The sequence below is a fragment of the Pangasianodon hypophthalmus genome, chromosome 5 (genome assembly GCF_027358585.1).
Source record: "Pangasianodon hypophthalmus isolate fPanHyp1 chromosome 5, fPanHyp1.pri, whole genome shotgun sequence".
NCBI classification, from domain to species: domain Eukaryota; kingdom Metazoa; phylum Chordata; class Actinopteri; order Siluriformes; family Pangasiidae; genus Pangasianodon; species Pangasianodon hypophthalmus.
Window position 1 is genome coordinate 6,411,654 of NC_069714.1, and position 144,179 is coordinate 6,555,832.

Genomic DNA, 144,179 nt, shown 5'->3' on the forward strand with positions numbered 1-144,179 from the left:
CACATGCATCTAACAGCCATGAAGTCAATCTGCTCAGTCTTTTGTTACCATTCTCTCACTCCATCTCTCACTCCATCTCTCAGTCCATCTCTCTCTCTCTCTCACGCATGCACACACACACACACAGAAACGCCATTGAAGAGCTGCTGCTCTGTCTGGTGTAAAAGGTCAGATGTCTGAGCTATCTGTTCTCCTGACATGTGGAATGCACAAAAGTGTGTGCGTGTGTGTGTGTGTGTGTGAGTGTATGTATGTATGTGTGTTTATTAATCTGCTAGCCTGAGCATCATGATCATATGTGTAAATGTGTGTATGTGTGTGTGTGTGTCTGAGCATGTGAAAATAGTTTGCTAATTTTACAGCCGCAGCCCTAGGTTAGAGCTTATGAATGTGCTCTTCACACACACACACACACACACTCACTCCGTGAGAAGACCATCAGATATTTTGCAATGCAACAGCATGGACGATAAATTAGCCTCCAATCTGAGTCTCAGATAATGTGCTGGAGTTTATACTGGCTTCTATAATGGTCACTTAATGTGAGTGTGAGAACAAGTTCCTTTATTTACTCTCTTATTCTCACACAATACACACACACTCTTTCACTGAATGATGAGGGTTTTTTGGTCGTTAGCCCGTTTAAACAGCACAGAGAATGATTAGATAGACAAACGATGTTTCTTTCTGTGTTGATGTAGTCAGGCCACCAAGATCTCTCTCTCTCTCTCTCACACACACACACACACACACACAAACACAAACACACACAAAAAAAGAAGATATATAATAGCATTACTTATGTCAGTTTTCAATGGAAGGTCCTCACAAGGATAGACAGGTGTGTGCGTGTGTGTGTGAGTTTATACCTATCCAAAAACAAATGTGAAATTCTTACAGCGCATTGATTTTTTTTCTGTAATTTGGAAAAACTACAGTTGTCAATCAGCCCCCTGAAGTGTGTTTGTGTGTGTCTGAAATTCCACTCCGCATGATGAGACAAACTCACAACCTTTCAGATAACACATATGTACCCATGTGGGCGGCCTTATTTCCACTGATTACATAGCTTAGAAAGTGTGTCTCTGTGTGTGTGTGTGTGTGTGTGTGTGTGTGTGTGTGTGTGTGCATGCACTTGACTCTGTACGTGAGAAAGATAGAACAACACTAATGAGCACACGTTTCTTTTTTCTTCCTTCTGGACAAAGAAGAGATTTGCGTATTTATTTCAGGCTTGTTCATTAGAATCTTAAACAAAAGAATAACAGACAGCTTTAACCCTTTCAGCCTTTCAGTAAAGCCTTGAAAGAGGTGTGTGTACATTACAGCCTGATTATATCATCACTTAACCAACCAGATTATCAATGCTTTTCCACCAGGCAGTGTGGTACATCTCAGTATGGTTTACTGATATAAATCCAGTACTATTCATACCTTGTTCAAGTACCTTGTTCCAGTACCTTGTGCCTGTTTCCCATCATGTAACAGTACCTCTGAAACTACAAGGTCTCTGGGATTTGATGAAGAATTTGTTTCCATTCCCTGTCATACTGTATTATTTGGTAGAAAAGTGTTATCATTTAAAACTAGACTAATTAAGCAGGCAGATTTCACACTGATAAATAAAACTCTGGTGCCAGATCCTGACACACATCTACTGCTGTAGCTCCTGTCGTCTTCCAGACCTGCCTGATTCATCCTGATGCTCTACTTCTGCTTTGAGCTCTACTTTCTGCTGTTGTAGATCGTCCCACATGGATACCCTAAAGATTGCGCTTCACAAAAGTGGTTTATACCCAAGTCTAGACTCCAGGCCCCTGGATACTGGAGATTTGTAAAGACTATCATGGTCATACTGAATATCCTTTCAACTTTGTACTGTGCGACTTTACTGTATACACTTGTAGAAGAGTAATGATTTCTAATTCCACTATATGATGTCACTCAGAAGAGGGTAGCTTCCCTTTTGAGTCTAGTTCCACTCTAGTTTTCTTCCTCATGTCATCTCAAGGAGCTATTCCTTGCCACTGTGGCCTCTGAATTAGGAAATGTACATCAAGATTCACCAATGAAGATGGTGGATTAAAAGTTTGGAATATCCCATTCCAGATTTAGTCTCCTTTGCTCTTATAATAAGCTCCACTCTTCTGGGAAGGCTTTCCACTAGATTTTGGAGCGTCTCTGTGGGGATTTGTGTTCATTCAGCTACAAGAGCATTAGTGAGATCAGGTACTGATGTTGGTGAGGAGGTCTGGGGTTCAGTCGGTGTTCCAGTTCATCCCAAAGGTGTTCAGTGGGGTTGAGGTCAGGGCTCTGTGCAGGACACTCGAGTTCTTCCACTCCATCCTTGGCAAACCATGTCTTCATGGAGCTCGCTTTGTGCACAGGGGCATCGTCATGCTGGAACAGGTTTGGGCCTCTTGGTTCCAGTGAAGGGAAACTGTAAAGCTACAGCATACAAAGACATTAACTTGTTTGTTTCCAACTTTGTGGCAACAGTTTGGGGAAGGAAGACATATGGGTGTGATGGTCATGTGTCCACATACAATTTTGGCCATATTGTGTACATAAAAAAGCAAGCAAAGCAAGCAATGCACCATTTAATACAAAAATAAAATGGTATTAAATTAAAAAAAGGAAATAATAACCTTGGACAACATCTGGCTCACTTGTTAGCCAAATATCTCCAGTTTCATGAGAAGAAGTTGCATCTCTCTCAAGAATTGAATTAAGAAGCTAAGATGCTCTAAAGAAGATGTGGGCAGGATGGCCAGTCTGATTGGGCAATGTCTGAAATAGAAAGCACTGAAACTGTACTTGATTAGATTTATGTTCAGACAACAGACAAATCCTGATAAATGCATTGTACTGATGTGGATATTTAACCGCTTGTTGCCTATTAATTCATAATAGTAAACTAGAACATGTCCTTATTTATTTATTTATTTATTCAAAAAACTAATTTTATTTAATTTATTTATTTATTTTTGGCCAGACTGGAGGCGTCGGATATTATGCTTGCTCTCGTAAATCAGAAATAGCATTTCTTCATGCACTGACGGTTTTAGCACTTGCTCAGTGAAAGCAGATGATATTTTATAAGTAGCAATCGGGTGTATTAGAAAATCAGGAATATAAAGTTTGGAAATAAAAATGACATGATGCATGTGGGTAATATAGTAGTAGCTAAGAACATGATCACATATCACCAACCTTGTGCTTACTGATCATCCATAAAACACAGTGATCCTCATAAACCATTCTGATTGGAGGAGACAGAGATAGATTTAGGCTCTTGGGTACTCTCTGTTTGAGAGCTGACTCACCGAATGCCTGCTTGTTCACATTCTTTCTCTTTTCTCCTTCTGGATGCTGCAAAAAACAAGGTCTGTAAATAAAAAGGTTCTGCATGTATGGTTAAGGATATAGTCAGGGGACAGAGTTAGTCATCATGGCCTTTCTTTCAACATAATTTGTACAAAATCCAAAAAAATATTTTATTCTTTCCCTTTTTTATGTAGCATGAACACTTTTCAGTGCTCTTCTCATATTCTTAAAAAAACAACAAAAACAAGCACTACTTGTCTGATGTTCAAGTTCAAGTTGAAGTTCAAACGCGAGTTCGTGTGTGTGTGTGTGTGTGTGTGTGTGTGTGTGTTTTGAGTCAGCTATGCCAGTTCAGTCTCTGTCTGATTCACAGCCTCAACTGAAAGGAAAAACAGCCATATAAGAAGGCTGCCAGTAATAACACACAGGTGAGAACAATCACTTGACACCTGCCAGTTCAACCCGCCTCTTTTCTCTGTCCACAGATGACGCTCAACTACACCCCCACTGCCAAGGCGTAACACTATAAAGACAACATGATAATATGCATCCAGTTAGCCCGAATGATTAATACATGAAACCATCTCCACGTTGCTAATTGGAGCACAAAAGCATAGGTCGTGGCTGTACCCCAAAGATAGGCACATGATGTAAACTGATAGACAGCAGACAGGGCCTTTTTTATAATTGAATTAGTATTAATTGAAACTGTTTAACTTAATAAGAGTCTTAGGTAAGTATATAGTTAAAAAACAACAAAAAAGGGCACTGCACACCCCACCACCACCCCCTGCTCTTCCCTTTATAAATCAAAACCAAGCTCTTATTTACACTCCTGCCTCTACTTAGACACCTGAACGGGAAGGGCTTTTGGGTCTCTAATTCCATTAATATTGTTTATAGCTATCCAAAGAGATTATCTGAGAAGATAATTGGGGATTAAAAATAAAGGTCATAGCTCTATTGCCATAAAATACACGAACCTTTCTTAATCTTATCAGAAATTTGTATGAATTCATATTAATGAGGTATGTGGTTGGAATTTGCTTGTTTGGATACAAAAAAAATGCTAAATCTGCCCCTTTGTATCTTTTCATAGGACAGTTGTGTAAAATGTTCTAAACTTTGGACTTGAGTTAGGCAGTGTGAAGCAGTGAATAGAGCATTTCATAGTGTGGTTGAAGTCAGGAAAACAGCTATCCTTGGATATAGAAGACAATAAATCCCAAAGGCATATTTGCATTGTGGACCTATAAAAAATATCAGATGACAGATTGTAGTAGTCAAACAGGGAACATCGAAGCAGTAAAACCTCACAACATCACAAGGTATTTGCCGGCAATTTCTTCACTTCATACTTAACGCTACTCTCCACTTGCAATTGTTTGCAAGAAACAGAAAGTTTATTCCACATAACTGCCGCTATATGTAAAAAAGTATTTTTACCCACTAAACTACTGAATCTAAAAGGTAGAATTTCTGTTATACTCCCTCTAGTTGCATAGTTGTAAAGGTCTCTTACTAGGTTAAATTAAGTAAGTAGATAGTTGGGGACTAATTTATTAAGAATTTTATGAGCAATGCTCAACTTAATTGAATTACTCTTTTCTCTACAGGAAGAAGGTTGAGATTTTCAGTGTGATCTACTTTCAAATGCATACAGAGAGGTATTTTCAATACAACCCTAATCAGCTTGATTTGAGTTGTCTAAAGTCTCTTCTTAATGGATTGAGGAGAGCTGCTATACCAGAAATTAGCTGCATAATCAAAATGGCCTTGAATTAATGCCCTGGCCAAAGTATTTAAAGTTGACACGTAGTAATGCAGCTTTCCTATCTAGAAATTTGGTCCCTTGTCCAATCTTACTTAATGCTTTCCAGGCCATTGATTCCCCAGATAATTGATTATCTAAGACACAACTTAAATAATTTATTGTTGATTTATACGAAATTAGAACCTGACCTTCCTTCACTGTAACAGCCAACAGTTTCTTTAGCCTGCCTTGAGAACCAAATATGATTTTTCCCAAATGAAAAAAATTTTTCCCAAATTTATTGTCAGATATACAAGTTTAAAGATTTATACAAGATATTTTGAAGCTTGGCACTTAATTTGTTTTCTACCTCAGTTTTCTCTTTGAGATGCTAACAATGCAGTATTGTCAGCATAAAGAAAAAGATCAAGCTGCTTTTAAATCATTAATATACAACAAGAAAAATAATGGCCAAAGAATACTTTCATGAGAAACTCCACAAGCATATGTCTCATTTATGTGTCTTCCTTGAGATCCTCCAGTGAAGAAAGATTTAACCAACTTAATGGCCAACTCAGTAAAGCCTAACACTTTTAATTTATACAACAATGTGCCGTGATCTATGGCATCACACAACTTTTTTGGATCCAGCATGACCATACTGCAGAAATGCCTTATATCTACTTCATTTTCAATAAGATCAGTTACATTAAAAAAACAAGTATTCTGGAGTGAGATCTTCTGCATCCAGACTGAAGCTCATACAATATATTATGCCTTGATTTCTCTCTGTGTTCCTCAATCTGTCCATAAATAATCATTTCCATAACCTTGAACAAAGTGCACAAAATTGAGACTAGTCTAAAATTCCCCCTTCTATCTTAAGAAAATTAACAATTCATGCAATCTTAAACTCCTCTGGGACTTTTCCTTGTTCAGTGGGCAGATTAATAATACTGAAGTGTAGGTTACTGACACTCATTTGCTTTCAAATACAGACAGATTATTCACTGCATCGTTCTGGCTGCACACATAGCAAAAGTCGTAACGATTATAGACCTATTGTCATATGTTTCCCTAAGACACTTCTGTCATCTTTTGGTTTGAGCTATTGCTCAGTTATGCAGTAAAACGTGAGATTATTCACCATATTATTATCCATAAACATTCTCAATTTACAAAGTAGAAAATAAGTGTAGTATATTTAAATCTGATGTGGGTGTAGGCCCAGGGGATCCACTGACATGTGAAATGGGTCTGTTTAATCATTAATCTTCAGTACGTGCTTCTTTTTCTCAGGTCAGGATCGTGGTGGATCCGGAGCCCATCCCAGGAACACTGGGTGTGAGGTTAATCAAAATATGTTGATTAAAAACAGCCCAAAAAATTGGTCAATAAAGAAGATTCATCTAGGATTCATCTAGATGCTGAATATAACTACTGATTATAGTTGTTAAGTTAAAAAACAAGACTTCTCTACAGGCTCTGGATGTTTTATGTTACAGTCTTGGGTCAAGTAATGAGCCTTTAATATAACGTTTGGTTAAAAAAATATTCACTGATGAATATGACCAAATCCAATAAATCCAAATATTCATTCAGTTATATTCAGAAACCATATTGTTCAGGTCAGGGTTATAGCATGTCCAATAAATGCAGCTTCAAAATAAAGGATTTAAATATAACCAGAAATGTTGGTTAGTTTGGAGCAAGCATGTTTTCCATGTAGCCCAATATCTATTAAATTAATAATTTTTTTTTGTACATCAGCACAAAAAGGAGTAATATTTTGATAGAGTGTGAATCATTTCTGAAAATTAATAGGAGGAAAGCCATACATAATGATTAGAGTGTTAAATAAAATGAATAACTAAACACCTGAGACTTGACATGAACTTGCAAAAAGTAATATGAACACGCCTGGTGAATAATGTGCAATCCAGTGTGTTTGACAATGAAATAACCAAAGAAATAAAGTGAATTTGGTTTATCTGATTTAACAGATGAGCACCTTTTTAGCATTATCATGAGAAATTGTGTACATAGTATTCTTTTCTTTTTATACTCCAATAAATCCAGTCTGCTAGATCCTGCGTATTTGCTCAACTTGGTTTCCTTGTTGGCATCAATTAACATTTGATACACAATGACCTTTGTTCAGCATTTTCTCAAATTTGAGCTGTGCTAGTTTTCCAGAATTAAAAATAATGTTCACAGTTCAAATGGATCAATGAGACATCCATTCCTAAAGACTGAACAGAGCAGGAGAGACAGTAAAATCATCACTTCAGTGTTTAAAAACTGAGCTGCTTCATATAAATTCAGAAAAAATTCAGGCGAATACTTATAAACTCCCAATTATCAGGCGTAGCTCCAGATGGGTTTGAAAAGTTCATTATGTTGCTGGTCCCAGGATAAAAGCAGAGCAGTATATATGCCAAGCTTCTCCAAGAAGCCAAATAGTGGCAGTGAACCTCATCAACCTCCGGCTAACTGATGCTGAATAAACACAGCACAGCTCCGATGATCCGTCAGTTTGGTCAGCTTGCAAAAACCTCTCAGCCGCAGATGGTCCAAGTTTTATTTTTCCAGTGACTTGATAAACGGTGTCTGAAGTTACACACATTACACCAGATGAAATATTTATTGTTAGTTTGAAATCGGAATGTGCTTGAGATTGTAGATGATAAGGTCAAAATGAACATTCTCTTGTTGAATGTGTGATATACAGTATGATAAGTGGAATTTCTTAAGCCAGCCATTAAGATCAGGGTAAAGGAATGTGGTGACCTAGACATGTGTGTGAGTGTGTGTGCGTGTGTGTATGAAAGAGGGTTTTTTCTCGGACATTTTATTATTTTACATTGGAAAAATTCAGTCTTTGAGATAAGTATTGTCTCTGATGAAGATGCTATCTCCTCCAATGCCCTCTATGTTGGGGACAGTTAGTTAATTACTTAATTCATTAATTAATTATCAGTGTCAATAGTGCTTAAGTCTGTATTAACGCCTGAATAATTTCAGAATTACATGCACGTACGAAACTTGCGTATGAATAAAGCCATTTGTGCTAGTGTGTCATGTATTTTGATATAATATAGTCTTTGCATTGTTATTTATATTTATATAGATATACTAGACAACGCTAACAATACCATTCTTTACAATGACACTTTTAGTAATCAGTACTTTAGTACCGATTAATACAGGTTTCTGTAAACAACACTCCAAGCAATTCTCAAAAAGTGCTTCAGTGACGTTATAATTTACAGGTACAATAAAATCAAACCTTAGAAAGACACTCCATTAAATGGCGTTCATAAAAATAAGTACTGCATGATTATTTGAGTTTGTGGTAAGTAAGTAAATCATGGATTTACCTTTTAATTAAGATGCACATTTTGGATGTAAGCTGAAGGCTGACACAAACACACAGTATTGTGTGTTCAGGGCTTTTCTCTCATTAGCAAGCCTCAGATGTAAAAAGATGAAGATGAATTCGAATAATTTAACTTTAAATAATGTTTTCAGTTATGGAGCTTTGTGTGAGTGTAGCTCAATTTCGTGTGTTTGCGTGTGTGTGTATGTGTACTCTAAAATTATTCATTCATCCATCATTGTACACAGGTACAAATAATGATTGTGGAATTGAAGATTTATATACAAATAAAATAGATACACTCAGTGGTAACTTTAATAGGAACACCTGTACACCTGCTCATTCATGCAATTATCCAATCATCCTATTATATGGCTGTAGCCCATCTGCCTGAAGAACTGTCCACAGAACTGGATGTTTTGTTGTTTTTCACACCAGTCTGTGTAAACTCTAGAGAGATCCCAGGAGATCAGCAGTTTCTTCAATATTTAGTTTAGTCCATCTGACACCAAAACACCATGCCACAGCGAGCGTCACTGAGATCACTTTTTTCCCATTCGATGTTTGATGTGAATATTAACTGATGCTCTTGACCTGTATCCAGATAATTTTTATACATTGCAGTCCTTATGTCAGTCCTCTGTCTCAGTCCTCACTGTCAGTCCTAATGTATGAGGCGTGGCCTCAGTGCCAGTCCTTATGTCAATCCTCAGTGTCAGTCCTAATGTAGGACGCGTGGCCTCAGTGTCAGTCCTAATGTAGGAGGTGTGGCCTCAGTGTCAGTCCTAATGTAGGAGGTGTGGCCTCAGTGTCAGTCCTAATGTAGGAGGTGTGGCCTCAGTGTCAGTCCTAATGTAGGAGGCGTGGCCTCAGTCTCAGTCCTCAGTGTCAGTCCTAATGTAGGAGGTGTGGCCTCAGTGTCAGTCCTAATGTAGGAGGCGTGGCCTCAGTCTCAGTCCTCAGTGTCAGTCCTAATGTAGGAGGCGTAGCCTCAGTGTCAGTTCAAATGTAGGAGGCGCGGCCCAAGTGTCAGTCCTTATGTCAGTCCTCAATGTCAGTTCTTATGTAGGAGGCATGGCCTCAGTGTTTGTCCCAATGTATGAGATATGACCTCAGTGCTGGTCCAAATGTAGGAGGTGTGGATTCAGTGTCAGTCAGTCCTGTTGAAGAAGCTTGGCCTTGCAGTCCTCTCTGATGTGGTTTAGCAGTGAATCCCAGTGTACTGCTTTGTATTACACAACCCTGTTTTACATCAATACGGCTTTAAATAACATTGTACTAATAATTAGCTGTTTTGCATGTATATTAAATGTATTTTGAATGAAGACTGTTGTATGAAAAGATAGACTAGATAGACACCCTTATCTAGTAACTTCAGTCAAAGAGTATTATGGCTGTGTGGTATTATTTCTGCTCTTCATGTAGCCTTGATATCCAGTGCTGAGTTACTCAGACTGATGTATATTGCTTGCTAAGATGGAGTTGTACACTTATTGGCTATCAGACTGACTGGAAAGTATGACAGCATTCTAGTGTCACTGTGGAAAAAAAACTATATGATTTCAAAAATAAATTAATTTATTCAAAAATAATTTGGAGAAATGAAGTTGTAGATTTCTACATTAAGAGAATAAAGCACAATATTTTGAGAAATGTGGTAATATTCTGAGAATAAAATCATAATATTTCAAGAATTAAGTAAGCTAGAAGAACAAATGATAATATTTTGAGGATCAACTTATAATATTTCAAGATAAAAACCACATAGGTTAGCTGTCTGTTTAGATTATGTGCAGATAAACTGACAGAATATCGGACATGCGCATTTTCTATAGGCTACCTGGCTCAACAAGCACTTAAAATAGCCTTCAATATAATATTCTGTATAGAATTTACACTTACTTTGGGTTCATTGTTTGTATAATATGCTACTTTTGTCATGACATGACTAAAATTGTTGATGCCGATGTCATACAGTTTAACATGTTTGGTGCGCTATTCATGTACTGGTGTAAAGCGTCACAGTTCTACTCCTTCGAGATCGATCTGTTTCTTGATTATTTTCTTTGTCTCATGTAAAAGTATGCCTCCTCTTTGGACGACACGTAGACGTAAGCGATACCCTTGCAGAGTCCTATTGCCTGCGAGTTCTCCTTCAACAAAGTCCCATAGTTCTTTGAAATAGACCGAGTTTCCCTGCATAGTTTTTAATTCAGACAGTGCATCTTGCTATAAGACTCTAAACTAGCAGCTTGCCTATGACTTTTTTTCTTGAAATTTGTTTGTATTTTATTTGTAAATTTCAGATTTTTATTCTCAAAATATTGCCACATTTCTCAAAACTTTATTTGCCTAATATCAGAATCTATGACTTTCTTTCTTGAAATTAATTCATTTCTGTAAAAATTGGAGGGTTTTAAGTGTTGAAACATACCAGGTGTGGATTCAGGAATTTTGTATAAATCAATTAAACAAAAAAAAAGAGAGTATCTCGTTAATTGATACAGCTTTGCAGTTGTAGATGGAGTTGCTTTACTGGAGATGATAAAACATTCTGGATTTTTTTTTTTTTTTGCAGTAATATCTCTAAGTGTTAACCAAATTGTGTACTTGTAGTATTAGCTTGTGTTGCCTTTTAGAGTCTACAATTAAAATGACTTCTTTCTCCTAATGGAAATGCTTTAAAAATAAACAGGTTGCATGCTTTTACTTTAGATGACAAGGGAACAAGCATAGAAAATTATTCTTACTTACCTCCTCCCAACATTTTTATCTCTTAAATACAACCAGCAATTTTTTAATACCTTTTCAGAATTCTCTCCCTTTTTTTTTTCTTTTCTTTTTCAAAGAACAACAATATATTTGGTTTGTGCATATCTGGTGTTTCACATAGACTTGCAAGTAACTGAATAATAGTTATGAGAATAAGACTTTGTATAAGGAAATCTTGATTTGCTGTTTCAAATCGTTATTTGGAATTTTTGACAATCACATTTGAATTTAATAAAAAAAACGAATGACTTCTGAGTCACAAAGATTCATACCTTTACACAAAGCTAATGTATAATAATACTATCGATAATAAAATAAGTGTTGACATTCACACCATAACAAATTCTTGGTGCTCAGACACTTGCCAAAAACCTTCATTGTCATTCTGATTGTGATTTATTTTATGCATCTGCGGGGGGGAAAAAAATGCCACCTTATTCTGCTCTGAAAGTAAAATTTGAAATTATTTTGATATGAAAAGACACACTGATTGTGATTGCAACATTTCTAAATATGCAAATAGAAGCACATTCATCCATTTTGATGAACCGAACGTGAGCACTCGCAGTGATCATACAGCGACAAGTATCAGATGATCAATCTCGTTTAATCACTTGAATTAAACAAATCAGTTTATGACGACCTGACAATGATTAAAACACTTTACATTTGTAAGGTCCCAGATTTTCATGTCTAATCGTTCATTTTTTAAATTTATTTATTTATTTATTTATTTATTTATTTGCCATTTTCACATAATTGCAGGTCTCCTCTATCACATGAACCTGGAGATCACTGCATCTCCATTGGATTGAAACCAATGGCTGTAAAATTAGAATTGTAATTTATCATTTTAGAATAATTACTTCTAGCTTCCAGATATTCTACATGTGATACTAGTTTACCGATATCGAGGAATTTGCATTGGAATCGTCTTATATGCAGCAATCTGTGGGTAGATGGAGAGGCATTGTGGGTAAAATGTCTCCTCAGCCACAGTGGCGCTATTGGAGCTTTTTGTTTGATCAGTACACAAATAGGTTGTGGTTTTCTATGTGTCTTATACAAAATGAGATTGCTAAGGAGCAATACAGTACTTGTATGCAGAAGTTGGTGTTTCTCATGAATGCTTGATGCTGTTAAGCCTCTGTTCTAGTCAGGGTGATGTTAGGTTCTCCCAGTTTCTGACTCATCCTCCTGTTTTAAATTCCTCTCACTCGCCCATGGGAACTGCTTTAATCTACCCAAATTATTGGGCTACGTGCTGCGCCTATTGCATTGTCACATTTACTTTCCCATCTTTGATTTCTCTTCTTTTTCCTTTCTTCACATGGTTGCACTTATTCGTTTGATGACAGATTTGTTGTTCCCCAGTCTTTTTCACTTTATTCAGAAGGTGAGTCTGCCAGTTTATTTGTTTATTTATTTATTTATTTTATAACAGATCAGTTGTGTAGCGAGCGTGCACTATGATAATGAGGCTCTGGCTGTGGTGCTGGGTGAAGAGCTACAATAGTGAGTCATCATGCCAAAGAAAGAGAAAAAGCAACACAATTTCATAAGAATACTTCAGCTCATATGAAACGTTACAAACATTTAGGGTGATGTATGGGAGTAGTAGTCATAGTTGTTTTTACTTCATATGAAATCATGGAAAATCTCTCTAATTAGAAATCCTATACATTTTGTGTGAGATACCTAGGTTAAAAATGTAAATGGCTAAACTTAACCTATGGGTTATGTACAGTTGCAGTCATACATTTGCATATGCCTTGCAGAATCTGCAAAACATTGTTTTTTTTTTTTAAATAAGAGGGATTGTAATACTGCCCTGAATAAGCTATTTCACATAACACATTTTTACATATAGTCCACAAGACAAAATAATAACTGACTTTACACAAATGAACCAGTTCAAAAGTTTACATACACTTGATTCTTAATACTGTGTGTGTTACCTGGATGATCAGTGACTGTTTTTTTGTTTTGTGACAGCTATTCATGATCCCCTTGTTTGTCCTGAGCAGTTAAACTGCCCACTGTCCTTCAGAAAAATCCTCCAGGTCCTGCACATTCTTTACTTTTCTAGCATATTCTGCATATTTGACCCCTTTCTAACAGCGGCTATATGATGTTGAGATCGAGCTTTTCACACTGAGGACAACTGAGGGACTCGTAGATAACTATTACAAAAGATGCAAACAATCACTGATGCTCAAGAAAGCAACACGATACATTAAGAGCCGGGGGGTGTAAACTTTTGAACAGAATGATTGGTGTAAATTGTTATTATTTTGTCTTTTTGGAACCATATAAATATCTTACATTATTACAATATGATTCCAAGAAGACAAAATAATAACAATTTACACTGATCATCCTGTTCAAAAGTTTACACCCCCCTGCTCTTAATGTATCGTGTTGCCTTCTTGAGCATCAGTGAATGTTTGCACCTTTTGTAATAGTAAATAATTTAAAGCAGTCAGGTTAACGTAAAAGAACATATAAAGTACTAATATAAGGCACGTAATATACATATTGATACTTAAGCTAAAATTACTCTAAAAACTGTAAGAACAGTGCCATTATTCTTACTTATTCACTGTAACCAGTGACCTCACTCACACACCTGAAGCATAGCAAGTCTACAGAAAAAAAAAAAGGAGAGCGACAACATCTGAAAGCTAAACTCTGAGTGCATTTCAAAAGCACCCGTACATTTGCTTGTAGTTAGAGGGAACAAATTTGTCCTAAACAAATGTTTAATACGATGTTCTGAATATTAAATTCGCAATTGCTAAACAAATGAAATGTATGAAATGAATGAATGAGGCCGGGTGAGTCACATTGATCAAGACTGATTTTAACCCATCAGAGGCCTGAGTTTTTGTCGGCAGAAGAACAGAAATAACAACGTAAACCTGCTGTTAATATTGCTGGTTTCCTTTTAACTCTGGAAGGACACACTGGTGCCCTAACATGAATTATGTTTTATAATAATTAGCAATTATTTTGCTCAGGATTTAAGTTATCACAGTATAAATGTGCCAGTAAATTAGTATACATTCTAGGTTAATAACAGCAGTGGTGGAAAGCATACAAAAAACACTGACTTCAGTGAAGGTATTGCTACTGTAGTAAAAATTCACTTGAGAAGAAATAAAAGTAATGATCAAGTCGTCTGGTGAAAAACTACTTGCATAGTTACTTACATAATTTATTGTTTTGACTACAATTGACACAGCTATTCCTAAAATGTTCTATATCTGAGGAAAGAAATTTTGACCAGTTATGTTAACTAAGCACTCTGGGTACTCCGGTTTCCTCCCCCAGTCCAAAGACATGGGTTGTAGGTTGATTAGAGTTTCCAGATTGTCAGTAGTGTGTGAATGGGTGTGTGAATGTGTGCGATTGTGCCGTGCAATGGGTTGTTTCGGGGTGTTTCCCACCTTGTGCCCTGAGTTCCCTGGGGAACTCCACTCCATAGTATCCAGGCTTCCCGTGACCCTGTGTAGGATAAGTGTAGGATAAGTGGTACAGAAAATTGATGGATGGATGGATGTTAACTAACCAAGTGAGGCTGTAGCAACAGTTAGCTGTATTTAACACAACAGGCAATAGCTCCTGAACATTGATGTGACATCTTAAGTTTAATACAGAGCTTTCATACTGTACAACTTCAAAAGTTTTGGCTAACTAGTCTAGCTCATTCAGCTACCCTAATGGCTTAGCTTTACACTCCTGGGCAAAAAAAGGACCAACATGGCAAAATATTAACCTTTTAATGGTTTTAACAACAAAGTATTCAGGAAATTAGTAAGAATGAAACAAACGAATAAAGGAACTTTGTATGGGATAGCTTTGATTTCCCTTTCCCTTTGATTTCTGTAAATGTTTAAGCCTTGTGGCTCTTGATGGCTGCATCAGGTGTGGCACTTAACCAAATAATGACTAATCTTTTCAGAAAAAAATATCCCAGAAGATATTTTTGGAAAATTTTGTACACCCAGACATGTGTTAGTTTGAATTTTACATCAAACATTGTATTCATTATCATGATTTTGCCTTTACATATAAGAAGACTATGTAAGCGAATTTCCCTGTTTCTAGCTTTTCCCCCAAATAGTTCACTGCAGCAAAAGGAAAAGAGGAAATGGTGGCTTTTGCTGCTTATGTAGACATAAGTTTAGTGTTGGTCTTGAAACTGAATTATTTAACATTTGCACATACTGTATTTTGTATACTGGCTTACAGTCTTCCAGGCTTAAATGTTTTATTTATTTATTTATTTATTTATTTATTTATTCATGATCTGTAATGGTGATCAAAAATAAGCAAAATTAAGTAGAAAATTTTATTTTTTAAAGAACACAAGTAAAAGGAAAAAAGCTATAATATAGTTATAATAAAAATGTACCATTACAGCGAATCACGTACTCATACACTGCAAAGAGTAGTTTGTTACTTTACACCTCTGGATAAAAGTAATTTTACTTAAAATTAAAATGTTTCCCCAAAAAAGTAGTTTTCTTTCCGAAATGGGCAGAAGCAGTCAACAAGTGCTCAGCCTATTTGGGAACTAGGAGAACTTTAAGTAAAGCCTCCTACGGAATACAGTTAAGAATTTAAAATATAAATGGGTTTTGATTTGTTTAACACTTTTCCTGGTCACTGAATAAATCCATCTGTATTATTTCATAGTGGCTTCATTATTATTCTAAATTGGTAACTAAAATGGTAACTAGTGCAATTTTTATATGAACCTTTGCCTGGCAGAGTACTCTATCATGATTAAACACCTATAAATAGCCGAGTTCTTCTCCTCTCTTTCTCTCTCTCTCTCTCTCTCTCTCTCTTTCTCCAACGTAAAGGAACAACATTACCTGAAACTATTCCAAAGCAAGTTTCCTTCCATAAATGTGAAGTAAATCTTCCCCCCTTCATATCATTTTTGTCTGTCTGTTTATTGTACAGGTTAGATTAAATAACGCAAGTTGTGGACTGGTTGTAACTATAGAAGTGATATACATATCATATTTGAAGAAGTGCAAGATTTGCTTTATAATTGTGCTGCTACAGAAAATAAATCAACACCTTCAGACCATTCAGAATCAAGAATTTAACAGTGTTGTGGTTTAAACTATAAATGATGTGGGGTTTATGTGTAGCACTCATTTGCTTGGCCAATAAAACCATTTACCTACTTTATATTTATGGCATTTGGCAGATGCCTTATCCAGAGCAACTTACATTTATCTCATTTATTCAGCTGAGCAGCTGAGGGTTAATAGCTTTGCTCAAGGGCCTAGCAGTGGCAGCTTGGCAGTGCTGGGACTTGAACTCATGACCTTCCTACCAGAAGTCCAAAGTCTTAACCACTACTTGCAAGCTACCTGTTAAAAAATAGCCCTTCATTTACAGTTTACATACACCTAGGCTAAAGAGATTCAAGCTCAGTTTTTCACAACTCCACGCAATTGATTTTACCATAAATTTCTTTTGGCAAGTCAATTAGGGCATCTAACTTATTTCAGCTTTAATTCATTATATAAGATTTCCAGTGGGTCAGAAGTTTACATACACCAATTTGACTGTCTTTAAACAGTCTGGAAGATTCCAGAAATTGATGTAATGACTACAGCAACAGCTGTGCTCCCAGTTAACTCTTAATTATGATAACTGACCAATCAGAAGCATCCAAACGTCATTACGTCAATTTCTGGACTCGTTCAGCCTGCTTAAAGAGACAGTCAACTTGGTTAAACATTTGACCCAGTGGAATTCTGATACAGTGAATTTACACTGAAATAAATTCTGTCTTGTAGCTTTATAGTATTATTTTGAAATGACCTCTTAGGGAAATAAAGTAGATACCTGAATTGACTTAACACAGGAAATGTATGGTAACATGAAATGTGTGGAGTTGTGGAAAAAGTGAGCTCGGATGTCTTTAGCCTAGGTGTATGTAAACTTTTGGCCTTGACTATAACTTCTAGGTAGAGTGGTATACTCCCTACTTGTAGCAGTGCTACTTCCCAACACTGACAACATATAATCTATAAGTGATATTAAATATAAAACAGCTGTGACCACTCTGGAGCAGCCTGCATGGTGCACAGTGTCCTTCAGGCAGTGGCATGTTGTGACAAATTTAGCTGTAATAGCTGCAGTGTGTGTCTCTCTCTCTCTGTGTGTGTCTCTAGAGATGATCTGTAGTCTCTCATTATCTTTGAGCTAGAGGAAATCTGTTATTTGCTTTGTGTTGCACTGATGACATACTTTCTTTTTGTCTTGAAATTGTGAAAAAGAAAGGCCTGCCTCAATGTCTTAGTTCTTACAGTACGATACTCGGCATGCACAGCATATAACAGAAGCATAACAACAAGGACAAGCACGAATACAGTTAACAGATCTATTAAAAGTGCGATCTATTAACATGTGAGCTAGAAGGATGTAAAACTAATAATACTGAATGAGTTTATTAGTTGATGTGTCCTTGGTGTTTTTATACCACTATTACATCTTAGGTATTTGAGAACTGAAAACTGAATAACAGAATAAGGTTATTGATAAGAACATTGCTTATGTAAAGTTCATAATATAAGCTATAGGAGATAAAGCCAGCCTTCTGTCTAAAAAAAAAAAAAAAAAAAAAGAGAAAAAAATAGCTCTCTCTCAGACTAAATTCAAAAAACAATGAGATGCATTAAAGAAAGAAAAAGAGACAGAGATTAGATTTTGATGTAGCAAAGTCATTTTTCTTTTGTATTTATATTCTTCCTGGTTACTACTGTCCTTATTACTTTAGATGATTTCATTGCTTTTAGAAATATTACATGAATATGGCAATAAAATGATGTTGATCTGAGAGAGTGAGTGAGAGTGAGTGAGAGAGATGATGATGAGTGACAGAGGGTACTCATGGCTTGGGTACTGATACAGAAATCGAACATGAGGGGAGAGAAATCGACCATATTGATATGTCAGCTGATATGAGAAAGTGGACCAATTATACACACAGTCCTATTGGGGAAAAAAAAAATAAAATATATATATATATATATATATATATATATATATACATATACACAGACACACCACTTTTCCATGTTGGCTGATTGACTACTTTTTTTTTATAATATCCACAGATTTTCATATGTGGGTAATTCTGTGATTTGGGTTGCCATTTAGTCCTTGTAATTCTTAAAAGATTAACTTTTTAAATAATCTTTAAACAATAAATCTAAGAAAATATACATTAACACCAATATCTCATTTTTTTTTTTACAATGTTTCTTCTCTGACAGTGGTGGCATTTTACTCTTACAGGTTTAAAAGTAGCATGATTGAGGGTAACATGATTGTTTTAGGATAGAATTAACAAATGCACAATTTGGGGTTAACTGGCGTCCATGTTAATGGTGTGAGGACAGTAAGGATATTCTAATAATTTTCTTAGAGAAATTTTTAATCAATAACTTAATCTCCATATATAATTTGACTAACATGATTCTACTTTCATCAGTCAGTCAATTATAGAGCACAGTATTAAAAAAAAACTTTTCTTGTTCACATGATCATTAGGAAATTCTGATGATGTAATATCCTGTTGAACATGTGACTTGTGGAATATAGCAAATATTTCATAGGGCTGAATTTGTTCAGGAAACAGGGTTGAGTAAATCTTATGGAACCAGACTGTACATAGATTTTTCATAACCTAATCAATGACTCATGGAAACAGATGTTAAAAATCGATTCACACATCAATGTGAAAAGAAGATATTTGAAGAATTATAATAATTCGATTTCAAGGTAAAATGTTTTTATGTCGGACTGAGACAGACAAAAATGCAGTTTGCTCTTTTCTAAGTGTTTTAGAGGTTATTTGTTGGAAATATGCACATACAGTACATAAAGGACACTTCATATATATATATATATATATATATATACAGTACTGTGCAAAAGTCTTAGGCACATACAAATGCTGTAGAGAAAAGATGTCTTCAAAAATAATGAAATTAAATGTTTCTACATTAAAAAAAATATTATAAAGAGCGGTAAACAGTAATAAATGAAACAAAGTCAATATTTGGTGTGACGACCCTTTGCTTTAAAAAAAAAATAGTCTCAGGTAGAGTGTGTGCAGTTTTATAAGGAAATGAGCTGTAAGTGTTACTGAGCATCTTGCAGAAGCAGCCACAGTTCTTCTGGAGAATTTGACTGTTAAACTTGCTTCTTATTTTTGCAGCAAAACCCAGCAGCCTTCAATATGTTTTTATCTGAAGAGTGTCTCTTATGTAATATTCTGCTTTCTTTACTGATATATACATACACATACATAAAAGACAGCACAGGTGAAGTGTTCTTTAGGTACTGTGTGTGTGTGTGTGTGTGTGAGTGAAAGTAATATCTGTTTCACAAATGGCACCATAATCATAGAATCAGTCATGTGAGTATGGTCAGTGGGTCCACATGGACGAAAGCTGACAGGAATAGAGGGATAAAACTATCTGGACAGACAGGATGTCAATGTGTGGAACTGGAGCTTAACAGCAGACAAGTAAATGACGACACAAGGGACTGAGAAAGAACTGTCCTCTCCCCTCCACTTCACTCTTTCTCACACACATATACACACACATTACTTAATTCAGCAGTAAGCTGCCTTATAGACATACTACACATCCTGCAATGGCAAGAAGTGTGTGTGTGTTGTGTGTTTTTATGTCTACACGTTTGGTATTCCATTAGGATGAGTGTGTAGACTAGCAGGGATTACTACTAAGTCATCTGGGGAAGTCACACTGCTGTTAGTGCTGACACTACTGCTCTGTCTTCATCCTTCATCCATCTCTCTCTCTCTCTCTCTCTCTCTCTCTCTCATAATTTCCACATTCTTTGAATAGATTGAAGAACTTCAAAGTTGCTTGTCTGCGTTAAAGCAAGTAGCTACTTTACGCACATCCATAATGTATTCGAAATTTTAACTCTTGTCAGATTGAGTTTACAAAAGTGAAAGCTATGTATTTATTTATTTATTTATTCCATTTGAATAAAAAATAACAAAAATCGTTACATTTTTTAAAGAATAATTTGAGCTAACTAGTTTTCTTGACATGTTGAGGGACAGAGGAAATTGCTAGTGACATACAGTGACAAACACAAAATTAAGGTTGCGTTATTTAAAATAAAAAAGAATTGTTGTTGATGGTTTATGGTAATAAAGCCTGGAAATGTTTTATATTTTCTTGCGAGAGACTCAGTCATGGTGTAAAAGAATGTGGTACAGTGACAAAGCCTTCATAAAGGGAAATTGGTGAGGCTGCGATATGAACAATGCAGTGAAATGATTTAGTTTTTAGCGGAAATTACCAATAGTGGTTGAATGGCTAAAATGAGCAACATTAATAATAATAATAATAATAATAATAATAATTCTTTAAAAAAAATAAATAACAGCCTACAGATTGCTTGCTCTTTTCTCACACAAAGAACTGCGGTGCTAAATAGAAAGAAAAAAAAAAAAAACATACAGCCTGGACTTCAAAAGCACTTATCTGTTATCATCTCGCTTGTCCCAGGGCAAGAGTTTGTTTGTACAGAAATGCTTTCTTAGCCATGTGTTTAATACCGATGAAATCATGTTCCCTAAAACCAGTCATTTAGAACGAACATTCATTTGTGTCCCATATGACCTTGGAGCAATGGAACTTCATAACATATTATTTTAACAAAGGACATAATGACATTCCTTAGATAATTAACTTAAGAACATAATTTAGCAATGGATAACTTTGTATTTTTTCTTTTTAAGCAATGCCAAAATAATGCCTTTTCTTGGTTATTTCTAAGTAGGAAGTATGGTAGCATTTAAAAGCATTTACGTGTGTGTGTGTGTGTGTGTGTGTGTGTGTGTGTGTGTGTGTGTGTGTGTGTGTGTTGCTAGAACTAAACCATCATACAACACCTGCTGAGGCCATGGGCTACACCACTTTATTCGCAATGTGGTCTTGAGAAGTACATGGTGGAAGGAAGTCAACAAATGTAGGAGCAGCTCTCTTCGCTTGTTTGTACGCTTCACCTATTCAATCATCCGCAATTTGCCCGGGTAATTGATTTTGGGAGGAACGGGACGAGTTAAGCAATTAGGGGGTTCACGGGTTGCAGCTGCATTTTGACACTACTTCATTCGTTTTCCTTTAGCTCTTTTTTTCCCACCACTCGGGTGCAGGGGCGAGGTCCGGATCACAACATCTGGAGCTGTGTGCTGAAACAGTGGTGAAACCATTAGGAGAGCGATGAGTAACAGCGGTCCTGATGAACCTGGCATGACGAGCTTTCCCAAACGCTCCTGAATCATAGCATATCTACATGATCATGTTCAATTACTGGTTCTCCCTTAAGGGGAATTCCAGTACAAACCACAGTATAATGGCGACTAGACGAAAACTGAATCGATTCAATGGAGATGATCCCAAAATGATTTTAACTGGAAATTGAATGGTCCAGCTGAAATCACTGAATCCAACAGGGTGAAATGAAATGAAATGGTCCAAGCCAACACACAATCCATCAGCAACTGTTTATAGATTTATGTAGATTTAAAATGCTTTAGTCCCCTTTTGCAAGTTGGATTTTCTCCTAGATCATCATCTCATTCCACTTTTCATCTGCCTTCCATTACATCATTGTTTTCAGGATTTGTTATCCTTAACTTTTTTTTTTTTGAGCTCATATAAACAGTCTGCCCTGAAGCTGATATGTGTGCCAACAATGACAAAAGGCCCAGTGAAGAATGTGAGCAGTGTCTATATGATAAAATGCTGGGTAAATATAGCCACTGTTTTGGTTTGCGCTTGCTTTTTGCACCATTGTTTTCGGTGACGGAATGAAAACATGCTTAATTTTTTTTCCCCTCCAAGTTTTTTTTTTTTTTTTTGGGCAGCATGGATAGTTTAAAAGGACTTGCCTTTGCTTTCAGAGCGATTATCTTATAATGTGATATTAAATGTCATATATCAAATTTGAGGACATTTGCACAGATATCTAATTACATTATCAAATTCTTGAATTTGATTGGCCAGAGGTTGTTGAGTATTTTCCGTAACAGCAGCTCTGAAGGTAGTAGTACTTCTAATAGTAGCTGTAATTCCAATCGCAGATTTATGTTAATGCTCTCATTCTAATACGTTATCATTTCTATAGTACCATCTCATTCTCAGGGACTTGTATGGGGCACACTGCACATTGTCTCAGCGTAATAATAAGTGGATTTTAAAAGTATTGTTATTTAACAAAGAAAAAACATGATTGTTGATATGATACAGTATTTTGTAAGGAGAGGTTTATTTAACATTCATGAAAGGAGTCTCCAGCATCAGTCAGTAAGTGTTTTATCACAGGAAAGACTTCAGAATAGAGAACATTGCACTTTAAGGTTTCTTGGTACGATGACAAGTTCCTTTTTTCATCATATTAACTTGAAGCGAGAGGGAAAAAAATGGCTGATGAGGGAATGACTGTTTGTTATTATAACGTAAGTGATAACAGGAACTAATCTGTCTTGTGGATGTTACACAACATTCACTGTATCTATATCTAGTTATACACAATGTATGACATGCTGCTCATTGATGAATTAAAAATTATAATCATTGGCAAGTTATTGTGGTATAAGAGAAATAAAACTCTCCAGGATATAATGTTTTTGGAAAATAATCAACAGTAACCCTTCACAGTAATGCTTCATGGCAGCCTGCATAAAACCTTCCTGTTGATAATTAGTTTTCCTTTTTTCACAACATCGTGCCTCTAAGTATTTTATTTCTTACATGATCATGTAATGGTACATCTTATTCTAATTTTATTTAACTCACTACAACGCAAATATCAAGTCAATACAAGTCAAATATCACTGTCATGTTTCATAATATAATGACAACCCTACTCTACATACACCCTCCTCCACTATGTACATAATGCAATATAGTGTATCTAAAAGCTTTTCTCAGCCTAACATGAGAGATTGGCTCATTGGTTATCAACACAGCCAATCAGTTGATCAGTACACTGATTTCCTGTACTAATGGAGGTCTAAGAGTACAAGAGTTTAGCATTAGGCACAAATCATCATAAGGTTAGGCTCCGGATCCAAATGAATGAGTGAGTGAGTGAATTCATCATAAGATTATTATATTATATTATAAGTTGGGGTGGTACATTGAGTTGTTATCTTTTCCGTCATAGACAATATAGATAGGGCGACACAATGGATAGCTTTGCCGTGTCAGAGCTTCTGGGTCCCTGGTACGGTCCTAAGTCCGGGTTACTGTCTGTGTGGTTTTTAACATGCTCTCCACATGTTCACTCAGATTCCTCTGGGTTTTCTGGTTTCTGCACAATATTTAAAAACATGCTGATACGCAGATTGACCATGCTAAATTCCTCCTGTGAATGGTGTGAATGAGTGTGTTTTGTGTGTGCATGGTGCCCTGTGATGCACTTCCGTCCCGTCCGATGTGAATTCTCTCTCATTATGCCCAGAGTTCCCGGGATAGGCTCCGGATCCCCCTGATCAGGATAAAGTGCTTACTGAAGATGAATGAATATTGTGTCAAATGTGTATTGTCTCTTGGACTCTATGGCTATTGGTTCAAGCAGAAAATTAGAAACTGAAATGTTTTTAGTATTGCAAATACCCTTCAGCTTCGGTCAGAGACTAAAATTTGTAACTTTTACTTGAAGTATGTACATAGTAACTTCATAACACATGCATTGTATTGAATAGCCCATTTGTAGAATAGCAGGCACATAATGAGTACATGTGACAAGCTTATCTCCCATACACAATACACCCTGAGATATTTTATAAAGTATTTCAAATAACCCAATAATTGCAGGCAATGAAAATCATTTAGTGAACATGCACATGCGCTAAATAAATACGGTTTGTCTGTTGTTATTCTTCACAACACTGTTATAAATGGAATAAGCATGTTTCTGTCAAATTCTTTCAGATAAATACTTGAATCTACTCTACATTTTAGCAGATAAAGACTACGCTGATAACAAATTGTGGAGATCAATGCTTCATAAGTGTGGTAAAAATCAGGAAAAACTAATAACAAAGTCCAGCATACATTTATAAATGCTATAAAATCTCCTTGTTCACGTTTTATAAATGGCATGAGTAATCAAGTCTGTTTACTTAGCTATATGGCAAATGCTTTTATCAGCTTTTCCTGTGGTCTTATGTGTTGTTTTATAATTGTTCATTGCTAATGCATTGGTTATGTCATGTAGATAACTTTTAAATGCCATGCAACCACTTTATTATTATTATTATTTGCAGACTTCCAACAATGAATGACACACCACATTGATCTACCTGTCATCAGTCTATTAACAGCCATAGAAGATGAATATGCGCTAATTGCCCAGTTGACCTTGTGTACTTGCATACCTGCACGTGCATGTATTTCTGATTAGCCCTGAGGCGAACACGCCCATCACAACTGAATCAAACATTGCCCTTATTTAAAGCAGTCACATTTTTCATTGTTTTTTGTCGTGTGAGGAATTATACATGGCTAAAAATGTTCATGGAAATCAATAATAAATGGCTGTTTATAATGAACCGGTCTCATTGTGGCATGGGGAAGAGACTCAATCGTGTCAGATTGGATTTCTGTTTGATTTAAGTGGAAAATAGCTTGCAGCACATTCGGATTTGACTTTTCATACAAATACTTCTTAATCCTTGGCACTCTTGGCTTTTTCTGAGCTCCATAACAGCCATCTTGTGTGCTTTGTCTTCCTTCTCTCTTCTTTCTCTGCCTCAGGCTGGATTGGTCAGTTTCTGATTGAGGTAAAGGAAGCAGGAGAAGAGAAGATAGCTTTTACATGTCAAGGTTAACTCTGTTTTCCTTCCCTCTCACCTGCAGAAAGACCACGCAGAGGGGAGAAATGTATAGAACAAATTGGTTTTAATCATGCCCACCTCTCTAGATCTGACTTCTGAGAAATCATCTGGAATTGTCTTTTTCCTCTCTTTTTCTCTGCACTTATGATTGTGGACCTATATTAGTTGTTGAAGACTTTCTGGGACAATAATACAGTATTACAGGAAATTAATTCAGCCATGATGAGTTGCATTCTTTATATCTTAACACAAGACATATAGGCAGTAACAGGAGTCACACACTTTCTCTCTCCCTTTCTCTCCCTCGCTCACACACACACACACACACACACACACACACAGAGTGGGTCATTGAACCAGAAGGCCAGTCATGTTATCACTTAACTTCAATAGCAGTGAGTCAGTAGACCAAAGAAAGAGTGAAAAAAGGAGAGGGTGCGAGAGAAAGCAGAAGTGGAAAAAAAGGGAAATAGGACCCTGGTCTAATGGTGTGATGGTAAGGTAAAGGTCTTATCAGCACTTCTCTCTCAATTACACCCTGTGCTTTATATACCACCACCCCTCCTTCTATTGTGCTTACATAATGCACTAAGAGAAGCCAGATTTTTGAAAGGAGATGCTGTGATCAGTCAGTGAGAGAATCTGCGACAAGGCTATTTTGTGCAAGTATACATATGTGTGTGTAGGTTGCTCAAAATGCTGATGTGCTTTTAGTAAGTTCAGTGGGCCAGTATGGTACAAAGCATCACACTGTATTTTCTTCTTTCTGGAATTTCATTCAGTAGAGGTACTGAGTAGTCAACCACCTTATGTGAAGCAAGAAAACCATCCCTGCTGAGTTCTTATAGCAGAAAAAAAGGTTCATAAAAGGTACTTTGGATAATTAAGGGTTTGTTGCCTCCTGTGAAGGTTATACAGATCGGCTCGCAACCCTTTAGAATAGGGAAACACTCTGTGCTACACAGAAACTCTGACAGCTTGCCTTCTCAGAAAATCATACCCATCAGTGAAGACTACTTATTCTTGTCTAAAATCACAAGCTTGCCACTTTCTTAATTTTCTGTGTAATGTTTTTTTTTAATCCCAGTAGATTTATTACCTGCTCCAACCTTGGTCTACTGGTAATAAAGGCAAAGTTTCCTAAATTTTCTTATTGACTGTTTTTTTCTGGAAGGTTTATGGAACTTGTAATCATTTATTATATGTTATAATGGACTGAAGGGTTACTGTGGCCATATGCTTAGAAAAACAATAAAAACTTTGAGAGGGAAAAAATCCAATATCCTCTTGAGCACTGAAGAGAGCCGTGGAGAAATTAAACACAGGAACAGAACTTGAAAGGATGTAGACAGTGGTCTAACCTCAATAATGTGTTAATCTATATTTACTTCTGATCTTGTCTTCTTGTTCTTTATATGTTATTTACTTTTTTCTTTACTATTCCCATGGAGTGAAAATATTAAAGCCTGTTTGAATTACTCTGAACAGATTTTCCACATTCTCTTGGTCTCACTGGTCTGCACTACTGTATGAACAAATTTTACAGCTTTTGTCTTTGTTTGTTTTTTTTTTTTTCATGTCTAAGCCATTGTTTTGTCTCATTTTTACCTATTCTAGTTTGTTTTCAGGGCTCTTTGCGTTGACTGTATACCACAGATCTTCAAAGGCATCTCACATTTGTCAGCAAATGGCACAGTCAAAACAACAAACGTTTCCCTTTCACAGAAATGGCAGTTGGTTTCATTTCAAATTGGAGTGAAAGGCTATTTGGCTGCGAGGGTGAGCGCGCACTTCATCACCTTCAAAGGACAAAGCGATGATGGTTTATGAAGCGTCTGGCGATGTGCTTCAATTGGCCTTGGATTGACTAACGGTGGTGAAAAGGTCCTTTTAAAAGCCAAGAACTAAAGCTGGATCTGATACTTGGACATTAGCTAGATGTAGTGAGGATCCTTAATGCTATACATTAATCTTTTAGTTGGCTGGACTCGAATGACCAGTGCTCACAGAACTAACTGAATGCATTGCAATTGCATTAGATACCTTTTTACACTAAAGCACACCATGTTCTGCATTGTTCTGAGACCTTGGCCTGGGGTCCTTTAGGACATGTGAGTGCTTTTCTAATGCACTTAATGCATTGTTTACCCAAGCAAATGTTTAATTACTAGGTAGAATTAATTAATTACTCCTCTTCCAAAGCTGACAACACTCCTTCCCCTGGGCGTGTGTGTGTGTGGGGGTGTGTGTGTGTGTGTGTTAAGGAGGTTGGAGGTGACCCCCTCTCTCTCTCTCATTTCCCAATTCTTTTTTTTTATAGTTTATTTTTAGAGGCATGGGGGGAGAGAGGGTGGATATGGGGTGGCTCCAGGGGGAGAGACAGGTTAACATCACATTAAGTGGAAAGGGCAGTTTCTCTCTCCTTTCTCACTCACTCTCTCTCGCTCTCTCTCTCTCTCGCTCTCATTTTCTTCCTACTGCATCACTGAGTTAAAATTCCATTACCGTTCTGCAGTAGGACATCAAGTTTATTCTAATGGGAGGAAACGGGTGATATGCACTTGGCTATTTCACATAATCACAAACTGTACACATGGACTTGTGGGAATTAAAGCAGATTGCTGATGTGGGGTTGATTACAGTTCCAGGGCAGCCTTGGAGCTACATTCAAAAGTGTCACCTCATTTGTGCTAAAGTGTGTCTAACATCTTTAAAATGTTGCCTATGCCCTCAAGGTGAGCGCAATCCTGAAACTATGGTGAATATTTCAGTGCTTATCACATTAGTATTACATCACCTTCCACGTTATTCACACCATCCTTGTGTTTGTGGAACGGTGCGCCAATGATGCAGTTCTCACGTCTAATTAAAGCAACACTACTAAAAATGACTGTAGGCCTACAGAAAGAAACAACATGGTCTCTATCAGCTCCAGTAAACTTGCAGCATGAATGTAGACATTATACTTAGCTTTCAAGAACAAAGAGAACCAATGATACTAATGGCTAATCCTCCTGCCCTTGTCAAATGTCATCAGCATCTTCAGGGGGAAGAAGAGAGGACAAATCTATGCTGGTGTTTCCTCCACTGGAATGAACTCGCCGAGGCTGCTTCAGATTGTTTATGTTAGATTGCCTTGGAGCATAGCTGAGAGCAAGCCGTGACATAATGGGAACCTCAGTTGATAGTGTTAGCCTAGCCAGGCACAGCTTTGAGCCAAAAGCTTGACTCAGATTTTGAATTGAAATCTTTAATAATGTTAATCTTTGATATTCTGGTGTAAATCACACCAAAATGCATACACACATCACATAGCTTCATATGGGTCGTTAATCCACTCATTCAGTAGCCTGAGTGTCTGAGACAACCAGATTTCATGTCCAGTTTTTTATTCGTAGTTAGCTGGCACACAAGTTAGCTCAACTACCAGAGAAACAAAATAAACATCCTCTTGATTTTCACAAAACAAAAGGATCCGTTTGTTGTGTATGCTTAAATGTAATGTGTTTCAAGTTGCAATTCGATGCTCTATCTAGAGCACATGCTTCAAAATCCCACAACCTTCTGCACTACACACATCTCCCAAGGCGCAATCTAGTTTCCGCAAATGCAATGCAAAGCTGTCATATGACTCTCCTGCTAGCCCAATACACATAATGCATCAACTTCCAGTTAAACATATTTTTATTTGCAATGTGAAGAGACACCACCACATCTCTTAGTTGAAACATTTGCCAACAACTTGGTAACATTTTGTTGAGGTCGCAAACACAATGTGCATTACAATACAATGTACATTAAAAAGTTTGTCAGGAGAGGATAAGGAACTACAAAGTAGTCTCCTCCCTGAAAAATCATGTTTATTTCCATTAAGACTGGATTATACTTGCTTTTTAACTGTGCATATGTATAGGCAAGAAGGCTGTCACTTGTATTCTGTGCTCATCTGAGTTATTGCCTGTGCACATTCTCGGAAATTAACACTATGCATCTGTGTGGTGCAAAAACCAACATAAATCGTGAGATCAGTATAGTACCATGTGACACTGTGTCTGCAACTGACTAAGCAAACTAGTGTTGTGTCTCAAATCAAATACTTTTGTGTACTGTTGTAGGCAATAATTGAGTATTAACACTAACTGGTTTTCCTATTACATTTAATTTAAGGTCTGTTTTCTGAATGTAAGGTCACAGTTTTCAAGTTGGGATGCCGCTCATGACAACCATCATGACAATGATGACGTAAAGTTTTAATGGAGCTCATCAATGTGTTTAACATCGCTGTGCACGCAGGTCTAAACATTTTACAGTTTGACTTGGAATCCAGAAGAACAGTGATGTTTTGCGTCTGATGTGCCATCTATTGGATGTCGCTTTTAATCCTCCAGATGTACATAAAGTACGCAGGTGCTGCTTCTGCATGTACATGCTGTCAAGCGTCAAGTAATTCGACCTTCAGTCTGTATTAATGCACCTCATTAGCTCGCCATAAGTTATTACATTATGTTAGTTGCCACTTTTTAGCATGGTCAGTTAGGTTTATGGGCAAGCAAAATATGGCAGTGGACATTGCATTGGATCTTTTATTTGCTTGGTGGGTTAGCTAATGATTTTATGATTTGTCCAAGCCTGTTATATGTGTAGCTCTGTATATCCTGTTATACTGTGCTAAATATGTCCTTTGCATGTGTTCAGAAGGCAAATCTGAATGCAATGGTATGTTGCGGCATATTATATTATTATAACAAAAAAAGACATCCAGATTGTTGTCTTGACCATTGCTGTCTTGATGTGACCATTGTTAGGGTTTATATTTATAGCCTGTCACGTCCTATCAACAATTTTCAATTTTGTTCCTGTGTTTGCTTTTATCACTTACTGATTGGATTTGCAGTGGCACAGTGGGTAGCATTGCCACTTCACAGCTCCAGGGTTCCCAGTTCAATCCTGAGAGCCTTTGTGAAGTTTCTCATATTCTCCCTGTGTCTCTGTGTGGGTTTCCTTCTAGTTCGGTTTCCTCCCACCTCCTGAATACATTCTAGTGGGGGTACTGGCTGCACTAACTTGCCCCAAGGTGCGAATGAGTGTGTGAAAGTGTGTGCATGGTGCCCTGTGATGGACTGCCATTCCATCTAGGATGTTTCTGTCCAGTAGCTTTTAAATCACATAACATTCTCTGTCTTTATGTTCTTTTTATACTGAATCTTTGCGTGGTTGACATATTGTTGCAACTGTAAAAGGTCAGCTTATATAAAAAGCTATGATGGTTAAGGTTGGGTTCAGGGGTAGGCTTAACAGATGTAGCATATAAAATGCTACAAATCACTCTCACTCATTATAATGCTCATGTATTTTGCATGGGAGGATGTGTTTTATGAACACATCCTACTCTTTTTCCAGTAGTTAAGTCAAGTGGCTTGCATTGTCATTTCGACCATATACAGCTGAAAAAGTTATGTAGCTTCAACTGGGTTAGAGATTTAAGGTTGTTGTCCATTAATCCTGTCATCCATCTAGATTGACGTAACCTGCAATTTCTACTGGAGTTATTAGGTGTTATTGTGTTGTCATAAAATACAATACTGTCAGGAGTTGTTATTTTCCAGCTCATCTGATTTTAGACCACTGCTTGCACTTAGTCATATGTCAAACTGACACTTGGATACGCAATATAGAACTGTACATCCATCTATATAAGGCAAGATACAGCCAAAAACTTTGGGCAAGGTCTTCAGCAGGACAATTTATTGTGCTGTGGAAGAAGAAGCATTCAGAAAACAAAATATTGGCAGATTGTTGAGATGGTGGGAGTCACGATGTGTGGATTTCCTTGTTAATTATATTCTCTTTTGTTGGCACAGGATTGAGTTAACTGAGTCTTGATATTTATAATGTGAATTTCACATTTTTTATTACTTCCTCATGAAACCTGGTTGGGGATTTCTGTCTGAGATAATGGTTAATGTCCCTAAACATTAGTTCACATGCGCTTAAAAGCCAGCTCGATAAGAGTATCGCCCGAGTTCTTTGACTTTGTGACAAGACCTGTTTTTCCAAAGAGGATTTGAGAGTGCGCAGGCAGGTTTTAAAGTCAGTGTGAGATTGATGAGATAATGCCAGTTAAATCTGAGTGCTGCATTCAGCTCCCATAAGTATCTCATTATGGGAAGGGGAACAATGTGAAAAACTCTCCAGCACTCCAGCTCAACTAGAGATCCTTCAGAATGTCATAGACAATTGATTTGAAGTGTGTTAGAGTGACATGGTGGAGGAATGGAAGATTTCTTAATGTTTGTGTGTGTGGGTGAGGGTATGTGGGTGTGTACGGTATAGAGAGTCTCTGTATTGCAATTAGATATTAGGTGTGATTTTCCGCATTAGTTTCTACAGCTCTGTGTAAAAGACTCACACATTGTATCTCGCTCACACACACACTCCCTTTCTCTTAATCACACACATGCTCTCTATCTCCCTCTGCCTTTCTCTCTCTCTCTCTCGCTCTGTCTCTCTCTCTCTCTCTGTCTCTCTCTCTCACACAATACACACACAAACACACACTTCTTTTTTCCCCAAAGGGAGATCACAGTTATCTTCCACAGAACTTGCCAACGGAGACAACGTTAATAAACTGTGATATTTTTAAACCACAAATTCATTATATATAGGCTCCTTTGCACTGTGCTGTAGAAAATGCAGCCAAACTCTTGTTCAAAATAAATTCATAAACAAAGAACACTAAAGACAAATAACATCATCTTTGGGAATATGTTTTACAGAGATTACATCTAGCCACACACTAAATGTTTCTTAATTGAATAAAGTGACATTTAACATGTGGATAGATATAATCTTGGAAAGCAGCCTACTGCAATAAATATTAAAGACTTTGATTTAATTACACCAATCTGGCTGTAGTTGTGTATTTCAATAATATGTGTTCATTTAAAACATGTCTATGATTAATGCTATATTTAGCTTTGTTTCAGCTCACATAACACACTTCATTTAGCCCATTGCCCAATTATCAAGCCCTACATGAAATGCAAAATTGTCCAAAGCATGTAACAACAGGTTAGTTTAAAAGAAGTTTAAAATTATTGTAAAATATTCTTTAGTATGCAGGTTTCTGTTGGTTACTTCTGTCTCTTTCTCTCCGCATGTAGGTCTGCGTGAGTCATCTCTGTGAGTGTTCTGTTTCTAAGATGGATGCTCGGACTGAGTCCATGGCTCTTCACATACACTCGAGTGCCCGGTACATCTCTTGTCTGCACTCGGTTGCCCCTGGAAACAACCTTCTCAGTGGCACGGGTGAAAGCGGGCACCATCATAGGGCTCTCGAGCAAGGCACTCAGGATCACACGAATAGCAATCTACAGCACTCTACCCCTCCATATCTCTCTCTCTCTCCCTCTCTCTCTCTCTCTCTCTCTCTCTCTCTGGTGTGTGTATGTGTGTGCGGGTGCACTCATGATGTATTACTTCCGACCAGCCTATTCAGATGCCTATCCTCTGATGTCTAATCACACTAATGGCTTCATGATAACTCTTGTATAACAGTACTTCTTGTTGATGTTGGGTTCTGCATTGGACATCAGTGACACTGCAATTTTCACCCAACATGCTGTTTATGTAAATATGCCTATAAAATCAGGGCAATGTTCAACTATTTCCCATCTGTTAGGCAAATATGAACCATTACATTAATATAAACACTTAGCAAACATTAAGATTAAGATGGTCCTCAAAGAGTCTTCATATGTAGTGTAAGTCTAAAATAAAATTTATATTTGAAACCACACTTGAATTGCCAGAAATGAATGCTGAAAATATGCAAAAAGATATTTGAACAATCATATTAGGAAAAACCAACTCTCTCCTGATTATTAGCTCCTGATTATTAGCTGCTTGCCATTGGCAAATATCTAAGAAGACAAAGCTGGTGGTTGTACTTGGTTTCTCATGCTTGAACAAATCTACAATATACACTTCACTTATTTATATGTGGTATTCTTACCCAGATAGCTTATGTATATAAGCAGTAGTTTACTGCATAACATCATGTGCTGAAAGCAAGCTGATTTTCATGTGATCTTCGCTGCTTTTCCACAATTACAGACACCCTGAACCGCTGAACCACAAGGTGTGAATTGTTTTTCAACTGCTTTATCATTATTTTGACTTAGTGAGCTGTTAACTTAATGAGTCTTTAATTTGACTTAGTGAGTCGTTATTTTGACTATTTCCTTATTTTGACTTAAAAAGTCATTATTTTGACTTATTATCTCATGATTTTGACTAAGTTGTAATTGTGACTTGCTAAATCGTTATTTTGGTTTAGTCGTTAGTGAGTCATTATTTTGAGTCATTATAGTGACATTAACTTAGTGAGTTGTTTTGACTTAGCGAGTCATTATTTTGACCTAGTATGTCATTATTTTGACTTAGTATCTTGTAAGTTTAATATAAATTGTTATTTTTACTTACTAGGTCATAATTTTGACTTTGACTTTGAATTTTGAGTCGGAGTACTTTTTTCAGTTGCTGTCATTATTTCGAATTACCATGTCTAAGAATGAGAAATCATTTGAATTACAGTCTGCTTTATTTTCAGAGCTATGAAGTTGTAGAAAAATAATGAAAATTAACACCTTTTGACCAATCAGATTCAAGAATTCAACAGCGCTGTGGTATAAATTGCTATATTCATGTAATTGAAGATGCAAACATACTTTCATTTTATTTGATCGATAACAAAAATAAAAGGCTATGGTTGGTTCCTCTATTAATGGTTCAGCTTTGGGTATGGCTTATGTACATCCCTGACAGTATAATCTACCATAACAAACCAGCTTTTAATAGTATCCTTGCAGCATTTTCCCTTAACCAAATACAGTATATTCAATTTGAAGTTTAAGAAAATATTCACAAGGTCAGTATCTAAACTAGTTTTTAAGCTGCATGTATTTAAAGAGCAAAAGTAATAAAAATTGTCAGAAAATTAACTTGGATGCAACAAAATATGTAGAATATTTACAAATTTGTTCATGCTTTCAGCACTTTCCCCCCCCTTGCTGGGATGGCATCTTTGCAGTGAGCCATAAAGTTACAGTACATATAATGTACACCATTTATTTTATCGTCTTTTTGATGGGCCAGTGGTCAGAGAACAACCATATTCTTTTCACTGACAGCAGCCCATTGCATTAATTAACTGCCTGAAAGGAAGTAGGCAAGAAAGAGTGGTGATTTTATTTATTTTTTTTACTGTATACCACAGCAGTGTGCCAGCTGATGTCATACTTTTTATCTCTTTGTAGTTACATTTAATGATGTGGAATGCCCACTAAGTAAGATAGTACAAGGTATCCCTTGTGTTACGACCATAGTAAACAGTTGTTCCCTCACTTTTACTCACAGTTTAAGTTAATAAGACAAAAATGTAGTTTAATATGTTAGTAACAAATTAGTAAGTACAAAGCCTTCTGTCCTGAAGACTTTCCTGTGCCGGAAAACTTACAGTTTTTTCGACTCTTTCCATAAATGTTAAATACATTTGTTTATGTAAAAGTCCACACAAGTATCTGTGTGTTAAAATAGAAATGATAACGTTTGAATGATTAGAATATGTGCATTAACATAAACCTGTGATTTGCTTTTCAGACAGAGCTGCTTATAGAAAATGAAATCAACGACATCTGACCAATCGGAATTGAGAATTCCACAGTATTGTCGTATAGTAGACTTTAATTACACCAGGTGTCTGTAATCATTACTTTTCCCACCAAATATTTTCTACAGTGACCTTTCAAGCTTTGAAAAAAAAGCATTCAGCATCATTTCAGATTTCTGAACACCAACCTTGACTTTGTCCTCTTGAATGTTCAGATTGCTGAGTCCGTAAGCAGAGTGGAAGAATAAAAGCATGGCTGCTGATGAAAGAGCCTCGATGAATGGAGCCTAATCTTCTTAATGCACAGCAAAATGTTTCAGAATACAAAGTGGCAGCTTGTAGTTGTAGAAATATTTAATATTTCAGCATAACAAAAGATTAGTTTTGATAGGTAGTGTTTGTCTGCCTGTACCTATTAAAGTTCTGCGATGTGCCTGACTTATTCTAGTTATATGCCGATGTTAGGATGGTGGATAGCTGGGTGTTTGCTGGCTCTTGGTATACAACACAGAAGGGAAGTAGGAATGTAACGGAATACAAATTATTCAGAATGAACAGATGATAATAGTGATCTATACAAATACAGATACAAATAGGAGGTGCACTATTTATCTTTGCTTTTTTTTTCTCCCCTCCAGAAAGGTTCACAGACCAACCGGGACAGGGCATTGAGACTAGAGGTGTGCATCAGGATTGGGATCTCGTGAAACGCAACAAAAGAGCAGGCGGTTTTCATGTGGCTCACAGAACAAAGAAAGACCATGTGAACATGTGGCACTGTGTGATATATTTACAACATCCTAAGAAACTACTTGATAAGGGTTGTGTTGGTTTAAATTAGGCTTCTAGTTCGTTTATATTGGGTTTTCTAGTTGAATTTGAATGATGTAGCTAAGGCCAGAATTCACACATGCATTTTCCAAAAAAAAAAAAAAAAAAGCCCACTCTGGTTTTAAATCTGAATATATATAGTGGCATTGCATTACACCCCTACAATACAGTCAAATAAACAATGCTGTCACATAAATTCTTGACGGGCATTTAAATAAGTAGAGGTCAGTATCCTGACAAAAGTGTACTTTACAGTCTTTAACAATGCAATCAAAAAGCTCTTATTTGCTGCCATTTTCCTCAAGAATATATACTTTTGCATAACATGGTAGACAAATTCAAAATGTGGCTTTAAGAGTCTGGCCAGTCTAACAGTGTCAACTAACAATAAATGAACTGTGGATACCTTTAACACAAGAACAGCATTTGCATATTCTTAGAAGTACTTGAGGATTTCTAGTGTCATCACTGATTCCCCATTACAGCTAAACAATACCCATATCCCTACCTTCAGTGTGTAATCCACAGACTATTATCTATTCATGTACCATTTGTGGTATTGTTATTTCTGAAGGAATTTTAACACTCTTCCTGGAGTAATGAATCGAAATCTTTTATGGCTTAGCCCCAGGCGATTTTCCCCGCCACGATGAGGCTGATTGTGCGTGTCACCCCATCACACAGAGGACGTAATTAGTTAGGAAAGGTTCAATAACGGGGTGTGTAAAAGGCCTGTCATGCTACATCGCGTTATCCCCCGCCTCAGACACGGGACTAATCTTCATTACCGAAGTGTTCGAAGAGTCCTTCCCCTAGTCAGTAGAGCTTTTCAATACTGAAAATAGATTTAGGAGAAAGTCCGTGGTCAAACACGCAATTTTCAGGTATTGACCTCTTTTTGGCATGTGTGAAAGATTGATTCTGTTTGTGCATGCTGTGGCTTGAGCCAAAAGTACTGACCCTTGATATTTTCTGTTTTCCCCAGAACTGGTTATTACGGTGATATGAATTCAAATTTGAAAATGAAGATGGAAGACTGGTTTTACATTTATTCCTCTATTCTGTCTCTTTTTCACTGCAGAAAGTAATCATAACCATCTGCTGGGAACATGTGGGATTCGTGTTGGTGATTGTACTGTGACATGATGCGTAATGAAAAGTCTTTACTTAAGCAAAATGACTCAATCAAATGGATTTTAGTCCAGTAACAGGCCTAGTAAGAGCTCAAGATCAAGATCGCCGAGCTTTGAAGTATATTTAAATGATTGCTGTTATAGTATATGAAAATCATATTATTAGTCAATGACATTAATGTAAAAGACAAGAGACATTTGAAAAACAAGATAGGAAATGAATGTAAGACAAAATATTCCTATTGCCATTGTCTAACATACATAACTGATTAAATATGGTTTATGTAAATGAAAGTTCAGATATTGGTTACACAAAGGGATTTCATGTTTCCTTCTCTGTTATTGTCAGTATGGTGAGTGCATATTAAATGGATTAAATGGAGTATTAAGCACTAAATGGTATCAAATGTACACTAACTCTAGACACACCATCTAAACTTCTTTGTGTTGTTATTTTGAGGATTTATTTGCCTGGTTTGTGTTTAGGGGAAGATGACCTACATATGTTACCTATTAACAAATATTAATCCAAAAAATCTTTCTTGTAGATTATTATAATTATTCTATTTAATTGTAGCAGAATATGATTATTCGTACCTGTTATTTATATAATGTCTTTCTAATACTCGAGGTTGGTATACAAAACAATGGGGGAAAAGACTAATAGGAAGAAGAAAAGGGAAATGTTGGTAGAAAAGCTGTTGGTAAGTTGTCTAGTAAAAAATGGGCAGGAAATGCACTTAAGAAAGTCCATGGTGATGCCAATGTTTGGGCCTATGGCACTAAAAGGTTTGGGCCCGCTGATGTCAGTCTGGTCTTAGACACCACCAGTAGACCAGCATTGGTGGATCTGAGAGTCTGAGTGTAAGGCTGTAGGAGATCAGAGAGATACGATGAGGCCAGACCTTGTATTGCTTTAATTGCAGGGTTTAATTAAAAAAAGATTTGAAATACATTCCGCCACTGAGATGGGTGGAAGAGCTGTGGTGGACGTAGTACTAGAGAGTACTAGAGATAAACAGTAGAAGCTAAGTCCGTGGTGGCGATGATCTGGCCAAGGGGAAGCATATAGTATATAATTAAAAGAAGGGATTGATGATGGTATGAAATAATGTTTTTACCTTTTGCTAGACTATAATATATAGACTCAAAAGCACTTCTCCAGTAGTAGTATGATTTGCCATCATGAACTGATTGGTTGAATGCACATGCTCCTTAGTTTGATTGCAAGTGCACATTGGAGTCATTGTACCCCAAAAGAGACATTCCCCAGTCTCATTGGCAGTGCTCTTTATGGAATCTTAAATTGAGCATAGGCCTATATTCGTCATGCCATGGTAGGATTATTCTGAGTGGATCGTAATGGAAATATATTTCCCAGGTCTTATATGCTGACTTGAAATCAAAGCTTGAAGTGATGATGGTGGCTACAATCTCATAGAGGCGGCAATATCTCGAAGACGGTCTCATCCTACATGAGGAGTGGAGGTAGCGATGTGTGGATTACTCGTAGGACCTGAAATGATTGAATCGCATGTGTGCAAATCCATTTATGGGAGATGGATGGGAGAGGAGGGATGAGATAAAGGAATCTGAGAGGGAGGGGAGGCATGATGAGAGGGGAGGAACAGAATAGAGGCAGGAATGTGAAAGAGGCTGTCACACACACTAATGCAGTATGAAGATACATGTATGTTTTAGAGTTTAAAGATGGATATGTTGGATATTTTGATGTATTGGATATAAATTTGATGCCCTATTCATATTTGATTCAGTCTCAACATTCCGTGCAGAACATTATATCCGCTCTGTTTGTGACATGCATTAGATTCGGTTGAGCCTATTATTACATCTTTATTGTAAACAGACTGTATCAAATGCATAAAATGAAAGCCGGCAACCAATGATCATCTTCATATTATGGATCATTTAAGACCACATGCTTTGCACATCCAGAGCTGTCTCATGCTTTAAGATTGATTGGCCATTTGAAAGACGATCACGTCCAACCCCTGCTGTTTAATAGAAACATATTGCCGATGTGCGTGGCCAGGTTTTTTTTTTTTCCCCTGCACCAAGAGGAAATACAGTCAGTCGTATGTTTTGGGTCGGCTTTCTGTTTTTCCTGACGAACTGAATGGAAATTACTGCTGACAATGGTATAATTATGGCATGAATGCAGTCCAATGGCCAACTCATAAATATGAAATACATCACTGAGGAGTTTTCAAAGGGATGTAGCACAGCTTGAGTCAGACCCTGACAGCATGAGGCTGACTCTGGCAGCAATTGTGTGTGTGTGCGTGTGTGCGTGTGTGCGTGTGTGTGTGTGTGTGTGTGTGTGCACATGATAGAGGAAAGATGGGGTTGTTTTTGGCAGACTCTTGTCACTGTAGTTATTGAAGGACCTTGATGTCTTGATCTTGTCCTGAGACTCATTTCAGTTCACCCCATCAGGAAGCTGGAATCTATGTGATCACGTCTTGGCCTGAGTATTTCATCCTTTCAGTGTTTTGATACCGGTAGCAATTCTGGCACCTTACATTCCATACCGATACTAAAAGACTTTTTCTCCAGCATTTTTACTTAAAAGCACATCAGAATGTAGATTTTTTCAGCTACTACCTGTTCAGTATTGAATTCTTAATAATAAAGAAAATGTGATTAAAAATTAAGATGATTCTAATGGCTCTGGAAAAAAAGAAATTTCATTTCATCCAAATTTTGCAGCAATGACAATAAAGTTGTATCTATCTATCTATCTATCTATCTATCTATCTATCCAGTTTTACCCATTACTAGTGGTTATAACTTTAAAAATCATAAACTTATATACTTCCAAAAATATTTTCTTTTATGAAAATTATAACCCTGATAGATGGCAAGTAGAAACCCCTAGACCATTTCAAATGTGTTTTTCAAAACGTATTGAGCTTAGGGCTTTTGGTGATTCTTCCTAGCACTTTGTTTTAGCAGCTTAGGAAATACACAAACTTTATGCATTTGCCAAGTTCAAATAACTGACACTTGAAAGCAAGTGTAGTTATTTTTTTCTCTTGAGAAAAATTAAAAGTGTGAGCTACTTAACTGTTGCTAATTCATCCTGACTGACAAACAGGTCCATTTCTCTATGGATGAGTGAATGAGTGTTAATTTCTCAAGCAGTCGGAAAACTCAAATGCCAATATCATTATGGATATTAATTCAGTGTGTTGGGATATATATTTTACTTGTCTGATTAATTACTAGATGTGCATATCACCATTTTATGGAAGAGTAATCATCCAGATATTAAAGTACACCAAGATTATGAACACATTGGGCTCTTCATGCTCAGTCTGTTACAGAAAGCCATTCAGATGTTCTGAAAAGAGTTCTGAACCCTGGAATTGTTAACTTCTTGTCCAATATGTTACATAAGTCAGTCATGTATTTTTTTTCTATTGTATCCAGTTTGGGCACTCTTTCCATATCAATATGACTTGGCACCTTTTTGAAGCTGAAAGTTGGTACTTTGCTCCGATTATTCAATGCACAAATAACACCTAAAGGCAACTGATATTCAGCAGAAACAGAGAGGATGAGGAATGAATACGAAATGAAGAAAATAAGTCAATAGAAAGATGAGAACTCAAGCACCAAAACAGTCGTATTGATCTTCTTCTACAAAAATGACAAATGAGAGTGAGGAGTAACAACTGAACAAATGAAAGCCCATGTCCTTCTCAATACCCCGAGGACTGGTGGTGTTAATTGGGTCAATGCAGCATACACAAACACATCCACACACCCCATTAATGTCCTTCTTAACCCTCCCATAGGAGCCAGTTGCTCATTAGTCCCACTGTCACTGTGGCAGAACCGCAGATGGAAGCAGAGACTAAAGCAATGTCACAAAACAATGCTGTTTGCTCAGAGCTGTTCCTCACTAACAGGTCCTTTTTGTTTTGATGTGTTTTATTATATACATGCTGACCAAAACATTCAACCTTCATGCTACATTATGGAAATAAAGCCCAAAGAAAGAAATGACAGCCTTTATTGTCACATATATATACCAGTACAGCTTCTTTTCTTTACATATCCAGCTTGTTAGGATGCTGTACATTTGTGATTTAACCCTCATGCAGCTCTCAGGTCAAAATAACCAGTTTATTATTTTTATTTTATTTTTATTTTCCCCCATGTGAAACTCTGTGGCCTTGGCTTATTTTCTGTGAGGAACATGTACAACAACAACAACAAAAAAATTAACATACATCTTACATCCCGCTACATATTTACATCTCTTATAAGGTAATAAATAGTTGAAAAGAGTACTTGTAAACAGACAGGTCCTGGTAGATATGAAATTACAACACAGGTTCATCTGAAAAACACAATTTAAGGCACTTGGGGGAGTCTCCTGTTACCCCAAACTGCACGTTCCAGACAGCCACCACTTCCAGTGCCTAAAGTAAGTGTAAGTGACGTTTTTGTTATCGGTATGGTGTGTGCGTGTGTGTGTGTGTGTGTGTGTGTGCATCTGTGAAAATTTTAGAATTATTAAGTGTCTAACAAAGACTTTTCCCCATTGTAGGTTGCAGCTGGTGGCGAAAAGAGGAAGGTTTTGGCAGGATTTCGTACCAACTAAGGACACTAAATCACTTTCTACATGTACAAGCAAAGCAAGTATATTTGTAATGCACACACTGTAAGGTTTTGTTCATCATGTGCTGTGTAGACAGGCATGAACATGGTGTTTGTTTTTCCATTTCTTCATTATTCTAGTTACTATAATCTAGTTCATCTACTTTAGACATGAATGCACACACTGTTCTGTTTTATCCAATGTTATATCAGAAGGATATTTGATTTTGTTTGTTTTTTATGTGTTCTTTATAGTCGAGATTTGTTTTGTCTAAGCCAATACTACTCTGAATATCACAAGATACAGATAAAAAAATTCAGAGTAACAATTAAACACAATACTTGTCAGAAAAAAACAGTCTGGTTATTCTCCTCTAATCTCTCTCATCAACAAGGTGTTTCAGCCTGCAGACCCTCCACACAAAGGATGTGTGTTTTTTTTTTTTAACCATTCTTTTTAAACTCTAGAGACTGTTGTATGTGAAATTCCAAAGAGATAATAGTTTCTGAAATACTAAAACCAGCCTATCATCCATGCCACGATCAAAGTCACAGAGATCACACTTTTTCTTCATTCCGATGTTTGCTGTGAACATTAAGTGAAAAGAAAAGAAAAAAAAAACTCATGACCTGTATCTGCATGATTTTTTTTGCATTGTTCTGCTGCCAAATGATTGGCTGATTAGATAACTGCATGTGCAGGTGTACAGGTGTTCCTAATAAAGTGGACAGTGAGTGTATACATAAATTGTTAATATGTTTCTACAGGGTTGGGGTGTTCAGCTGCCCCAACCTAAAGAATGTATTGTAGGTGTCACTATACAGAGAATCTGCTTTTCAGGTCTGAGCAATAGTTTACATCTTCAGCAGGTGTGGCTGGATGTGTTAGGAATTCAATACTCTGTGTAGCATTAAATGAGTTTCAGAAGCAGTTTCTAGACCTGCTACCTTTCACCACATATTTAGAATTTCCTCTCTGAAGAAAAAAAAAAAACACCTTCAAAGAGAAGTGAACTCTGCCGGAGGACTTGGACAGAAGACAGGATGTGGGATGTTATTAAAAACAACAAACAGAAACTCTCGGTCCGGCATTGTTGGGAATTCGAGCTCTGTAAGACAACTGGCTTTTCACCAGGGTGTCGACGATCAAAAAGAAGAAGACTGTAACATGTCACACACTAGAGGACCAGAAGAAAAGACTGAGTTGTCTGAAATTGACAGTGGTATTTGCAGTTAGGAAGTGAAACCAAAGAAGCTTGGGTATGTGTGTGTCAGGTTGCATGATTATTAATTTTTACTAATAGACCAGTAATTCAAAAAAAGTTTTTGATTGGTCGACTTTTTCATAGTAAAAAATAGCAAAAACTGATTGCTATTTTAGGTTGTTTTATTAATATAGTTAAATGCAACCAACCACACTTGAATTAACATCCATAAACAGTTTATAAATGACATTTAATAAAATAAATAAATCAGTATGCATCTATGTAAATCTATATACCAATTCTGAATGAGCAGGCAGCATGGAAGCTCATGTCCGTAAACAGAGCACTTCTTTGATTGGGGATACAGTGTCTACAGCAGTGTCTGGGAGGTTTTTCTGCCATGTTCAACTCCAGCCTCAGTAGCAACTGAAAGCCAGCATGTGACTCGAAACTAACTGAGTGAAACTGGCATTGCACAGAATACATTCTTTCACACAGTGTTCTAACTTTATTTTATGGAATTTATTTAGTTTTTTATAAAAGACAACAAAAATTACTGCCAGAGAAATTACTGCCACAGGAGAAAGTAAAAATAGTCCTGCAAACACATCTACACTTTATACAAAGTCATAATGTTTCATTAAAGCAAAGGAAATTAAAAAAATAGACTTTTCCCAGTATAGTCTTGTGCGGTTGTCTGTAGAATTGGCTTCATCTGGTATTAATTTCTTTACTGTCTCCCAGCATTTCTTTACTCTCTGCCTTGTTTTGTTTTATAGACACCATCCTATGTGTGTGTTGAGGATATTATGAAGACATTTATCTGGTGCTGACAAATTCAATTTTTCCCCCGAAAAGTGCAGCTTTTACTAAAAGAGCTAAACTATTTAATTTTAGTTACCAAGGTTAGGGCTAGAGGGCTAGGTGTAGGCGTGTGTGTGCGTGTGTGTGTGTGCGTGTGTGCGCCTGTGTGGCAGGTGAGGTCATATCTTGCTCCCACAAGTGTCTCCTTGATGAAGCCCTGATGACAGCACTAAACTTAAACTCATCATTTCCCATATGTGCTTTTAGACCTAATGAGTGTGACAATGATGAGCTAAAAGTCAGCTCGTTTAAAGGAAAGGAGGCTCACTGATGGAGTGTGTAGATGAAAATAGGAAAATAATATTTGAGTTAGTATCAATTTGTCAAATGAAGGAAATAACTACAGTATTCTGTATTTCATATTTAATTCAGAACACTTTAGGATGCTGGATGGAACTTTTTTCCTAAGAGTGTAAATTAATGGCGCTTTCTAAGAGCCATTATTTACCCAGCCCTATCGCAAAATAACACAAACTGACTGTGCTACAATTTACAGAAAGTGATATACAGATATTTTGTTAGGTGCCAAGCTGTTAATAATGCATTAATCTTCACATTACAGGACACTGTTCCTAAATGATTATACAGTGTTACTTGAAGACCACTTATCTAAAATAAACTGAAAACCATTTTTGACAATTTTAGCATTTAAGTTATTGGTGGGTTTTTTAAAAAGAATTGAGAAATACAGTGTGGTGTACAAGGATTGGGGTTGATAGGGGGGAATACCAACATACCATATGAATTTAAATGTTAAGCTACACTATATGACCCAAAGTATGTGGACTCCCGACCATCACACCCAGATGTGTTTGTTGAACAATGCTTTCCAAAACCATGGGCATTAATATGGAGTTGGTCCCCTCTTTACTGTGATTAAAATAAATAGTTTGAAAATCCTGAAGGCCAAAACTATGAGCACTAACTCATGAAACTCACTTTAACCTTAATCATTCATAAAATACCATACAATTAGTTAGGAATTTCTAATCAGGACACTTTTTCAGTTTTATTCATGACTGTTCGTCTCTACTCCAACATTTTTTACAGAATATTGTAGCAAAAAGTAAACTTTAAATTATTCTAGATTACAGCGACACAACAAGAATATTTTTTTTTGATGTAGATGTCTATGTGAGTACAAGGCAGGCTTAAAATTGCTGAGAAAAAAATAATCAGGTAATTTCTCATGTATACTTACTGCTATAACAGTCATCTTTACTGGAAATCAGCTCAAGTACAGTTGGCTCTGATTATCGTGAATTCCTTAGCACAAGAGGAGAGAGAAACAAAGATGCTAGTTAAGACAGCAAGTTCCCACAATGCCAAGAGTGTTTATCTGCAGTATTTAAGTGGTGAATTATGTGTGCAAGAGTGAAGTGAGTCCATAGATCTCTGATTCTAGACAACTCGGAGGAAACTGCTCTGTCGTCCTCACTGGACTTGTTTGTGAAATATGGGAGCCTAGTGGAGATGGTTGATTACATTACTGCAGTGAGGATATGTGAAGTGTGTTTATGTGTGTTACAGAGGAGAGAGATTGCAATATTCTGACTGTGTATCACCTGTCTGCCTTTTCTGCATTGTCTACACCGTGTCTTGATTTCACCACCTGCCATTAAAAAGACAGATGTAACGGTGCCGCTTTGTGCAGATAATTGATTGTCGCAGCAACACCGCTGCTCCCTAATAACCGAAGTAGAATGCAATAATACATCCCAATAAAGGAGGATAATACACACTACAGCAGCACTTTTAACCAAGCAGGCATGAGTTAGTCCCCACATACTTGGAACTAATGTAATAAAGGCTGCTGTATCTCCAGCTTCTCGGTGGAAAGAGTGAGATTTCAGAGGGGAATGATATGAAGCTATCCATACAATTGCTCCCACCTTCAAACCTCAGAGCGTTTGTTGTTTATTTTGTATCAGCTCTGGTTTGGGCTGAGGCTGTTATGAAGGATATTGTGTTTCCCCTCAAGTCACTTTGAAAGTTTCATTCATCTTGTTTAGAGAGTGTGTTGGGACGATTTTCTTTGCTCTTCTCAAACAGATTCTCTGTAAATGGCGCACTGTGATTTCCTCGACTAGCTGGAAGAAGGTCTCTGCATGTCTGAAACTGTTCATACGACCAACGTTGTTTCTATTTTCTATCAGCTGATTTATGAAATAAAGCTGAGCTGTGGAGGAGAAACGAGCAAATGTGGCAGCGATAGACAGATAGATAGAAGGGATGTAATCGAAAATGAATACATTATTCAGAATGAACAGATAACGTGCTCTAAACAGATACAAATATATATATCAGTTTGTCTGACAGGGGGAGTACTATTTTTTGTTTTCTTTGGTCTATAGTCAGTGGTTTCCAGCAGTAGGCTGATCTACTGATCTCTCTGAAATGAAACCATATTTTAGCATATTTCTAAACAAACTAGCCTGAAATGAACAAAAATAATATGCTTTTATTTATAGAGCCACAGTATAATGAAAGGTTGTCTCAGTATTGATATTGATAAAACTGTATTGATATTGGGGTCAGGGTAGGGTACAGCAGGGTCAGTTCTGGTTATGAAAACACACCTGGCTTTGAAAATACATTATCAAATCACGTTGCATGTATGAAAACAAATTCTGTTAATTAAACCGTTTATGAATTGTAACATGACAGGCTGCTTTTTTTTCCCAGAAAGAGAGTGAGATAAAACGATAGGCTGATGAACCTGTCTTTTACAAACTGGCCTGACAGTCACAAAAATAATATGTGAAATACAAAAAAATGTATAATGAAATGCTGTCTTCATGCTAGATATTGATAGTGAGTCCAGCAAACTTTTCTGATCTTTCTGGAATTTAACAACTTAAACACTATATATATAAATGTATATATGTATAAGTATCTGTATATAAAGGTATATAAAGGCTTGGTCTGGTCTGTACCAATCTGTACTGGTCTGTACAGACTGAACAGTCCAAACCGGTACAGACCAGACACTCTGTACCGCTATAGCGTAGCGAGAACTGGTGGTTTAGCTAGAAACTTGATATGGACTTATAAATTACTATTTGTTGTTATATTTCCTAAATGAAAATTTTATCTTTTCATTTTTGGACCAGTCCTGGATAATTTCCAGTGCTTCTGGGGCCTAAATGGCAGGGTTCATTATAAATAAAAATATAAACAAAAGGGGAAAAAATAAAAATGTCACCTTCCCTTTCAGTCCATACCCACTTTAAGTCTGAATACAGATATTTGTAGCACTAAACTAGGTAGCTAGTTGGAGTAGGCTGGGCAGGATTTGGGTCAGGGTAAGGTAGGGTGTAAGGTGAGGTAATAGTGCAACAGTGTCATGAACAAGTATTTATTATTTTATGAAGAGTTCTTCCACGTATCTCCCAAATATATGATACATGCGTATAACACATTGTAAATGTATTTATAGTGCATTACTAATACACAGTGGACGTTCTAAATATAGTGCTGTGTTGAGTCCTTTAATTTAATTTAAAGTCTTCGGAGGAGATGAGTTTGTGCTTTCCAGTTTCTCAGTAACATGACATGCTTTTTTTTTTCAGAAAAAGAGTGAGATAAAAATATCTTTTACCATATGGCCTGACATACACAAAGGGAATATGCTTTTATTTATAGTGCCACAATATAATGAAATGCTGTACTAGTGGTAGAAAAAATTTCTGATCTTTCTGGAATGTAACAAATTGAAAAACTGAATTAAATGTGATAATATATAATTTAATATAATATATATATTATATTTAATAAAATATAATAAAATATAATTTAGTTTTTGATGTGAAGTTTCATCAACATGTTCTTTCATTGCTTTTCATACTACACTTACAAGTTTGTAATTAGTAGATTGAGGGGGGAGATAAAGGGTAGATAGAGGATAGTTCAATATCAGCGTAAAGCAGTTACATTATATAAATCACCAGGGTTCTAGCTTTGAAAATAACATGGCTGTATGAAAACAAATTCTTCAGTTAAGTAAATTCAATGAGCTTTCTTTCAGTGTATTATTGCCAACTATAAACAATAGTCCCCCGATTTGCAAAGACATGGTTGTTTTGAAAGACCCTAGCTTAGTTCCCCAGCTTACTCAGTCACTTTAGATAGAAAGCGTGCCAAAAAGCTCCACAGGGCTTCTGGTTGAAGCCAGTTATTGTGATGTAGCTGTTGTTCAGGAGTCAACTCCTAAAGTTACGTATGTTGTTCAAATTTCTCTTTGTTATTATATTTTCTGACTGAAAAGTTATTGTTTTCATTTTTACACCAGTCCTGGATGGTTTCCAGTGTTTCTGGGGGTATAGTGATAGGGTTCATTTTAAATAATAAAAAAAAAAAATAATAATAATAATAAAAAACATGACCTTCCTTTTTAGGCCATATCCACTTTAGGTTAAATTTGAATAAACTAAGTAGCTAGTTGCGGTAGGCTGGGGAGGATTTGGGTCAGGGTAGGGCAGGGTCGGGTCAGGTCTAGGTGAGGTAATAGTGCAATAGTGTCTAAAATATATTCACTAACAAGTATTACAGGGAATATGTAACCTGGCATTATAAAGTTATATTTATTAAGACATTATAAATTGTATGGTGCATGAGCTGCATGTATACTCACTGATCACTTTAATAGGAACACTTCCTCATTTATGCAATTATCCAATCAGCCAATCATGTGGCAGCACAATCCATAAAATCACGCAGATACAGGTCAAGAGCTTCAATTAGTGCTCACATCAAACATCAGAATGGGGGAAAAAGTGTGACCTCTGTGACTCTAACAGTGGCATGGTTATTGGTGCCAGATGGGCTGGTTTAAGTATTTCAGAAACTGCTGATCTCCTGGGATTTTCACACAGAACAGTCTCTAGAGTTTACACAGAATGGTAAAGCAAAAAAAAAAAAAAAAAAGTGTGCGGAGGGTCTGCAGGCTGAAACACCTTGTTGATGATAGAGATCCGAGGAGAATGACAGGAGAATATAAGAAGTCTATAGTAAAACAAATATGCACTCTTTACAACAGTGATGAGCAGAAATGCATCTCAGAATGCACAACACATCAAACCTTGAGGTAGATGGACTGCAAAAGCCACATCAGGTTCCACTCCTGTCAGCCAAGAACAAGAATCTGAGGCTATCATGGGCACAGACTCACTGAAACTGGACTGTTGAAGACTGAAAAAACAGCAGATTTTTTAATATAACAAAGGAAGCCTCGTAATTGTTGAAGTGGTGAGGTTTTCTGTTAGATGTTGTGTTAGGAGATGTTTATGGAAGGAGTCAGCGCTTTGTAACGGTCAGTAAGTTTTCCACCAGGGGAAAGTCTTCAGTAAAGAGGAGTTTGTGCTTTACAAATTCTCAGTAACATGACATGCTGTTTTTTTCCCAGAAAAAGAGAGAGATGCCATATATCTTTACAAAGTGGCCTGACATTTACAGAAGTAATATGCTTTTATTTACAGATCCTCATTATAATGAAATGCTGTCTCTGTGGAAGATATCGATTGGAATAACAAACTTTTCTGATCTTTCTGGAATGTAACAAACTGAAAAACTGAAGTAAATGTGTCATTTTTCTCCCTGTCTCTCTCTCTTGTCATTTGTCCAGTACTTTCTCTTCCTCTTCCCATAGCTCTCAACCATTTCTTTTCTCTGACTGTTTCTGCTCTGTCTCTCTCTCTGTCCATCTCTCCCACCATTTCTCCAGACTATTACAGCAAGCCAAGACTACTTGGCACAAACATATCCATAATGAATGAATGTTTAATGGTGGGCTTGTGGAGTGTGTGTGTGTGTCCAGTGTGTGACTCTCTGCCTGTGTCATAAGCACTCATCCTGAAATAATGATGTCACCCCTGATCCCTCCATCCTCCCACCAATCTTTAATTATCCACTTGATAAATGCTGACATGGGCTTCATGGGTCGACTGTGACCCTGAAATATACAAGGTTGGAGGAATGAGTGTGTGTGTGTGTGTGTGTGTGTGTGTGTGGGTGTGTGGGTGTGTATGGGTGTGTGTGTGGGAGTGTGTGTCTTTGCACTATGATCTGAGACTTATAGGCATTTTAACTGCCCTAGATTTAATAATTTGTTAATCTTGGTAATAAAATTTTGTTAATTTAATATTTTTTGGGTTTTCATAAAAGTAAGTTTTACATTTAATGGTATGAATGAGAATGTTATGTACAACAGTATAATGAACAATGAACACCAGGAAAGGTGTTTGTGCTAAGATCAGGGATCTGAAGTTTTCTAGGTCTTCTAGTCAAGAAGCTATAAAAAAATGTTAATATTTTTAATTTATTTTTATTTTTTAATATACACAGTATATGAAACGCAGTAATATGCAACAGGCATCACAGATGAAGGCAGAATCCACCGTGCACGTGTGTGAGTATTTATGTGTGTGTGTGTGTGAGAGAGAAAGATCAATCACTCTAATGAGGCTGCCCTCTCATATCTCCTTTGTAGAGGACGAGGCTTATTGTGACCTGTAGGTAATGGGCGAGAGTGATGGATGAGGAAAGCCGCCTACAGGAAAGAAACTAGGAGCACCTAAAAGCTAATTTGGGGTGAGTGCTTACAAAGCAAGATAACACAACACTGCAAGGAGACCAAAAAATAAATAAATAAATAAAAATCCACACTATCATTACTCCAGGAAAATTAAAACTCCAGTATGTGTTTCTCTGAGCTGGGTTTATAGATATACTCTGATTTTGCCTTGATTTGTTATTATTGTTATTATGCCAATATTACCTTTTTCTATAATAAATAAGGATAGATGAAAACACTCCCTATCAGTGCAAATGTCTAAGTTCAAGTTCAAAATCTTGGATGCCACAGTCCAAGACAGTAGAATTGGCCCTCTCCCACCATTTGCATTTTGCATTTTTTTTTCTATCTTTCCCTCTGTTGAAAAGTGTGACACTCATTGGGAAATCATTGGGACATTAACAATCTCTGCTGAGTGCATTCAGCTGTCCTATGACAGTGTACTGGCAGCCGTGCGTCTAGCTTCGTGTGTCTCAGAGAGTACATTTATTTGCCCTCATCCAGTTAGTAGTTTTCTTACAGTAGTGAAGCCTATGGACTTGCTGAAATGGCACGGTGGTAATTTTTCCAATAAGGAGTGGCCACAAAGAAAGTCTCTTAATTGTCGAAATGGTGTGAATGAGGATCTAATGTTGTGGCCATGAAATGTCGAAGTTGTGGCTATGAATTGTGCAATTTGAGTCCACGTCTTAATATGTTGTGGAACGTCATATGTGGCCTCCAGTTAATTATTTGGCAAGGACAAGCATAAAAGTCCAATAACCACAGAATGTCTCTATGCCTCATTCCAATTTTTATTTCATTCCAGTTTTAATAACGGTATTTATGAATTCCAAAAACATGCACAATGTCTTTAATTTAAATTTAATTTATACATTTGAAGTTAATATATTTAAAATGAATTAATTGCTTTTTTTTGGAGACCCCAGCAGAGATATGCATCCCTGTGCACATTGTGTGATCTGCATAAGCTATATGGAGTTGATGCTCTATAAATAAAAGCATATTTGTTTTGTAAATTTCAGGCCAGTTTGTGCAGAAATATAGTAGAAATATGGTTTTATTTTGGAACGCAGTAAGGAAGTGTTTAGTTTGGGCTATGGGAGCAAACTGCTGACGATAGACAAAAAAAATGAACTGTGCAACTCTTGTTTATCATCATGTTAATGAACTTGGCCTGAAATAATAGTAATGTATTTGTATTTAGTTACACCCGAAAGAGGCAGTTAGAATATACTGCTGTACATTCAAGTTAATGAACATGATCTTTATTTGTCCTGCAAGCTTTGTACTTTGCTGTTTTCTTTTGCATCATACCTGTAGTCGCATTCGTTTAGAACATATTATCTGAAACAATGGTCAAATTATATACACATATATACAGTGTTAATTTAACTCGTATGGATTGTTTTATTCTCAGTAACACAATTCAGTTAGGATATGTTTCTGAGGTTAAAAGAAATAGCTTTTATAGAAGAAATAGCTAGGTGACACACTATTGAGTGGCCCTCGATGTAGCTTGCCAAAGTGGATCAAGTAAGAATAGAGAGACAGAGAGAATGAGATGGCAAAGGAAAAAGCCACTGCTGAATTATTAAAAAGCACAGGGGCTTTTCAAGAACAAAAGAGCTCCCCCTTTTCCACTTCTCGATAAATGTCACACACAAACACAACATTGTGTCACCCCATGAGGCAAAGCATCCACTCTTCCTTCCCCTCTCCTCTTCATCCATCTCCCCATCCAGCCCAGTCTCTGGAAGATAAAGCGTGTCATTAATTGAGTGGCAGGGCCTCCTGTCTCCCTATTGTTCTAATCAGAGATGCTAGCAATTAGGATCATCCCTCTGAGATCCAGGCAGCTGATCTGCTCAATAAGGTATTAAGGGAAGAAGCAGGGTTCGATGAGCTCATTCTCGTTAGCACCTCTGACAGGGAGCTGGGCCCAGTAATGCAATGATTAATTCCTAGACGCTCATGACTCTTAATCCTGTCATATGCATATTGTTATTAAAATGACTGATTATAATGCCTTGATGAATCAGGACAACATGATTATTATCTGGGACACAGTGGGAATGTCAATGCAATATGTGTGGCAATATGTGAATGAGGATTTAAAAGGTGACTGCTGTAGAGATCTGTATGCGATATTGGTGATGCCACATTATATTTACAAGACCTCCAAGTGTACATACAGTTCAGGCTGTACATGCTATCCCGACCAATTGGTATTCAAATCGTACTCATCATTTCACTACTATATCTGCTAGATCTGATTCTGAGCAACTATATTTGGGCTACTTCTGAACCTATGCCACATTTGTTGGTTAGGCATCAGGCATTTTGCATAAATCAGATTAGTTACATATAAAAACATATTTGCATTCAAACAAAATGTTTTGCTTCTGCCCAAAGTCTATATGAAACTGACTCTAAAATAACTCCATGTATCTCTTTACTTAACACTCCTTTAAACTCGACCCATTCTCATAGCTATTCTGGTGAAATAACTATTTTGGAAACACTATGTAACATTTCTTTTAACTATCATACAAAGTTATGTAACATTTCTTTTAAATACATAGAATAAATACAAAGATAGTCATAGGGTCAAAGAAAAAGTGAGCTCTTTTTGTCATGCAACCTGATGAACATCCTCGATGCCAAATTCATCACAAATGATTACATCTTGGCTACTTTCCTCTCTGGAGTTCTTCAGACGTGATATTTAAACACCATTTTTACACAAAATGTATGAGTTTGATATCCTAATACACTGTGTCAATTATGCCAAGAGCTTAAAAATGTACTATTAATGTCACAATAGTTTCATTTACATTTAATTTCATAAGACATGGAATTAATTTCAGGATGGAATGAGGAAATAAAATCACGGTGTGATCTGTATTGAGTGACGCATTGCACATGCACTTTGGTTTGATAGTAGGAACTGTGACGGCATGAATTTATTTAACTATTTAACGTGTCTTAACCAATCTTTCCATATAAATAACATTGCCATTACATACCTTTATCATTTTCCGTGGAAAATCAATAAAATAAGATGATATTATTAGGTGGAAAAATCAGATAATTTCTTTATAAAATACCAAATCTATACTTCCTTTTCTTGTTTTTATTAAGTAAACCTACAGTTACTTTGATATATCTCTGCTCAGAGTGATACATCTCGCTTTCAAATTGCATGATCCTGATTGGTTAATCCTGTTTCTCAACATAGCAGCTGGTATCCAATAAGTATAAAACAAACTAAGGAATATTCATTTGACATTCAAGTGGTTAAATATGGAATCATATGAACATTATAGCGCAAAACATTATTTGACATATACCTCTGAGAAATATATGGCTATTATAGAAATATCAGCTTCACTGTACATGCATTATATTAACCACCCATAAATAAGCATTTGAAATTGTCATGAAATATTGTGTTTGGATTTACAAACGTTTGGAAATGCTGATTTTTTTCATATTCGAGAGTGTATGCTAATGAATGCCAATCATCCGTAAATTAGCAGGCACATGCACATTTGGTTACACCCACGAATCTCCATAAAAGTTAAAGCTCACAGAGCAAAAATAAACTTTCTCAGAAGTAGATGTGAGAGTAATTTTGAGTCACGTCTATGTCAAAAAAAAAAAAATATATATATATATATATATATATATATATATATATATATATATATATATATATACAGTTAGGTCTGGAAGTATTTGGACAATGACAGAGTTTTTGTGATTTTGCCTTTACACACCACCACAATGGATTTGAAATAAAACAATCAAGATGTGATGGAAGTGTAGACTTTCAGCTTTATTTTAAGAGGTTCGACACAAATATGGCATTTACCATTCAGGAATTACAGCCATTTTCAACAAAGTACCTCTATTTTCAGGGGCTCTGGCAAAGTCTAATCTGGCAAAGTTTTCTGGCAAAGTCTAATCTGGCAAAGTTTTCTGGCAAAGTCTAATCTGGCTTCCTGTTCTTGAATGTTACCGGTGGTTTGTACCTTGTTGTAAACCCTCTGTATTTACATTCATGAAGGCGTCTCTTGATTGTAGATTTTGACAATGATACGCCTTCCTCCTCCAGAGTGTTCCTGACTTGGCTAGATGTTGTGAAGGGGTTTTTCTTCACCAATGAAAGAATTCTGCGATCATCTACTTTAGTTGTCTTCTGTAGTCTTCCAGGCCTTTTGGTGTTCCTGAGCTTGCCAGTGCATTCCTTCTTTTTAAGAATGTACCAAATTGTTGATTTGGCCACTACTAAAGTTTCTGCTATCTCTCTGATAGGTCTGTTTTGTTATTTCAGCCTAATGATGGCCTCCTTCGCTTGCATCGAGACCTCTTTGGACCGCATAGTGAGAGTTCCCATGAACAGCTACCAAATGCAAATTCAATGCTTGGAAATAACTCCAGACCCTTTATCTGCTTAATTTGTCATGAAATAATGAGGAAACAGGCCACACATTTCCCTGAAACTTTTATCAATAAATTATCCAATTATTTTCGAGCCTGGGAAAATGGAGGGACTATGTAAAAAAAACGGCTAAACGGTTAATGTAATATTTTGTTAAACCCCTCATATTAAAGCTGAAAGGCTACATTTCAATAACATTTTGACTGCTTCATTTCAGAAGGTGTTTTAGTGTCCTGCAATGGTGAAAACTCTTTGTTAGACACCTAATACTTTTAAATGTTCACAGATATGCACACACATCACACACAACACACACATCACACACAAAGATAAAAAAAAGTCACTCGCACTTCTTTTATGCAGTGGAAGTGGTGGCTGTCTGGGAAGTGCAGTTTAGGGTAACAGGACTCCCTGAATCCTTATCTCCATGACTGCAGATGCTCAGGACCTTGGGACTTGTTCTCTTCTCTGGTTATGAGGGGTCACAAGTGACTTACCTTGTGTCTTTCACATGAACTCGTGTTTTAATTTCATATTTTGTAGGATTTGTTTGTTTTCAAGTACTCTTTTTAAATGTAGAATGTGTGTTAATCTTTTTTTTTTTTTTTTTTTTTTTGGTATTGTTGTACATGTTCCTCAAAGAAAATAAGCCAAAGCCACTGAGTTTCAACTAGAAAATTGATTTGTTCTATATTTTATTTTCTTTTATTCAAAATAATAAACGGGTCAATTTGACCCAAGGGCCCACGAGGATTAAACACTGTGAGCAACAAGTCTTTTGAGTAGCATTTACTTTTTTTGGCTTGGCTTTATAACATGAGGGATTAATTAATTGGAAATGCAATTAAATTTATTTGGTCATTTAAACAGTAACTAATTTGAGTAAACTAATTTGCGATTTATTTATTAATTTGCGATTTATTTGCGATAACTAATTTGAGTAAACTACTGTATTTGTAGCATAAATCCACATGCAGTAGGGTTCACCTATAATAACTGTTTTTATTTGATCAGCTATCAACAAATCAGATTTTATCAAATGACTGTGTTTTTCTTGAATAATATTCAACACTTTTCAATGTTCAAGACGGGTGTTATTTACAAAAAAGACCATAATGCATAGAGGCATAACTAATTGAGTCATAATCAGGCGTTTCTGCGTCAGTAATTAATACATGACAACAATTAACACTGTGTTACAATTTGCATGAAGTATTCACTATAATAATAGCTAGAAAAAATACAGCAAATATTGTGCATACAAAACAGTTAGACTGAGATTAATACCTTGCTGGGATTTCAGCTAAAACATATATTTATCTTTTGTAAATAATGAATAAACACAACATTTATTAGTTTTTATAAATTGTTAAATAATTATGTTAAATAAGACTAGACAGACTACATATGATATAAGAAGTACAGTATGGATGATATTAAGCTGTGTGTAATGTGATGAGATCTGAATAGGCAAAAATGACTCCTAACAGTTATAAAACAGTAACAAAAGAAAAACAAACTGTGTCCATCAAACCAGTATCTTTCATTCTCATCGTCTTTGCTAAATTTCTTACATGCATTAGTTCTGGACTCCTCTCTCCTTCATCCTCCAACTTCCTGCACGACTCTGAATTTTTTGCCCCCAACCCCCTGTCGCTTTCCTGTGTCTAATTGTCCTCAGCTGTAGTGTGCAAAACTAAATGGGACCATAGGGAACTGAGATTTGTAATTTCAGGGAACCGTAGAACAAAAAAAGACGGGAAATTGGTGGCAGGCCACAGAAATTAGCATTCTTTAAGGCTTTCACAGGCATTAAAGATTAAACTGTCGCTAAGTCCCAAAGTGTCTCGCGAGGCCGGATAAGGAGGTGCAGGGGGTCAGGATCATGTGCCGCTCGCCCTTTGTCTGGAAGCTTAGGGCTGCAGACAGGGTTGTGTATCGTTTTCGTCCTCCTGCTGTGTGAGCCTTAGAAGATGGGTTTCATCCATTATTGATGTCTGTTTGGAGCGACTCTGCTCTGCTTCGTTGGGTTGCTTTTAGCCGCGATCATGTCTCTGTTACACTATTGGAACTCTGTAAAACACACACAAACACACACACACAAAATCTCTTACATTTCAATTTCAGTGTATTTAAATATTCTATATATATCCTTTAATGATTCCACTATGAGTCACCCTCTTTATGGCTTAAAGATACACCCAAAGGGTACTTCCTAATGTAATCAAAATGTCTTTAAACATAAAAGATCCAAGCATTTGCCTGCTGATAGCATCTGATTTCCTGCTCATTAACTTGGTGTTATTTTCTCATATCTACTCACTTATTAGGTCATAGGCTGAAAGTGGCATGTTTTGTTGGGCAGAACAAACACTATATGTCCGTGCATGTGTGAGTCACTTTTGTATTATTCAGTCGTGCTAAAGCTCAGTGGCATTGCTCATATAATACTATGTTTTTGTTACAGGTATTCCCAGTTTTTCTTATCAAACATACTTCTTCCTAATTCTAAAGTTTAGAAATTTGAAAGAATCCACGCAACCACTACAGAGGGGTTAGAATTTGATTAAGACTTGGTTGATTCCATCCAATTTCAATTATACAGGATGAAGAAAATTCCCAATCTGTGTTCTCGGCAGGTTTATCGGAAGTCTGGGATTATCTCAGTTATAACCAAGCATCAAGGAGATAATCTCTAGGATGCCAGCTGAGAAATGCAGAATGGACTCAGTTATACTCCACACACATTCATACGCCTGTTAAAAATCCACTCAAGCTCATATGGCCATGATACTTTATCTCCTAAGTACATTTGCTATAGACTCGCACCCACAAACACACACACTCCTGGCAGCATGCTGAATGGCTCGGCAGAATACAGTGTATTTTCTTGAGCTGTTCTGCACGGTATCACCTGTTGTTTCTTCACTGTGAACCCACAACTACAAAACTGCACTTTACAAAGGTAATGTAAAATGCTGGCTGCTCAAAGAAAGTACTTACACCATGATCAATATGTCCCAGCCCTGTATTGAGAGACTATAATGGCACAGAAACTAAGCTCCATCAGAAATCACACATAAAAGCTTGACAACCAGTGAGATGACACTTAGCCTGCTTTGTGCTGGGAACATTTACAATAAGCTCACTAAAATGTGTAGTGATATGAAAGAAAAGAACCTGCCATGTGTACAGATGTGTTGCTTCTCAAGTTGACCTTGTGGAAGAAAGGCAGTTTTCTTTTTGTCCAGTGAGACGGAAAATGTAGCTGTTGCAGTCCTCTTGCTGATTTGACATAGCCTGTAAATTAAAAAACGTGGGGTCATCATCATTGTGTGCTGCCAAACACTTGACTATTATGCATGAAACAAAAAATCTTGAGTAGAGTTTTGGGTCTTGTGGAGTGAATTTTAGTTGCATTGTGTCAGTCTCACTTTCTTTCCTGTTTGCTGTCTGAGTTTTAATTTTGAAATACACATACATACTCAGGTCTGCCAGTGATGGGCACCTGAGGGTTTCTGTGTGTGTGTGTGTGTGTGTGTGTCTGTGTGTCTGTGTGTGTGTGTGTGTCTGTGTGTGTTTAAACAAATGATTAACTGAGTCTGTCTGAGAACAAAAAGGCCCTTGGTGTTTTTTTTCCTCCATTTGGTGTTGTTCTGAGTTTAACCCTTATGGCTCATTGCTTAAGCATGACTCATCAGCAACAACAGGAAGACAATCTTGACATAGTGAATCCTGAATTAGCGATTTTGTCTTAATGTTGACAAGACAAAGGAGATGATTGTGGACTTTAGGAAGACCAATGTACACCACTGGTCAGTGTGCAGTTAGTTAGTTTATCAGAGTCCTTGTCCTTGGCCAGAAAAGCCCAGCGGCGCCTCCATTTCGTATGCCCACCACTCCATTTCCTCACCACTTTTTTACAGAGGTGTCATTGAGAATGTCCTCACCAGCTGCACCACTGTCTGATAAGCTGAAGCAGACTTGAAGTGGATAGTGAAGACAGCAGAGACCATCATGGGGGTCTTTCTGCCCCGATACAGGACATACAGTTTACCACAATCACTGCACCAGTACAGTGCCCTCTCATCCCTCCCATAAACTCTGCCATCCGGCACAAGATAACAAAGTGTCCAGGCCAAGATTTCTAGTGTTCCAGATTCTGCAAGCTGTCAGCATCTTCAATAATAAACTGCATGCTACTCATCTCCCTCTGAATTAACGGACACAATCCCATCACACACCACCCACTTTAACCACTTTATCCACTCTGTCTCTTTATCTTTTTCTCTCTCATTACCTAACATGAGAGTTAATTTATTTCTATGACTCAGAGACTTCTGTGCCACTAGTGGTGATAATGCCCTTCTCACCACACATGTATTTAATGTCTTGTGTCATCATTATTGCATTATACCCACTGTTTGTATTTACTGATTTGTCCTCATTATTATACAATAATTCTTACTGTATTGTCTATTGTGCACTGCCACTTTGTCTCCCTCAATTTTGCACTGTTTTCAGTTGTGTACACTGCTGTCCGAGACTTCTCCAATGTTGCACCTAGGCCTTTGTTCTACTATAATTCATTCTACAACAAGGAATCACCTTGTTATTGAAAGAGGTCAGTGGAGAATGACCATTCTGGTTTGAGCTGACAGGAAGACTACGTTAACTCAAATAACCACTCCTTCCAGCCAGAAGAAAAGCAGAAAAGCATCTCAGAACAAACAACGCGATGAACCTTCTACATCCTGCTACATCTGCCTCAACAGCACATCAAGTTCCACTCCTGTCAGCCAAGAACAGGACACTACAATGGCACTGACTCACCAAAACTGGTAAGTTGAACAGTTGAACTCTCTAATCACTAATAAGATATGTCAAGGTTTATATTTTACATTTTCGAAACATGAACAAATATACAAATGCACACCCCATACTAAACTTCTGCAAAGTGGAGATCTGGAATATTTTAAGGCAAAATTAAACAGTTCTGATATATAAGGTTGTATAACATTCAAGGTCCAGAGACATTTAAGGTAAAAAAAAAAAAAAAAAAAAAAAATAGTTCATCTGTTTTATTAGACTAATAAGGGAAAAAGTAGACAAACATACTGATTAATGTATATGACAATCAAGCTTCATTAAGCAAATAGTGCTTTGATGCTTTCCATTACTGTGATTCAGATTTAAGTAGCAGCTATGTTATGCACTGTCCATGGCTGGGGAGTCCCAGCACTAATATCGAATTCTTTTGAACTCAATTGAGTGCTGAGTTCAAAAGAAGGGACTATTGATTACTACTGCGGTCTGCGTTTGTATGCGCTATTTTGCTCTCGGCAGGCAAGATAGTTCATAAGCCATCACTGCCATATTTATCCCAATGTGGCTCCATGCAGTCAGCGTGAACTGTGTTTCTATTGTCCTATGCATTTATTGTATTGTGCTGCACTTGTCTGTCTATTAATGCTATAGTTTTTCACAAAGCTCTTGTCTTGTCTTGTCTTGTCTTGGACTTGTCAGCATAAAGCCCCTGTATTGTCTTTTATGCTGCTATTGGCCCGAGAGGCACAATTTTGTCTGAGATACCAGACAGCAAACTATGTTTGTTTGCAATCCATGAAAAGCCATGCAGTATATTTTCCACCTGAACAGATTCCATATTTATAGAATAGTTTATATAGAATACATATTAGAAAAAGACATTCTTTTTCATTGGTGTTAGCTGACTGGTGATAAGTCCCACTACTATCTTGGTTATTGACCACAGCTGATTTGGAGAACAATGTCCTCTCAACATTAACCTACTGTAGCTGATCAAATGTTTATAAGCTGACCACAAAGCTAGAAAGTTAATTTCTAGACTAGTGCTACACTACAGAAACAAGTATGACACAAATATAAATAAAAAAAAATAGATTAAGATCTGACTCTCCATCCACTTAGTTACTTTAGACACTTTAGAATATCTGTGCACCTGCACATGCATGCAGTTAACCAATCAGCCAATCATATAGGTCAAAAGCCTCAGTTAATGTTCACTTCAAAAGATCAGAGTGAGGAGAAAATGTGATCTCATTGACTTTGAGCAAGGCATAGTTGTTGGTGCCAGAGGGGCTGGTTCGAGTCTTTCAGAAACAGCTGATCTCTTGGAATTTTCGCACACAACAGTCTCTGGAATTTACACAGAAAAAAAAAATCCAGTGAGCAGCAGTTATGTGGATGGAAATACCTTGTTATTTAAAGTGGCCAGAGGAGACCACTGACAGGCGAGCTACATTAAGTCAAATAACCACTCTTTCTGACCATGACGATTAGAGAAGCATCTCAGAACGAGCAACACGTCACACATCAACCACATCATGTTCCACTCCTGGCAGCCAAGAACATGAGGGCACTGACTCACCAAAACTGGACAGTCGAAGATTAGGAAATGATCAGCACTCCTTTTCCAATCTTCAACTGCCCAGTTGTGTTGCACTTGTACTCACTGTATTCTCAGATTCCTGTTTTCGTTCTTCTTTAATTAGCAATCCAGCCAACCAGCCAATTGGATCCAATTTATCTTGTTGCTAGCTAGTAGACTGAAACTATAACCACTGCCAAAGTCATGTTATAAGTCTAGCATTTAGAAAACCCTGCCACTAGCTCGTTAAAACCACATCACATCGGCTAGCCCTGAAATATTGGTCTGAATAGTCAAGTAGCTAATATGCTAAATTTGGCTGACTAACAATGTAAATAAACTAATGTTAGCTTTCAATCTCCAAATGTTTTTGTAAACCCAAGAAAAAAGCGATAGAAAATGTGCTGTAGCATGTTCTCTCCTCTTAGCAAAGTAAACCACAGCAATTGCCTCTCATGCTCTAGAAACTATTACAAGCTCAGCCCAATAGATAACAATACGATCTGAGTTAGACAATACAGTATAGTCTGAGTGGAATTCTGGGCAGTTAGGCGAGGGAAGTTTCCTACAGGGGTATGAGGTATGAGGAGCTCAGCTCCCTGAGGCCTCACTTGATTTTTTTTAAGCTGTCTAAAATGCCAAAGTTGGCACATCGGTGGAGCAGTTTAATCACGGCAAACCCTTGAGTGAATATCAGTACTAGCTGATGTCTAAGAACAACAGTGTGACTTCATCACATGAATTCATTGGGTCTCTCCCCTCCTTATGCTTTTTTTTCATTCTTTTTTGGTCAGATTGATGTTATTACAGTCAGCTACCCTGACAGGAAGGGTCTGCTCAGGCACCACTTTCCCTATAATCCTCCCAACTTCCCTCAAAGTGTGATCTTTTAGCAGTTGAGTTGAAAACAGTGCCCCTGGGTTTGTTAAAATATCTTAATAAATAAAAAAACATTTTTTTCAAGGGACAAACTATACCATGGCCAATAGGAATGGGAAGCATTGCTAGTAGACAATGGAAATGGCCAACAATGGGAAGTATGATTATTAGTTTTGAATCAAACTAGGTTTATGTTAATGTTGAAACACTACAGCAGTCTGCTCACCATGGTTGTTAAGAGTGATTATTTCAGTTACTGTAGCCTTCCTGGCAGCTCGAACCAATCCTGCCATTTTTGTGTTTCCACTGTCACTCACTCAGTGTTTTTTGTTTTTTGCACCATTCTGAGTAAACTCTAGAGGCTGTTGTATGTGAAAATCCCAGGAGATCAGCAGTTTATGAAATACTCAAACCAGCCCATCTGGTACCAACATCCATGCCACGGTTAAAGTCACAGAGATCACACTTTTTCCCCATACTGATGTGAGCATTAACTGAAGCTCTTGACCTGTATCTGCATGATTTTATGCATGCCACATCACTGGATATTTGTGCAGGTGTACAGGTGTTCTTATTAAAGTGGACAGTGAGTCTATAGCTAAAAATGGCTAATTACAATAAATGCAAGCCGTTGAACAGAAATGATATGCTTTTGAATTTTATAAATGCTAACTGGCACTTTATATTAGCTAAAAAAGCAATGCTACAGTATGTATCTAAAATACCAGTATTTTGTCTTGTATATAGCAGATGTGAAATTGTACTGCAACAGTACAGTGGTACAGTGAGGACAGCGCTTTGATAATTAGATTGAAAACTATAAATGCCTACATGTGCATTGTTCACATATAAGAAATAGCGGCACTATACTCAGGCATTATCACAGCCAGCCAGTCCCTGCAGTCACAAAAAGGTGCACATACAGATGCATATACACATGCAATTTCTTTCACATTAGAACTTTTAGCTTGCAGTGACCTCTGGTAACCTCTATCCTGGTATCCAGCAAGTCTTTTCCTGGCCTTCCTCTTTTCTCTCCTTCATGGGCTTATCCCCTCTTTCTCCACACTGCAAGCTTTCGACCCGCAAAGGATTCCGCTGTCCAATCCTGCTGAGCTTCTTGCTGGCTTGCCATTCAGCTCAGCTTTGCCAGTGTGCAGTTGAAGCTAAAGAGGACTTATCTGTGTTTCGCTCGAGGAATTACTACAGTTACAGATGGTGCTTAGCACCCGTTTGTTCGCTCTAGGGAAGAGCAGCGCAGAGGAGACGAATGGAACCAAAGTGGATTTGGAATGCCCGAGCTAGGAAAGGTTTTAAGATTTGGATGGTGAATTTGCACGAAAGCTGGCTTGTAAAGGTGAATAATGATGGAAACAGAGTTTTAAAAGTAGCAGCTTGGGCAGAAGTCTAGGTGGGCGCTGATGGAGCCTCCCAATGGTTAAACAGCCTCAGGGGTTCTTTGAAAATCTCGAAGTTATAGCATGGGACGTTTTTAAAGAGCAGAACAGTGCTGTGAGGTGCGATGTTTATTGTGTATGATGTGCTACAGAAGCAGTTCTGAATCTGCTCGCTGGCCAAAGAGGGATCTTATCTTCACACTTCCTGATGGCTGACAGCTTCCCCATAGAACAAAAAAGAAACAGTTCTGGTAAATGAAAGATGGTTAGGAAGAGATGGATGAACAGCTGTATATCTCCTTCAATTCAGTCAAGCTCTCATATGTGCAATATGACTGGGAAAAAAGTGATCTCTGTGTCTGAGTGAAAATCTGCTCATCCTTCTCTGTTACTCTCATCTCCCCATCCACATAGTAAAACAACAGCCTGGAAAAATGATAGACTACCCGTCATCTTCCCCATTGGCACTGAGGTGATTTAATTAATTGCTTTGAAGCAGGAGAAAACACACAACTGCCTGCCAGGAAGAAGGGAAAAAGACAGTTTTAAAGGTGTATTAAACTCTGTCAGTCTGCAACATTCCTCCTCTTCCTCAACTGAATCAGTGACTATGTTTACACACACATCAATATTCTGATATTAATCGGCTTTTGGCAATATTCTAATTAGTCTTGAGTCATGTAAACGCCCCAATCCGATTGCCCGATTCAGATTAAGACAATATTCTGATTCCCCAAATTCCAATTCCCACCCCGGAATATGTTTTAACTGGAAATTTGTTGCATGTAAACACCTTGTTCAGAAAATCCCCTGAAAGGAGATATATGCACATACTCAGTCCACAAGGAATTGTGGGTGCTAACAGATGCTTAGCTTAACAGATGCTTACCTGACCCTTTCCATTTCGAGCCGGTGTTGTTGGGCATTTTTGATGGACAGAAGTGTTAGAGTCCTAATTAAATTAGTGTAAAAAATAAAACTAATAACTGAGCATACTCTATAACCAATGGCAGCATCTTGAATCTCCCAGGAAATAACAGCGGGAAAGGAAAAGATCATGTGTAGATCGGCATACTTACAACCATCATGTATACAGGAATATTCCGATGCCTGTATATGTACGATGTATGAAACATCGATGTATATACGGTGCATATAAACATCATATTCAGAATATGGCTGGAACCTGAATATGGACCATAAACGGAATTTGATGTGCATGTAAATGTAGTCAATAACAGAATTTTGTAAGAAGTGATCCATTTTACCGTTACAGGAATGATCATCTCTGCAGACAAATTGCATTATTTGACTCTTAAAGTCACCTTACAGCTCCAGGGTCACTGGCTTGATCCTGAGCTCGGGTTACTGTCTGTGCAGAGTTTCTGTACATATTTTCCCTGTGTCTGTGTGGATATCCTCTGGGTTCTCCAGTTTCCTCCCAAAAACATTCCAATTGATGGATTGGGATTGAGTTTGAAGGTGTGTGTGAATGTGCAGGAGCATGGTGCTCTGTGATGGACTGGTGTCCCATACAGGTTGCATTCCCCTCATCACCCACAGTGTTCCCAGGATAGGCTCTGAGAGTCTCTGAGAGTGAGGGAGTGAGGGAGTGAGTGTGTGAGTGAGTGAGTGAGTGTGTGAAGTTTCAGAGAGCATGTGCCTCTCTTTTCTTTTCAGTTTCTTAGTATGCTAGTTTGGAGTTGCTACTCTGGTTTATACACCGCTGCACCACAATGAAAGTAACACCGATAAGAAAATTTCTAATAATAAACGTTGTATTATTATTATTATTAGTAGTAGTAGTAGTAGTAGGAAGAAGAAGAAGAAGAAGCAATGTTAAAAGTTAGTTTACTAAATTGTATTAAGTTGATCTTTCATAAACTTATAAGTGAGTATTAAATAAGGACTAAAACACTTAGGGGCAAGCTGTTATAGGAAAATAAACCAGGCAGATTATAATATGTAGCTGTAACAGCATGTCTTGAAGTGTTTTATTCCCAGTGATTTGACAATGATCACATATTCTAGTTTGTTATTGAACAACACCTGAGACTCCTTCCATAAATAGTAAATATCTGCTTACAGAATGCTTCACCATATCACCAGTTACATGTTTTTCTTTGTTAAATAACATGTTTTCGTTAAATAACATGTTTAAATCCATTTATTATTAGACTTAGGTTATGTACATTGTCCTCAATATAAATCTCTGTAAACGAGTTGTTACTGTACTGGCTAAAGGCAACATTAGATCCAGTGCATTAATATTAGAACTGGTGCATTAATTCAGTGAATTATTACCAGAACTACTGTCAGACCCATGCTCTTACAGAAAATTCTGACTAACCAGAATAGAGAATTCAACAGTATTGTGCTGAAGAGGCCAAGGCTGATTTAGCATAAATTTAGCAGTTATGATGAAGTTCCCATCAGTGAATATACTATGAAATACACATGAGAAAAGATGACTCACAGTGAAAGTACTATGTGCAGGATAAAACTTTGGATTGTGGTGATTTTTTTTTTTTTTCATTTTTATTGAAAACAAAAGTGTAACACTTATTCTTAAAATTAATAATAATAAAAATACATATTGATGTTCAAGATGTGTGAAGATGTCTGCCAGCCTATGCATGCATCGTCTTATGTGATTGCTGAACACCATACGTAGATAGAACACCAGAAACTGAGCTTCTGATCCAGTAATAGTTCTAGTCCTACACTGGCACACATTTCACTCAGATCTGCCATGTCCTTTGCAAAAGAACATGCTAAGCCTACAGCTTTTCCTGAAAGGTGAAGTTCACCTGGTCTCTTTCCTCTTTAGATTTGCTGAAGTACCCAAACCACCCTTCAGTGACTGCTACAAACTACAGAAATACTCCATGTGCCACTCAAGCGGCTGAGCTGCAGGGCTCAGTATGTCAGAATTCACTCCTGCCCTCTACCCCTTCTCTTGGGGTGAGTTACTCGAAGCCAAACCTCATTAATGGCTTTCTTCATGGTTGAGAAACTTGCAACTTATAGCATGAACAGTTTCCTCCTACCATTTCTTTCCTACCCTCCCTTTTTTTCTTTCGCCTCCATTGCTGCTCAATACCCCTAAGCCGTCCATCCAAATGAACTGTTTATCCATGTCCAGTTCTGGTGATCGATTCTGCCTCCTGCCGACTCGGAGCTGGGCTGACCTGCCCCGCATCGAGACCCGCCGATCTGAAACATTTATCTGGAATAAACCACCTCATTCATTCCAATCCACCCGCCCTGACACTTTCTCTCAAAAAGAATGGATTAACAAGAACGTACCCTATGCCAACCATCCGCTCTTATTCACCCTCCTTATTTTTCCTATTCTCTTGCTTTTCTGGCTCTCGGCAAGACAGCAGGCTTGTTCTTGCGTGCTCCATCCGTGAATTAACCTCAGCTCTGTGTGTGCTCTGTTTTGTGAATAGCTACAAATGGCTGGCTTTTAATGTCTGGTTCTTCTGAGGAGAATGAAAAAGAGAAAGAATGAAAAGAAATAAAGAACAGGGGAAAAACTCTCCCTATATTTGGTGCCTACATATGAATCAGAACTCACCTTATTTGGATTTCTTTCTTTTATTAATTTTTTCTTTGTTCTTCTCCTAAACATGTATCATTATTTCTGTAGCTTCACAACTAGCTGCTATGTGGACATTGGATACGTGTATGTGCGTGTGTGTGTGTTCTCTTAGGGGTACATGCAGCTAACCCTCAGTACAGTAAATCATATATTTACCTCACTTGTGAGTTCCGATATAATATATATTGGCATATACAGTAAGTTGCCATGGAGACAGGAGCCGTGTGAAAAGGAGGGTTAACCTGGGTGGAGATGGAGCAAAGAGCATATGGGGGCAATTGCCTTGGCAACGCACAACAGATACCATGGCAACCTATGCATGCATCATCTCTCTGTTAAGATGCTAACAGTATTAGCAGAGAGAGAAAGAGCTGGAAGCATTTTGAAATAGGAGAGGGATGGGTTTCTGCTTAACGAAAAAAAAAAAAAACACCAGTGGTTCTGAAATGGAAAAAAAAAAGATAAATACAAGGACTAATATGTGTGGACTGAAATTGAGCTGGAACTAATTCTAAAAGGTCTTATCCAAAATCTCTGTTCACAGTGCAGTTTGTACAGCCAGAGAAGTGGATTGAGGAGCAGTACAGCATGAATCATATTCTGGAAGCTGTAATAATAAAACACAGTGAAAATAAATTGCAATCACATTATTAAATAAGAAATTACAGACCACAAACTAACAACCTGGACAGCAGCCATGATAAACCAAGTCCTAGCAATTTCATAACACACACAAAACTGCATCAGCTGTGGCTTCAGCATTTTAAAAAATTTATGTTTTTCCCCATCTACACGGATATGAAATCCCATTTCCACCATTTAAAAAATCCAGTGTATTGTCTGATAATTTTGAGATGCTAAGTCTTACTCATGAAATACCAAGTCAAAATTTTGAGATTCCAAGTCAGAAATATGAGTTACTGCATCATACTTACGAGATACTTCATTACAAGATATACTAAGTCATATACTATGAGATATAATATACTTATATACTATGAGATACAAAGTTATAATTTCAAGATACTCTGTCATTACTGAAAGAAGTCATAATTATGAGATATTAAGTCTTAATCATGATATACCACCAAGTCATAATTCTGAGATATCAAATCATAATTTCAAGATACATAATTACAAGATAAGTCATAGTTATTAGATATTAAGCCATAATTGAGATATTATGTCTTATTAAGTCATAATTATGACATCTCAATTAAGTCATAATTTCAGGATAATAAGTGTCATAATCTCAAGGCACTAAGTCAATATTATGATATCTCATAATGTTAGTCATAATCATGTTTTCTTTTTTTTTTTTTTTTTTGGTCATACTTGGCATACTATGTCATAATCACAGAATATTAAGTCATAATTTCAAGATACTATGAGACTAAAATAGTATACTAAAATTATGACTTGTTTTTTCATAATTTTGACTTAGTGTCTGGATTTTTTAAATTTTTATTTTTATATTTTATATATAAATTTTTTTTATTATATATATTTTTTTATTTATTTATTTTTTTAAAATGGGCTTCCATTATATCCATGAGGAATTAGTAAGAAGCTTCTTTGCAATCTCTAATTTTTTAGGAAAAAGTGGACGTTACTTTGTCTTTACCAATATTTGAATGTAAAATTGTGACTAATCTAAAAAAAAATAAAAAATTCTGACTCACATACTGTAGCTAGCATATTGTTTTAGGGGTGTAAAGCAATTTGTGTCAGTAACTGTTTAGTGCTCCAAGTATCCATAGCTGTGTCTGTGTTCAGATTTCCTAATACAGTCTTATTCGTATCTGCATTTGTATCTGTTTATCATTATCTATTCATTCCAAATAATATATTCATATTCAGGTACATCCCTAACTCATTTATTCTGTCTTGTAAACAGATGCTCACACCAAACTTAGAAAATATAAGTGCAATCAAGTGTAATCTTATTGTGCACAACTACAAATGCACTGCATATCATGTCTGGTTGTGAATGAGAAAGGAAGAAAAAAGAAAGAAATGATGAGAAAATCCGTTCGTAACCTTCCAAATTTCGCTGCCAACATGAATCAGCCCACAGTGGAATGGAGCTTGACTCTTTTTATCACCTTTTCATTCTGCCTGCCTCATTCTCTATCATTTTGATCCTTACATGTAATAATTCTGATGATCCCTGATCCGTATATTTATTACATAAGATCCTTTCATTTACCTTCTGTTTCCATGTATTTCTATAAACCTCCTTGACAGATTGCAGTCGATTGAGAGGAAATCACTTGAGCTTCTCAACCTGAAAGAAAATATGGATTTGTTTAACTTCTCTGAATATCATATTTTGGTGCCACCTACTGCGTGAAGCCGCTGTTCCATAAGTACATTTAACAGCTTTCTTATAAACTAATTGAAACACATTACTGAAATTAAGAACATGCTCTGTTAATTGATACTATTAAAACAGTGATCTGCAGTAATTACGTGAACATGTTACTTTGTAATGGGTTCTTCATAATTAGCATCGACCTTTACAATATGTGTTTTTTGTGTGTGTGTCCTGGAGGAGGTATATTGTGATCCCATTCTCTCTTGAGTAGCGCTGGGGCCGGGTTTGTATGTGCCAGCAGACATGGTGCATTAGCATCAGTCTGACTGCAGCAGTGTTTATGAGGATTACCAGAGGACCCTGAGGAGCTCTTCCTGTCTGCTTCTCAGTCTCTGATGAGCTCTCTGCCCTTTCACTTGTGTGAGTGTGTGTGTGTATTTCTCACAATGTCAGTGTTAGGAGCTCTCTAGCTTAATTCGACACGTTGTATGATTATTCTACCTTTTGACTCAGCACGTTTGTTAACAAATAAACCTCTGGAAAAGAGATTTGACACCTTTCATACTTTCCAAACTGGTCCTCCAGGACCCCAGATAGTCCACAGTTTTCTCTCAACCCACTGAAACCAAGCAAGGAAGACAACTAATGCCTGGTTCAGGTGTGTCAGGGAGAGCAAAAATGTGGACCCTGAGGACTAGTAGTCTATTCCACATAGCCATGCACACCAACAAATAGCATCATGGAAATGTTTCGACCTTGCTTGTCACATCCTTACTCTGATCCGTATATGGTATGCAGTCTTACTTGAGCTTTCTCTCAAACCCTTTGGGAAATTTTGGCGCATTGAAGCCTGAATTCCACATTAATTAACACATTTATTTTACTCAGACAACGAACGCATTGCACGGATCATGGAGCATGCAGGAGAGCGTGAACACACTCCTCTGTGAATGAATGATCATAGCCTTATAGTAATTGCCGGTGGGACTTGATGATTTGATTGTGTCGGAAGTGGCGGCAGATGTACACAAATAAGGCAAGAGTGCTTGTGTTAACCTGGGAGATCAATACAGGATGTTTTTAATGACACTGATAAACTAAAAGCATCTCAGCACACATCAACACACATTGATTTCAAAGAGCTCCCTATCTTTGAGTGTAAACAGAACTTGAGACTGACTCATGAAAAGTCTCGAGCCAGAAGATAATTGGTTCTGACTCAAAATATTAATGAGCCTTTGGAGGGGATGATTTTCATCTTAGAAATTTGTAATCACATCAGGGCTAAATTCATGTCATGATGATTGTAATACTGTGAAACTGTGGGTTATAGGAAGCTCTTCAGGAACATTATCATAGACGTAGCTGTGTTTTCTTTGTAACACACTAAACAACATTCCTCAGAATCTGGATTTTAATGGTAGCACTTTATTGGGTAGGTTCCCTTAACTGACATAATTTAGCAGATTAGTTAATATGCCAATAACAAAACATGAATTTCAGCATCATTACTTATGATGATAAGTAACATTAACAAAGTAACTAACAATTCTATTAACTGATTTTTTTTTTAAATAATACACTGAATACACTGAATAATTATAATATAATATAATATAATATAATATAATATAATATAATATAATATAATATAATATAATATAATAATACCAATTAAGCAATATTCAGGTAATCAGTGAGTGAAATTAAGGCCATAATGACCAAAATGAAAATGTTTCATTAAAAATGCTTGCGATTGTTCACTGACTAAATTCAGAGGCTAAATTGCAAATTCCAATATTTGCACCATAAGTCAGTAAGTTATCAACATTTAGGAACATTCTGTAATGTAATTTTTGTTCATTTTCCTGGATTTATTTTTCATCATGCATTGAATAAACATTGGTGAATGCAGGTGCCTTTAATTGACATTTAAACAAACCTCAACAAGTGTTATTTTCCATTGATGATTAAAAAGAAAGTTTATTATTTGGTATTGTTACCTAGTGCAGTAAACATTGTTTTTAAGAAAACCTTAACCAAAATTAATTTTAGAATATTTGGACTATTGGAATGACTTTATTAAGTTTATACATTGGATTTTGGAAAAGCAGTACAGGGCAGTAATTTGCATACAGTCCCCAAAAATCAGCCTACATAGCATCATTTCAAATTAGTGCCCTCAATAATGAGTATGCATCTTTACACTCACCACAGCTGCAAGATGTAAACAAGCAATGAGAACAGTTTAAAAGGACTGACCTGCAAGAAGTTTGTTGATTTAAATCCAAATTGTTCAGCATTCAAGGAGGAGGGATTTGTTTAAATACAGATGGTGAAATAGAGATCTGCATAACCTGACCATTATTTCTATGTCATTAACTAGTTCTACATACAAGTTTATCTTAATATCCTTGTGTGGACCTTTTATTGACATAATTATTAACACAGATAATTAATGTTACACCTAAACCTTAACATCAGTAACCAGAAGGAAACTTTTTGGCTCTTTCAGTTAATTAATTAAGTTTAATTTAATGTGACTCACACATTGGGGACAGAGAAGAAAACAAACCCAACCTTTTTTTTGTGTCTACATTTGACTGTTCATCCATCACTTAAAAAGCAGGTGAATATATTCTCTCTTAGATTTGTGCTGTGGGCTATCGTGCATCTGGGTCTCTGCAGGCATTTCCCTACACAGCAAAAGACTACTAGGGCAGACACACACGCACACACGCACACACACACACACACACACACACACACACACACACACACACACACACACACACACACAGGGAAGATTCATAGTATGGAGCTTTGCTTCCTCACTGTGGAGGAGAAAAGAGGCAAACCACCTCATCCACCTCCCTTCCTTCTCTATTGTACTTAGCCATGATCTGATGTAAAGAATCGGATCTGTTATCAAGCAATGTGAACATTAATCACATCATCCAGGTGGTTTTGGTATTGGCTACAGTGCGCAAGGCTGATGAGCAAAATGCAATGAGCAAATTTGTCATAGTAAAGGTGTGTTGCCACAGAAGGGTGAAGCTAGGTCACAGCTGTGTGTCTGTGTGCGTGCGTGTGTGTGTGTGTGTGTGTGAGAGAGTGGGAGAGAGAGAGAGAGAGAGAGAGAGAGACTCCTGGCTGGCATAGAAAGGCACCGTTTGGTGATGAGTTGGCGAAAGCTGTGTTTGAAGCCCTACTGTCAACTTGGATCTGGGCTTCATGACACTTGGTTATAGTGTATTTCATCTTTGTGACAGTTTCTGGGGTGGCGCACACACACACACACACACACACACACAGAGTCAGGCATAGTTTAGATAGTGCTGGAAAAAGAAGGACAGCAAGGTTCACACATTGTCTGCCAGGCTCCTCTTCATTACACACATAATGAGAGAGAAAATGAAAGAGCGGACATCTGATGATGTGACGATCTACTAGAAAGCTGGGATTGGATGATAGCCAGCTGCAGAGATGAGGGATGAAACGATGAAGCCCTGTTCTTTGTACACTGTGTCAGAGTGAGTGTGTTTTGTCATGAGTTTTAAAACCACACATGGAGGTTTATACATCAAGCTACTATATGTAGTGACCCATGATGGAAAGAAGATGCTAGGGCCAGCCCGTTTTAACATTTGTTTTACTTCAGTAGCCATTTAATGTCAGGCTCATGGTGAATCCAGAGTACATGTGTGCAAAGCAGGGATTCAATTCAGTTCAATTGTATTTGTACAGTGCCTTCTCATTCTCATTTCAAATATTCTCACAAAGCTGCTTTACAGATATATATATATATATGAATTCTGGATATAAATTTTAAATTTAGAAATTTATCCCAAATGAGCAAGCCAGAGGCGACGGTGGCAAGGAAAAACTCCCTGAGACGACATGAGGAAGAAACCTTGAGAGGAACCAGACTCAAAAGGGAGCACATCCTCATCTGGGCGACAACGACTAGTGCAATTATAAATCATTCTCTTCTGTCTCTTCTGTAACTGTATAGTATAGAGTCAAAAATTGCAGTTCTGTAAACAGGAACTTATGAGCTTTTACATGGGATACACGACACTATAGGACACCAATTCATCACAGAACATCGTACCCACATCTGCACACTCATTTATGATATATAGAGTCACCAGTCCACATATTGGCATGTCGGGAGTTGGGATGAAACCAGAGAGCCCAGAAGGAAATGAGAAACTCCACACAGACAGCAACCCAATTTCAGGATCAAACCAGGGACCCTGGAGCTGAGTCAGCAAAAGTTACCTAGCATGTGGTACATTTTTAGATGCACACAAAGCATATTTATACACCACACCTCAGAGTAGAGTGTGACTGGTCAATGAAGATAGCATTTACACAGAGGAAAGATAGAGGGAATGATCTTTTTTCTAGAAAAGAAAAGGATTTGGGGGTTCAAATTTTGCCATGGAGACTAAGTGTGAGTCAGAAGGTTGACTGGGTCAAAAATCCAGAATGCTAGACGTGTTAAAACTATAATGGTTCAGAATTACTTGGAAAGGATGGACATTTAATGATGAAGTCACCATGAAAAAGACCCTGCATTCACACCAGCAAGGAATAAGTGACAAAGCAATTGGAAGTCAATTAGACATGAAATAACTGTGGTAAGCTTTATGCAAAAAGAGAAAAAAAAGAAAAAAATAGTTACTTCTTTCCTTGACTGTGAAACATTATTAGTGTTTTTGGTTCCAAATTCTGTGCTGCTACAGACATGAAGTGTTTGATTTTCCCCCAAATATTTTATAAGCATGCCTGTATTTTTGCCATATTACTGTACATCAACCCTTTTAAGCTGCTGAAATAGGTGGCAAAAATCATGAGCAAAATGTTGTTTTGGGTTTATTATGACACTAATAGCCAGTGATGCATTTTATATACCTTCTGTAGCTAGCTTGTACAGATATCACTTCTGTGGATATTACATTAGCCTGGTGCTTCCAGTGAAACCATGGCAACTAATGCCAGGAACACCCACTGGCAACCTGAGCAATCTGAGCTACATGAGATGAAAAATTGCTGCTGGTATGAATGCAGTGTTAGGGCTAATATGCTGATTTTCAAGTTTTTCAAGGTCCAATTTCATCACATGAGTTAATCCATAATTTTATGTAATACACACATTACATTCGAATACACACAGCAAAAGAAGTACCTGATAATATAATGAAAGTTAACTAAAGCTTTATTTTAATCTCTGTCTGTGCATTAATACTTCTGTCTTCTCAAGGACAGATTAATAAGGAAGGAACCTGAGCAGTTTCCCCCTCTCTATACAGCTATAAAGAACCAATGCAGGGAGCCTTGACCACCCTGCCCCACAACCCAACACATGCTAAATAAAAGTTGAGTATTTATTAGCTTCAGTGCAAAATTTAGTCTCACTTTATTCAATTAAACTCATCCAGCAAATCATCTAGCAATTTAACTCTGACTCAACAGCCAGCACTGACAGCGTATTGAGCCTTCTTTGGCCCATGTTAGTTCAGAGTTCATTTTAAATCTGACCCATTAGGGAAAATGGCTTCTTTGGCTTCTCTTCCTGTTTTAAGTCTTCTTTTCATCCACACAATTAGTGTGGGTTTATGGTTATCCATGCTTTTTTTTTCGTCTGCTTATCTACAGGTCGGTATAAAAAAATTCTCAACGCCTGTTAAAATCGCATTTTTGTGATGTAAAAAATAAACCAAGATAAATCACATTATATCTCTTTCCATCTTTAATGCAGCAAAGAAACAAAATTCAAGTGAAAAATAAATGGAAAGTTTTAAGGGAAAAATAAGAAAAAGAACAAATTTACAATAACCTGGTTGAACACTGATTTAATGGGGCATGATCCTGGGCTCAGAACGAACCAATCATGTTCAAACCCATGTTCAGAATCCTAAATCACCCCAAACCATCTGGTGATGTGTCATGGTCTGATGAGACTAAGGTAGAACTTTTTGGGCATAATTCTGTAAGATATGTTTGCGCCAAAACCAAGACAGCTTATCACTCAAAGAACACTGTTCCCATGGTGAAGCATGGTGGTGGCAGCATTACGCTATGGGGCTGCTTCTCTTCAGCTGGAACTGGGACTCAGCACATCTTTGGATAGCTCCAAATACCAATCTATTTTGGAGCATTTTTGAAAGGAAAAGTGGAGTAAAATTGCCAAATAAAGATGTGCTAAGGTAGGCCTCAACTGACTGCTCATTGGTAACAAATTCAGACCCACACTCCGATAACGTTTCTGAATTTATTTTGGATTCTGTGACTTTACATTCATTGGTTTGTGTTATGTGTGACAACATAAGGGCCTAAACATTAATATCAATTCTACACTCACTGAGGGCCCCAAGCATGTGCCCAGTAGCCCCATTCAGTAATTCATCCCTGTGTCTACTTCTTGACTGGCTTCTTGCCAGTCAAGGTCTTATCTGTGCATGAATGTTTTTGTTTATATGGGGAGAAAAATTGTGTGTGTGGTTGTCAATGCAAGAATTCATTTTCCAGGTTTAGTATTGGTATACCTTTGAGAATGTGGAAGCCAGTTTTCCCAAAGTAGTGTCTGTGTGACACTTTTATTACCCGTAACAAGGGACTTAATGCAATTTTCAGACACTATGGGAGACACAAATCCATCTCACTATCATAGCCATTAAAAAAATGATCCATACCTTGCCTTTCACGCTTTTGATTTACAATCCCGAGGGCTCCAACAAGAACAAGATGAAATGCATCCTCAATTACTACAGCATTTGAAGATTTGTTTTTCCTTCCCATCTCAGAGAAGCTCTGTTTGTATCTGCCTGAAGACAACTCTCTCGACGAAGGAGCTCAATACCCTCATCTCATTTTCTTCTCTTGATTCTCTTTCTGATTGTCTAATCGTGATTCTCGTTTTTTCATTTTCTTTTGACATTTTATATTTCTTCTTCTGTATAGCTTTGATTCGGTGGGTCGAGTTTCATTTTGCTGCACCTTATTCCAATAACTTAAAAAGATTGCAAAATCTCTTTAATTTCTTGCTTTCCCCCACTTGGACACATGAACAAGCCATGAGTGGTGTGCTGTTTAGAGCAAATTAATTTCATACCCTCTGATTCTGAATCCAACTGTCTTTGTGGTCTAATTAATTTCTTTTTGTTGGAGGATAGATTATGAAGGACATAAATGGCTTCTTTTATCCGAGTTTGCAAATAAACATAGAAAACATAATGAAGACAGACAAAACCCAGGCCCTTTTTTGACGTCAATTCTCTTTGATGACTTAAGGACCATTTTATGCAAAGAAATGGTCTAATTTAATGGCATCTAAATACCATAAACCATCTGGGCTGTCTGCAACTCCTTTCATCTCCAATAAGATGTCCCTTCGCAATATAATTCAGATGTGCCAAGAGCTAAGAGCTCATGGTTGGGTTTAACACAAATCATTTGCATTTGAATTCATTCATTTGGCAGACACTTTTATCCAAAGTGACTTACAGTACAATCCAAGCATGAACTGGTAGTGATGCTTAGTTATCCATGTGCTAAAATGTCCTTTTTCAGCAACTACAGGTCAGGCAACTTATAAGACCTGTAAGACTACAGTATATCATTCATACTTGTGACTAGCATTTGTATCACTCCTGAATAACAGCATTTATCCTGATATCCTGATGCTTTCGGAATGACAGAAAAAACACTTTGGGGAGAGAGAGAGAGAGAGAGAAGCATAGAAGTTTGGAAAAAGTTCCAAGTATCTGAACCAGCAAATACTAGTATAACTCATGTATATGTATATATGTATAACTCATTTGAAATAAAGAAGTGTTACTTCGTTTACTGTTGATGCTGAGCAGCCATGTTGATTTGATGTCATATGATGATGGCGACCTTCCCAGCTTTCCGAGTAGGAATTCTGAGTTGAGGGTGTTGTTTTTATCTATTTTTTTTTTTTTTTGGATTTTTCCAAAATTCTGGGGAATTCTGATTTCCACTTCAATTGCTCCACCCACCATTGTCTTTTGTAAAATTTTCTGGGAAATGCTGTCCTCCATATCGTGTACACTTCTGTGTACTGAATCCCAATGGAAAACAAGCTTTTCAGAACATTTTCGGTGCAAGATATTTTAACTGATTTGCCTAATGGCTTTAAAAAGTTAAAGAACTTTGTTTGAAACATTAGTGGCAAATGAATAAAATAGGCTCCAAGAAAAGGTGTGTGGTTGGTCATTTACCATGTCAGTCAAGTTCTTGGTCATGTTTATTGATGAAATGGGCCAGAATCTTTAAAGTCTGTCTTACATGACTAGGTATTAGCAAATCTATTCATCACATCCACCTGGGACATCTCACCACCATGCCACCAGAAGGCACCCTCCCTGATTTCACATGGACACTTCTTCGGTTATCACACTGATTTCCTGTTCTCACAACATATAAAGCTTAATTTAGCAACATATATAAAGCTCTTTAATTCAGAACATATTAAATTATATTTACCCACATATATAGAGCTAGCATTTGCATCATTATATGTAAAGGCCATACAAAACATTGGAAGCCTTGCTGATAGCTCTTATTCAGGTAAGTTTGGAGCCACTGATTTCTTGCCTTGCCTCTTTGTTTACCTGTTTGGATTACTTGTTGTATTTTGATTTCTGCCTGGCCCTTTGACTATTCTTTTAATTTGACCTGTAGTTTTGTTCATTTTGATACCACTGTGTTTGACCCTGGCCTGTTCTTTATTACTGAGTTTTGTATTGTGCTCTGTTAATAAACCTCCAGCATACGGATCTTAACAACCTTTCTGAGTCATGTCCGTTTCATAACACTATTAGTTTAACGGTGCTTTCCCATTGTAAAATGGATGCATCATTCCTTTTTAATCATTATTTATGCCAGCTTAAAACATTATAGACATTAAAACATATTAACAAAAACCTATGTGAAGAAACTGAAACAATGCTGCATGTAACCTCATTACTTCCTCCATGAAATAAGCTTAACCTCATTTGTATTATTTGTCAGTTATTTGGAAATGCTTTTCTCTTGGAAGTCGATGAACTGGAGCTGTACTTGGAGTCAGAGTTTGTGGCTTTGTTACATCTCAAATTATGATTTATTCAATAGGGTGTGCATTGCCAAACTCTGGAACACTCTTCCTCTTTCATCATAGCCTTTAAAGCAAAATTAACATGTCTTCCAAATGGTATTTATAATGACAATATTGACAATTGCAAATTTGTACAAATTTTACACAAGCCAGCCAATATTAAATGGGCAGAGACATTTCATTCAATTGAATTCAGTTTTATTTGTGTATCACTTTTAACAATAGACACTGTCACAAAGGAACGTTAAAACAAAATCCACATGTAGTTTTATATTTAGATCCCTAATGAGCAAGCCAGTGGTAACAGTGACAAGAAAAAACTCCCAGAGATTATTTGAATAAGAAACCTTGAGGGGAACCAGACTGAAAAGAGAAGTCGTCATCATCTGGCTGACGCCGAATAGCGGGATTATGAATCATTACTCTGCACTATAAAGTGTGTTGAATGGTTCAGTATGAGCATATTGCAATTAAGAGTCCTAAAAACACAGGACAACCTTCATGATTACTGCAGCAGTTACTAGGTACAAGTCTACAGTATCCAGACGAGATTATCCACTGCATGAGTCCCTGGCCAAAAAAAAAAAAAAAAAAAACTGTTTTGGGAAGTGTGCATCCAGCAGATATCAATGTGGGATTTTCGAGAGATGTGTGAGATCAGGTTGATCTCTTTATACCACACTGTTGTCCTCATACATACATGAATTTTGATAGTGCCTTCATGTACTTGTTCAGCCATAGTATGCTCTGTTATAGTTGTATAAAGTGGTCTTGGATTTGAGAAAAGAGCTTTATTAAGAGAACTTCTTTTAACATGGTTGCTTTTTCCCTGCAGTGAGCTTTCTGCTTTTTTCAATCATTCTCTATTAGTTAGAGGCAGCTGCAAAAACTCTGCATTTCCATTCCAACCTTTGAATGTGGTCTACAATTAACAGCCGGTGTATAAACCAGTGCACTTAATACCCATAATGGTCTTTTTTAATGTGAGCATTCCTGTCAATGGTAATTTGGTGATGTTTTATATTGCAGTGTATAATTACAGTGAATTGTCGCTTGCATAAAAAAAAGTGAAATGAAACAAATGTATTCATAATCTGGCGATCAAATATACAGACGGGTGATAAAAACACTATAAAGTGTCTTAGTAAGGTATTGAGCCACCATAAGTCTGTACTTTTTAATAAGGATTAAGACCGTTCTTCCAAAAGATATTCCCTCAGTTGGTGTTTTGATGATGGTGGTAGAAAGCTAAGATGTCACTCCAAAATCTCCCGTAGGTCTTCAATTGGGTTGAGATCTGGTCACTGTGAAGCCCATAGCATATCATTTACATCATTCAGTGAGGCCCTATGGATGGGGGTCATCCTAGAAGAGATCAGTCCCATCTGGATAAAAATGTTTCATCATAGGATAAAGTAAGGCTGGATAATTTAGTATTAATTAAAACAGTTTCATTCCACTGAAGTTCTAAAGTTCAGTGAGTATAGCTGAGTATCTTTTCTTTAGGTTTCCTTGCTTCATGCTGCCATAGCAACAGCTAATGTTAACAGAGATGTTCGTTGCTGTGGGAGTAAGTCACCACTGAGAAATCCTTCATAAATACTTTATTCTGATGGTCCAAACTTGCTCGGGAAAACAATCAGCTGCTATTCTCATTGTTTCCCCAATGTACAGCTGATTACATCTCCTTCAGGAGAGACAACTTCTGCAATGATACATGAGAGGTGATGGGGGATGGAAAATAGATCCTTTAGGAATGTTTTTAGTGGCTTTCTTAGGTTGTAAGAAGTACAGTCATCATCCATATATAAATCATTTAACACTGAGGAACAGCAGACCGCAAGTGCTCTGTTTATAGAGGTTCCTCAAGACTGCTGGAAGGTATAAGACAGCCCAGGTGGCTCTTGCTGGAAACTGAGAAAATGCCAAGAATGTGCACATTTGACCAGAGAACTGATTTAATTAATCTAAAATATGAATTTTAAACACACACACACTTTCTTTAACTTCTTGTTCACTGCATACTAGCATGTTAGTGCATAGGTTTAATATATATGGACCCTTGACTAGAATGTGTGGTGTGCAAAAGCCTAAACAAAGCCTAATGCACTGGCAACAAGTAAATAATCTGACATTGTTCATTATGTCGAAATATTCTTGTCATTTCCCCACTCCAATTTGGTTTGTTTCTTTAGATTTTTTAAGAGTGCACCAAGAGAGAAATCACTGAATCTGTCATTTTTGACATTTCAACACATTACATAGTCACCAGAATCTCCCATGATAAAATATTCCTGTTCATATGCTGAAGAATAAGAGACTGTGCAGGGAACAGGTGCAGCGGGAGACGAGAAGAGTGAGGGAGAATTACCGGCATTCGAGAAGTGCACCTGTGATGAATAATCGAAGGGCCAATTTCCATTTGTAAATGTTAAAGTTAAAATAATATTGGTATTTTAAGTGTCTTTTCGAGGTTATGAGGTTCTGTAATGAATTAGCCCTGCACTGAAGGGTGAGTGTGCAGAAGAACACTCATTAATAAGAAAGATAGTTATGTTGTAGGTGTTTGATATTAAAATGCACTGTTTTTCAGTTGTTTTTCATTAAAACTGGCTTATGCCATATGTGTTCATTCCCTCAGCCTATGGCTTGTGTGTATGTGTGGCACTGAGACCAATAGAATGCAAATCCAGGAAGAAAAAAAAAAAACAGGACAGAGATATTCCCAGAGGAACAAATGGTAAGTCAATAGTATTAGTATTCTTCTGAAGTGCTTATGAGAATTTTTGTATTTTGCACAAAGTAGACGTCTAGAGACTGGTGGACCTCCACAATCCACTCTATACAGGCATATTTCTCTTGCTATCCTTGTGAGGACCTTATATTGACATTTACAGCTAATTAATTCTGTGCTTACACCTAAATCCATCCCTAACCTTAGCCTGAGTAAATAAAATAAACAATAAACAGCCAATTTTTAATAAGTGATGCAGCCAAATGTCCCCACATTGTCAAAACTGGCAGTTATTCCTTTCCTCATGAGGACATTTGGTCCCCATTATGCTTTAAAAACACACACACACAAACATACACACAAACGCTCTTCTGGAGCCTGTCTTGCCCCCGCTGCTCCCCCACACACATCACACACACATGGAACAGGCTGGCCGCAGGGACAGACATAATTATATTAATTGTTAACATAATGACACATTTCTTTTTAATGTGTTCCTTCTGGTAATTAGGGTTTAGGTACCTAAGGCTTCAAATACTCTCTCTCTCTCTCTCTCTCTCTCTCTTTTGCATTTTCATACACATTATACCTTTCTTTCTATTATCATCTCTAATGCTCTGTTGGCAGCTTCAAAGCAGCACCATTTTGTTTCTCTTAACCAATTCCCTCACAGGTGTTCCCGCACTGAGGCATGTCATAATTAATAGATCAGGCCCTTATTATTTTTGCGTAGCATGTCGGTCGTTTGGTCTTGTTCTCGGCCTTGCTCGCGCTACTGGCTTAAATGTGCTGCTGCTCAGGCCCAAATGCATTAAAATGTTAGTGAGTTTTTTGCTTTTATTAAAAAATGAAAGGCATAATAGGTAAAATTTAGAGAGTAATGGGTTAGTGTAAAGAAAAGAGCTGGCCATCACTGTTGCTCCTAACATTGCTGATTGAATTAGCTAGAGGTCTGTTCTTGGCTCAATTCAATGACTCAGGATGGCTTGAGGGTGCAGATTTACACAGAGCACGACTCTAATTCCCTTTACAAGACCCGAGGAATGCTTTCATAATGGAAATAGCCTAATTAGACCAAAATACAGCCAGCTTTCCATTTCTCCAACCCTTTCCCCCCTCACTCTTAGCATATAGTGTAATGTCCAGGAGAGCTATAGATGTATTCCGCTTCTCTTTCAGTTGGCTAGAGTCAATGTGGTGTACATTATGTCTGTTACTGAGTATTCATCGATCCATCCATCAGGCCCGAGTAATCAGCGCCTGCTCTCCCAGGTGGCCAACTGGTCCAGGCCAAATAAGTGAACCCAGAGAAACAGAACTGACTTGGGGGGAGGAAGCAGATTTTGTTTACTGTATGCTGAGTGAATAGGAAGAGGATGTGAAACATCTGCCACATGTCATGTATAAACATGATCATATGAAATCATCCACTTGGAACTTTTATTTCTTTCAGTGGAATATCACAGGAAACAGTGCACTTCATTGAGCTTTCCAAGCGGGAATGATGTAACTGACTGTGATTGCATATTGACATTCCACAATACATAGGAGCGGGGTAGAACATATACGTGAAACACGATCGATCTTTCACGTTTCACTGTGGGCTTTTTTATGCAAGCTTGACATTTCTGGTGATTCTGAATAAAATCAAAGGCACCCAGGTTAGACTGAAATGACAGCATATTTATCATGAGGTGTAGGAATGACCGATCGAAGCACCTGGTAAAATCAAACAATAAAAGTAGACAGGAGGAGAGGAATAAATCCTAGTGAAGAGTTATTACAGACTGCAGGGATGGTTTATACTGTATGGAATGAATATGTTTTTATAAGTGACTTTTTCTGTGGTAGTGGAGTTCACACACACACACTACTAGTTTCATGCACGTATATACATAAATAATATTTGGAATATGACGTGTATTCATCCCGGTAATACAATATTTTAATATTGACATAAAGATGTTCTGCCATTATTATTGCCTATGTTGATATAAATATATACTGTAAGTTGTGTTTAGTATATGCAGTTGACAGTTCCTTGCAATTTAGTTTGCTTGTAATTGTGTTCTCACATAGAGAGCAATCATATATAGCTCTCAGGGGAATGTTCCACCTGTTCTTGTTTGAATGTGTCAGTACTACACTGATGTGCAATCTGGTGCCTTCCTTTCGAAATCGTAAAGCCTTATCCATACTTGGATAACTCCTGAAAGCTTACTCTCCAACTGGTGCTAAGCTATTGTTTTTATTGAAATGCAGCTTACTCAGCAGTTGGTAATATAAAAAAAAAAATCTGGAAATGTCTATTCTTGAGGGAAGCCATGTTTGTGGAAAGACACTGACGTGACTTGCGATGGCTGGTATAAATGGGCTAGCAGGCTTTCCCCTCCCCTGGCTTTCAAAGATAAAAAGACATCGATATACTGTTTCATTCAGTATGTTTGTGTAAATAGTGCCACTTACGGTAGTAAGAAAAATATATAAAGCCTTGCATGAAGAAGTGAGGTTAAGGCTGATTTCTTTCTAGCTCAGACTGTAGATTCATGCCAGTCAGTGGCAGTCGTGTCAAGTGATTACACAGAAATTTGATTAGAACTTCACTGGGGCTGATATTTTTTGGCCTACTTCTCTGACACATTCATGACAAGTCGTCAGCATTGATTGAGAACACGCAAGTGAAATACAGCTGCGTTGGAAACTAATATGAACAAGGTGGATTATTTACTCTGTAATACTTTTGTCCCCCAAAATGCCTTTGGACGAGAAACTAAAAGTAGAGAAACTCGAAACACATTGTCCAATCAAAGGAGAGATTGCACAATAGGAAAGATGACAGGACTGTAAGTTTAGTGTTTCTTTGGTTTGAATCAAAATGGTTACAACTTTTATGTTTACCATGTTTGGTATTAGAAGGAAACACAGCATGGATCCAGGAGAACATTACTGGGTAATTACTGGTATAATAGTTTCCCCAGTTATTATGCCATCGATGAGACCTTGAGTCTTAATGCTCAACCCTAATAGATTCATTGTTTCATTTCATGTTAGAAATTAGACTGTAGCCCTCCCATCTACTATCAATACCAGACTTCAGACATTTTATATATATATATATATAGTTTTTTTCATATGCATTTCTCACAGATAAATAAAAACAACTAAATGGCACTTGATGTAGCTAAATATAGTATTCTAAATGCTTAAATTCCAATTGTGATAATATACTCTATATTAAGTGTTTGGAAATATACTTTACAACTGTAATGCTTCAGTCACAATGTGACCCAGCAGACAGTACATCCTTTTTAATGGGCAGAACAGGAAGGTTAAGATGGTACATGCTTCATAAACATAAGGCAGGATGAGCAGTACTTTAAAATAACTTATAATTAGGAGATTGTGAACATATTCAGTAGACTGCTTTCTCTTTTGGCCATATACGGCTTTTTCAACGGTATACTGAAGTGTGATACATATGCCATATGCTTGGCAGCAGAACCAGACAGTCTGTTGTGCCTTATTATTGCTCAAAGTGAACACAGCGAGAATATGAAGAGCCCTGTGTCACTTATTTAATGGGACAAATATAGACAGGGACGAATCTGAATTCAGAGTAGAGCAGAGCCAGACTCTCTGAGAAGCAGAGAACACATAATTTGATTTATATGAAGTTTATTTTTAATTGTACACTCTCAGAAAAGGGTAGATATTTATGGGATTTTGGAATTCTATTTAGAAAAACACTTTTTTTCTTGTAAGAGTGGAAGATGAAGAAACATCTCTCATACAGATAATTGAGGGATTTATTGATTGATTGATTGATTGATTGACATTTGTTTTGGACATTATGGAACATACAGGCGAGATTTAGACTCTCTGTGAATTTACCAGAGGACAAACATATTTAGATTTAAATAGCTATTGATCAACAGATTTTTCTTCTCAGAAAGATTTATTGGATAAATATAGTCTCTTAGCATTCAAAAAAAAAAAAACAACTTGCGACCCTTTCTGATAGGAAAACCTCTATATAAGTTCCCCAAGAAGGACATGTAAACAACCCTTATAAGGTTTCTAAATTTCCGAAGACTGTAGAAGACCCAGTGACGTCTCTTAAATTTTATAGTAAATCGATATGTGACCTTCAGTTAGAAATTAGTCAATTATAAGGCACTATTATTCTTCATTATACATACTTCACCTTTCACCCAACCCATGGTTTTAAGACTTGCACAGATGAGCTACACCCACATAATTCTTAATTGGATGAGCAGCTATTGAGTGTCATGATGGATAGAGGGAGAAAATAGAGGAATGAGTGATGGAGGCATGGTTGGCTGGCTGTGTCGATGAACGAAAGACAGAGGGAGGAAAGCAATAATGCCAGCAAATACATCCATTCATCATATTAACTGCGTGACATTTTTCAGGGTCATCATCACCGGCTGCATGTTGTGACCACTCGTTTCTTTCCAACATCTGTTAAACTTTGCAATCTGGTGAACTTTAGCTGAAATAAGCCTGGATTTGCTCTCTCTGGGCATAGCATGTGTGTAATAAAACTAAGCTTTGCGTTCCATGCACTTCCATTATTAGGCTGGTGCTCCTCTTTTTCTCAGCATTTCTACCTTCTCTTCATTTTCCTTCTCTGTGGCTTTTTTCCTCCAATCTTTCCCTCACTTTACTTGGCTCTATTAGATGAGCGTTAGTCATCACTTGTCACTGCTGATCCCTCAGTGGCACTTACATACAACGACATTCATTTTCTTATCATCATAGATCACCATGCATTTATTCAAAATGGATTGTATCAGGATACTACACTACCCCAAAAATCCCCCATGATCTTCCTATTTCTTTAAGGCGATGACCCCCATGCTATCAAACACATGTACAGTATGCTTTGGTTTCATTACATCAAATTTGCATAAAGCAGCACATTTCAAAATGTTGTTGCACATAATGTATGTATGTTTACTCATAGATGGGCTGAGTACTAACTGGAATGGTTTGTCTGCATAACCAGTATGTCTGGGCTGAATAATTGGTTGATTGTGTTACTCTGGTCACAATATTGTGCCCTATGTTCATGCTAGAAATATTAATTAAGCAGTTTAAGCACTTAATATTAATATAATGATACCAGTAAATAGATCTCATGCTACATAAGTAGCAGAATCAAAGATGGCCTCCATTTCAGTAGTGTACAGTTGCCCAAAAAAAAAAAAAAACTCTCGGAACCTTTTTGCTGGAGTTAAGATCTGGACGCTGGCCATTTCAAAAGTTCTTTTTGAATGACTAATATTGATTTACCGCAGAAAGTGTTTTGGTTCTTTATCTTGTTACAGAGTTCAACTTTTCTTAAGCTTCAGGCGACATTCCATTACCCTGACATTTTCCTGTAAAAATTCTCAATACAATGATTGAAAGTTGTCCAGACCCTGAGGCAGCAAAGCAACCATAAACCAAAACATAATGCTCCCACCACCATGCTTTACAGTTGGGTTGAGGATTTGTTTTTTCCTCCAAACCAAAAAAATTAAACAAGATTTTGAGTTAGTAATACAGATATTATCCTAGTGATTTTAAAAGATTTTTTGTTTTGTTTTGATTGATCCATACTCTAAAAAGAGCTACTGCTTGTGGAGAAACTTTTAATGCAGGCTTGTGGAGCCTGTGAAGTGTGTGAATGAGTGAGTTATAAGACAGGACTAAGAGGTGGTTCCGGGATCTTCATCTGCATCTTACTTATTGGTGTGTAGCTGTGAAAAGAAAAAATCCTCAATCCCATTCCAATTGGGAATTTGCTTCTGGGTAGGCCTTGTTTGAGGCAAAACATAATTTCATTGTTAGTGCTCGCAAAAATCATTATGCTGGCCCTCAATTTGGCAGCATAATCAGAACACCTGCACTACCCTCTTGCAATTCACACACCCTTTTCTTCTCCAAGCTCCAACTGTCTTCATACATTTACAGAATCTTGGCAAGTCTTTGACCCAAACCTGGATGTTCTCTGCTGGACCCGTTTTCCCTGCTTGTGAATGTGTGGATGGATGGAGCCGGGGCTGAGCCAGTCCTTCCATCTACTGCCATAATTGCTGATGTGATTGCTGAAAATCATGTTCTTTTTTGCATCAGGAAAAAAGGTAGAGCTGGAAATGAGTCCAAATAAAAAAACAAGGCCAAGATGGAGAGATTACGTGGACCATAAACTCACCCACCCAGTAGGGATGACGGGCCAGAAATTGGTCTCACCCTCCTGTTTTCATCTGTACTACATTTCATTGTTTGCCAAGTTCCTGGGCAAGTCTACGTTTCTTGTGTTTTATTTATTTATTTTTTTTCCTGTATTATTTTCTCCCACATATTAAAAGACTCTCTGTGCTCTCTCAAGTCTTTTATGTTCAAGCAGAGCTCTAAATCATATTAAATTGTGTTTGATCAGCAAGTTGCCATGAATTTATCATGATCTTATCCCTCTAAGTGTCTGACTACTCATTTATTCCATCCTCTTTCAGTGCCTAACATGCCTCAGCAGATGGTCAAGTGTGTGTGTGTATATATATATATATATACATAGTACCTGGGTGCCTCTAAGGAATTTCATTGATAAAGACTCAATTCGGAAGTCTGTTCCCTCCAGTCAACTCCCTTCCACTTGGAGAGATAGAGTCCAAGTGACAGTTGGATAGAATCTTATCTGGACAAAGAGCAGAAGGAAATCTAGTCTTATGTCTTCCAAGAACCTGCTTCGCCCAAAAAAAAAAAAAAGTTGGCATCTGCACCTGAGCTCACTCCACTAGAGAAGGGATGTGGCTGATGCCAACTTTACTCTTTCCAATATTTAATTGGATTAATTGGAAATCCCCTCAAAAACAAGAATGTAGTATTACCAGGGATCCCCCCTAGGGAGAGTGGAGAGGGAATAAATGGAAACACTTCTTGGGACTTAGCCAAAATTAGGAAACAGGCTTTATTCCTCTATTTGGCATGATACAAGTGTTCTTGGCCCAAACAGCCTTTCACATTCTTAAGAACACATGTGGCCCAAAACAAATGTTGGAATTTATCTGATGGCATAATTGACCGAAATTATTTGCTTTATTTGTCTGATTTATTATTTTTGAACCTGGAATTATAGGTCATTTGTTGGGGCAACTGAGAATGAATCATTCATTAATTGCTTCCTAGTGGAAAGACTGCAGTGAGAATTTTGGCTTGACTTTGAAAAATAGCTTTATTTCTTTTGGTTATGGTTTCGTTAAATTTGACAGCTATACCGAGACGTCAAAGTGAACAAGAAAGCTAAAGCAGAGTTTCTGTAACAGTTAAACACTATTTATACCCTGTTTGGACAATCACAAACAATACAAGCCATTGTCAAGCACTTGATATTTAAACAACTTTGTATAGCTTTTGCATTTTTATTACGATCAGAGTCCATATTTTCCTTGCACTGCTTGTGTAAAGGAAAATCACCTCTGTCGAAATGGCTGCCCCTGTGCTGTGTAAACAAAAGAAAGCAATCATGGCCAAATTGTCTGTGCGCCGAAGACTGTTTTTTCCACCATGCTGCTTAGTAATCAGATAATTCACTGAAACATGCAGCAGCACTGTGCTAACCTGCTAACCTTCCCACAGGGCCCAGCAAGAATAGCGGTGATTTCTCTCCTTGCTTTTTTTTTTTTAAGTCTAGAGGAGGGATGTGTGCAGAATGTTGAAGTGACTTAAGACCCACTGAGAAAGCAAGAGGATTGAATTACGGTTAGTGAACCAGGTGGAGAGAAAACAGAAGGAGAGGTAATGAGAGAAAATAAACTGCATTATTGGTCCACCTGCTAGGACAAGAGATGAAAGTGAGGATGGCAGGAGGAAAGAATGGAAGGTGGACGGGTGTAGAATATCCAATCACTTTTTTTTTTTTTTTCACAGTCAGTAGGGCATGAGGCAAAGGAAACATCATTCACTAATTAAAACAGAAGTCACAGAACATGTATTATTAGCAATGATTTTCTTCTGAACTGCTGTCAGATCAGAGCAGCATATTTTTGGAATTAGTCCCAAACTGATTATTGTCACATTAGCATAAAAAAAAATGCCAGTTTAACAAGTTGTGTTACATTTTGCTCCAGCAAGTCAATGCCTAAGGGGTTACTCAGAGGAGAGCTTAGTCTCAGGAGTAAATTTTACAAATCGTTATCATTTAAACCATAATCTGAAGTTTGAACATCTGCTATTTTCCCTTGCTCCATAGCACAGAGACTCTGCATACCAATGAGCTGGCCGCTAGTTTGGAGAACATGTAGAGCGGCGTCTGTGTGGGATTATCCATTTAAAGCGCGCCTCTTGGACTTGATTTCAATCAGTTTGTGAAGTTAATCAGAAAGAGGCAGGATCACGATGCATGAGCATGCCTCAGGTGCCTCTGTGTGCCCCGTGCCTGCATTAGCTTAATCTCATTCATCAATCCACCAGCCAAAGAGCCTCCCTCCGGCCAGGACAGAGTGAGAGGGAGAGAAAAGAGAGCTGAGCGGATGCTATGTGCAGGCCTAATGGAAACATTGTGTAAGGTAATGGAAGACTCCACATTATCTGTACAGATATTGCCCGACGATCTGTGATGATAAACCTTCTCCACTATTTGACTTGCCAAGATGGTGGGAGAGAAAAAAAAAACAGAAGGGGGGGAGGCATGAATCAGCCCTAGAATTATGGGTCAGGACAAAAAGGATGCTTGGCAGGAAGTAGAGCTGGGGGATATAATTGCTAGCACACCATTTCTGAAAAGGCTATTGAAAATGCCATTCTGTGCTATGCTGATTGGCTTCCCCCCTGCAACGCACTCTCTCTGGTTGGCCGTATTCTAAAAGCATTGAGCATGGATGGCTTTTTAGCAGATGCTGTGAATAGTTTGCATGGCAAAATAACAAGGTAATTAGGGTGTTTGCAAGTGTGGAAGCTGGCTGCACTGGGAAACAGAGCACAGTGGCAGCTAGCGCTACAGCCACAGTCGCGTAGGGTTTGTCCAAACCTGACAGCTTAATTGGCAAAGAAAAGAGATGGATGGGGATGGATATCAATCCTCATTGTGTGTTTGATTACAGCAGAGCACTTTAATGATGCTTCCATCCCTGTCAGAGGCATAGCTTTGTTTTCCCCAGCTTGGATCTTGGCCACCTTGGGAAAAGGGTTTGTTCTGTATGGTGATGGTAGGACAAATAGACACTACATACACATTATTTTAGAGCCTGGTCATCATTAGGTTATGATGGTGACCTTGTTAAGTTATTACTACCCTTGGCCAAAGTAACAGTCGTTAGTTTTATTAAGGCCATCGTATCATGTTCAGTCGCAGTTCTTAGACTACATAGGATAATCAATAACTTGAGCATCTCAAAGTTTACGACCCAGCACTTGCTTTTATGATTTGCCACGCGACGCTTCATAATACGCTAATAACTTAATTGGCAGTGCTGCTTTGCAGTGAATGCTTGTTGCCACTGTAGACATGGGCCAACATTTCAGACCCATAATTGTTCATTAAGATGTTGTCTGTTCTGGGCTTCATGGTAAGAGCCATTTCCAGGTTCTCAGCATATCGGTGTTCTGACCGTGTCTTTTACACAGGATCAGGTTCTGCTGATTGCAGTGTCTCTACATCTCCTCTCGCTCCTCATCAAGTCATCAAGGCATCTCTGTCTCCCTGCCAACTCATCTGTCAGATATCTAAAAGCATGCTTTCTTCATCAAGTGTGCACTCAGAGAGAACCTATTCACCTGGCCCTGCTGCTGATAGAGCAGATATATTATTTACAATGCATTAGATGTTAGAACATTATGTTTTAATGGTTGCTAAGAGAGACAGAGAGATACAGCATACAATTTGGTCAGCACACGCATACTTCCTGGTTTGTACAGTGTCTGTTCTTCTCTGTATGAAGACTTTCAGCTGACGACTGTGACAAAGCACTCCTGCTTTTTAGGAATTTTTCTGGGCCATTCCAATTTTTTTTTGTCCTTCTTTCCACTACTATATATAGTGTTACAGTTCCGATTGTGGTTCAGAGTCGTAGGTTCAGCTATGTACTTGATAATGGCAGTCCAACATTCTTGGGTTCCCTCAGTCTGTAATGATCTTGGCGACTGCTCATGTAGCTCAATGTCTGAAAAGAAACAGATGTCAAATCCTGGGTAATGTGGAGATTGGATAGCTCATAACAAATTACCATGGATTATGACACGTTCACTTTTTGGAAAGCCTCCGGATCAATGCTTCCTTGTAATGCTAACCTCCGCTAATGCCCCGCATTATTTTCACATTGTATCACGGCTCCTGTGCTTTATGTAAACAATGGGAGTGCTGCAAACACACACGCGCACTTCCACATTTCCTTCTCCCTTAGAAATACCTCTTCTTCCATGAAAGGAAAAATAGCGAAAATGAAGAAAAAGAAATTAGAGCAGCCTCTTTCAATCAGGCGCAGGCGTTGTGATTAGGCCTGTCACATTTGAAGGCAAGGGGGGAAAAGCGTAGCCTGGTACTCATTAGGCTGCTGTTTTGATTCGGGTTGAGACTCGGGCTCGGTTCTATTGTCACTGCAGATCATATGACCTGCGTAAACACGTCTAATCAGTGCACGGCACTGCAGCTAAACACGACATGGCATCCGCCTTGCGCAAGCGTGTAACCAAAGCCATACGCTAACATTCCCTACTGATGCTGTGTGCTGGGTTGGGTCATGTCCCTATAACAACTGTTATATGTCAGTCCTCACTGCCAATTGCTTCTCCTTCAACCTAAACCTTTTTAAAATTCAGCTTTAAGGCAGGTTGTTGTTTTCTTATTTCACCTTTGAGTCAGTTAGTAATCTGAGGACCACCCAGTGAGGGGCAAAACTGCTTTTACTCCACTTACTAACTCTGGACAGAATTGTTCACACACACACACACACACACACACACACACACACACACTAGTCTCACATTTATGTAATTTGTACAGCAGATCAGATCTCGTCCAGGTGTCCCAAAACTCAAATGAAAGCAGCGTGGGATTATATGAGTCTATCTCTATACAGTCAATGCAGATACAGCTTTATATGTACACATATATTTTCTTTTTTTATATTATGCAATATTTTTTATATTTTTATCTTGATATTTTGGTGTAAAACCTCTCATTCCAAGGCAATGATTCCACAGTCTCAATGGCCTCGGACTTGCAAATTCATAACAATTGATCATCATTCATTCATCTTCAATAAACACTTTATTCTGGGCAGGGTTTCCAAGGATCCCATGCAAGGATGCCAGTCCATTGCAGGGCACCGTGAACACACGCATACACACACTCTTTCACACCTAGGGGCAGTTTGTGTGAATAGTTACAAGTTAGCAATAATACCCATTAGTATTTGTACTAATATTAGTAATACCATTAAAATATTACTATTATTTTATTAGTATTTTGTAATGCCTGGTATTTATATGACATCAAACAAAATCCAACCACATGACCCTTCTTTGTTCAAATTCATACAAATTATCCAGACATGACAGGTTGACGAGAGATCAGATAAAACTTTTTCCTATTCCAGATGAAAGCATTAAAGTAGTAGCTGTGGCCAAAAATACAGACTCTGCCAGGTGCAGAATAACTTTTTATTTATTTATTTATTTTTTTAAACAAACTTTTAGCCCTCATTAATAAACCTGCTCACTGGAAACTGGATGGGGAGTACGAGGCAGACCTGATGATGTATTTCTCTTAAAAAAAGTTTTTCTCAGATAATGTGTAATTCAGCAATCTGCCTAGTCATCCTGCAATAAGATCTACATCTGTACAGGGGTTGTGGAAGTGAGGAGGAGAAAAGAAAGAAGAGAAAGAAGAGATGGGAAGAGAAAGCAGGTTTAGAATAGATTAAGGGGTGTATAAGAGGTGTAAAAGTGATGATTTTGGAGCCAGTCATTCAGGTGGTAAGTGAGGACTGGGTGGGGGTGTGAGTGTGTGTGTGGGGGTGTGAGTGTGTGTGTGTGTGTGTGTGGGGGGGGGGGGGGGGGGGGGGTATTTTGTGCGGAAAGGAGAAACAGTTTGTTGAGAAGTAGGGAGATTGAGACAGAGATAAAAGAAGGATGAAGGGGAGGGAGGAGAAAGAGGTCTGTGATTATGTGGAAATGAGTTACACTTCCCTCCCACTGCATAAATAACACACCTGCCCAAGCCTGGGAGTGTGGAGATCTTTATTAATGCTCTTTAAGTGCGGGGCTTAAAGGATGATGCCCTTCTGGATACTTCTGGAGAGATACGCTTATAGACAAGGGTCATTTGTTAGATAGTTATGTAAAGTCATGATATTTCCAACCCAGGAAAAAAAAAAAGTTTGCATGCAACTTATTTGCAGCATCTGCTATACACTGAATGTCCACATTCTGTCTTAAGCAACTTTCACACATATGCTGTGTATGAGACATTCTGCACCAACATATTTAACCAAGCTAACCTCTGCCACTATGCTATTTGAATAAGTTCAACATGTAATTAATAATTTTTTAACCTTTTTTTTTTAAATAATAAGCATAGCCCACTTAACACGTAACTTCTCTGCAAGCACAATCAGTTTGCAAGTCACGTACGTGGTATGGCAATATGGGTATTTTCAAAATGAGGATAGTTTTTACCCTGTAAATCCATGCTCATAATGAATTATAGCCCATTTATAATTATTTATGAGCAAGTATTACTGTTCTATAAATACATTTATGAAGACATCAAGACTTGATTATGATAACAGTTATTGTTACATTTATATTATTGTTATAATTACTTATTAAGTGATGCACTTGCTTTTTTCAATGCCCATGCTCATAATGCATTATACACTGATTTATAAGTATTAATTAGTCAGTTTTATGGTTCCATGAACGTATTTATAAAGATGCAGCATCATACATACATTCATGGAACCATAAGACTGCAAGAGTGCAATAAATAGCATTCCATAACACACAGTGCCTTGCATTAAGTATTTCTGCCCCCCCACCCCCTTTCCTTGAACTTTTCCACATTTGCTAGTGTTACCCTTGACCTCTTTGTTTCTTCTCTGACTAATGTATTCCTTACTCGGTCACTGACATTTGGTGAACAGTCTACTCTAGGCAGAGTCACGAATGTGACATATTCTTGTCATTTTTTAATAACGGATTTAACGGTGCTCTATTCTGGGCTGTTCTTAGTTTGGGATTTTTTTTTGATAAACACTGATAGACACTTTTCCAGAATTTTGTCCTGGACTTGTTTTGATAGCTCCTTTGTCTTCATAATGCTGTTTGTTGAGATATGCTTTCTAACACACTCTGGGGTCTTTCAGGAACACAAAAAACTTACGTTAATAGGTGACAAGGAAAATAAAATTAGAAAAACTACAGATAAGAAAGGTAGTAAGTATAACATGATAGATAAAATAACACTTAGGACACAAATAGAAACAATGTACAACACAGACACAAGATCATAAAATGGAAACAGATATTGCCACATATCACATACCCTGTTTACATGCCTGCCTGTAGAGATAAGTTTTGAGACCAGACTTGAAAACAGAAATGGAGGAAGCGTGTCTAATTGGAGTTGGAAGGGTGTGCCTTAGTCTAGGGGAAAGCACACTCTTCTTTCATTTTAACCACATCCTAGGAACAGCCAATATACAGTCAGGTCCATAAGTATTTGGGCAGTGACACAATCTTTGTAATTTTGCCTCTGTACACCACCACAATGGATTTGAAATGAAGCAATCAAGATCTGACTGAAGTGTAGACTTTCAGCTTTAATTCAAAGGGTTTAACAAAAATATTGCATTAACTGTTTAGGAATCACAGACATTTTTTAGAGTCCCTCCATTTTCACAGACTCAAAAGTAATTGGACAAATTAACAATCATAAATATTAGGATTATTTTTATTACTTGGATGCAAATCCTTTGCAGTCAATGTCTGCCTGAAGCCTGAAACGTGTGGACATCACCAACTGCTGAGTTTCCTCCTTTGCTTTGCCAGGCCTTCACTGCAGCCGCCTTCAGTTGCAGCTTGTTTGTGGGTCTTTCTGTACTCAGTTTTGTATTCAGTAAGTGAAAAGCATGCTCAATTGGGTTGAGGTCAAAGGACATTTAAAACATTTCATTTCTTTGCATTAAGAAGCTCTTGGGTTGCTTTTATGGTATGTTTTGGTCATTATCCAACTGTACCGTGAAGCGCAATCTTATCAGTTTTGCAGCATTTAACTGAATCTGAGCAGAAAGTTTAGCTCTATACAATTCAAAATTCATCCTGCTACTTCCGTCAGCAGTCACATCATCAATAAACAGCAGTTACCTAGTTCTATTGGCAGCCATACATGCCCATGCCATGACACTTCCTCCACATGTTTGACACATGATGTGGTGTGCTTTGGAACATGAGCCCTTCCTTTCCTTCTCCATACTCTTCTCCTCCCATCATTCTGGTACAAGTTATTCTTGCATCAGAACTGGGCAGGCTTATTTTTTTTAGTTTTTTAGCAGTCTAATCTGGCCTTACTTTTCTTTAGTGTTACCAGTGGTTTGCATCTCGAGGTAAACTGTCTGTATTTACATTCATGAAGGCGTCTCTTGATTGTAGACTTTGATAGTGATACGCCTACCTCCTCCATAGTGTTCTTGACTTGGCTAGATGTTGTGAAGGGTTTTTTTTTCACCAATGAAAGAATTCTGCAATCATCCACTTCAGTTGTCTTTCCTGGCCTTCCAGGCCTTTTGGTGTTGCTGAGCTCGCCAGTGCATTCCTTCTGCAATTTTTTTTTTGAGCCTAATGATGGTCTCCTTCACTTGCATTGACACCTCTTTGGACCGTATATTGAGAGTTCCCATGAACAGCTACCAAATGCAAATTCAACATTTGGAATCAACTCCTGACCTTTCATCTCCTTAATTTGTCATGAAATTACTAGGAATCAGGCCAAATACTTATGGACCTGACTGTATTACACAAGGATGACCTTAAAGATCTCTAATATAGGTTGTAGTCAATCCATTCAGGGCTTTAAATATGAATAAAAGTACTTTAACCATAACATAACATAAACAATCATTGATAAGTTATGTCGGTAACAGAATATTTATTTAACATTTGCAGACTTCATAGCACCATGTAACATTTCCTATAACTGCATGCCCTGCTGTGCTTCATTTCCTCAGATATAATCGAAGTAAAGTAAAAGTATAGTAAAGTAAACATTTACTGTCCTGCATTTGATCTATGATTCACTGTCACATGATCGTTAATAAAAATGCATTGGACATTACATTCAGATGAATGCGTGCAAATACACCTACCAGTGATGAGTTCTCCTTACCATGTCTGGGCATAACATACATAAATGATTATTGCATGTGGAGGTGGCACCCAGTGACTAAATTAAATTAAAACTCAGAACATGCTGTGCGTGCTCTGCAATAGATTGGTGTCCCATCCAGCGAGAATTCCCACCTCGCACACCCAGTGTTCCTGGGATCAAATGTAACACTGTCTAGGATAAAACAATTATTGAAGCTGACAAGTTATGCACTTATTACTATTTTACATCATGTATGAAGCGATTATTTCACACAAAAGTATTACAGGGGGAGCACGGTGGTGAAGCAGTTAGTGTTGCTGTCTCACAGCTCCAGGGTCCGCAGATGGATGCTGAGCTTGGGTTATTACCTTAGTTTCATGTGGTAAGACATTGCTGTTTCCAAAAGACCATTATTCTGTCCTGTAGATCATCATTATTAATATCAATGCTGTGCCATATATTTGTCTATGTGGCATTTTGGTCTGTTTCTGTATTATTCAAAGGTGGGAATTGCACACACTATAAAGCTGTTTCCCATTCACTTATTATGCATCCAGTAGAGCGGCAAAGTGATCTGAGTGTCTGAGTACCATCACATTATGAAGCCTTTGGGTTTCAAATGACTTGCAGTGTTTTAGCGTTGCAAGGTCTTTCTAAATGAATCTGAAATTGCTCCTCATGCGATGCTTCAGTTTTCTGTTAATGCATACTGTCACCACAGCACAGGCCAAAATATGATTAGCCCTCAGGCTCAGATCCATTTTCATTCTCTTTTAATTTTGTTCCCTAAGTAGTCATCAGAAGGAAAATGTAATCATTTCACACAATGATATCATAAATGGGTAATGTTTTTATTAATTAATTTTGTTTTTGTGATCGCTAATACTACATCAACATTTTTTTTTATACTCCTTGTCTGTGTTTGAGTGTTTTCCATGCTGGGAAACACAGCCCTTGACCTCATGAAAGTAAGGTCATGTAGCACACCTGCAAAGCCTGGATCAGAAGCACTCCTCTCTGATAATAACATGTACTGAGCACCCTTGTAGTATCTATGTGTCACACAGTACCAATGTCAGAATATGTCAGTGTGTTTCCTCATTGTGATCACAGTGATATAACTGAATTTTGGCCAAATATACACTATCTACTTTTGAATAAAAAAAAAAAAAAGTTTACAATAGGAAATATATTTCCTTATTTATGTGTCCGATTTATATAGCACCTTTCCAACACCCCAGGTCACTATACAAGTATATAACACAAAGTAAAATCATAAAAAAAGAGAAGAGAAGGATAATAGAGTAAAAAAGGCTTTAAGGGTTATGAAGAGAAGAGTAATAATGTGAGAAGAGAAAAGTTTTCAGCGCATAGAAAGATTGGACTAGGGCATTTCACACTTTGGGGGCCATGGCACTAAAGGAAGCTGCCACCCATTGAGGACAATCTGGAAGCAGTCTGCTGCCAGAGGACCGGAGGGTTCGAGATGAAATGTAACGAAGGAGAAGCTCAAAGTTAGGGATGAATTGAGTTATCACTTTGATGTAGAAGCCACTTGCAGCATTTAAACACAAGCCTCATCATTGTCTCTTCACTCCACTGATCTCAGTTCAGGCTAAAATCAGTAGGGAAATAATCTTTGATTAATTCAGTCAGTTCTGTCTGTCAACTAAAATCCTTGCTATTAAAGTCTTTTTTTTTATTCAGTCATTTAAAAATTTTAATGATATAACCCCAAGTTGGAGGGAATAGTGTTTTTTAATGGTTTTGTTTTTATCATTTGCATTTGGTTTGTGCCGTTTGAGCTGATTCCCTTTTACTCAACACAGACCTCAAGGCCTTCGTTCTTCTGCCTCACATGGTAGAAACAATTTACCATTATTATTTATTTAGACCCTTAGCCTCTCTCTGAGCACTTTTTCCCCTCCATTTAGTGTTCTGGCCCATAAACAGTGCAGGGCAGTACATTCGCACTATTTTGCCAAGAAAGAGAGCAAACTACATTAAGCGGAAGCAAGACACAGCGATCGGGGAGTGAACATAGTGAATGCAGTCTTCCGTTACACCCCAATTAGCCTCACTGCATCCTCCAATAAATTTTGAACTTGGGAGTACAACCTTAAAAATATGAGACCAGGCATTAATTAACGGTTATATACTTAAGCACTGAAGCATGCGTTGGACTTTGTGTTCATTTGTTGGACTCCTTAGAATCAAATCCTTACAGAAAGTTCAGTTTTGTTTTCTTCTATGTGAAGCAGTTATTAATTATAAACAGCTTAAATTGGTGATAAATGCTTATAAAACACATATTTTATTACTTGTCAGGAGTTTAAAAGTTTGTCAAGGTTGCACTTGTCCCCTCATGTGTGTTACTGCTAAGATAATCCAGTCGGAATTAACGTTGTCTCTCAAGGGAGGAATCATTTGGGGGAAAATGAGCAATTACAAGTCTTGGGTCAAAATTAATCCTCAATTAATTGATGGCAGTAGTTAAGTCTTGTTATCAGACTTGGTGTTTTTGCCATGAGGTGTCAAGTAAATTATGTAGTGAGCTAATTTCTTTCCAGTTTCTAGGTTTTGACTTTGTGTCAGGAGCCTTTAGAAGCAGGGTTCTTTACTTTTCTTGTAATGGAGTAAGGTTTTTATAAATGCTTTTTAGTCCTCTTTTATAGGGTCATATGAATAATACTTGAATTGAAAATGAGGATTTTTTTCCCCTTTTATATATTTATAATGGTTAAATCCGGCCTTAAAAATTATTAACTGTTTTAGATTAATCTAACTAATATACTGCCATATTGTTGCACCTTTATTGTGTATAACATATTAATAATTTAAATGAAGAAAGGAAAATAAAATAAAACAGATGTTGGCATAAGCACATACCTGTTTCACATTAGTAAAATTACCCAGTATACTCTGTGTAGGTGTTTTATTATGGATAACACATGAGGGTTGAACAAGTGAGACAGTTTTAGATATTCTTTTGCAAAATACTTTAGAAAGTCTTTCGCAAGTGAATCTACATGCACTTACCAGATAAAGATTAGATTTATTGCATATAAAATGGGTAATGGTGACAGTTTAACTAATTCTGCCTTAATTTTCCTCCAGGGGTTGGATGAATCATAATTCATTCCTGCTTGCATAGCCTGCAAATTGCTGTGGCAAGTGGTAGATGTTTCAATTCAATATTTTCAATTCTATTTACAACTTTGAACAGCTGCATGCTTTACCCATTTAGACAGGTGCTGTCCCCCAAAAATGCCACGTTATACTTATGGACAGAAATTCTCTAGACTGAAAGTACTGATCGGTTAAGCTAGTGGTTCTCAGTTCCAGTCCTGATCCAGGGTTTCAGGGCCGTGCACATTTTCAAGTTTCCCTTTTCCCAGCACACCTGAGCATTATCTGGTGAGCTGAATCAATTGTTAAACTCCAAGCTAAACTCCCTTTAAACACATTAAATAGCTCAGTGTGAGTGACAATATGAACACTTTTTCCTTCATCCATGACGTTCTTAAAATTGAACCTGCTGCTATTGATGGAGTAAATTTAGATTCAGGAAAGAACTCGCACAGCTACCAGTAGGTGTGAGAGAGAGAAAGAGAGAAAAAGAGTGGAGAGTGAGTCAACTTCCTCTCAGAAAGTAAAGGGCATTTATCGAGTCTGCAGTCTATTTGGCTTTTTTGTCACAAAGTAAAAATGCTCAATATTGCTCAGTTATTGGATTTCAGCTACTGAGAACAGGCTCAAAAGACCATTTTTAAGCACACGAAAAGAAAAACACAAACCTTTTTTTACTACTTCCTCTCCCACCCTTTTAGCAAGCTTTTCCTTAATGGATATCTCAATGTTGACTGTGGCTAAAGTCCAAAATGTGCCAGAGCTCTGGATGTAGCATTGGGTTGGTATGAATAGTTGACAGAAATGCCCAACAGCCTTTTCCTGGTGTGTCAGTGAGAAGAATTGGCAGAACGGGCACAGCAGAAATGGGGGACTTCAAAAGGGTAGAGGATGGTATGTGTTTGTTCAGGCCTACAGGCCCTGCGCCAGCAGAGACACTGTAGAAAAACTTGCTCCAACCAAGCGGAGATATCACTCTATCTATCCGTGTCTGTGTATGACAGGAAATAACTCAACACAGGAATCATGCACAACCCACTTAGTCGTGGACACAGACATTTGCTGATGTCCTCAAAAAAAAAAAAAAAAAAAAGTATATATATATATATATATATATATATATATATATATATATATATATATATATATATATATATATATACTTTTAATAAAAGTATATAGAATAAATAAAATTATTCTCTATGTAGAGGGTTTAATATATATATATATATATATATATATATATATATATATATATATATATATATATATATAACCCTCTACATAGAGAATAATTTTCAAGGCTTATTTTCCCTCCAAGCAATCACAAAAAGGCTGGGAGGCACAAAAAGGATTAATTCTCAAAAATCCTGTCGTATAAGGTTTGTGAAATCCAAGCCAAACCCCTAAGATCTACTCATAGTCCAGTCTTGACCACCCTGAAAAGGTGTAATTATTAAACATGTTCAATATTAAAACGTTGAAAGGGAATGCTGACTGTCTTGTGTGTTATGCAATCTTGACATCATACATAAAATACAGATAACCAATGACAGCCGTGCTGCACTGTCACCTTCATGTTTGTTTTGATTTGAAGTCGCAAGAAATCCCAGGTTCTGAGAGTCAGCATCGCTGACTGAGACTCAATAGCACAATCTATAAGGATATCATATTTTATTTGTTTTGCAAATCTTGTTGTGTAGGGGAAAATATCAATTCAGCCCCAAGTTGAGATTCAACTCCTATGACTAGTTTTTCACAACTATGAGTATGTACTGTATTTGCCAAATATAATATTATTAAGACTGTTGGCACAAATGAAAAGACAAATATGTTATGCCATCTCTGACTCAGTGGGGGATCTGTGTTGTAACTGAGTTTTTGTAGCTTTTATGATTTAATCAGGACTATTCTTGCATTTATATTCATTTAAATGTTTGATATCCTATAATTCTATTCATGGATTTTACAATACTAAGACTTGTTTAGTCTTTCATTGACATGTTGATCTAATTTCATTTTAGCTAACAGTTTCCCATATTACCCACGATGCTGTTTGACTACCTGCTGATACTGTCGCCAGTGGTAATTCTTCCCTACCTAAAGAGAGCGATGCAGCAGCGTTTACATTCTTTAGCGCTAATCCAGCTCTCTCACCTCCTCATCTGTACACTCTGCTCAAAGAGATTAAAGCTTAAACTGTCATGTTTATTCCATCATCAATGTTTGTCATCTCGCTAAGATCGCTAAGTAGATGAGCCGAGTCTCTGCTCTAAATCAGCACAACTGAGTAAGGCCCTTAACCCTATCTGCTACAGGGGTGCCGCTGTGACAAAGTCTTCTTCTTCTTCTGTGTCAAGCTGCATTGCATTCTGGCTCTTGGTTTTTAGGAGCCAACAACAAAATCCATTATCACTTATGTTTGAAATTTTCCTATTAGACACCATTGTCTTCATGTTACAATCAGCTGACTTGGGGGGAAGGGGGGCGGGGGGTGCGACGACAAAATCTCATCCGGAATAAAAAATAAGTAGTTATCTTAAATTACTCATAATGCAAGTGTGTGGGCACTTAATCTGCCTGCCTTTGAACAACAGGAGCCACTCAGTCTGGCACTCGCTCGCTCCCTCTGTCATACAGCCACACAGACACACACAGAGGTAGTGTGGGATTGTTTGACTGGAGGAAGGAACAGGTTGTGAATGTCAGGAAGGGTTTGTGTGTTCACGCAGGGGAGTGCGTTCTCCTCTACGCTACTCTCCCACCATGGGAAAGCTTCATCAAAACAATAGTGTGTGTGTGTGTGTGTGTGTGTGTGTGTGTGTGTGTGCGTGTGTGTGTGTGTGTGTGAGAGAGAGAGAGAGAGAGAGACTGTATCCCCTGCCTTGTCAGCTCAGCAAGGCCTACCTCTGTCTCTATCTCTTGCTGTTGCTTTGATTGCACGATTCAAGAGCTCCCCCTAGGCTGAGATGAAAGTGAGCCAAAAGTGCACACATACACACACACACACACACGCACGCACACACACACACAAAGCTTACCCACTCCACTGAGGGAGAGAGACGGTTCTCCTCAATTTTCCTCAAAGTCTGACAAACCTACTTCTCTTTTGGGAAGATGTCCTCCCTTATTTCATCCTCCTTTATTTCCTGTTTCAACAGTCAACATATGTGATTTGATTCCATATGTTGACTGCTGAAACAGGAAATAAGGGAGGATGCGTGTCGTTGCCTGATTTTCACAACAGCCAATAGCATTTGAGATACACCATACTGAATCTAAACAGACTCAAATGTAGGGGTGTAACGATACACTCCGCTCATGATTCAATTTGATTCACAGTACCAGCTTTATGATACAATTCAATTCTCAGAATATTTTGAACAAAATAAGAAAGAGAAATAACGACTGAAAAGACTCCTTTTTTTATTTCTGAATCATGAATCATGGACAATGTGCATTTTTGCCTGTATAAAACTGTAATAAATAAAAAGTTTTAAAATAGTAAACAAAATGAATTACATCTTCACCATATCTTAAAAAAAATTCTAAATTCTCCCAAAAAATATGATTCAATAATCAAAGGCTATAACCTGGGGAAAATGATTCGTTGAAACCAGTGAGGTTATGTAGGTTAAAGAGGGTAGATAGCACTTTCCTCCAGTTACACATGTTTTCGAAAATTACTAATCAGAGTAGCATGGCGCTCCTCTGTTACCTGACACAGATCTATGTCCGCACGCGGAGTGAGGCAATCGGAGGACTTATAAAGAGGCACAGCCAGGTGCTGCACATTTACGCTGATTACCTGCCTGAGATCACAGTGTTATAAAAGCCCGTGCAGGTAGCCGCGAATCTGCCTGAGAAGGCATCTGCCGCGTTACATTACCCCCACCCCTAGGAACGGCTCCCAACATTCCCATACCTGCTGTCTGGTTCCTAAGGAAGTCTCTGATGAGCTCTAGGTCCAGGATATGCCGAGCTGGGACCCATGCGTTCCTCTGGACCATAACCCTCCCAGTCCACCAAGTACTGGGTGCCCCCCCGATGGCGGCATGAGTCCAGGATACGCCTCACAGTAAAGGCTGGGGCTCCATCAATAATACAAAGAGGAGGTGGGGATGGGTGGGTGGAAGTCACCAGAGGGCTGCACAGGAATGGCTTTAGTCGTGAGACATGGAAGGTAGGGTTGATTCTCATAGTGTGGGGGAGTGCTAGGCGATATGCCACCGGATTGACTCTCCTAAGGATCTTAAAAGGCCCAATATACCATGGAGCCAATTTCTTGTACTCTAGCCTATAAGACAAGACGAAGTTAAAACATGTAAAGTACAAGGACCACCTGGCCTGCTGGGGGTTCAGGCGCTTGGCCTCCTGAATGTAGGCCAGATTCTTTTGGTCTGAGGTGGGTCGTGGCCACTGTGTGACCGCCTTTACCTTGTCTGGGTCCATACTAAGTCTCCCTTGGGACACAACAAAGCCCAAGAAGGAGATTGTGGTTACATGAAACTGGGACTTCTCTAGTTTGATATATAGATGGTTCTGGAGGAGGAGCTGAAGGACCCGGCGCACATGAACCACATGTTCCTCCACCAAGCTGCTAAAAATCAAAATGTTGTCTAAATAGACGAAGGTGTAGTGGTTCAGGGTCTCCAGGAGGACCTCATTAATGATCCGCTGGAAGACCGCGGGGGCATTCATCAGGCCTAAGGGCATCACCAAATAATCATAGTGCCCAGACGGAGTGATGAACGCAGTCTTCCACTCATCCCCTGCCCTGATGCGGATCAGATTGCAGGCACTACGTAGATCTAGTTTTTAAAAAATTTCGCCCGCTGCAGGCGCTCAAATGCAGAATTCATCAAGGGCAGTGGGTACCTATCCTTCAGCGTCACGGCATTAAGGCTGCAGTAATCAATGCAAGGCCACAGATCCCCTTCTTTCTTCTTCATAAAGAAGAACCCCGCCCCACAGGGGTGGTGGATGGGCGGATAAATCCCAAGGACAAGGCCTCTTTAATATAGTCCTCCATGGCTTGGTGTTCTGGGGTGACAGGGAGAATAACCTGCCCCTAGGTGAAGCAGCTCCTGGGAGTAGGTTGATCTGGACCTGGTAGACCAGTCAATGCGGTGGTTATGCGCTTGAAGCCAAGGAAACCCGAGCACTAGGCGCAGCTCAGGTACCCGAGTCACATAGAAGGTCAGGCGTTCTGTGTGGTGGCCTAACTGTAGTGTGACAGGTGACATTTGGGTGGTTATGGGTCCTGAACCTAATGGTCGCCCATCAAGCGTGAAGACCGGTATGAGATGGGGGAGTGGGTCCACTGGCAGCCCTAGTCTCTTGACTAAAGTCTCACCCATGAAATTGCCAGCTGCCCCTGAGTCAATGAAGGCCTGCAGACTGGTGTCTTTGCTATCTCCCCAAACAATGACGACAGGAATGAAGAGGCCAGACGGGTGAGGAACAGTGTCTGGGGCCATCACAGGTCCCTCTTCCTCTCGTGAGGAGGCAGGCCAGTGGCACCCAATTGCATGGGCTCTACCGAGGAATCATCGGACTCGGGCCCAGTGGGGAGGCCCACGAAAACCTGTCTCTACGGCGAACGGCGATCGATGCGTCGTCCACGCAAGCGGTTATCGATTCTGATTGACAAATCATATAATGCTAGATCATCGGGGGAGTCACGAGTAGTCAGTTCATCCTTTAAGTCCTCAGAGAGGCCCTGCACATATGCAGCTTGGAGAGCTTGGGTATTCCAGCCTAAGCTCACTGCAAGAATCCTGAACTCCACGGCATAATCAGCCACCGAGCGGCTACGTTGACGGAGCCACAGAAGGGATGACGTCATGCCCCCCCCGTGAGTGGGTGGTCAAAAGTGCTGACACGAATGAGTCCAGGGTGGGGTGGTCAGCTAATCTATTCTGCCACACTGTTGTGGCCCATGCTAGTGCTCCTCCAGTTAAGAGAGAAATCATAAAGGCGATCTTCGTCCTTTCAGAGGGGAACTGGGAGGGCTGCATTTCAAACATAAGTGAGCACTGCATTATAAAAGAGTTACACTTCCCTGCTTCTCCAGCATAGGGCTGGGGAGCAGGCAACCTCGTCTCAGCAGGGGCAGAGGGAGACTGAGTCATGGGCTGGGGTTGGGAAGTCGACCCACAGGTCAATTCTTGATTTGCCTCCACTGGAGAAGTGGGTTGGGGCTGCAACATGGACTGAATCTGTGCAACCCACTCAGACACACCCCGAATTTACAAGTGTAAATGTACAAGAGTGTCGCGCACGGCCTGCTTGTCCGGGAGGACAATATATGTTGTGGCCGAACGAGAGACAGGCACCAAATGAGAAAGGAAAAATTTCTAACTTAAGAGAGCTGAATATTTTTCTCAGAGTGAGGATTCTCAGTCTATCCTCCTCTTTAGTTTTCTGCCTACTTGACTTCCTCTTTAGTTCAGAGCTCCCTTTTCTTTCTTTCCCTCAATATTTTCTCTCCCTCTGCTTTCCTTTCTAAACCTCAATATTTTTCTTTCGAAAATTACTAATCAGAGTAGCATGGCGCTGCCGTTACCTGGCACAGATCTATGTCCGCACGTGGAGTGAGGCAATCGGAGGGCTTATAAAGAGGCGCGGCCATGTGCTGCACATTTATGCTGATTACCTGCCTGAGATCGCCGTGTTATAAAAGCCCGTGCAGGTGGCCGCGGATCTGCCTGGGAAGGCACCTGCCGCGTTACATGTGATGCAGCATGAGTTTGAAAAGATACAGTTGGCTGGCTTCATATGTCTCCAAGGAGAAAAACATGGAAGCTCAGGAATCTGCACAACTGCAAATAATCAAATAATCAATAATCAGGGGCAGAACAAACGTGTTCTCGAATTTGATTGGATGCAAATTGGACAACTACAGAATGAATCATCAAAATTGTTCACCATTTACCTGGAAATTAAAAATAAGAATATGAATATTTATAAGAATATAATATACATATTTATAAAGAATAAGAATATTTATAATAAATAATGATTAATAATAAGAATATTTACAAAACACATTTACATATATACAGGGTTACTGTGTCTACAATATTGAGAGACTTGTACAAAAAGCTCTAAAATGCCTATTTTGGTTTCATGGGGACTTTAAAATAATCACATCAAAACTAAGATGTGAAAATGATAAGAGCGCTAAACAAGATCGACTCAAAACGAAAGCAGTACATTTCAATACACTGAACAGTCCAAAGACATTTCAATGAAGACAACTTCATGTAATGCATTCTCTCTCGCTCGTTCTTTCTTCCTTCTGAGTGTCTTATCACCCTGCTCATCATTCCCTCTGGCCTGAAGCCAGCCCTGCACATTAGCACCCTATTTCATATCCATGTCCATTTCCATAATCCATATTCAGCCGAATCTCCATTCTCGGTGAGGTTGAATATAATTCATCAGGCGCGTCATGGGAACGGGCCATGGCAGCTCATTCACGCTCACTGGCAGATTTAAACTAGCTCTTTCTTTTCTAATCTGGGCATCCCTGAAGCCTGTACGTCACTTGGGTAAATTACCATCGACATTCTCATGACCTCTGATGACAATAAGAGCTGATGTAAATTCTGATCTCTACTGTACAGCTGGTAATTGCACACAACACAAGGTTCTCCTTTTGGAATAATAACTGTAATTTTTTTCACCATCAAGGCGCATAGATGGAACTTGGAGTGGGTGTTGTCTAATTACTATGATAAACTGATGGTCAGATATTCCATGGTGAGTCACCCATAATTGGTCTCATTCCAATAGCTTTAAAAAACCCTCAACCCTTGCTCACTTATCTTCACCACTAACCTTTTTTGAACCCTTAACCTGTGCTATTTATTCAGATCATCAACTCATCCACCCATCCAGACCTATTTCTAGACCTCCAGCTACCTCCTCCCTTTCCGAAAGCCTTATTCATTACATAAGAACATCTCCTAATCACAGATGATCTCACAACACGCTCAACCATTCAAAAACCGAAATTCCACTGTAGGACGATTTAAGCTCCACAAACTCCTCTCTCTGTAATCAGTGCTTCAGCATCAAGAGCAAAATAGTGATGCCAAAACATTTCAAAATGTTCTGAAAGGACCACTGGATGAAGTTTAACTCAACTGCTCAATGGCTTTGAGGTTTGTGTTTCTACTTTTTTGGAAAATGGAATCTAGTTCAAAGCAATGCGTTCAGGCAGTTGATCGAGGCTGTAATCTTAGACGCGTCTCTGTTCCCGTGATGACGGACTTCCACTGAGCGCCATTGTTCAGCCACATCAGTTCCTCTGCCACACAGTGCTGATAGTGAGCTGCTTATCCCACCATCCTTTGGTGAAACAGGAGTTTTATGTCTTTCTCTTTTCCTCTCTCTATCACTCTCTCTGTCTCCCTTTTTGAAACTGCCTGTCGATCATTCCCAAAGGAGTGTAAATCAGGCCTGGGCCATTCCAACAAGCATCACCTCAAAGACAGATTTACGATTTGGTGAACCGGTACTGTTTCACTTCCATGCCTTCACATAAACCTTAAACTGGGAGAGAGCTAATGCTGAGAGAAAGGGAGTGGAGAGTAAAAGAAATTACCATGTCATGTAAAGCACAACTTTTGGATAAAGAGCTAATGGATGTGAAATGTAGCATGCAGACAGAAATGCCCTTAAAGGCCAATTTTACATCATTTTGCTCCAGATAACGTAACATTATAAAAGTACATCCAAATGACATGGATCATGTTTTCCTACAAATAGTTTTATATATGAGTCTGCTAAGGCATTACAAAACCAGTATTAACTCTGACCCGGGATCATCTCTATCAGCTAAATGTTTTTTAGGGTGTAATTTGGACATCTCCGGGAGGTACCGTTCCAGAGTCCTAAACTGTACAAACAGCAACATATGATTCATACTGTGGATTACACCAAACTGGATGAGCTTGCGATGTGCTGGAAATAAATCATGAAGAGATTACTCTGCCAACATGCACCAAGGAACTAGCCCACATGTATGATCTAACCCTGTATGATGAATGTGATCATTCATTTTTAGCTAATAATAACTATTTATGCTAAAAACTTGAAGGCTTAGGTTATATGACTGGCACAGACAGATTTCTAATTTAATGTAATGTGTGCCAAAATACATGCTTGTGTACTTTATTGGGAGTCAATATGGATTTTTGTATGGATAGAAAAGTATGGAGGAGGAGTATAATGCAATGCCACTATCTGCATCTGATTAGTGCTCCAAATATTCATATCCATATATGTTTTAGGATTTAAACTTGAAGTAGCCAGGGCCTAAACAAGAACAGGGCTTTGTTGTTTGTTTGGTTGTTTTTTTATTAAATATGAACCCTACCACTATGACCCCAGGAAAAAAAACAGGAAAATACTGAACAGAAACACTTCAAACCTGGACCAGGCAGTTATTAAGGATGAATATATAACCATGGTCTTTTTGTCCCTTTGATGTCTAACAGCTCACTGGCTCCCACATAGCAGTAAAAGTATAATGCAGCCCATGGGATCTTGGTTCCAATGGACGCCAGATGACATGTAAACATTTTTGGTGCAAACAAACAAACAAACAAACAAATAAATAAATAGGAACAGTGCTCCTCCTATTCATATCTGTATTTGTATCCGTTTCTGAATGGGACATTATCTATTTATTCTAAATAATGTGTTCATATTTGGTTACATCCCTAGTATGGAGATGTACTTGGTAAAGACTAAATTGCGAATTATGATAATGGAGCAAGAAACTCTGCATAAAATATGATTTTTCATATTATCCTGGGTTTAGCTACTCAATTTTTCTCAATTTATTGTGGTTGTTGTGTTGGCATACAACTGGCTATTTTGGTAAAACAAGACATTTTCCCATGACTTTTGATGAGATGGAAGAAAACAAAACAATAGCTTAAATGAGAACAGAGATTAGCCACCTCTCTCATGTGTATTTGTGTTTTTTGGTAGTCTTATTCCAGACACATGCTATTTGAGCAAGACTGAAGCCTGCCATTTCACATCCAAACACACTCACATTAACACTTCTAACTGCCATGCATGCCTGTACACTCAAATGAATGTCAGTGTGTGAACATCACAATAATTCTGCTTTTTATTGAAGCCGCATTCGTGTGCACTCCTTCTCTGTGGGAGGTAGGGCACTGCAAATTCCTTTCAACTGAGGCAATCACACTATAATAGGGATTTGGGGCAGTGTTAAAGAGCACATAATAAAACAATAAGGGAGTTTTGTGGAAAACGGGGGAAAATAATTAACCTAATCTCCTCTATTTGACTGCGTCTCACTCGAGGATTGTGGTTTGGAAAACAACTCAAGACTCCCACACTAAATCTCTCTCTCTCTCTCTCTTTCTCTCTCTCTCTCACTCATACCTTGCATACCTCTTTGTTTGTGAATTTACATTTTCTGCCCAAGCCTATTAAAGAATTTTAATCCAAAGTTCCTTTTCTACTTTGGTACAGAGGGAATTGGGTCGACCCACGCTAAGCAGGCTAAAAGATGCCATATGACCTAAGAGTAAGAGAGATCTGTGGCCTAGGATGAGGTCACCTGGCTTGCATCTAGTTCTCTACTATAAGCCTACACCTTATGATAAGATAATCGTTTGTCCTTTCCAGACCTCCTCTGTCATCTCCTATCTCCTGCATGTGTTTCTGTTCAATCCAGGAACTCACAAGATTGACCTCATACCCTCATACTATCTTTTACGATAGAACCATTCTACTGCTTCATAACACAAGACACACAAAATGCTTTAAGCAATGTGAACATTATAAGCTGAAGCACTGGTCGAGTACACACAAATAACAAGTAATGAAAACTTTCCATTATCTTCCTGTTTTCCCTCACCCGTGCTCTGGCTCTGCCTTGGTCTCGACCTGTACCATGTAATATGTCTCATTCTGTCTTGTTAGCTTGTGTATAAATACTCACTGATTTGCTTTACATGGGTCATACCTGCATTCCTAAACTGTGTTTCTTGGTTTTGCTTGTTTTCTGTTTTTTTTTTTCTCTAGTACCTACTCTCTTGCTCCTTTAAGTAATGGCTATACACATTAACTTCTGCTTGTTTGGATTATGATAATGAAAAGGGCTATGGATAAAATTATGGAAAATCTGGTTCTGACCAAAAATTTTGCCTAACCTTTGCCTTGGCTGTCTGCCTGCAAAGATTACATTGGGTAAGGAGCCAGTTTAATAAACGCAGCAGTATATGAAATCGTCTGCTAAAGTTGTTTAAAACCTCACTATCTAGATGTAATTTTTCCAACCAAGTCTCACAGAAAAAAAAACATTCATATGCAACTTATTTGCAGCACCTTTTATACACTGAATATCAACATTCTGGCACAAGCATATGTTGCATATCAAATGTTCACTTGAATGCTCTGAGACGTTCTGCACCAACATATTTCAATCAAGCCCACCTCTGTACAATTCATGTGAAAGTTTGACATGTTGCTACTCACCATATGCTTGTGCCAAAACGTTGATATTCAGTGTGTAGAGGGTGCTTCACATAACTTGCATGTGAATGTTTTTATTTATTTATATATTTTTTCTGTGAAACTGGGTGGATTGAATTTGATCGAGTTTTTGGATAGCTGCTTGTGAAACAAACATAAGCTTATTCAATTGAGTTTGTAATTAGATACGGCTGTCAAATTGTCCACGATGCTGCTGCACCATCACACCATCATCAAACAGAAAATAGAGCTTAGACACTCAGCGGACAGTTTTAATTTTTCTAAATGATAAAAGAGACCACCATGAGGCTCTTTTTAAATGCCGCAATTGACTTTTACCTCAGGTCAGAGAGTGATGTGGATGATGCTGATAATCAAAGTGATAACTCATTTCCTATTGTAAACTTTCACCGATCAGTTAACGCATTAAAACCACCTGTCTAATATTGTGTAGGTCCCCCTTGTGCTACCAAAACAGCTCTGACCCATCGAGGCATGGACTCCACAAGACCTATGAAGGTGTGCTGTGGTATATGGCACCAAGATGTTAGCAGCAGATCCTTTAAGTCCTGTAAGTTGCGAGATGGTGCCTCCAAAAGCATCACATTGCCTCTGCCGGCTTGCCTTATTCCGATAGTGCCTTATTCCTGGTACCACCTCTTCCCCAGGTAAGCAATGCACATGCACCCGACTGTCCATATGATGTAAATGAAAACTTGATTCATCAGACCAGGCCAGCTCCTCCCCATGCGCCCATTGTAGGCTCTTTCAGCAGTGGACAGGAGTCAGCATGGGCACTCTACGCTACGCAGCCCCATATCCAGCAAGTTGCGATGCACTGTGTGTCTGACACATTTCTATCATAGCCAGCTTTAACTTTTTCAGCAATTTGTGCTACAGTAGCTCTTCTGTGGGCTTGGACCAGATGGGCTAGCCTTCACTCCCCACACACACCAATGAGCCTTATGCGACAGCCGGTTCACCGGTTGTCCTTCCTTGGAACACTTTTGGTAGGTACTAACCACTGAATACCAGGAACACCCCACAAGACCTGCTGTTTTGGAGATGCTCTGACCCAGTCGTCTAGCCATCACAATTTGGCTCTTGTCAAAGTTGCTCAGATCCTTACACTTTTTTCCCCATTTTTCCTGCTTCCAGCATATCAAGTCTGAGAACTAACTGTTCAGTTGCTGCCTAATATATCCCACCCCTTGACAATGTCATTGTAACGAGATAATGTTATTCACTGCACCTTTCAGTGGTTTTAATGTTATGGCTGTAAAGTGTCTAATTCTTTAAATTCTTTTCCATAAGTAGATAAATGGAAAGGTGGGCAGGGAGTTTGCTTGCCTGTCAGTCCAGGATAATATTAAAACATTAATTTGTCCTCAGTAAGCACTTTAGCCTGACCACGGTCAGGATGGGAGCCAATCCTGAGAACGCTGGGTGTGAGGAAGGAATACACACTAGATGGACGTCAGTCCATTGCAAGGCACCACGCACACACACATTCACACACTCATACACAGCTAGTGGCAATTTAGAGTAGCCAACTCACAGAGTTAAAAAGGATTCCTAAAATAGTTTGTGAGGTAAATATATTGGTTTTGAATCATTTCTAAATGTTTGTTTTTTTTTAATATAAAATGAGTAAAGAATAAAATACCATGGGGATGTGTGATTCTAATGCAAGACGGAAAGTCATTACCATCACAAAGTTGATTATTTTCAACAGCAAGTCCCAAAGAGTTTTAGTTCAGCCAACAACTACCATTTTTAATTTATCGATGAATGCCACTTTGTCCCATTTATAGTTACATTTAATGCTGTGGAACCTCTACAAGAATAATTTAAGCTGCATTTGAGGTGAAGTTGCTCCTTGTAATCCCCTGCCTGCAATCAGGAAAAGGCACTGAAAATGCACCCTCAATTGGCAAATTCAACTCGTCAACTTGGGGTAGTCTGTTTATGGAGTGACGTCAAATCAGCATGGCCGCTCACACTTTGATCAGTGTAAAGTCTGCCTTCTCTAGTTTTAAATTAGTTTATGCATAGCAGTACTGGCATTAGATCAGTTAATATACCAAAATAGTACTTGGGGAGAATTATAATATTGTCCATACTAATGGCTGTTTTGAGAAGGTAATCATCAGTATTAAACTTATCACTCATGTCGGTTAGCTTGTCGCTATTGTCCTCTGTTGTTGCTGTGCTGCAATTTCAGTTCAAAATGTTGCATGAATGTTTGAAATTCACTGTAGTTGAACAGTACTGGTATCCACTCAGGCCTGTAACTGTAAAAGTGCAGTTAGAGTAGCTTTTTAGGAGCTTTACATGGTCTGATAGAGCAAACAAACGACACACTTTCATGGAGGCGTCCATGTTTTTTTTTTTTTTTTTTTCCCACTTCACATGTTGAACGTGCCAAGGTGGGAAATGACGTTATTACAACTTGCACATTACCACTTACAAGGCACCACAAATACAGCATTAGTTCCTATTATCAGATGTACAGTCATTACATCACCATCACGTCTCTCTTGTAGTTAAGACAAAAAAAGCATCTTGCCATGCTACTGAGAAACCAGAAAGTGCAAAATCCTCTGTCCTCTGTGGTGGAAAACTTACTGATGCTGGAGATTCCTTCCATAAATGTTAAATAAACACCTCCTTATAGAAAGCTTCACTATATGAATTGTCTTTGTTAAATAACAATACAAAACTGTTATTCTGTTTATTCTTAGGCTTAGATTATGTGCAGCATCTGCCAAGTCTCTGTGAATAAGCTGTTACTATAAAAAGATTGTATAGGACAAACACATTAATATAAACCTGAGATATAAATCCATTTTCAGAAGAAAAAACTAGAGAATGTTTAACTTTTACCATGTGAAGTGTTTCCCAGGCTGGCACACATTTATATCCAACTCTCCTGTAATAGACAATGTGGTTCTCCCAAGATTATTTCTGATTTTGCTCTTCTGGTTGTGTGGTTGTAGCTCAAAGGCATTTGTTGCTGCAGGACCGAAAGCCTGCATGCTGTCTGAAGCAGTGTTTGAGGCTATAACGAGTTGACCACTGCAAGTACCGACTCTACCTCTCTCTGTGTGCAAGCTGTTTGTATGAGATACTTGCACAATGGTCCAACTCGTCCTCAAGTAAAGGTCATCTCATGCCTGCACCCAAAATCGACTAATTAAAATGGGCTCTTGACTTCCCGGATCAGAAACAGTTAAGTGTGTGTGTGTGTGTGCCTGCAAGAATATGAACATTGAATATGCGAGTGTGAGAAGATGTACTCTTGAGTCAGTCTGACATGATCACTTGATTAACTCCATGTTCTTTAACAACCGCTGAATCTACATAATTGAATTGAAGGGGATCAAACAGAAACCAACACAAAGTGGCAGAGCTGTCTCAGCATTTGCCAGCTATCAATTTTTGAACAGATCAAATCTGATCTTCCAGCCTTATAGAATTACTGAGTGACAAAAGAACGTATGGATTTAATTGTATCTTATTGCCGCAGTGTCTATGCCTTTAGCATTACAAATTAGGCTTTGCTTTAATCACGACTTCCCATTTTATAATTATTCACAGCGATTAAACAAAGACTTGGGTAATATCCTAACATTAAGTAATCAGGGCCTCTCAGGGTGAGCTAGTTCTTAAAGCCATTAGTTTTTAAAGCCACATTTTGGGCATCAAATCTTAATAAATATCTGCTGTTTAAATGACTCAATTTTTATCATTAATTGAGGTTTATTTGTAAGTCTGAGCTTAATTGTAATGAATAATGACATGGGCAATCAAATTATAGTACGTAGTTTTATAGCAGGTGGCTTCACAATAGGGGTTTTCTGTTAAATGTTTGCCTAAAGATGCTAATTATGCCTCATCATCTGGCTGTATCCTACAGACACAGGAAGGAAAGGGGAAAAAAACATTTTAGCAAGAGCCGTGTAATTTGAAGTGACACTAAGATTTATTGCTAAAAATTGTTTCTCAGAGATTCAAATACCTCCTGGGTATGTCGGTGTTTTTACATAATAACAATAATGTTTATGACAAAAGTCAAGTCTGATATGTAACAGAGAAAGACAAAATTAAACAGTCATGATAAAGCAAATAATTTGATTCCCTAATCTTGTCTCCATCCTGGGCGCACATCTCAGATAATACAATCCTCAACAACTGATTTAAATGCATCTCAGCGATCGGTGCCGAAGCCAAGCCAGCTTGTTTACTTCCTAGCAGTAAAGATCACATGATATCCGGGGCGAGCTTATTTCCTTCCGTACAGGCCGTGTCTTCATAAGCAGCTCAATTACATGGTGGTAAGTGCTTAAGGAGCTTCAGGAGGGCACTTGCCCTGTTAATAGAGTGAACAGATGTTTGCTTTTGCATTTTGAGATATGGAGCTTGGCTTTGTGTGTCAATCATTAGCATGAAAATTGGTTTGTGAGAGGAGGGGACACTTGCATGCATATGACTCATAATAAAAAGCACAGAGTCTTTACAATGTTAGGAATGGTGAACAATAGAGTGCAGAGAGGAAGAGGGAATGAGAGAAAGGAGGTGTACGTCTCTAGTAATGAGTGATTTACTCTAGGGATCGACAGAGGAGGAGAGGAAGGGAGCTAAATTATCCTTCTATCATCTTGAAGTGATAATGCTCTTTTACACACACAGCTGTTGAATTTTTTCTTGTTAACTTGTAACACAGCATGTCAGCTTTAGTTTAAATTAGATGAGATATTAAGTCACGCGTGAAGTAAGTTGGCCAGCAAATCAGCTGATGAGCCACCTCCAAGTTACATTCCATAACATATGGCTAATAATGAGAAATACTTTCCATCCCATATTCTACAAAGTTGTATGATTTATCCCTTACATATAGTATATCGTTCAATCACTGCAGGACATGCTCTTATAAGAAAATAATCAAGAACGGATTAGTGTGATGAATATCTTTGCATTATTTTGACATAAAACCATAAAACAAGACAAAAAAACTTTACTGGAAAAAAAAAATCATTCAGGGTGTGTTCTTCATTCATTCAATAAAAATGATATTTTTTCATAGGTGTTTTTTGTGAGTTTTGGATTCTGTTACATCAGTATAATATCTAAAAGCTGAGGTTCTGCTGAAAGCAATGAGATCAAACACTTGAGGTTAAAAAAAAAAACTAACTAAATAAATAAAAAATATAAGTTGGTAGAATACTGCAAAAACAAGTCTATGGCAAAATATTCAAAAATACCTTAGAATCCAGAGAGTTTATCTCTCATGAGACACTATGCTACCAGACTTATATAGCATAGCTATGATACGCACATCTAGCATAGCTATGATAAAATGTTTATGTGTATGGAAGAATGTGTGATATAAATGTAAATGTTTATGAAAGCAATTAGCAATTTATGAAATGCACACTACTCATAAAGCCAAATCAGCATGCTAGTTGTCGTAATGTTAGCTGATGTACCCTGAGTTAGCTGTGGGGTACATGGCGTTTTCAATGTAGGCTTTGTCACTAATCAGTGATAGAAGAGAGAGAGAGAGAGAACTGTAAAAAAGAATATTTAACGAAATAAAATTCGAGTCTAACGACAAAGAATGGCAGTATAACGTAACAGAGATCAGAAATTAGCAATTCAGCATTGTGGTATATTAACTATGAACTGGGTCACACTTCTGCAATGTGGACCTCCCTAAAATTTTGACTCTTGTTACAGCCCTGTTTTTTTTTTTTAGTAGTCTTGGATAATGTCCGGCATACAAATCCCTGTGAATGAGCTGTTAGTACTGAAAGGAAAATGTATTAGACTGTGTGCATTAATATAAACCTGTGATTTGAATTATAGGTGGCACTATTGTCAAGGCTTGCTATTATAGAAAATTTATTAAAACCTTCTGACATATCAGTTTCGAGAACGATACTGTAACAATGCTTAAATAAATAAATACATAAATAAATAAATAAACGCTTAAATAAATAAATAAACAAACAAATAAATAAATAAATACACAGTTTTCTCTCACAGTCTTCACTCTGGCTTCAAACCAAACGTATTTGAGTAAGACACAGTGATGTTGCTGTTCTTAGGATCTTGTGGTTCTCAGACTGAGATTGCACAAACCTGAGATTGAAGTTGATCTTCTCTGACCCAGGAGCTTCTAGCACTTATGAGACAACCTTGTTTTTTTTACCTTCAACATTCTGACCGTTCACCCGTCAGTCACTGGTATTTCTCCAGTGTTTCATATTCCTTTTATTGGATGTTATTGCAACAGATACTATAAATATCTGGTTGGTTATCCATATGCCAATTTCTATTTGGGAGCCTACAACCATATTCCATGCCAATGTAAGCTGTGTACTTGGCTACACTTCTCTGTGTAATATACATGAGAGCTTTCGGTAAATGCACATTGTCTTCTGAACACCACTTCTGCAAGCTTCCAGCATCATGCATACATATTCATTAGGCTGTAATAGGCTGAATTCAGTGTTGGCAACTTAAGTTGGAAACTCAAGTTCAAATGCTCTCCATATTCAGACTTGTAAGTTGGAGCTTAACTCCATTTTCTGCTGGCCCATTCAGATTATTGAAATTACCTGAGTGCAGTTGTTGTATTCATGTTTGCCAGGTTTTTCTTGAGTTCAGTTCAGCTCTTTATTGTCCACATGGGAAATTAGATTTGCAGCATGGTTCAACAACAACAGTTTACAACATATCACACAGTTTACAAAGGACAAGCAACACTAAACACAATAAAAACACAACAAAATAAATACAATAGAAGAAATGTTAGTGCAAAAATACACATTACACATACTAAAAAAGAATGTTTGCATCTATTGTGCCTGCCCTTCTTTATTTAGGTTATAACTGATTTTGCCTTCTGATTGATTCTGGCTTCAGATATATCAGAAAGTGTGGACTGCTGCGCTCTGATAATCCTGCTCGCTGCCTTAATCACTTCATTCTAATGATTTCTGTTCTTGACTTTCAGATTACCATGCCAGGATATGTTTAAAGAAATATTTTATTAAATTTAATCGTATATTTAAAAAGTCTGATCAGGTCCCTGCTAAGGTTTAAAAAACACTGAATCTACTGGTTGCTTATTTTTTTTTAATTGCTTCTGCATGTCGACTTTATCAGTAATTGTTCCAAGATACCGATAGCTCTACACAAAATCCACTTTTTGTCGTTCTATCATGTTCCCTGTGGAAGTAGTGGTTATTACATCAGTTTCAAAACTAATCCACCACAGGACCATATTCTGTCTCCCCATCCTGCTTACGATGACAGAATGATCTGCAAATTTAATGATGTGCCTGTCCCCATACCTACCTCTGCACTCATTGCTATATAGAATGTACAGCAAGGGAGACAGGACACAACCTAGTGGAGAACCAGTGTGTAGTACTCTTGCAGGGTAAGTGTTTTTTTTTTTTATTCTATCTAGAAGGACTGTGAACATGCCTGAATATACAGTAGAAAATGAACAATAGAAATAATCCCTGGTTTGATCCTGAGCTCTGGTTACTGTCTGTTCGGAGTTTTCGTGTTCCTGTGTATTTCCTCCCAACATGCCAGAAGGTGGAATGCTAAATTGCCCCTAGGTATGAATGAGTATGTGAATGTGTGTACTGTGAAGTACTAGCATTCCATCCAGGATCTATTCCTGCCTCACACACATTGTTCGCAGGGTAGGATCTACTGTGACCAAGATAAAGCTGAAGAAGTTGAACTGAAGATGAATGTGATGGTTATTATTCATTCAGTCATAATTATACAAGTTATTGCAGTGTTTAGTTTCTAGCTGATTCTCATTGTAGGGTCCAATTATTCCAGATTCACACTGTCCGTGAAACAGGTTTGGATGCACACAAAGATTTTTAAATGGTGGGTTTTATTAGTCATTAATTGAATATTCATTACCGAGGAGGTCAGTACTGCAGTCCCTAATATTTGTACAGTTAAATATGTATTACGGAAATGCTGAGGCCTTCTATCATTCCAGGAGAAAGTGTGATCATGTTTGCATGGACATCAGTATCAGCTTTGTGCATGCAAACACACATGGAGTGTTCAAAAGTCAGTGTGATGTCCATGTATTGAGCTTCCTATGAAGAACATCCATACACATTCATTCTTATGCAAACACAGAGCGCAGCTAGAGACTCTAAATGTCGTCAAGCGTCATACTGTGATCTGTACTAGTTAGCCTGTGTGATGTTATTTATGGAGGGCACCAGGTGAGGGCCAAGCTGGATGGCACTGACATGCATTGTCATGCTATTGAAGCATCAGTATGGGGGAGGATCGTCAAATAAAACACACACACACACACACTTTTATAGTTGGAGTACTTGGAGTGTGTGTTTGATTTGGGGTTGGAGGACCCTTACATTTTAGTAGAAAAAATCCACTTGGTTCTTGCGTATGAGTATATTGAGAAGTGTGCTTAGCTTGAGAAGGAGTGTCCTCCTGCATCTGTGTTGTTGTTTGAGTGTGTCAAAAATTGCTGATCTCCTAGGATTTTCACACACAACCGTTTCTAAAGTTTACACAGAATGCTGTGAAAAACAAAAAGCAGTGAGCGCTGGTTTTGCAGGTGCAAACGTCTTGTTGAAGAGAGAGGTCAGAATAGGATGGCAAAAGTGTTTCAAGTCGCTATGACAGGAAGTCTACGTTAACTTATATAACCACTCATTACAACCTTGGTGAGCAGAAATGTCAGAGCATGTCAGAACACACAACATGCCACACATTGAGGCAGATGGGCTACAATAGCACAAGACCAGGTAAGGTTCCATTCGTGTGAACCAAGAACAGAGATCTGGGTATAGGCTCACCAAAACTGAACAGTTGAAGATTGGAAAAAAAAAAAGTTTTCTGGTCTTTTTCCAATTTTCAACTCTTCAGTTTTGATGTCTTTCAGGTGTCTTTCTATAATTACTTTTCTTCTTATCAAATCACTTTCCACTATTGGAGGAATATGATCACATTGTTCCTGCACTAGCTTCCTCAATTTAATATCTGTCTTTTTTTCTGATTTGATAATGATAGTCAGTGTGCCTATAAGACAACTCTGGGTTTAACAAGGAAGTTTTTTGCTAAATCACGGTCTTCCATTAGATACTCAGTAATTGTTCATGTCCATATCAACTATAGCAAAACACTGGAACATTAAGAAGCATTTTTTTTCTCTTTTCCCCATCCATATTTATATAAATCTGTTTTGCTGTAAATTACTCTCCATTTTCCACAATCTGACTTCTCAATTGCCTAACTGGGGGCAGAGCTCCAGGGTCCCCAGTTCCATCCTGAGCTCAGGTTCGTGCCTATGCAGAGTTTCACATGTTCTCTTCATATCCATGTGGGTTTCCTCTGGGTTCTCTAGTTTACTCCCAACTCCTAAACCATCCTGAAACTGGTATCCCATCCAGTGTATGTTCCTGCCTTGTGCCCAGTATTCTTGGGGTATAAAATCCATAGCGACCCTGATTAGGATAAAGTGGTTATTGAAGATGAATGAATGTCTGCCTTTTGTATGCTGCCCTGTACAACAGTTAGGCAAAAAAGTGTATTCATTTAATTCAAATCAGAGAATTAGACATAGATCCACTGATAATAATGCTCTGTATCTTGCTTATATTGGTTCTGCTTAGTGCATTGCCAATACTGTTAACAGTTCACTTATTGTTTGTGTTGCTCAGCTTGGGCATAGCTATTTTACTAAAGGAATTGATAGAAGATGTAATAAAATACAACCCACAAACTACTGAAATAATTAAATATTTAGTTGCATTTTCTTGGATGGCTACTAGCTGTGACACAATATGTTTCTAGAACTACAACACCGCTTTATAGCTTATTTAAATCTCAGTCATTTTCACTTATATATATATATATATATATATATATATATATATATATATATATATATATATATATACATATATACATAAGACAGAAACAGGAAAATGGAAGGAGAGAAGCAGTAGTAGAGCAGTGGGGTGAGGGCAATGCCCTAGATAGATATGTGAGTCTAGCCAATAAATCAAGGTCAGTAAGGTCGTGCCCAAAGTCTTGCTCTGAAAGCAAGTATCACCTGCATGTCACTTACTTCTAGCTTGTTACAGTGCCACTGATGAGAAGTGGAGAAAACGACAATAAGTAAAGAAAAACATTCATCCATCTTCAGTAAACACTTTAGTCCTTGTCAGATGGGAAGCCTATACCGGGAACTTTGGGCACAAGGCAGGAATACAACCAGGAGAGGCAGTATGTAGAATAGATACCCTTTTTTACACCTAGGGGCATTTCATTTCACCAGAACACCTACCTTCAGTCCTAGAGAGCCTAAGGAAAACCTACATAGATATAGGGAGAACATGCAAAACTCTACACAGGCAGTAACCTGAGCTCAGGATCAAACTGTGAGATGGCAACACTGAGTCTCTGTGCCAGACCAAAATTGATCTTATGACAGAAATGGGGTGACATGATCGTGATACTAAAGCTACACACCACACATGGATGTGTGATGTTTTCTGATAAGGAGTTTTTTTTTTTTTTTTTTGCTGTGTGAACACGACTACTTTGAAGTAAGGCACAATACACACATAGTCACTGTCAACATACACGGTTGCTCTTCAGAAAAAGGATGCTTTTTAATTGATTTCTTGTGGATCCTGTAAATCCTGGCATCCTGTTTGGTCCATTCCTAATGCTCTCAATTAACATTTTGACCTTGCAGTCTTCTCTCTCTCTTCCTTCTTGTTTTTACCCTGCACTATACATGTCAGTAGTTAGGTAAACATGGATGATTTGCATCTAAACTGAGACAGATGAGCGAGTGTGTGCGTGTGTGTGTGAGAGACACTCTTGGCTCTTAAACAGCTCTAATTAAATCCTGCATGTTGTCTGCAATTTTGAAAAAAAAAAAGATGAATTCCCCAAGTGAAGTCCAATTTTCCAGAATTTGCACACAAGTCGGCACTCATAAATAATTTTCGACACTTTGTATCCCATAACCCACGACAGATGACCATATGCTGATGCATGAAGCATGGTTTATAACCCCATTTTAAAGAAAAAGTGCAGAATTTTGACCTTCAAAGCATGCTGTGTCTCTGTGATGGAGAATTACATGGTACCAAGGGAAGCTTTATCTGATCCATTACTTTGGAAGCTTGGAACATCTCAGGGTATTGTAGGATATTCCAGTTGCACAAGCATATAGAGACAGATGGACTGTGCACTCAAAGGAATTCTGCTCTCACAGAAACATATCCAACGTTTTAATATATCAGAGTGATACTGAATATATAGTCATAGATGTCACAGACGGAGATTCAAAGGGTCATAGAAGGGAGGTTCACTGGAATATTTTTGTTTTCTCTGGCACTCTAAATGACTTTTGCACTTCCAGAATGATGCCATGTGGATCTGGCTGTGCTGTTTTATTTGACATTTATTGTTCAGGATGATCACCACTTAGCCATGATGTTGCTTCTTTGAATTGAGTGCAGAACTACTTTCTGTCCAAGTGCAACAAATAGTTACTCAACATGTCAAAGTAGAAACCTAAACTAAACTAAAATGATACTGCTAAGAGCAACCATCACATATTTTATGTATTAGTCAAGACACTGGAGCCAAATGCTTCTGATTTTTCCTCTTTATTAGTGAGAGAAATGCCTCAGGCTAACAGGATATGACATCAATTTTAAACATATGTTAACTCTGCTGTTCTCTTTAGATGCCCAGTCAGACTGCTAACTCTTAAAGAATGGCTGTTTTGGCAGATAAAGTCTTTCAATCAGCAGTTCAGAAGCTCAGAAAATGTCACCAAGTTTATGTTCTGTGGCTAAGTTAGCAACAAAAAAAGCAGTGTTAGCTGCCTACACAGTTGCCTTGTGTTCAGAGGCAGCGTTAGCAGCCACTAAATGCTTCCAATGCTTCATTCCAGTCTTGGCGTTCTCCCTTTTCTTCTTCGCACTTTTGCTCTTGCCCATCGTTTGAGTCTTCATCTTTCCTTATCCACTGACACTCCCACTATGTCTGCTGTTCATCCCTGTCCTTTCAGCTGAATAGACATAATGGGGCTACTGAACAGCACTAAAGTTACATGAATATGGCACAAAAAGCCTGTCAGACCTGGCACAAATCAATGCTTGACAATGCTATCTTTCTTTAGTATCTCTGCCTTACTTGGGCAGGGACAGGATGTTAAATGTGGCTTATGCCAAGCCACTGTGAGAAATTAGGACCACACAGAGGTGTCAAGCTGATTTTAGGTAACATCCCATGTTACACGTATTCCAATATCAAGTAAGCCAGACCAACAAAATCAATTTAGTAACCCAATAACACATCAACATCTCTTTGTAAATGTAGTTATTTACTGACATTTCTCTGAATTCTTCTGAACGCACACAAGTTGAACATCTACACCTACAAAACATATAAACAGACAGATAAACAGGCTGCAGTTCATTACCAAATATATATATATATATATATATATATATATATATATACTGTATGGTAAAACCATATATATACCACTATATATATATATATATATATATATATATATATATATATATATATATATATATATATTTTAATCTTTAATTCAATAATGACCCCCAAAGATTTAGAATGCTCTAAATTTATTTGATATGCTGCATTAGAAACATTTATCAGGCATATGTTTGACATCCCTGGATTACGCATCGGTTGTGTAAAAGCTCATTTTGGCGTGAAAAACCATGGCTGGATTTGAGCAGGGATGCAATGCAATGCGACGCCATACCTCTACTTAAAATAACTCTACTTCTAAAACTGTCCACTTCCCCATTGCTTTTATTTGTTGGTTGGTTATTTGGTTGGTTGGTTGGTTGTTTTTTGGTTGATTGTTTTTGGTTAGTTTATTCGTTGGTTGTTTTATGGTTGGTTGGTTATTTGGCTGGTTTCATGGTTGAATCCACTTAAATTATCCTTGTGTGTTGTTACTGTAGGTTCATCCATTTTACTTCATGGTTGAAAGTGTTCTTTCTGTGAATTCTTGCTTCTTAAAAATGTTTAACAAATAATTGTCTTATTTCACATTTTCAGTCTCATAATGGTTTATAATCATTACTGCCATTAACAGTCCTTTCCTCTTCACTATAAGAGACACCAGCAACAAACTCCAGATGCACATGTCAAATCTCCTATGTGTGATGGAAACACACAGAGCTTGCCAAGAAAGATAACTACTAACTGACCATTTACTTACAGTCTCTTAAAAGGAGACTATGTTATTTCTTGGATTTCTATATCATTCACCTGATGTAGAGGTGAACACCATCAAATTCGTGCTAGCATTCTTAACTTTAACCCCATGCACATTGTGGCAGATCGAACTCAATGTGCTTCAAATGTGAGTTTAAAGACAAAAGAAGAAAAATGATTTAAATTTGTCTAAAAAGCATGTAGTTAAGTGTTTTCCCCCTGCAGTTTGTGGGTAATGGAAAGTATTTGAAGCATATTGTTTTATCACAGGGTGCAATTAGTAGCTAATTATGGTGGAGTGATTACATGTGAGAAGACGACCATCATGGCTGCACAGCGGGAGGTTCTCTTGAGGAGTACTCCGGCTGCTTCCAACCTGCCATCGGTACCTCGACACACACACACACGCACACAGTTCATAATTCTCAAATATGGTCTACAGTACAAATATGGTCTACAGTACATATCCATGAGTACCTACTGCAAAAGTACACTTGCACATACATGTTATACGGATGTAATAGAACTATGCACCTCTGCACATTTGCAGGCTAAACATACACACCCGAACATATCGACTAGTTTTACCGTGCGGTTTCAGCACTGCGAAATTTTTGATTTACACGCTAATTTAACACACTCCTTCCAAAACGGATGGCGACTTAATACTTTTAACACCGTCTCGCATGTTAAACTCATCAGGGCTCAGTATTTTTGTAAGCCCAGTAATCCCCCATCATGCACATCTGTTATGCACCTTTTCATTTCCTGGAAACCCGATCTCGACTGTGTCTCGAAACCACAGAGCAAAGGCTCATGGGAAGTGGGAAAATTCTGGACCACAATTTGCACTTTTTGATAGGAAGCCTAATTCATAACCAGCTAATTTGTTTAGGTGTGTGTGTCTGTGTGTGTGTGTGTGTGTTCTCCATATGTTATAATATGACTTTGGATGTCTAGTCTAAAGGAATAGTTCAGTACATTAGCACTTTTTCATGTACTATGAAAAGAACGTGGAAGCTGTTTACGCAAATCTCACTTATAGTTAAAGTCTAAGGACAGTCTTTGGCCAGTCAGTTTATGATATTATTAAATTACTCCACTAAACAATGTGGATTAAAAATGACATCATTAGCCTCAAACAATAAAGGTCCTTGGATGAGACAGAAGAAAATTTCTTACTTTTAGTCAACGTTCCAACATTAGAGAAAGTGTAATTACAAAAGCAACTGCAACGGGAAAACCCATTGGATGCCACTGTACAGATGACAGTGGACAGAGTTTTACAATGTTTAAAATACATAATAAAAAGACATTAATAGCAAGAAATTTAGCAAACAGAACTGTATTAATCAGTGATTATTTCAGCACCAATATTAACATGAACAGAGTTCATTCGAGTGAAGAGACAAGGATGAGGCTCATATTTAAATATGTTGAGTGACTTTTATGTCAGGTGATGAGACAGGGACTGATGTGGATGATATTGATAATCAAAATGAGAACTCATTTCCCATTGTCAAATCTCTATTATTAAATCTCTATAAAAATTTGGCAGTTTTTGCATCATTAGATTAGGTTATAAATGTAGAGGTAGATGAATTATTCGTTGGAAAGCAGACTTTAATAAGACCAAACTAATTACTAAACTTACTTGAGGTCACTGACATTGAGAATACATTATCAGCTTTCTTCACCTTCAGGGTTGGTGCCAGGCGGTGGTTCACTTTCCCACTGGGAATAGGAACAATTTCACTGGCCAAAGCCCATAGTGACTTCTGATTGGCTAAGTGATTTTGTCAGTTATTTTACTGAAAATCTGAGAGAGTGAAGTGATAAAAGGTTTGAGAGCGAGCAGGGCGAATTTGAGGACGTGCATACACTTTTCAAATGTAAGAAGAGCAAATCTGCATGCGAGCAGCATGATTTTGAGTGCACACACACACGGTTTCGAGTGTGAGCAAGGCAAATCCCTGCATGAGCAAGTTAAAATTGTATGAGAGCAAAAGAAATCTGCACAAGAGTAGATTAAATCACAAATTAAACTACAGTGTTCTCAACTTTTGACAGGTAAATTATGTCATATACTGTGAAATGTCAAAATTTCCTCATGCGAAGAGTTTTCCCCGGCTGCCAAACATATACGCTATATAGATATTAGAGCTGTTTTATTCCTTTACGTGATTAGTATGATCACAAAACCCAATTAACTATAAATGTAAATACTAATGTGTGGTCTAGTGGAATAAAAAGTTAAATATTACACTGATTATACTTGCATATGTGTATAAAAGCTCCAATAGTGTAAACAAAGTACATGTAGGCCAGTGGAATGTTCTGACATTCTTCCACTCTGTACATATCTACATTACCATGCTATAAATATGAGTTCTTTTGTCCTTCCCTCATTCCCCAGTGAATAATCTCCTTCCTTCACTCTCTCGCTCCCTCGTTCTGCTGATTAACTGGTCTGACACTGTACATATCCATGGCTCAAACACAAAGGCCAGACCTGCTCTGTACAATAGCCATATTGTACACTGCGTTGGCTCGCGCTGTGCTGATGTGACATAGTCCAGGTGCTTTAGGATTGAACCCGCACTTCAGATCTAAAGCTGTGATCTGCTGTTTTAGAGACTACATGCTGCTGTTTTGACACAATGGCTGCCTTCTTTCTGAACCCTCTCCTACTAACTAGGACCTGGTGTAAATCAGCACACACACACAGACTTCATGGATAAGGATAAGTGTAGTGTGCAGCTGCAGAGGGCTTAGACAGCGACAACGCACTCTGTCACGCGTCAGGTCCCACGCATACACTTGCTTTCCTTCTTGTACTCAGAGAAATACACATACACACCGGGGCTTACACGTAATCTCACACGCCATATTATTCATACTAGATGCTCCAGATATCTGGATATTTTCTCTTTCTCTCTGTGCATGTGCGTGTGTGCACTCTGCACTGTGTCTCCCAGACAGGATCAAATACACACAGTTGAAGTTCTGAGAGGCTGTACTGTAAAGGAGCAGGACCGACTGTTTGTTTTCACAGCTGAGGTGGAAGGCGTATAGGGTCAGTGATTCAGCATATGCTATGGCTTCATTTCTTTTTTTCCATTATCTCTTCGCACTTATGACCAAATACTTTGTCGAGGCTTGTACTCTGTTTCTCTGACAACCCTGAGGATCTGCAGATGTGAGCACTCTTTGATTTTAAGCGCATTCGAGTCCTATGAGGCAGCTAGAGAGGGGCTTTGGCTGTTTCCGCTCCACACGAGCATGACGGGGCATAACAACTGTCACCCGTCAACAACATCTGCGCTGAACAGCTTGTGTTTGGTGACTGATTGTCTTCGGCCGTACCTGCTAGCCCTGAATCAGAGCTGAGTGTCAGATTCGCTTCTGCGCCTCATTCGAGGTTTGTCAGGTTGTTTAGATAGTTCTGCTTCTGTGGTCTTTCATCAGTCACGTCATGGGTGTGCATAAGCAGATTTATTTTATTTTATCCCAGCGTGTATGATTAATCGAAACCTGCAGTTGCTTTGCTTTAGCTGACATATATATCTGCAATCACTTCTTGCTTTTAGCTTCCTGATGGAGACGTGTCTTTTCTGCTTGGTGTCGCTGCCAAATGTTTACTCAAAAGCAAAAAAAAAAGTGTAGAGTGTCTGGCAGCCCACTAAAATGATGGGATTTTAGAAACAAGCTGATTTTGTCCCGAAGGAGGGACTGAGCTCGTAGCTAACGAAGGTCTGGACCACTGAGCTGAAACATCACAGCCTGCAAGTTTCCCCACACACTGTGTGTGTGACAAGTTAATCCCAGCAGAGTGAGTATGGTGAGGTGCTGTGTATATCATGCAGCACAGTCACTGTCTCTGTGTGTGTGTATGTGCATGTGTGTGTTTGTGTATGCTTACCTACTAGATTAGGTAGAGCCATTAGGGCCCCACCATCCATCCTGCTAATGAGTATGTATAGGTAAAGTTTAAGAGTGTGTGTGTGTGTGTGTGTGTGTCAGGGTGGGTGACATTGCAGAGGATTATTGGGGTGGTGTTTCAGTTCAAGAGTACACAACTGAGTGAAAACAGATGGAGATAACGGATGGTAACTGTCAAGATCTCCAATGAATGAACATTAGAAAACCAACTTATGTAGTAGCTGTAGTAAAAATTAAATGAAGTACACAAAGTTTTCAGAGAAACAGGACATTTTGGACAAAAGTCCTTCATCAGTTGTGCAAGTGAAGTGCTTGAAGCTTGAAGCAGGAGATGAAAAACCCTCTACAGTAATCTATCGGGTGTCAGAAGAGGATAGTTTTCCTTTTTGAGTCTGGTTCCTCTAAAAGTTTTTTCATGTCATCTCAGGAAGTTTTTCTTTACCTTACTTCTGGCTTGCTCATTAGGAATCTACATGCATATTTCTGTAAATGTGCTTGTTTATTAAAAGTGCTATATGAATAAGATTGAACCGATTTGAATTAAACAAAACAGCTGCGGTGGGAACTGGTGGGAATAGGACTTATGCTGCATTCTACTGAAGCTCATAACATCGAATTCCCGTCCTCTGAACTAGGAAAAACCAAAGAAAATACCCTCTCAACTTGGAGTTCCTACTTCGAAAGTTGGGAAGGTGCCCTCAACCCTGAGTTCAGCATATCACGTCATCTCAACATGGCCGCTCACATTATCAACAGTAGTGTTGGCTTCGGGACCACCTTGAGACTGAGACTGAGTAAAGACCAAGACCACAGCTAACGGAGTACAAGTCAAGACTAAGTATGATAGCCGGGCAAGATCAAGATGAAACCAACAGCACACATGGCCGAGTCCATGTTAAGACCGGGAACAGAAGCTCAGGTGTGTTAATTTGCTGGTTGTAGTATCTTTCTGACCTAACATGAAATTTCTCTTGAAGTAACTACAATAACCTATCTATCATTTTGTACGAATAAGTACACAGGACATACATAGGGCATAGGCTCATACTGCTCTGCAACCAAATATAGCTGTGTTATTACACATACTTGTGCTATATTATTTTGAACATAAGATGTTTAAGTATTTTGAAATGTAGTCATTTGGAATTGATAAGTGCTGTATAACTCCACATGCAGAGATAGACATTTACATTAACAAACATTACAACAGGAGCAGGTACTTGTTTATGAAATGATGGCATGGTCTCAGGTGCTGCTGAAAAAATATTTCAAATCTTTGGCCAAGACCAAGATAAGACCAAGTGAAGTTTATGGCAAGGCCGAGATCATTGACGTGTGGTCTCAAGACCAAAACTGGTCTTGAGTACCTCAACACTACCCAACACTAAATGAAATGTTACTTCACTACCCTAAATGAGTTCATAATAATATTTACTTTAGATCAATCAACACAGTCACATTACTTGGTTAAATTTATAACATTGACCATACAGTTCACTGTAAATAAATCATGATCACTAAAGTTAGCTTGTTTCTAACAAAACATGCTTTCATGGAGATGTCCATATTTTGTACATTTTATTCACATTACTGTTTTAAGCCTTAAAGATACGCTACATGCACCTTTCTAGCTAAAAGATACACACTAAATATATTAACCCAGTAGGAAAAGTAAGGAAAGGTAGTTTACTACCCTTTTTTTCTGAGTGTGTATTATCTTTATGCTTCTATGTTTAGCAGTGCGTCCTGTGGTACTTTGTGCTCCATATGTTTACCAGTTCAGTCCTGTTCACTCCTCTGCCACTTGGATCATGACCTGCCGTTCTTGATTTGCCATTTGCAATGACAGACTGTCTCTACTAAGAGCACGCTGAATGAGACCAGAGCACTTCACTCTTGCTTTAAGAGCTTGGAACCTATTCATCAAGGCTGCCAGTTTGCCACGTCAAAACAAAAGTTAGTTACGGTGAGTGGGAGTTTCACTGATGTGTTGAGTATGGGTACCCTTTGTTAAGGGAGCAAAGAAGCGTTCCAAAATCTAGAGTGGGTAAATGGGACACAGTGACTCTACAGTTCTTCATGCAAAATGATGGATTGTTCTCACTGTTGGTGACTTATTATTTTAAGTGGCTGTGACTGCAGGTAAAATGACTCATCTCAATGGATATTGTTTGACTCGGCTATACTTACCATGACCACCTGCAACTCTTAAAATTACAGATATTTGACTTTCCTCAAATGGTCAAAATTGGTTCAGACATTTATCCCACATCAGGCAGTGTTCCTGGCCTGCAAGGCTCTCCAACCATTTTATTAGGAACACCTGGACACCTGCTTATTCATGCATTTATCTAGTCATGTGGCAGGAGTGCAATGCATAAAGTCATGCAGATTGTGGAAAAATATCACTTTGTCTTTTTCCAATATTCAACTGTCAAGTTTCAGTGAATCTGTGCCCACTGTAGCCTCAGATTCTTGTTCTTGGCTGACATGAGTGGAACTTGATGTGGTCTTTTTCTGTTGTAGCCCATCCGCCTCAGGGTTTGGCACACTGTACTTTCTTTGATGCTTTTCTGCTCATTATGGTTGTACAGAGTGGTTATTTGAGTTACTGTAGACTTTCTGTCAGTTCAAACCAGTCTGGCCATTCTCCTCTGACTTCTCTCATCAGCAAGGTGTTTCCACCCACAGAGCTGCCACTCACTGCATGTTTTTATGTTTTTCACACCATTCTGTGTAAAGAGTCTGTGGTGCATGAAAATCCCAGGAGATTTCTGAAATACTTAAACCAGCACATCATACTGGCACCAACAATCATGCCACAGTCAAAGTCACTGAGATAAGTTTTTCTCCCCATTGTAATGTTTGATGTGAACGTAAACTGAGTCTCTTGGCCTGTATCTGCATGATGTTATATATAACACTGCTGCAACATAACTGGTGGATTGGACAATTGCAGGAATGAGCAGGTGTACAGGGGCTCCTAATAAAGTGGTCAGTGAGTATAAATCTCAGCGTTATCTTAAAGGAGACCTTCGTTATGGCGGTACCACAGATGTGATTCCTCTGTTGCACTGTTTTCTCCATTTCTCATAGCACATGGATGATGACATCTCATGTTCTCGCATTACCACAGAGTCCCTGCACCGCTGTAGTGTAGAGGGAGAACACTCGAGTATGCGTTAGCCCTCCCGAGCTGGAGATCTGGGGTTTTATGAGCTGCCAGGGGGCCTAATGAATAGTGTGTCCCTGTAGTGTGCTCTGTGGAGAGCAAGAACCCATAGGTAACGGATGAGTGAAGGATATTTATAGTGTGTGTAAGTGCTGGGAAAGAATGAGGAGCTGAGGCTAAGTAGAGGTCTAGAGAAAGGAATCATTCACTCCATTTTGTTTTTGCTCTCTGTCTTTTAATCTATACTGATGTCTGTCCTTGAGCTTGTTCTCCAAGCCCTTTTCTTTACTCAAATGCTTCCCCTCACCAGCAAACATGCTCAAATTCAAACAACACAACTGCCGCAGAGGTTTTCCATCTCATCCCAGATGAAAGCCTTTTCACTTCAAACTCTCTTAGTGAGACGGATGCCACAGCTCAAACATAACACATTTATTTATATACAATTTCACACAAAGAGGAAGACGAGGCAAACAGAGAGGTACTGCGATGTGTAATGCTTTGTAGTCAAAGTCATGCTGTGTTTATAAACCAAGCATTTGAGAAAGCTAATATGAAAATGATTTGACTGAATGAATGACAGGGGGAAAAAAGAGTTGCTCCAGAAAGTTGAAAGGTTGTTGGATTAGAGAGGTGCTTTGCCAGACAGACATGATTTGTCTGGTAGAGAACAGGCCTATGTGACTTCATCGAGAAGGTCCCTTGCCATACGCTGACATTTACCCTATTCTGCCAGACAGTCTGTGTGGACCCGCTTTATAATATTGACACACACGCGGTGGAATGCTAGTGAGCTTTATTTATAACCCGAGCAGAGTTGGAAAGACAGGGTGACATTTTAGCGAAGAATTGGTTATTTGTTGGACCAGTGCTATATAATGTAGCCTGTTGCTAGTCAGTCGGATTATGTCCTATGCTAGGGGTCGTCAACTAGCAGATCATGCGCTGGATATAGACCAAGCAAAGTATTTCAATGGACCAATCCGAGTACTTGAAAAATTGTTGTAGCACAGCTGCTAAACATATCAATAAAACATAAAAATAAAAATGACCATGGTTCAGTCTCTCCAGTTTTCTAATCAATGAGGCTTGCATCCAATCACATGCATTTATGTAAATTAATTAAAAGCAGCTCATTTGACCAGAGACTAACTGCAGGGCTAGAGACATTAGGTCAGGAAGGGGAGAGTTTTCACAGATAAATTTTTCCTTTTAGTTACTCTCTCTGGTCTGATTAGCAATCTGATGACAGAAAAGTCGACGACGAAGAAAATGACAAAAATAAATAAGTAAATGCACAGCGAAGTGTGTGTTTATACTCTCAAACTCAAAACAGTTGTGTCAATTCAAAGTGGTAAGGTAGTATCGCCAGTATTACACAATATACAGTATAACCATTCAAACTGTTGTATTTATAAACTGTATAAACTGCTTGAACATTAATATTTAAACAGTAAAAGGTAACCATTGCCGCCATTTTGGCACATTAGTTGCTTATCTGTACCTTTGTAAGCAACAACTATAATGTAACTGGACCTATAAAAATTTTACTTGAATACTACTGGTTTATGTCAGAGTGTTACTGTTACAAGTTTATTTGCTGGTCTTGAAGAGCAAAGGCAGCTGTGCAACACTGAGACCAATGAGGTGCGTGTGTGCTGTAGATATTTCATGAAAAGTCTGAATGCAAGAGAAGAAAAGCTGTTATGTTCCTGACACTAAGATCTGAGAAAGCAGTTTGCTCAAAATGATACATTTGCTAGAGTGGGTGATGTGAATATGTGCAGTTGTTGGAGCTGGAAAAAAGATGTGACTCAGAGAGAAAGAGAGAGAGAGGGAGAGAGGGAGAGAGAGAGTGACAGGCTTTGTTGTTTTCCAGTCTGGATCCTGACAGATAAATGACTGTGGTAATGTTTGTCTTGTGGCTCACACATCTGCTGGCTGAGGTACTGCAGAGTATCTAACCATCTTTCTTTCTCTCTCTTATTTTCCCTATGGCACACACGCTGGCCCACACACACAGACGTGTTTGGTGAGACACATCAGCGACATCTGCTTGGCACACGTCACCCGGGCCAGGGCCTTTCGCTTTGGGCCTAGTGGCACATGTGCAACCCTGACAAGCATTTCCCCCAAACACGCTGCCTGTGGCTACGTGAAATCGATCTGTCATTGCTGATGGCTCACAAGTTCTAATTTAATCTATAAACATTATGGAAAGCTAGCAAATATTTTCCCAACTTTGTGTTTGTTGGCACATACTGTTATAATTAAATTCAAAAGAAAAGAGTTGAAAAGGGAAAAAAAAAATGTAGCTACAAGTTGTCAGTGACTGTTAACCAACATTTCCACTGAAACTTAATTAGCAAAATGTATCAGTGCAGAGAAGCGCGACACAAAGTGGCAGACTCGACCTAAGTGTGAAGTTATTTAAAAGTGTTGAAAGGAAGTACAAAAAAAAAAAAAAACACTAGCTGTTAGCCAATGTGCTAACGGCACAGGTGAACCAGAGAATGCTGTTCTCAGAAGCTAGCTCTCTCTGGGTCCATACACCCACATATCTGTATGCCGCCAGAGATTAGTTCACACGTCAAGGGGCGTAAAAGAAAACCTCATTAAAACTCTTACACCTTTCACAGTGACTGCACAATTCTCATGTGTTGCTAGCTAACTCACACCTCACCTTCTCATCCTCTGAGAGAAAAGCTGCCTCAGAGCTGCGTTCTGTTACTCAAGGCTTAAAAACTCAAGTGCTTGTGGACACCAGCTGTATAGTGGCAGCGTCTGATGCGCTTGATTCTCCAGGTGCTGCCACAAGCACCGTATCAGCAGGAAGTAGCACAGAATGCTAAGCTGTCTTTGTGCTCAATAGACAAAGGTGTGAACACCAATTCCTGTGATAGCCTGATCTTTGCCTCGAGTGTGTCGAGAGACACTCATGGTTTGGACTCCTGTAGTTACAGAGAGTTGTCGTTGGCACTTGAGGTGCTCTCACCTAAAGGAGAGATGCTAGCAAAGTGCTTACAGTTATCCTCTGTCTTAAGAAGAAGCGCGTCAGAGAGAAGATGAACTCAGTCACTTGGGGAAACAAGTGATTCATCTCACTGTGCCAGACAGATTCAAATGAAAAGGGAAAACTTTCTGGCTGTTCAAAGTATTATTTGCTGGTTGATATTTAAATGAGGTGAAGTGATGTTATTCCCAAAGAGACTTAATAATGTCATATTTGTTTCTCTAAACAGCATGTGTCTGGCAACTGTATAAAATATTGCAGATAAGTGCAGACAGATAGTTATGTACACAGCTACACCTTTGAAGACGGACAGTAACACACACACACACACACACACACACACACACACACACACACACCCTTTACACTTAGCCGTTGCATTTGTTTTGTATCTGGTTTGTATCCTGATAAGATCTGAACCACATTCATCCTAATGAAATGCATGTCTAGTCAGGCAGGCTGAAATCGCTTAGCTGTATCGTGTGCTAATATGCTAATCAGATCATTACATTTGAACACCAACTTCCAGTGTTGTTCGATTTAGTTCTTTTATGAATAAGATGGCTGCTGCATCAGCCTGATACTCAACAGCCATGAAATGACCAAGTGTAAACAGGGTCAACGAGTGGCCTTAGGTGCTTCTTGGGATGTGAAAGCATCTTTGGTAGCAATAATAAATGCATTTTATAGGTCCTGATGGTTTTAGTGAGGGAAATAAAACTGACCCAGCACAACAGATCTTTGGTTCAAGCCTTTCTTCTGCAAAATACAAATGACTGTTAAGGGATCAAAGATGCATTCCAAAATCTTTCTTCTGCAAAATACAAAACACTGCTTCTCTTATGTTCATTGATTTCATATACCTCCATATGGCCACACACACACATACACATACACACACTCCACAACTCTTAGTAAGACTTTGTCGTGGGTTGTGGATCGTCTGCGTTGCTCCCTCGAGGCGGTGAAGGGATGTGATGTGGAATTGTACCGCAGGGCCAGAGCTGAGCTTTAACTGATTCAACATGATGTTCTGTTTGATCTTTTCCAGACCTCCGCTTTAACCTCTGTGAAACTGCTACTAACTGTGCATACTGAACACACACACACACACACACACACCCCTTAGCACAGGGCTCAGGACAAAAGCATCTGCTTTTCTGTCTCGTACTGTTTATTATTATGCATGCTTATAGCCTAGAGCAAATTTGGAAGTGTGTGTGTGTGTGTGTAAGAATCTCTTTAGAAATGTTCCTGAATTAGGCTTGCTGTAGACATTGGAATGATTATGAGTAGTCAGATAATCAAGTAACATGTAAGGTCTTATAAATATTATAATTATAAATATTCTAGGCTTAGAATGTTAATATTAACATGTTTACCTGTTAATGTATAATCATTTCTTAATCATTGTTATTTAATTTATTAAATGCTTAACACATATCAAACACCTGTTGCCTTTTTACCCATTAAAAATTAAAGAGCACATAAATAGGCTTACATTGTACGACACAAGCAATATTAACAGCTGCTTAACTAATTGCTCATGTTGTTATTATTATTATTATTATTATTATTATTATTATTATTATCATTATTATTATTATTATTATTATTTTAATGGTCCAACAGACGTCAGGTGTTTGTAGCTGATAGCAAATAATAATCCACTCATTATCATGGCCAAAAAAGTGCAATCACTCTTGAAAAATGTGCTTAATGCACCATCAGTGATGTCCCTAATAGAGCAAGTACATTAATTAATTAATTAATTACTGGGTTTTCTCTTTCTCACACACTATATAACTATATATAACTATATATATATATATATATATATATATATATATATAGGTTTGGTTATTAGGAATTTTGCAGAATTTTGTAATCATTTGCTCCTTACTCTACACTGAGTATTCACATTATTTTCTCTGGCATATGGCATGTTTTAGAGTCTACTGTAAATTTTCACTGTTTTGATCCCTGTTTTCGTTTTCATAACCAACCAGTAGATTCATCTGATGATTCACTCACTCACTTAATCACTTGCTCACTCACCCACATCGGACCTGATCAAAGGGCCTCCATCCGAGGAAAAAAGCACTCACCAGTGAACTGTTGCATGAGCACAAATACAAGCTTGTACACGGCCTTTGTAGTTGATTTTACATATGAGAGCATTTTCACATTATTGTGTTTAATAACTCCAAACTTTTAACATAATATTAAATGCACAAACTATTTATTTATTTATTAAAAGGGGCTCCTTGGTGTGACTGTGTGACATTGATTTCACATGCAGCTCAATTTCTTCTGCATTGTGTCTGTGTGTTAAAGAGAGAAAGATTTAGAGAAAGATTGAGTTCAGTGATGGTAGCTGGGAGGAAATTGAAGAATAATTTCATTTTGAAATGCTTTCCTCCATACAATCAATGTACAATCAGTCAGGAGAACCAGAGTATGTTATACACACAATGTTATACACATGCCTTTGTGAATGTTGGGTCGTGTCATGTCTAACCGTGGGTGTGTTTTTTTTTTACCAAAAGAGGTAGGTGTCTCTAAAGTTCTAAAATCACCTGTGTGTTATTCACCCATTATAATGCATTAGGTTGGCATTTTGTGTGTGTGTGTGTGTGTGTGTGTGTGTATGTTTTACAAGCCCTCACATCCTGCTTAATTCACAGCACACCTGGTGACACATTTTCCCTCATTTGTTCCTCTCCTCCATCGTTTCTTATGTAGACATCTCCGCTCCATCCATCCCTGCTCTGTGTGCCATCTGAAATTACACAGGTCACAGGAGGAGGAGAGGAGAGACAGCCAGTGCCATAAATACTGAAGAGGGAGGATTGTGAGACCTGAAGGGGTGTGTGTGTGTGTGTGTGTGTGTGTGTGTTTCTCAGTGTGTCTGTGTGTGTAAGGTGAGAGAGGTAGACGCCTGGTAAGGTTTGAATTACCATACGTCTCGGTCTGAAGGATATAGACCTGCCAATGTTAGCTTGAATCACACTCGCTCATCAGCAGCAGTGGATAACAGTGAAATATCCCTAGAAATCTATCATCCGTCTTCCGTATGATCATTTATCTTTGTTTTTGCCTGTGGGGGTTCCTTGAGTTACACTGAGCCTTGAGGATATTTTAAACCTCTTTTTCTCTCTTTCACTGTAGTGTCTTTGAATATAAGTTATAAGATGGTTAACTTGCAGCAATTAAACCAGTGTTTAATTACTTCATCAGCCAATTCTCCACAAGTCTTTGACAGGTAGTTAAAAACCTTTAATCTTCTGAAAAATGACTTGTGTTTTGCATTTTTCTGCATAGCAGGTCATAACGAGAAATGAGCTAAACAATAGACTGATACCAACTTCAGTCAGAAAGGAAGTGGCCTGTGTTTACCTTCCTCAGTAATGCCCTCTTCCTGCTATTATGTCACTGGGCCACTTCAGACAGCCATTGTTCAATGGCATGGGACAGCTGTTGGTGTGGTCTCTCAGGTTGCCAGGCTTGAAGCTGGCTATGAAAGTGAGCAATCATCTAACACATAGATCTCTAGAATGCAACACCTGTAGAAACAATCACCATGCAGCAATCAGTCACCAATTAGATGATTGAGAACTTCCTTATTTTGATAGTCCCAGTTGATACAATACAATGAGTATTATAGCAAGGAGTGGCGAGACGCTTAATGGCCCAGAATGCCTGATCATATTATACACCCTTTTAAACCACTGTAGAATAAAGGCACGCCTAATAATCTGTTCTCCCTCTCTGTGTTGCGCTGTTGATTCAATGCAGTCTTTTTGTGGCGGGAATTCGGTGGTAGAGGTGGTTGAGTCAATGCAAGCTCATTGAGCTAGTTGTGGTGGCTCAGTGGTTAGGGCTTGGAGTTACAGATCAGAAGGCTGTGTGTTCAAATCCCAGCAGTGCCAAACTGCTATGGTTGGGTCCTTGAGTACGACCATTAACCATCAGCTCAGTTGTATCCTGCATCAGCCAAATGTACTGGATTACTTGTTATTTTATACATGTAAAATATTACAGTACTTTACTGTAAATATGGTTTATAGGTGTCTACTGTAAATTTTACAACATTTATTTACAGTGTCATTTATAATATGACTGTCACCAAGAAGAGCATAGGTTCTCTTTTGTGTCTCCTGAGGTTTGTCCTTGCCACTGTAGCCTCTGGTTTGCTCATTAGGGATGTAAATCTACAGCTGGATTTCTATAAAGCTGCTTTGTGACAATGTCTATTGTTAAACGCGCTTTACACATAAAGAAACTACTTGAACTGAATGTTTTTTAAGATGCGTGGCCACTATACAGCTTTAGATACTTCCCTTAGATGATCCACCCCCTCATCAGAAGGCAAATATCATGCCTCATCAGCGATATCTCTATTTAAAGCATTAGCCATTTTTGGAGTGCAACGGGAGCTCATTTTTGGTGTTGTGATTATCTGCTTGTAATTAAAGTGAAGTGTCTATGGGGATAACAGTGTTTTTTTTTCCTTCTCCAATTCTCTAAGGCTGGGGGTAATGTGCTATAAAACCACATGGAGGTGAAGTCCAGGGGTGATTGGCCTGCTTCAAAAATTATCCCTTTTATCTCTTTCCCTTTTTATTTAACTGCTTTTTGTGTATTTACAAACCGGTTGTTGTCTTCTTTCACACAACTTCCAGCACTGTTATCCTCGACACTCGTGCAGAAACAATGGTCTGATCAGAGTAACTTCATCTGATCCCAGCAGGCTGGTGACCCCGTCATTGAAATACTCCATCAAGCAGATCGATAAAACACTGGGATAATGCCGAGCGTCTTGAGAATGTCTGTGTCCCTGCATTATTAAACACCTCAGACCAGGCCTCCTATCGTTAAAATGGAATAAAAATAAAGGGAAGAAAATGGGGGAAAAGTGTCGGTTGGAGAGAGAAAGAGGGAGAGGGAGCTTAATTGAAGCTTGATTACGGGCCCTTGGGAGGTTACAGTTTATTAATATGTCACTTCCAATAAAGGCGCTCCAGCATTCGGATTTGCTGTCGCCTTGGAAACCGCGTTCATGTTTTTTTTCTTTCCTCCCTCGGGTGGAAGGAGAGGTTAGCGACACGGAGATTCCTCTGCCGAGGCTGATCTTTTATACTGCCCCATCTTTTTTCCTCTCATGTGAGGAATCGATGAAGCCCTTCTCCCTTTCCCTCCTCACTGTTCCCCAGTTGCCTGAGGAGAAGAAGTGCTTTGTGTTCATCTTTCATTATGGAAATGGATTTGGCACTGCTGCATCTCCTGCAAAATGGATTTGACAAGGAGCAGAGGTGCGGTTAAATATTTAGCATCAACACAACCTCATGAATGCTTATGGGTTCTGATGTCATCAGACCCCAAAAAAACTCATTAAGTTTGCTTGGAAGTAATATATTCTACTAGAAAGAAATGTGACATCCAGTGAGAAGTATTTGTTATTATGTAGTTTGAATTGCATGACCACATTAGAAAAGGTACTTTTGTAAACTTATTTCCAATTTTGTTCTTGTGAGAAGGCTTTATTCCCTTCATTTTATTTCTTTCTGATGGATCTTCCTATTTATATGATACTTATTATTTTCCTTTACTTCCCTGTATTTTATATGCGATCCTTCATAACCTTCTTTTGTCACATGCTACACCTTAATTACACATCTTGGATATAAGCACTGGAAATGTGAAGCTTAATTGCCTGAGCTTGATTTTTTTTTTCTTTTGGTTACCTGCAGAACATAGTTAATACTCTACCATATTCTAAAATGCATATTTTAATATCTACTGCTGTATAAATGTGTTTTCACATCTTTAACTGTAGGAACTATATGCATATGACTTTATGCAATAAAATACCACTTCCACTCCAATTACCCCTTTTCATTTCCATGGCAGTATTGTAATATCAGAAATGTCACTCCTGACCTGTCTGGCTAACTACATTTGCATGCAGCCTAATAATCCATTCATAATTTGATTGATAGCTCAATCAAAAAAAATAAATAAATAAATAAAATAAAATAAATATAGTTCATGTACACAACTAAATCAGGAAAGGATAAACCTGTTGAAGGCAATCCAAATGAAATTTCCATCCAACTGAATGAGGTGGATAATCTGTTTAATAAACCATTGGATAGGAGAATAATCACCATGTTGACCTTAGAGTCCTTAGAGGGATGGGTGTCCAAATAATATTTCAAACCCAAATGATGTGTGACAATTTTTCTTTCCTCACCTTTTTCAGTAAGGACATTTGGGGTTGGTATGAGATGAGGTCAGTAAAATCTTGGTCAAATTCTGTGGCAGCCTATGCAATATCAGTTATATTCATGTGTGCTGCAAGTCAGATTATACAGTTAAGATTCTCTCAGAATATTGCTACCAGCGGAGGCTCGTCCATACAGGCAGGTGAGGCAGAGCCCCACCATATCAGCTGTTCAACAAATGTTAATCTTCATAAAGTCCTCATTCCCAACTCCATACATTTTAACTAGTATTGAAATATGTATTACCTTTTTGCATGACTGATGTTCCTTTGATTGAACTTTTTAATCATGTGGAAGCATGCTCACTGTCCAATTTAGCTCCATACAGTTATTATCGCACCAAGTGGACAAAAATAGGAATTGCAACAAGTGTTAATACAGGACTTTGGGGAAGGAATCACACTGCCCCATGCTTGCGTAATTCAGTTTCAGGAGAAAGGGAGCAGCAGACAGGATAGATAATGACAGGATCATGGTTTTCACACAAAATCAGGGTACTCTGTGGCCGACAAGATTTATGTTTTATAGCAAGTAATTGGAATGAAAGCTAATACATTTCTGCAAACAAAGGCAAATTGTAAGTATAGACAGTGTCTATGATGTACAGGACCATTTCTGTTTGATATATTACAGATAGGGAGAGGGAAAGGTGGATTATGAAGTGATAATATTCATACATCATGTATGCGTGTCCACCATGAGGACTTTGCTTCGCATGCAAAGGCAAGAAAAAACATGTATATCCATTTGCCACTGCCTGAATTTTTTGGGCTAGTTTCAGGTCTTTTGTGTGGTTTTGGAAATGCCATTGGGCTGAAAATTTGCTGGCAACACTTGTTAATGATATTAGCGCTTCTGTGTGCACCTCGCATACTGGTGACAGGAAACACACCTGCTGTATTGAACAAAGTAGAACAAATGTATGTCTAAAAGCATTCAAGCATCTAAAAACGCTTCAAAGCATTCAAATGTTGATCTTATCTGTAACTCGAACGTCTAAAAGCATGCAAAATAGAGCTGCTAGACTGTATGCTGGATGACTGTATGCTGTTGACTCTCAACTTGGTTACTCTAAAAATTCACTAGATGGTAGCCTATTGCACAAGGCAAGTGTGATAGCCTCTCGACTGAATTGTGCTTGAGTTTATGTCATTAATAATGTTGTCCTGCCCCACCAAAATCTCTGGTCATAAGTTGCTCCTGATTTCTGCTCTGCAATAAAGTCACAACATTCTGATATTGATGACTTTTTAAAATGCGAGTCCTAGCACCAATCATATTCCAAGATTTTTTTCCCCAAAATCTTTGGTTGCAAAGGTGTTAAATTGGCGGCCAGTGTTAAGCGACCTGAGACCACTGATTTCAGCACACAACCAATGAACTCTATAACCATGTAAATAACCCTTAACATGCTGTGTGTTACACCATGTCAAATCTCTTAAGCTTTGTATTGCTAATGCTAATACTTCATTGCACTTTTCATGTATTCAGGCATACATGTCACTGGCAATATAAGCTGTTCATTTAGAATCTGCAATCAGAATGAATTAATTTGATTTGATGAAAGCGGTAAGATGGAAGCTTTTGTTGAGGTTTACACTAAAAGACTACCGTCAGTGTGAAGAGGGAATTACTTCTGCCAAAGTGCAGCTTTATCTTTCATCTTGAGTGTACTTCTTCAGTCACCTCCCTTTTCTTCTCCTTCATGGGGTCAGTGTCAGTTCCAGGCCAGCATAATAGATCCCTGAAGAGCACCTTTTCAGGCTCGAGCAGTCAATCCACACACCGTTAACCTCTGTAAAATTGCCCTCGCAGCAGAACAGAGAATTGGCAAGATGTATTATTACTTTCTTCTTCTTTTGATGTGTGTACTGTAGTGTAAACTTGAACCTTTGCATTAACCCCAAAAAAGATGATTGAATAAGCATAAGTTACCTCAAGATGTACAGCTATAAATTTTATCTCAGTATAAATTTATCTCAGTACTTGAACCTATTAATACACAACCTACTGTATAACACATGTACTGTGTGTGCGTGTGTGTGCGCAAGTGTGTGTGTGTTAAGAAACAGTGTCCTCAGAATAAGAATAATTGTCATGTAATGTGAGAATTTCTTGCCTGTTAAAACATCTGCGTTGACTCAAAACAGGCAATATGTTTACTCTGGATTGTTGTAGCATACTCACTGCCAGATGTCTCACTTGCATCTTCTGTACAGCAGATCTACTGGAATGTTTCAGAGGTGAGTTTCAAGTTTGACATTTCCATCATGTTTATAGACACAGCACTCAATGCAAATTAGAGGTTGTGGCTTCCAACTTTGAAGTTCAGTGGGTTTCTATGCTCATTCTCTTATCTAGGATCATGGTGCAACACATAACATTGCAGTAGCATGGTACACAGGGCTAAATAAAGTGCAAATAGACGACACTGTGAGATGAGTGCAAATATACTGGATATAAAATGTCGATACATCTCTGTTAAAATTGCAGATTTTTGTGATGTAAACGAGCTATACATTTTAAAACCAAGATTAATCTTGTCAGAAATTTTCCACCTTTAATTTATGTGATAGAGCAACCAACAAAATTCGAGTGATTAGGAGAGAAAAAAATGTTACAATAACCTGGTTACAAAACTGACGAAATGACAAGATGAAAACTTACCAGGGAGGCTGCCAAGAGACCTATAGCACTCCCTGCATGTGACAACAATCTCTTGTATTCTTCACATGTCTGGGCTATGGGGTGGGGTGGCTAGATAGAAGTCCTTTCTCATGGTAGACTCTTACACAAAAAGACTGAGTGCTATATTACTTACAAAGTAGTAATAAACTGATAGTTATGGGGTGTATGGGGTGTGCACACTAATGCAACCAGGGTTTTTATTTTTATTTTTTCCCCCTAAAACATTCTATTTGTGTTTCACTTGATTTTTTAATTATTAATGATTTCTGAATTTATGATTAATGAATATTAATGATTTTTTAGTGATCACATTAAAACTGGAAAACGATCTGACATAATTTATCTTGGTTTCATTTTTAACATCACAAAATCCTGCAGTTGTAACAGGGGTATATAGACTTTTATAGCACTGCATATAGAATACAATAAATCCACAGGACAGTGCAGTGTAAGAGACAATAAAACGTTATTGGATAGAAGAAACCAATGCAGACTGTTGCCTGTAACCTGTACCTCTAACCTAAAATGTGATTGGGTAGAAAAAAAAAGATGGAGAACTGTGTAGAGCACCATATTTCTGGACCCCAAGTGGCCACTGCATGCTACAACACCACCATCTTGGATTTAGTCTATCATCAAAGTTAGCTTCCCTAAAGGAACATTTCTTTGCTTAAGTGGTTGTATTTGATCTCAGGAGATTTGATGGGGATTCACACTTGTGGTTCATGTAGGTATCAACTTTGTCACAAACATTTCTCCTAAAATT